The sequence below is a fragment of the Copadichromis virginalis genome, linkage group LG22 (genome assembly GCF_057382275.1).
Source record: "Copadichromis virginalis isolate Kocher_CV1m ecotype Utaka linkage group LG22, C_Virginalis_male_GT1.1, whole genome shotgun sequence".
Taxonomy (NCBI): Eukaryota; Metazoa; Chordata; class Actinopteri; order Cichliformes; family Cichlidae; genus Copadichromis; species Copadichromis virginalis.
Genome location: NC_140638.1, coordinates 19,320,234 through 19,432,153, shown reverse-complemented (window position 1 = coordinate 19,432,153; position 111,920 = coordinate 19,320,234). Strand labels below are relative to the sequence as shown.

Here is a 111,920-nt window from a genome sequence, read left to right as displayed (position 1 = left end):
GCTGATTGTGTTTTAGCCTCAACATGCAGTCCAGATTGGGAGCACTGGAACAGTTGCATGTTTCATTCTTCAAACTCGGCGTCTCTCTGCAACATTCACTTTCAGATCAAATAAAAAATACACTAAAGGGCCAAGTTTCATCTTTAAGTTCACATCAGTTTGTTAGGATAGTGTTTTCATTCATGCCTACGCTCACTGGCCTCTTCATTGGGTACAACTGCTCGTTAGCGCAAACCAGCCAATCACATGGCAGCAACTCAGTGCATTTAGATGTGGTCATGGCAACCTGGTGAAGTTCAAACTGAGCATCAGAATGGGGAAGAAAGGTGATTTAAGTGACTTTGAATATAGCGTGGTGCTCGGTGCTAGACAGGCTGGTCTGCTGGGGTTTTCCCACATAACCGTCTCTGAGGTTTACAGGGAACAGGCCAAAAAAAGGAAGTATCCAGTGAGCGGCAGTTCTCTGCTTGGAAATATCTTGTTGTTGCCAGAGGGCACGGAGAAATGACCAGAGTGCTTTGAGCTGATAGGAGGGTAACAGTAGCTACAACCAAGTTATGCAGAAGTGCACCTCTGAAGACACTATATGTGAAACCTTTAAAATGATGGGCTACAACAGCAGAAGAACGCGCTGGGTGCCACTCATGTCAGCAAAGAGGAAACTGAAAATACAACTCACACGGGCTCCCCAAAAGTTGACAGTAGAAAACTGGTGAGACGTTACCTGATCTGCTGAGTCTCGATTTCTGCTGCGAAAAACAGGGTCAGAATTTGTTAAACAACACGAAACCATAGATCCATCCTGCCTTGTATCAGCTGTTCAGGCAGGTAGTGGTGGTATAATGATTCTAGGGATCATTTTGTAGCTCATTTTGAGCCCTTTAGTACCAACTGAGCATCATTTGAGCACCGCAGCCTGCCTGAATATTGCTGCCGGCCATCTCTATCCCTTCATAACCCCAGTGTACTCATCTCTTGATGGCTGCTTCCAGCAGGATAACGCTTCTTGTATCAAAACTCAAATCATCTCAAACTGGTTTCTTGAACATGACAATAAATTTACTCTACCTTTGGGATGTGTAACAGGCAATTGACCAAATGGATGTGCAGCTGACAAATCTGCAGCTTTGTGATGCTGTCATCCATCGGCACCTTGTAGAATTAAAGCACTCCTAAAGGGAAAAGGGAGTTCAACCTGGTAAGAGTATAAGACCTTAGGTTAGCTGTGTGTGGATTCAACTTGTAATTTGAAGTTAATAATGTATTTCCAGACATTAAAGGTTGTTATTTCCCCCAAAATAGGCAGCTGGGTTAATTTAGAAACAACAAAGGGCAGGGATAGCTCAGTAGGTAGAGTGGTGGCCCCATGATCGGAAGGTTGGGGGTTTGAATCCGCTGAACGGCCACCCTGAGGTACCCATGAGGAAGGGACCGTCCCTACACACTGGGCGTCCAATGGCTGCCCACTGCTTCACTGAGTGAATGGGTTAAATGCAGAGAGGAATTTCCCCACGGGGATCAATAAAGTACACATTATTATTATTAAATGGCAGGTGAACACATGAAAATAATAAAATGTTATACAGCGGAATAAAAGTTATCTGGATGAGTGGATTTGTGTGTTTAAGAAAACCCTGTTTTATATCTGCAATGTGTCACGAGTCCTTGTCAACGATCAAGCAAAGACCTCGAAGCCTCGGAGGACTCACAATTACAAAAAAAGCCCTGCATCATTTTGAATCCAATTTCTGTGGGATGCTGAAAGAAAACATGAATCTGTCAAAAACAAATCATGTATAGAGCAAACTGAAGAGAACAAGGAACGACTCACTAGCCGAAACACTCATTCATCATCAGACTCGGTGGTGCTTCTGTTTGAGCATGTATGGCTTGCCAAAGGAACTGGCACGCTGCCATCTATTGTTATTGTTGGTCTATTGCTGGATGTAACAGGGTGGTCTATATGAGCATTCTGTGTGCTCTAATTAAGCAAAATGCACTGAAACCCAGTGGACAACGCTTCATTAAAAAGAATGGAAACAAACAACAAACAATGATCCTAAATCCTGGCCCGTTTAATCACTTGATCTCAGCTTGAACGAAGACAAGTCTAAAGGTAAGAGCATCGTGTTTAGGCAGGTAAAATCTGATTTTGACGTTCTCTGCTGAACACCAGTCTTCTGTTAACGATCAAATCAAATCTGAAACAAAGATATGCAGCCCTTCAGATACTTATGGTCTGGATTTGCTTTCCAAAATATGGGAGGAAAAAAAGAAAGTAGACAATTAAACCTTTATGAGCAGATCTGCTGCACTTAACTCATGAATAATAACCATGTTTGCCAAAAGGGAAAATTAAGCAGCACCAAGGCTTCCCTCTGTTTTGATAGTGTTATCTGATATGACATTAAAGTTTCACACCAGACGTGCAGATGAACGGAGGTTGGCCCGCTGTTTGTGAAACAGGATGTGTCCAAATCAGAGCGAGTTACACAAGTGACAACTGACATCTATAAAAAGAAATCAGTCCAGTGCTTACCTTCTGAGTGCAACGCCAGAAATGAGAGTGACTCTGCAGTTTTACCGGCTTGCACTGTGAGTTTCCACTTGATTGAACGCATCATGTGATGCTTTTTTAGAAGTGTGGGCTGTCTTAAAGCAATATGGCAAAATAGAAGTAGAAGATGAAAATATGACCTCATCTCTGAGCCCTTCGATTTGCTCTTGAGCCCTCTCGAGTTAGAGTCGGGGATCCAAAGGTCACAGTGACCAAATGACGCAAATAACACAGAGGGATAAAAGAATGCTTTTGTTTGCTTCCCCAAAAGAAAAGCAGCAGTAAGTGCTGTTTAGAATATATTACATACCATATTACATATCACGCAGCATTCATAGGTCAAACAAAGATTTATTATCTGAGTCAAATCTGTATGCTTGCACAGAAAAACAAAATGTGTTGACGCATCTTGAAAAACCCATAAAAATATCTGTTTTCTTCCTCTTACATTTTTGGGTCAGGTGTGCCTGTCCTCGCAGCCTATTTATGGAGTCAGATTGGGTGTGAAGTCGAGGACGAGGGCTGCCATTTAAACGGGCCGAGCTTTGCATCCTGTGTTTTTGCAGAGAGAAAAATAAACAGAATGAGGGACTAAGAGATTTCTGCTGGGTGTGTCGCTCCAGATTGTTTGCCAGGACGAACAGGGCTCCTGTATTAATCCTCCTGCTGCTGCTCCCGCTGAGTGGAGACGAGGACGAGCTGCAGAGCTGCCTGCCACACACACTCTTTTTCTCTTTCAGCCACAAATGCCACTCATTCTGGTACCAAGCACAGCAGGTAATTAACGATCAAAATTAAAGGGACACCGTGGCTCGGAGATGCTGCAGTCTTTACAGAGTGCCTGCAACATTATACCCTCAGACATAAAGTAACACTAGAAGGTCATAATCCCACCCTCCAAACAGGAGGACATTCAATAACCATGAATTATTGAAAGCTCTGTTCCCGTTTGCCTTTCCTTTCCCGAGAGACTGAAGGCCGATCTGCTTTTGTTTCATCAGTTACTGTGAAACAAAAAGACGTCTCCTTCAGATTTGAGTTGTTTGTCAGGTATAATCTGTTCAATCGTTGCTGTAGCAGGCCCACCATTTGTCATGTTGGTGTAGGCTCACTCGGGGAGGCAGAAGTCCTTTCTAATATTTCATTTTTTCCTAAATTATTCTCAGCCGAAAAATAAGCGCGTATTTATTTTCAGCCTTGTAAATTCTCTGTGCAAAGTCATTAATGATGAACTGCAAAGTACATTTAGTCCTCTTTAGGAGACAGTCCCTTCTTTATCAAGAATGATGTGTTTTTTTAAGGATCGTAGTTACTAAAAGACATCAGGGAAAATCAGCGAGAGCATGAAGTAACATTTAAGTATATGATGCAACACAGACTATTGTCTTCTGCTCTTGTCTTCTCTAATCAGTGTTTTCTTCCAGCCTGTTTTTTTTTTTACTCTTTTTAATAACTGCCAGATAGCCTACACATGATTTTACACGTGAGCCATATTGGGTTTTAATGTCAGTTTTTGATTGCCCTGCTTGTAGGAATATAAACAAACAGTAACAAACATAAATTAGAGAAGAAAATACATCAAATACACACAATTTGTTGTCATTTTCTCGGAAAGTGTGCTTGACTGTGCAAGAATGTTATAACCGATGAACGAAAATCAAACTGGGATGGTCATCTTCTTGCTTATCTGGCAATTAATCTAATCAAACACTGATATCAAATGCTTTTGGGATGATAAATCGATCTTTATAGCACATTTATTGAAGGACTCATAAGAAAAGATGCTTCCTGTTTCCTCAGCTTCCACATTTCTGTGATATTCCTGTTAGGTGATTTTGCTCTTGCATCCTTATCCAACACACTACACCTACACACACCCATACACACCACTGTCACCACACACTCCCTCACTACATGTTTAGGTAAATAAATTGACAGGGGGGGTGAGGAGAGGATTACTTTTACAGAGTGAAGGTTTCCACTCAGAAATACTCTGTAAAACAAGAAGAAAGTTTTCATTTCCCTTTCTGTATGTTGGCACTGGACTTAAAACTGTTATTTACCAAACCGAGCTGAGCTTTGGGGCTAAAATAGTGAAATGACGATTTTCCATCCTGTAAAAAAATAAATAATTACTAAAAAGTCCCCTTCCTCCTGTTAACCAGTGACTGCTTGAGTTCTGCTGCTGTCGTGCATTCGTGCATCCTCTGTTTGGCAACACAAGCCAGCCAGCAGACGGCAGAAGAAAAGAGGAAGTGGAAACATCAGCACTATCTCTACGGCAGAGGAGGGAGAGGGAGAGAGAGAGAGAGAGAGGGAGAGGAAACACCAGTGAGTGACACGCTCTCACACACACGGACACACACACACTCTCTCTCTCACTCACAACACACAACTCCGGACCTTTTAGTGGAAGAAGCGTCCTCGCGTCGTCAGGTTGGTGAAAGCCTCGTTTCCTTCTTCCTGCAGAAATGTTGTTGTTGCTGAAATTCCGTCTCACTTCCTTCGTGTTGTGGCGCTAAATGTTCCTGGGGGGTGGCTCGCAGTGTTTTTGTGTGCTCGCTGCGCTCTCGCCACGGCGTGCCCGAGTGTCTGTGCGTTACACCGGAGCGAGGCAGCGAGTGTGCCTGCGCTCACGGCTCTCTCCTCCTGCCTGTCGCTACTTTGTTTTCGGTGGCCTCACAGCGGCTCCGGGCGCTGTTATTTTATTGACATGCTCTTTCTGATTTTCTTTTTTCTTTTTTTTAAGCATCACTGCTCTCTCTCTCTAACATGCACGTTGAACTGCGATGCATAAATGAAAGTGCCAGTAAATCCAGGCTTTGTCCTCGGTTTAGTTTCTTGTTTTCCCCTTTTTTGAAACAAGTGCACAGCAATGCTGCAAGTTGCGTGTTTGCTGCAGATATACAGCCAAGAAGCAGCAGAGGTCTCTGCTTTTCCCGGCTTGTGTGATGGAAGTGCATGCTGCTGATGGCTAAATGCAACAACAAAAAAAAGAAGAAGAAGAAAAAGCTGTACGTTTCCCCCCCCCCCCTAATTAAAGAGCTGCTTTAATTGTGCGCCGTGTGTAACTCCAACCCTGCACGCTGGCCACACCGCGGGCCTGTGATTAGGCAAGAGGAGGGAGAGAAGAAGCCGGACAGCCTCTGATTCATGCAGAAGCTCTCTGCTATCCTCAAAACGGATCAGAACCTGCGATACCAACATGAGCTTCACTCACACCCTTTAAAGCGGTCTTCTTCACTTCTCTCTTTTCACTTCCGGTGGGTTTTCACCTGACCTCCCCCCTCAAATCAATGCGTTTTATTGAGTGCTGTTTCCCAAACTTCTGATTAGTCTTGTCCCTCAAAAAAAAAAAAAAAAAAAAAAATGAAGAAGAAGAAGAAGAATCTGTTGTCACTCCTCCCCTTGCACTGGCTGGATATCCAATCTCTTTGGGTAGAAAGACAGTAGTTAATCAGTTTTTCATCATTGCTGATTTAATAACCTTCTGCTTTGTTTTCCTGCCTTACTCCTGTGGCAAGAAACAAGACGTTAGACCACATTAGACCTCTGTTTGCAAAGATTTGGCCCTAAGTAGCTCCCCTTCTTCTTCATTACCGCAGAAAGTATGTTAATATTGTAGATAAACAACACGGGGGCTGGGTGCATCATTCCCAAGCATTACGTCTCCAAATTGCTCTTACGAGGAAAGACTGTGGAGTAGATCAGCTAATGTGAGATGTATATCAATTTTGATTTCATTAAAATATGATATCAAATGTTCTTCCAGCGTAGCCAGTGGATATCTGGACGTATTGGGCCCAAAGCTTCCTGTTGTGTGCGGCGGTCATAATCTAATAACGGATCCAAATGCATTACTCAAAGTAATTAAAAGCCTAAATGCCAATCAAAGGAGAGCTGATGATTTTGTGACTTTGATTCTTCCGGTGCATGTATTTATTGTTTAGTTCTCCCTACAGATTGTTTACTGTTTGCAGTCAAACCCAAAAAAAGAAAAAGCTTCTGGCACTGAAATCTTGTCTCTTGTCTGCAGATTCTATAAATGCATAAGCAGATATGTGTGGATTGGAGTGATTATTATCTCAACGCCTCATGCTGTGATTGAGAGTACACGACGAATAGGTAGAAATCAGTGAAAAACAGACTCAGAATCCATAGGCTAAAGGGGTGTAATGGGTGTTAAATCTGAAAAAACCCTGTAACAGGATCGCTGTGACTTGATTCCAATGTGCAGCAACAAATCCATCGCACTGTTTTCCCCGCAGTGAAACGAGAAACAGCTCCATAATGCTTCCCTGACAATTGCTTTAAACTTGTGAGATAAGATGAGGTGGATGGAATCCATGCTGAAGATGAGAAAATCTACCAATTTGATGCCACGAATCCCACTTTTGTAACCACCTCACTTCAATCTGTAGCTGTTCTAAAAAGACCTCAACAGCAGACAGCTCAGCGTGTCTCGGCGCTGTCCTCGTCGCATCAGTCATCGTGCAGCCCTGGGTCTGCGCTGTTGTCTGCGTTCGGACCCTCTGCTCCTCTGGGCAACTTCTGGCAGAGTGAGAGCTCGTTTATACGCCCCGTTAGCCGCCAAAGACGTCCCTGTTGTGATGGAACCGCAAGCATGTTGGCATCATCGTGTCATGGTGAGATTGTAGCCTAGAAGCAAAAGCACTGGGACACACGCAGTCGTTACACTGGAGATGCAGAACTTGACCAGAAGGGATTCAGTGGAGTCGTTTTTCCAGTATTAATGTCCATAAGAATATTATTGTATGCATTTTTTGCACTTTTGTCCTATATGTGCACCCCGTGACTTCTTACGACTGTGAGTTAGAGATTTTCAGCAGAGGTCTGGCACAGCTTTACCACTCAAAGAAGGCCATTCATGAGCCATACTGGGGAACAGAGCGCTACCTGTAGCCCCATCACCCTGGCTGTGAGGTTAGTCCAGCAGCGTCATATTTTAGGTTTACGTTCACACAAGGGACTCGTGTGCTTAAGTTTTTATCAGCTGCGGCAAACCTTCATTTCTTGTTAGCTCCCCTCGCCGAGTAAATATTTCTTTAGCTCTGCAGGGTTTTAAAAATCAGCAGCAGAAATGGAGTGTTGCAACACAAGAGCAAAACAAAGTTGGATGATGAAATGCGGCAGCAGTGACTCACCAAACAAACTGATGGAATTAAAATTGAGTACTTGGGCCTTTTTTTTTTTTTTTAATCCCGAAATATAATCCAGGAAATCAGATTAGTACACAGAGGCTGAGATGGAGAGGCATTTGGGGAGAGGATGGGTGCCTGCCCTCGCCTCTTTGACTCGCATCACATGTGAGATCCTTCTCTGTACCCATTTGACGCTCCCTACTGTTTGGCATCTTCTCACCACCTCCTCAAGTGCAACCCTGTTAATTTCCTACTCCTCACGTCTGACAACCCCCCCCCCCCTCGCCTTTTTCTTATTAGCTTGCTCCCTCGCTTATGCTTCCTTTCTCACACATGCAATCCGTCTCTTGCAGTTTCCTCTCAGCTGCGCACTCTCACGTTGCACCCCCCCCCCCCCCCATTTACTTTTTCACTCTCTGTTGTTGCTCCCCAAGGGAAGCCGAGGTATGTAAATTGTTTTCTCCCTGATGTATCCCGAGCTTACTGCTTGTTCATCTTAAGCTGCAAACACGTAAATGCAAGTTGTTCCTAAAACAACGCTTTTAAAACTGAAGCGATCTTTATCCCAAGAGTGCTTTTAGCACCTGTTCAAAAGCAATCTCGGTCTATTACAGTGAGCTGCCATTCAGGTACAGTGAACTCGTGAAAATGCAGGACACAAACTGACTATTAAGACCCCATCGGTCTCTGTCATTCTGTCCAAATACTCTCTGCTTCTGTGTGACGCCAGTAAAACTCTATCCTGGAGTTCTCAAACTGAAACAAAGGAAGTAGCATTTCCAAAAGTCTCAGTTTTGGGAGTTCTGAAATGCAGGATTGCGTAAACACAGTAAAAGTTATGTGTTTTAGAGCAAAAACATATTAGCGTGGTTGTGAAATATGAACTGAGCTTAAAAAAGCTTCACAACTTTCTATGCCTTTTTAATAGACGTTTAACATTATTATTAAAACAAAAAGTCTCTTTAAAAAGAGATCCTTGCTGTTATCCTTGCTTCCACTGGTCATAGATAGGCCTGTCATTGTACAGCTTCAGGGGAGATTAATTTGCAGTTCCAAATTAGTTGAATGTTGCCTTGCATAATTGCTCCCTGTGGTATGAAGTTAATTAAAACAGTACATAGGTACTGAAGGTGCAGTGGGGAAGTGCCAGACAGCCAATCACACATAGATGGGTGAGAAGAGATCTCATCGGTACTGCTGCCATGTTCTGCTCTTTACTTTACTGATTGTTGCTTCGGGCTAAGTTCAGAGCCGAACAACTCGATGAGAGTAAATGAGAAAAAACTGATGGAGAGTCTTATTGTTTTTTACCACAAACCGTGATGTCTTGGCGGTTGCATAAGGCAACATGCTCGTGGGTACGTTTTGACCCTTAACCTTGGTTGGGCTTGTGTAACTATACATATCCTGCTCCTCGGGCACCGAGCCCATCCATTCTCAGAATATGAATCAGTTTAAGCGTAGACCATCCATTGGTGAATTTTTCGGTCCAAGTCTAGACTTCATGCGACACGAAGCGGCCCTAGATGACCCAGAAACTCATACGGATCCCTCTGTATGCTTGCTCTGCCCGCTGCATTCCAGCCGTGGTTCTGCCGCAGAGCTCTGTAAATACTGAGTGAGAGGTTAGCCAGCTCTCTTGCTCTGTGTTTGTGGTATTTAGCATCTCTTAGCTAAGAGGCTCTCAGGCTTAGAGCCTACTGACCCAGTAGGATAAATGAATAGATAGCCTCTCTGTCTACTATATCCCCACTTAGCTGTGCGAGAGGCTCGAGATGATTTTACATTTATAGCTGGCCACTTTTTCAGATGGCCCGACTGTGAGTAGGCATTAGTCCCTGCTGTAGTTGGATCGTGCTCACGTGCTTTGTGTTTTCAGCATCACTCGGTGCATGAATTATGGCACGTGTGCACAGGTGCTGCAAAGATTTGCAAAATTCTCTGCTGCGTCAGTTTTTATTTCTCTCCACTGCTTGCCTGTGTCATTTTCACAGCTGCTCGTGTGTCAGTATGACCCAGGTGCTTCAACCAGGTTTTATTATGTTGTAAACTAATTATAGCTCCCCCCCCACCCCCCCCCCCCCCCCCCCCCCCCCGCCCGTGTGTCTCTGAGCCCTTTGGGTGGTGTTTAATATTACAGGTCACCACCTAATCTGTCTTTTGGTGTCCATATATCGATGGTTTTATCAATACTTCTGTTCCCTCTTTCTGTCAATCCATAAAAATATGATGTGCCAACATTAACTGAAGAACACACAAGTCACTGCTGAGTCCTGATCTCAGTAATTTAAAAGGAATCAAAGTTGGGAATGTAAATCTCTTTAGGTATATCTGGCCGGTAGGTGCCCTTGGTACCAATTTGGACAGCCTGCAAAAAGAGAAGACAATCCACCACTGTACATTTACTCCACTACTCACTAATTTGACCTGCCTAATGGTTAAAAAAACTATTATCCACTAAAAAAAATAAAGACCGTTACCAAGCTAAGAAGTGCATTTCTTGTTCTCAGTGATAAAAACTCGAGGATTTAGGTTCTTAAACGTGCCCCTAAGTGTCTTGTCCACTTGGATCTTAAGTGAGCGTGAATTGATGGAAGTGCCCTAGTTTTCAGCCCTGCTCTCCCCGAACTGTGCTTTTGATTTTTTATTATCCTTTTGATGTTAGATTTGTGGAAGTCGAGAGAGAGACTTTTATGAACTTGTTTGCCTTGCACATAAAAGGCAAACACTTCATCGTACTAAAATAACGAAAAATTATTGATGCATTTATTTGACTTTCATCTGATGTAAACTCTTTAAAGTGGAGCCCCACCAGTTGCAAATGTCAGCGTTGGTTTTGGAGAACTATTACGTAAGTGGGGGGGGAAGCATAAATAAAGGCCTTTTGGATACAGAGGGAGCTGCGTGGAATCTGAGGATTATTTAGATACTCGGTTGGTATCAAACCTCTTAGACCTCTGTCTGCTTGAGACTAGTGGCTCCATGGTACTCCACATGCAGCGTAACAAACCCAAATTTCTGACCAGACTGACTGTGGCCCTTCTGTTTCATTGTTGGTGCTGGTGCGAGTTTTTATTACGGTAAAGTAATGTAAGGAAAACATTAAGTTCTGCTGCATAGAGTTTAACAGTTCTTTAAACGGTCCTTTACTGGGTCTGAGAGTGTTATGTGCTGCAATAAGTAGAGTTTTTTTTTTAGTAAAATGATAGAAACCAAAGTTTTCTATTATTCTACTTTTTACTTCAGCCATTTTTACACTTTAACTCCATAAAATGACCATTTCAGAGGGATTCCCACTAGTGGAAGTACTGTGGTTTAAAGGGACGAGCGCTACCTGGACAGAGTGTGCATGAGGAAGGACGCCCGCTCACCCGTGCTGTTCTCACAAGGGTGCAATTACATGTCACACAGACTTCGTCCTAAGAAGCTGGCACGTTAAAGACCGTTTAATATTCTCACATGTGCCGCTTGTCAAGTGACGTTGTTAAAAGTTTAAGGGCATGTTGGAAAACGGCTTTTCAGGGCTGCACGTTTTAAGCTCGGCAGTTATTGGATGAGATAGAAGGTAGCAAAGTCCCGAGAAGTCCTCACGAGTCCCTCAGTAAATTTAACAAGAGCTTTAGGCTCTCTTGGTTTTCTTTGGGAACTCTCTGTAAATCCAGCAGAGCTTGCTTGAAGGAATTACCCAAAAATGGCCTTTAAAAATCTTGCATTTTTGTAGAAGAGTGAATTACAGTTGAGGTGAGAAACCCGCAAACCTATTTCACCCTTCATCTCCAGTGTTGTTGTGTTTTTGTGGGTTTATCTGTCTTCATTGTTCTTCTGTTTCTAAAAGTAAATTTGAGCAATTATTATAAAGTCTGAATTTTCTTTGATTTATGTATTGGTTAAAAGCAACTCTGTTAAGACTTAATTTAATGCTTTGAAGGAAAGCAAAAAAAAAGAGGACAATACTGTTAAAATGAGTAGCTGCAGTTTTTTAATGGTGTTTATGCCTCACAAGCCTTAACACACAAATATGAACACATTTTCAGGTATTAGCCTTTCTGGGTGCTTGCTATATTTCTTGTTGCTGCTGCGAGCTTTTTCATTTCTGGTTATTTCTGTTAATGTGAGAATAGAGGTGAGGGGAACGGTGCGATAACGCTTGGCTAAATGAACAGTATAATTAATGTATGGGCTGAGATTGTGAATTTTATCCCTTTCTGGCTTGACGCCTCTGATGTCAGTGCAGCAGGAGTGTTTTCTATTAGACAAGTCAAGGCTACATCTACAGAGATGAGATGTAGGAGTGGAGGGCCTCTCGTAATATACCAAGGTCGCCAGCTCGCTCGTTCTCTCCAGGCCCGGGAACTACAAGCGCTGGATTGAAGATATGTTGCTTTATATTGGAGCTGCTTCTGGCTCTCTGAATAAATCAAAACGCGCAAGAGCGTACGAGAAGCAGAGCATTCTGATATTTCACCCTCTCGTGGTTGCATCCCTTGGATACCCAATCTTTATGTCGCTCTTTTAAAGAGTGGTTCTGATTTAGAGCTGGGCTGGGCTTTGCAGATGCACATCTGCCTGTTCAAGCAGTTTGCTGGTACTCGGGACCAGTTTAAAAAATATGTGGAAAAGCTACAAACAAAGGCCACTATTGCTCATGTTTGTGGTAGTCCTTTATCTCTGCTTCAGCAGAGGAGGGGTAATCAGACTTTGTTTTTTTGCTTCCTCCTTTTGGTGAACTCTGGTAAGACTGATGTCTTTCCAGTTCAGGCCAACCCTTTACCCAATTACTACTTGAACTTTTCACTGCAGGACTTCATGCAAGTGCATCTCCATAGCCTTTGTGTTGGTTAAATGTGTGTCATCCCACTCTCTATCCTGCATGTAGGTGGAGAGCTACGCAAATGAAGACGATGTATTGGCCTAAAGACTTTAATTCCTCCTCTTTTTCTAGCATTCTTGTCAGTGTTTCTGACTCGTCTTTATCTTCTATCGTCATGTTTTCTCCATTTATACAGCTCCACATATTCATATTGCCCAGTCTCTGACCCTCACTACCCACACACTGACCAGCAGCAGCAGCAGCATTCGTCAGGGCATCATTGCTCCAAGCCTCATTGGTCATCTCTCTTGCTGCCACTGTACAGCTCAGTAGCAGCCTGAGGTGAGTTTCTGTTGGCTCTAAGCAGCCGGGAAAACAACAAACCATAATTAGTTGTCACACCCTGATGGCAACGTTATCGCTTGTTAGAAGGAAGAAAATCTCAAGCAGGGTATTTGATCTGGAAAACAGCCACAGCGAAAAGAAGGCCTCCCAAAGCCTCGCTCAGGGGGATGTCGAGCTGTCAAAGAGCATCAGGTCAGATGGTGAAGCTCTTTTACCTCTTTTCCAATAGTACCTTGGCTCGGTTCAATTTGACTCTACTTTCTTTGGGCAGTTTTCTATTACAGTTGAGTACCGCCTCAATGTGCGTGGGGTCATTATTGCCAAAAGTCTCGTGTCGTCATTTGTATGTGACACAAACACAACAGTAGAGGACATTGATGGTATTTCTGCTGCAAAACGTCTACGCCTCATCCTTGAACCACAGTGTTGTTTTGTGTGTAGCTATTTCCCTCATTGCAGGTTTCAAAGATGCCGGCTTTAATTCATGTTAAGGAGTCACTATTGTGACTCATCCAGTGATGACAATCTTTGGCCAATCAGTGGCACGCAGTCTGACGATGTCACATTTTCAGCTTAACTCAGCTAGCTTGTAACCCCGGACGAGTAGGCACTAAAAAGGTACCTGGTACCAGGTAGTAACACCTAATGGAAAACCATAAAGGCTGAGCTGAGCAGATACTAGTGGAGGCTGTTAAGACGGAAAGCTAATGGATGCTTGGTCCAAACTTGCCTCATCCCACCTCAGTGAACTATGAAAGACATATTAGTTTTACGTAACTGCCCAGGTTTGTTAAGTTGATCAGAAATACGTGTGAAAAACGCCTCTGTGTGTCTCTTTCTTGCCTCGTGAGCTGAGTAATTAGTACAGCATAAGAGTGCCAGCTGAGTTCACAACAAAATTAATGCATCATTGTCAAAAGCAGAGTATGCCTATGTCAAGACACCCATGTGGGAGATGGTTTTCTTTGGCAGAGACAAATATTTTGTCTTCTGTTTAGTTCTTATCAGAGTTTCTGCTTCTTGTTAGTTCTGCCAGTCACACTGTTGTGTCTATAGACACGAGTTCTTCGTGCCATCTGAGAATAAACACCGTGTTTTTTGTTGCTCTCACACTCGGCTGAATCATTGTGATGAGCTCGGGATTCTTCTGCCGTTTGTGGCTCGCTCAGATTCTCCATCTGTAAACCACCTGTCTTACCCCGTGTCACCCTGGCTGGTCTGTGCTGGCCACACATCAGAGTTTTCCATTTCCTGTGGATGTCACACGTCGACTGTGTGCTCAGCCCTTATCTTTTACCCTGCTATGTCGAAGTGAGGAATAACACATACGGCTCAGCTCGCTTGGTCACAGCATGGCTCTCTATTGAAAGAAGAGGGGTATTGTAGTGGCAGACAAGCTGGGTTTAATGTTGCCTTCGGGGCTTGTTGCTGTGTCTGTTCTTTTGTTGTCTGGAGGGGAAGCTTAACACCCAGTGTTTGTATTTTTGGTGTGTGTGTGTGTGTGTGTGTGCATGTTTGACTTGTCAAGCTGCATTTTCCAGCCCAGACAGCAAAGTAGAAGAAAGGTACAGGAAATACTGAGGGCAGTTTTACAATAATAGGGGAACTGTCAGATGCAGGACACTCTGTAAAAGCAGTGAAGGTTTGCTACATGCAAAGTGCGATTTCCCATTGGGGTTAAGAAGAGCTACTGTGGTTTGCTCTTATAGCTACTATATAGCACAAACCTCATCTGAACAGAAGGTACAAGGTGAGCCACTTCCTGTCGATATCCACGTGTAAACCAATCCTTTTCCTGTTGACAGAAAGTACGTAGACAAAGGTCAAAAAGCACAGACAGAACTACACAGCCCAATGTTATCAGATATTAATTTGCTTCCAGTGTGAATTGCAGGGCAGCCTGACCAGCTGAAACAAACAGTGTCTGTTTCCAGACACTCTGTGAAAAGATGTACAGTATGAGGGCTTGATATGCACCGATTACATCATTCCAATGACATCGCACCCACAGCAATGAAAGCCTGGCCTGTGGAATGCCCACCACTGGTGTTTTTCTTTCTCTCTTTCCTCTTCCTTCTTTTTCTGTCTCTGTTTCGCAAAAATGTGGGTTACAAGCAATTAACCCATAAAAGGCAAACATGAACCTCTGAATCCTTTGCCCCAGTTTATAAATAGCAAGACTTCAGCCTCATTTCTGCTTTTGCTGCCACTGTACCACAAGCAAAGCCCTCACCCCTCAATTTTACTACATAGCTTGACAATTATAGGGCATGGGTGAAGCCCAAATGAATAGCTTTTGTATGACTTGGGCTGGGGATGCATACAGGATGAAAGTGTTTTAGCCGTGGCCAGTCACCGCACTGCTAGGGTGGAGGCTGAGCTGGCATTGTCACTGGTTTGAGACTGACCAGACCAGGCTGAGGGCTGTCACTGGGTAAACATATTGAGGGGAGGGCATGGTTGTAGCATATGGTTAAAAAAAGATGTGGGGTGGGGGGGGGGTAAATAAATAATAGGAAGGGGGTGGAGAGTGGGAAGCTTAGGGCAACGCTTGGGGGTTAACAAATTAAAGGGTGAGCCCAGTGGTGGGGCACGGGGCAACTGTCAGGAGAGGGGGGAGGGCATTGTGGTGAAAGGGCGTAGTACGCCCTAAGTGGCTGGGGAAATAAGTCTAGCAGGCAAGAGAGAGAACAATAACAAGCATCTTGGAGACTTTAAAAGCAACAAAAAAAAACTGCCTCATGTGGAAAATATTCTCAAAAATAAGCCTCACCATGTTTTCCGTGGCACACATGAGTTCATTGTTGTGGGTGTGTGCAGTGGTGTGACGCTGATGAACCGTTGGTGGATGGCGAAAAACATTGTGCCCCCCAACAGTGCGGTCAGTCAGTCATTCAGTGTGGCAGATAGGCAGTGACCACGCAGCAGGGAGGAAGAGAGTGTTTTGGTCAGACCAGGTCCTGAAGCCACCCAGGAGATGCTGGGTGTGTTTGCGTGTGGAATTGAGGTTTGCTTGATGTATAGCCACAGCTGGGGGACAGTGGGAGGGGATGAAGAGACAGCTGGCAGGGCAAAGGGTGAGTGTAACGAGGAGTGTGTGTGACAGCCACAGTGACTCCTTTGTTCCTACTCACTTGTGCCAGTCACAGCAAGTAGATGGCTGGTGTGTGAAGTGACTGAATCCTTTCATAGCACCTAGACCAGATACACAGTTTAGCTTTACACTCAGCCTGTGTGTGTGTGTGTGTGTGTGTGTGTGTGCAGGCAGGGTGTGTGTGACTCTATGCAACAGAGAAGTGGCAATGGCGGCAAGAGATTTCCACAGGAGAGCCCATAACCATCTTCCATAATGCCAGTGTTCCTGTAGAGCGTTTATTATGCTTGTGATGATAGTCATCAGCGCTAACATAATTGTAGCGCCAGCAACACTGAACAGTGGCGTGCTTGCTATATGCTAAGGTAATGAGTGTTGTTGAGGGCCTGTGTTCTCTCCAGAGTTATGTCTTAATAAGAGGAGTAATTTTTGCTCTGGTGGAGAGGAGTTCTGCATGTGTGTGGCTTCTGCTGGAAACGCTGCTAACGTGTGGACTGAGTTTGTCAAGGTGCAAGGTCACATGAGACGTCTTCTTCACCACACCTTTTATTAAAGCCCTCTGGTTGTGTGTTTGTGTGTGTGCGTTTGCGCGCATGAACATTTTCCAACGTTTTCATTTTCACCCGTCAGAATACCAGCAGTCTTTCAGTAACAGGCTAATGGATAGAGGATAGCTTATTGTTCTCTACTATTAAAAGGTGCTTTTTTCCCCCTCTTTGAAACCTCTACACTGAAGCATACCCTCTTCCAACACCATTTAGCTTTCCAGTGATATTTTTTTATGAGTTCAATAAGCCCTTTCAGTGCCTGACATCTTCCTGTGAGTATCTGAACCATTTATTTCAAGTAGGACAAGTAAAAATAGCCATGAATCAATCTCAAATGTTCTCGGGCTTTTTGCACATCTCAATCTAGGCTACAACCCAACAGGGGATAGAGCATTCAAAGCTGGGCAGAATAACTGGCACTTCGGTGGAGGGGCACAGTCATTAAATACATGACTGGTGGCAACAATTTGGACTTTGACATACTTTTAAAAGCCATTAAAGGTGCAGCGGCGGATTATGATTTGTTGAGTTATGATGATAATACGACCCTTTGGTTATTACATGCTTCAGTGGAGATGGTAATCCTCTGATACAATTGATTTTAGTTTAAGTGCAGACCATGTTTCCGTTAGAAGATGTATCTTTTGAAGTTAAGTGTGCAACACTGTAGCAGCTGCAGACCAAATTATCAGTTCCCCTGAAATGTCACAGTACGATACAGAGTGGTTTTTGTTCAGTGCAGGGATGAGAAGCAACGTTCAAGCGGGGGAAGAGCAATTGTTTCATGTAGGATGCACATGGTAGGAAGTTGTGTTGTTTAGGTGTCTTGTGCCTAGGTGCTATATAAATACTGTGAAAGCATAAAAACGCTCAATTGATGGAGAAATACATTTTAAAAATCAGTATGTATGCAATGTGTGCTGCCAAACGCACCCTCAGAACTTCCTTAAGATTCATTCACACATTTACAGTCAACGCCCTCAGCCACCCTCACAGCATGACCCGCTTGGGCCCTCTGTCGAACCTTAAGTCACCTTAAGAAGAAAAGGCTCTTTTAGCGCTAAAATTTCTCAGTTAACAGCAAATAGAAAATCTTCAGCTGTTGGTTGTAAGAGTGAGCTCAGTGGCCTTTATGCCCTTCCATCTGTTGGATTGCTCTTTATTTTTTATTTTTCTGACCTAGGATATACTAATGCAGGATACTAACTACATGTTGATCTTAAACTTCTTTTGCAAGTCATAAAAAATTTCCATAAACCTCAGCTAATACTGCTGAGGCTCTATGTAAAATGAGAGACGTTAAAAAGTGAATGTCTCATTCACATCTGTGTCAGCTTCCACATGTTCATCTGCATATGCTTGTGCTGCTCTCATTTGCTGCTCTTGTCTGGCGTTCAAAGACCTCATCCTCAAAGGGGCATGAGCGGCAGCAGCTGACTTGTATTTAACTCTGCAAACGTGCGGGCGCACAAACACACACGAACTATTTGATCTGAGCTAAAAATCCAGAAATGTAAACTCTAAACGAAAAGGACACTATATTGCCAAAAATATTCAGTCACCCATCCAAATAATTGGATTCAGGTGTTCCAATCACTTCTGTGGCCACAGGTGGATAAAATCAAGCACCTGGGCATGGAGACTGCTCTTACAAACGTTTGTGAAAGAATGGGTCGTTCTCAGGAGCTCAGTGAAGTCCAGCATGGTACTGTGATAGGATGCCACCTGTGCAACAAGTCCAGTCGTGTCTAAATAGTCCAGTTGTTACTAAATATTGGACAGTCAAGCGTTCGTGGTATTATAACAAAGTGGAAGTGATGGGAATCTCAGCAACTAATCCACTAAGTTGTAGACCCAGAGGTCTGCCAACTTTTTGCAGAGTCAATCACTACAAACCTCCAAATTTCACGTAGGCTTCAGATTAGCTTAAGAACGTGTACAGAGCTTCAAGGAATCTGTTTTCATGACCAATCATCCAAACGTTACATCACCAAATGCAATGCAAAGTGTCGGTTGTTGTGGTGATGGAGACGTGTTCTCTGGAGTGATGACTCACACTTCTCCGTCTCGCAATCTGATGGGCGAGTCTGGGTTTGGTGGTTGCCAGGAGAACAGTACTTTTCTTGCTGCGTTGTGCCAAGTGTAAAGTTGGTGGAGGGGGGGTTGTTTTTTAGCAGTTGGGTTCGGTCCCTTTGTTTCAGTGAAAGGAACTCTTAATGCTTCAGCATACCAAGACATTTTGGATAATTTCACGGCCCCAATTTTGTGGGAACAGTTTAGGGAGCGAGTTTGGTATGGAAGAACTTGCCTGGCCTGCACAGAGTCCTGATCTCCAGCTGATAGAACACATTTGAGATTAATGAGAGCAGAGGCTGCAAACCAGGCGTTCTTGTTCACCATCAGTATCTGACCACACAAATTCCCTTCTGGAAGAATGATCCAAAATTCCCATAAACACTTCTAAACGTTGTGGAAAGCCTTCCTAGAAGAGTTGTAGCTTTTACAGTTGTAAAGGGTGGACCAACATCGTATTAAACCCTATATATCAAGAATGGGACATCGCTCAAGTTCATATTCACATCAAGGAATACTTTTTACACTATAGTGCAGACTTAAAAGTACTTATATTAACTTTTTGCTTTATTTTTTTAGCATTTCCTTATTCCCATATTTCTTCAGCAAAGAACTTAGAATTGGCCAATTCCCGTGATATTTTCCATGTATATTGCTGTTGTGAAATCGGTGCAAATACTAATGACTGAAATGTAACCCAAGTGCTGCACGATTCATTTATCCATAATTTCATGTCAACTTGTTTTTGCATGGCAACAGTTCTGCAGTTGTTAGGGAGCAGCAAACAGCTCTTACCCATTAAACCAAGTGCTTCTAATTTGTCCCCACATTGCATCAGTAACTGACAAAACTGTGGTGCACGGCATGACAGGCTTTTCACAATCGGGAAACAAAAATAGAAGTAATATGTGTCTGTGTGTGTTGGCAAGAGAGAGAAAAAACAGTGTTGAATACTAAAGAGTAAAAAGCCAAAACAAAATGAGCTTTAATCAAGGAAAACTCGCATTATTTATTAGGAACTGGAAAAACTTCAGATTTTCAAACAATATTTTCCTCATTTGCGGTGGTTTCATAGGGTGGAGGTTAACACATTCACTTAACGCATGAAAGATCCCCAGTTCGAGAAAGTTAGGAAACACAGAACCACACGAGAGTTGTATTAGGAAAAGCATCCAGCATAGAAACTGGTGTCAAAGTATGCTGATCCACCCCCGCTGAAACTTACCTGTAGCAGGGTAACACTGCATGTCTGAACTTTTCTATTACCTTAAAATTATGATTAAAAGTGTCCAAAAAATCCTACCTGAGCAATGTTCAGTGTGTGTGTATGTGTGTTGTCATGCACACAAACATTGAATTCTGCGTTTGAACAACCCAATAACAGTCAATCAATGCTTCATGGGAAACTTTACAATGCAGTCTGAGTTTGAGGGAGAACATCCAGCATCTTCCTGTGTGCGCATCTGTGTGGGTCCCTCCGACGCCGACACAATACCGTCTGAAAGCAGTCCCGGTTTGTATGTTTGTCTAAATGCCGAACAAAAAGAAAGCCTTGCCTTAGCAGCTCAGCAGCAATCATTTGCAATGGAAATTCCCTGACCCAGGATGCCCAGTCCTTCACATCCCATTTGATTCAATGGAGCACATGCCAACTCTGCCAGCGCAGTGAACAAAGAGAGTTAAGCTCATAATATGTAACAAAACAGGTCTGAAAGAGCTTTCTAGTCATCAGCTTAACAGTAACCTTTCATTTTAAAACCTGAAGACTGTAGTCATATCTGTAATGCCTTTCTCATCACACTGTTAATATCTATATCTTTTTTTGTTAGTTTTTTAAATAATATGCTGTATGAGCAATTTTATAGTTCCTGTCTTTTTGTAAATGGTTAACCTAAATCTGAAATCATCTCAAACATACCTCAGCAGATAATAAGGCAGCCAGTCCTCCTTTTGTTCAGTTGTTTGTTACCTCGCCACACTCCACCTGATGAGTTGTTCAAAGCGTCCACGACTAGTTCTGGTTCTGTAAGTCAGCGTATGCTCTCACTGTTGTGACAGCTTTTTTCTTTTGCTGCTGAAAAAGATGTAGAACACCAGCACATTTCAAAGCATCACAGTCAAGTATGTGAACAACAGTAATAGGAATAGGATGGTTGTATCATCAGATCTAACTTGTGGACCAGCGTGTAAGGTGCAGAGCTGTTCAACTGTGGCTGTTCAGGCACACATTCGCTAAAAATGAAAGGATTTATTTGAAAGCTGGGCTTGAATGGTGTGTTCGCTCCTGTTTGTGTATGATGCAATGCAACAAGTAATTTTTTTGTTTTGTTTTTTATATTTTTCAGTGACCACTCATAAATCTGTTTCTCTTGTCATGGTTTAGGCATATAACCAAAGATATTTTAAAGCGCACATGAAGTGGGTGCAGTTGTTTCTCATTTAGCCATAGACGGTGTAAAAGATGATGAGAGGGGCGGGTCTGACTGTGAAACTGCTTGCTCATTGGCTAACAACTTGTCAATCGCAAGTCGTTATCCAAGGCAGCTATTTTTTTTATTACCCCTCAGCCATAATCATGTATTATCATCACTCTGCTGGGCGGGAGAGCGACGTGGACACTCAACTTTGTGAGCACGAGAACAAGACGATGTAGGATTTTCAAATTCGTACCACAAGTGCTTCTATTAAAAATCTTAGACGAGTTTGAATCACAGTGACCTCAGCCTCAAGGTCAAGGTCAGAGGTCGAGTTTTTTTTTCTGGTTTTTTTTTTTTTAATCTTCTGAATCCAATAAAAGTCAAGACGGAAGTTACAGAGGATCTTCAAATTTATACCACATCTACTAGAAGGCTGAAGTGTAGCATTAGCAGCCGTCAGTGTTTTTTAGTATGATATAAATGCGTGACTGAGGCCATAAACTCAGCAGGAAAGTTCTGACTGAGGTCAAGTCAGAAAGTCTTTTCCCCATAGACTTTTATGGGACCAGAAGACGTGTAGCAACTACAGCTGTCGCCATCCAGTGGCCTTCAGATAAAATCCAGGTTTAAGCTACGTCCGTGTTTTACACGGTCAGCGTATATAGTGTAAAAGAGTGAACTTTACACCGTTATACTTTTTCAGCCTAAGGCCTCAATTTTACTCAGCTGCAGACAAGAAGAGCTGGAGATCAGATGGCCGAGTAGTTATTAGTCCTGTTGTACTTCTTTGAAGTCTGCCACCTTGAGCAAATATGTACTTGGTGCATTGTAATATAAATTCTCCACGGAGAAGTGTGCGCAGTCACAATAACACACACGGGCACGCCGAGATCTGCACGGACCCTCACGTTCAACATCTGATTAAATCTACGTGATGTGGAGGCGAGCAGACATGTAATCCCTCCCTTACCTGAACCACAGGGGTTATAGAAGAGAAAGTTTGCACTAAGATAATTTAGAAATCAGGGTCAGAGGAAAGAATGAACCATCTTTTATTTCTTTAAATCAGATTCGAGTCATTTGTTTTTTTTATCCCTCAGCCGTAAAAGGCTGTTGGGGTATTGTCATCACCCTGCCTTGCAGGCAGGCGACATGGACACCCAAGTTTGTGAATGAGAGTTTCAAATTGATACCATAGGTGTGTCTACTAAAACTCTTGGACAAGTTTGACTCTCAGTGACCTTGACGTTAAGGAGGTAGGAAAACCTTGTGAATGCAATAACTTGAGAACAAGGCAATGTAGGATTTTGAAATTGATACCATGCATGGATCTACTAGGAGGCTGAGAGGTACCACTGGTCAGTATTTTTAATGTCCTGGTGACCATTGAAATCAAAGTTAATGTAGACATTTCCTTAAATAAAACTGCCCACACAAGAGATAATACCAATATGGCTGGCGAATGGTGAGACTTGCTTCTGAAATACAATACATGGTATTAAGTAGTTGTTGTCAGTAACCTCAGAACAACCAGAACATTCTCTACTTTGCACATTTTCAAGCAGCAAAAATAAAATATAGTAGCAGAAAGATGAGCAGTTTAAAGTTATGCTTATATTTCCTGGTTACAGTATCTTCATCTGTCCTCGTTGTTTCTGTTGGCAAGGTGGGCTGCGTGACACATTAAGACTAACACTCACAGTAATTAGCATAACATTGCCATACTGCCCGTGCTCTAGGGCAGTGCCGCTCTCTTTTCTCTCCAAAATGAGTGAAACTAAGCCTTTAGCTACAGTATTGTTCTTGCATAATCCCCTCTGCTCTATTCTGAGGTGTACACTTAGCTCACGCCTGGTCGGCAACAGTGCGTGTGCTCTGTTTTTGCAGCTTCGTAGGATCCTGAGTGTGCAAGTAACTTCCCAAAGCATCTGTCTTTTCTGTTTGCTGTTTAGCACACAGAAGCCGTACCAACACTTCCTTCCTTACGAGCAATGATAATCCTGTTGAGAGATGAATACCCTTCAAGAGCAGTTTTCACTTAGCTGCGAAGAGATAACTACCGTCTGTGTTTTATGAATGAGAAACCTCACAGAGGAGGCTATAAAAGACAAGTGCGATGTCTGTTGTCTCCAGCTTGTGTGCGCTGCTTGTGGTTATGTATGCATGTTTTCCGTAATAACCTTTTGTCCGGTGCATTTCTTTCCTGCCGTCTGGTGTATAATTTTAGCATTTTAGGAACACAAATTTCAGGGCTGATTATTGCTAAACTGCACATTTGAGAGACTGCTTTAGCCTGACCTTGTTGAACGAATTTTGAAGAACGTTTTACCTTTTTAAGATATTTTTTTAACACGACAGGAAGCAATTTAATTATCCAATTGCTGCTTTTGTTAGGATTTTTTTATGACCTCAGTGGCAGTTTCAATGAGCCAGATTAGCTGGCATTTGGAAAAGCTGAGTTATTGATTTGCCCTCCAGAAACGAGGGTTGATTGGTAACATAGCCTGAAACTGGAGCTTGTTATAACTTGTTCCCTGTCCTAAATTCGGTTGGTCGGTTGTTTTTTCAATGAAGGCCAGTTTCATAACCTCAACCGTGTCAGTGTTTTAAAATAGGCAAAATGTTTACGTGGTTGTTTGCTTCTCTAAAATGCGCCCACCTAGAGCGAGGGGTGGGAGGGTTGTGTGATAGAGAGGTGCTCGGATGCGCTCAGTGTTCTGCTAGAGTAGTCAAGGTCACTGTATGATGGAGGCGGGTTTAGATTTTTTTGCTTGTGAATGAAAAATGCTGCACTGGTTTCCTCCCTGTGTTACAACGCCTTCCACCTCCTCCAACACATACCTCGCACGACAATGGGACTATAGACCTAGTTCTATAACTTCCCTTTCTATCCAATCGAAAAGCACCATAGACCCCCGCCTTGGTCATGTGACCTGACAGGGTTTTGTTGTGTGCCTACCATCCCCACTAAACACCCTCCACACACACACACACACACACACACACACACACACACACACACAGATGGGGGTCAAGGGAACTTTTTCAGGATGGCTTGTTCCTTGAAGCGTGGCCCCTGAGGCTCCAGCCCTTTGTTGTCTGCAGTGATCAGTCAGAGGGGAGCTCTGCTCAAACTCTTTCTGCCCCAACTCTCTGCCGCTTTTGAAGCATTGCACTTTAATGCTTTTCTTCATCACACACAGTTGTGGCTTTGGCAACTGTTACACACATTTTTATGGCGCTGAAGAAGAGATTTCATATTTGGTTTTGTCAACAGCGAACGGACATTTACGTTTCCGCAGTGGTTTTTTGATTTATTTCTTTATTTTTGAGCCAAAAGTTTGTTTTACCTCAGTTTTTAAAAATGTAAAAGACAGAAAGACAAAAGAATATATTTTGTATTACATTTACATGTGATGTTCTTTCTCTTGATATGAGAGACTTAGAAAATGGTCATTGGTCACATTTGTTAATACTGCTATGATTGCTGCAACATAATTGTAGTACGCCTAATTCACAAATGTAAACTCACATTTATAAAATACGATCATACAAATACGAGTTTGGCTGGCTTGAGAAACTGAACGACACTTGGTCTAAATACACTAACAGCATCCAAAGTATTATCCTTCTTGTGTAATTCTGAAATATACCTGACCATTTTTGTTAGATGTTGGATAGGCTCAAATGTTTGCAATGGCTAACGTGTAATACTTAACCTCATGTAATGTAACTAACATTGTGCCTTGTAGTAACTATAGTAGGCTACTCGGCAACCATCCAAACATTTCATTCAGTGTCCTGCAAACAAAATATAATATTAGCATCTTCTCTTTTCAGCTGTTGTTGATTTTTTTTTTTTTTTTGTTTGCAGAATTGCTTTTTTTTGTAAGATTCTATATTTGTTTTGTTTTGTTGGTATTGAATTGGGTATTAAGAATCGTGTAATTCTGTTGATCCCAACTACTAAATTTCTGTTATGAAGACATCCCTACTCCCCACTTGATAGTCATCATGGTATCACATTTGGGCCGTTATTGTAAAGTGATTTATCTAAATGAACTGCATCTATATCCTCACAAGTCAACTCTAATAAACACAGCATAAAGACTTCACTGAATTTTCCCCAAATAGGTTTTTAAACAGTCTTCTATCTCCCATAGATTTCAATTTCTTCAGGTCTTTGAGTGCTTTATCTTATATTGTCTCACTAAGCAGTTAGTTAGCTTGTAATAAATAACTTGTTATATGTCTGTGCTGCAATTATTACATACTGTAAAAAGTCAGTCGGCACCATTGTCAGGGTTTGTTCAACATCAAAGGTTTGAGATTATAAGACTCTAGCAACTACATTTTTTTTCCTTTCTTTGCTTACACCCCGTGAGTTTTCTGTGGAGCCGTTTATTTCTAATAAATATATTTAGAACATGACATTTAAATAGTGCTTGTGCATTTGAATACCTTACCTAAAGCCATTTCTACTGTTATGACTATAAATGTAGTCACATCAGTAGTAGTCAATCTGTTCCTTTAAGTATCCAGCCCCCTCTTTCCTGCTTCATTCTAACAGTCCAAAATATGTAAGTTGATTACACCCCAGACCCTGCGGGCCTACAGCCAGACCAGCCACTGGAGACTGGAGACATGCATAGCATAACTGACATTTTTATCTCTTTAACCAGAATCTCTAGCTGAGGTAATTTAAGGTTCAGAAACCGCTGTTATCAACCTCAGGATTTCATTGAGGTCCGTTTAAAAATCCCGATGGTGAAGTCTGAACCGACCACTGGTTGAGTATGCGGAATTTTCTTTGGAGGAATTTGTGATGGTACTGTGTTTTTATAATAATTCTAAGCATGCATCCCATTATTATTACTAAGGGTCTAAGCCTGCCTTCCACTAAAGTAGACGTTAAGGTCTCTTTGCTGATTGCACACGTCAGCAGTGGTAACCATCCGGCACACTGATGGGTTTCAACCCAGCTGGATCCCAGCAAACTTAATGTTTCCTACCGCTGCGACAGATTACAAGTTTGGATCTACTTTTAAAGACAATATTGGATCACAAAGTATTTCCATAACTCAGTCCTACTGTTCTGTTCTGTTTGGAATAAATAAGCTGTGGAGACTGTGTGTTTGACCTGGAAAGGCTGCTAAGAAGCCCAAGAGCAGAAGGTCACTCTCACACTCTCGCACACACTTTTTTTCCTGTAGCCAGCAGTGGAAAGGCTTCCGGGGTAAACACCTAATTGCGCGCCTCTTTTCTGTTTTAAAGCTCTCACCGCCGACCTTGGTGCTGACTGATATTGAGTTATGTAATGGGCGAGGATGGCATGTTATTTTTAAATCTACAGAGAAAAGGGATTGTGTTTGAACAGAGCACATCGCCTATTGTGTATCAGTAAGGAAAAAAAACAACGTGTAATAGTCACCTTATGCAACACCCTTGACAGCGCGCACTGTAAGTGCTGATTTAAATATACACACAGGGGTATTTTTGATGATGCAGATCATGTTTCATAAGCGCTTACATATCCTAAAATATCACACTTTCCATTTAGATTGATCACAGAGCAGTGAGGAACCTCATTCATGATCAGTGGGTCACCATATTTATCTGTTCACTTCTCAGCAGTTTATGATGCATGGATGCTGTAAACACCTGATATAATTAGATAAATAAATACATTCAGTCATTACTCATTACATTGGTAAAGAGATGAAGGTACATACTAGAGATGGCACGATACCACTTTTTTATGTCCGATACCGATACCGATATCATAAATTTGGATATCTGCCGATACCGATATGAATCCGATATAGTGTTTTTTAATCAACAAAACTGTTTTTTAAAATATCTTGCTGCATTTTGCAAGTCTGCAAGTTCATACTCAAGTTTAAAACAACAACTACACTAAAGCTATTCTGTTATACCTGTATACAAAAAAAATATTTCATAGTTCAGCAATACTGATCAATCTAATAAACTTAGACCTACACCATCCTCCCTATTCTGGTATTTTAAAGAGTACTTAGCGTAAATATTAAGCAACCTAACTAATAGGGTTCCAACTCCCAGCAACAACAAACATAAATAAATAAAAAATAAGGAACCACCCCTCACGCGCCACCTCATGATGCTTAATCGACGTAATCAACCTTAATTTGATGCAGTGTGAAAAAAAATGCACAGAAATCAATTATTTTTCAAGAAATATTAAATAGATTCAACATCTTTCTTCAACAAAATTGCAGACTGCACAGATGGTACCTTCCCAAAGTAAAAAGTACTATAGCTTACTAGGGTATATATTAGACTTAATAGTCACTATATACAGTAATTGACTTCTATTCATTTTACATCAAATTAAAACTTTGGGTGTCAGATAATTATTTATTAAAAGCTCGACATTTTAAATGAGAATAAGAAAGAAAAGTATGTCTTTGTGCCCCCTTTTCCCTGTTCATGCCCTATCGGCCCCCCTGGCTAAACTTTGCTAGATCCGCCCCTGCACAGTTACCAGCGTCAGCTACGTAGAAAAAGATCCTGGTGTAGAAAGTAATATTAAATAAATTCTAACAACAGCTTATCAAGCTTAAACGTTCTGCTGTTGTTCAGCCGCTGGTTTCCTCTTTCTGGTGCAAAGTGGGCCAAAAACAAACAAGAGAGACGGACTCGCGACAGAAAAGCCGATCAGCTGATCATTTAAGCAGTTTCACGATTGAAGTAGCAGCAGGAGAGGCAGTCGCTTGTTAAGCTTAACGTGGGAATGCTTTACAAACATTCAGAGATGGACTTACACACTTGCTTTACTTCTCTCGGGGATAACTTTGTCGGAGATGAAATGCCAGGTTGCTAGCGAAGCTCCACATGCTATCCAGACCACCGACAGGTCCGGCATGCCACAGCCGCTCTATCACGTGATGCATACTGCTCCGACTGCTAACGTTCTGAGGTGAGTTACTGCGTGTTGCAAGTTTTGTGAGGTGCTTTCGTGATATTTAATGGATCGGATTACATTTTTTATTTTTCTCCGATATCCGATCCAGTAATTTAGGTCAGTATCGGACCGATACCGATACGTAATATCGGATCGGTCCATCTCTAGTACATACATAGCAACTTTTTGCATCTGTTATCGGGCCACTTCTCATTTGTTTGTCTATGTTTTAGAGTTGTGTTTAAAAGTATAATCATGGGAAGGAAGATTCAGAGCAAAATGTTAAATCCCCAACCAGTTGTTGAGTGGTTGCTGGTAGCTGGTAGATGAATTTGATTGCAAAGAGGTACAGTGCTGCACCAAAAATCTCCTTGCAGTTGCTCTGGTTGCTAGACTGATTGATGCGGTTGTGACACCAGTTTGTCTACAAACGCTAACCAACCACCAAGTGGTAAGTAAACTTAAAAAACTGCAACACAAACCAGAACTGCCACCCTGTTTGCAACCAATTTCACCCAGTGACACCCAGCAACCACTTGCAAACCGTCTGGCAAAAACTGTTTTTTTCCTGACAACCAGAGGTTACCGGGAGATCACTGGCCAGTCTCCAGACCTGTGTAATTGAGCCTTCATATGATACGCTGTGTTAGCCTTGTTCAGTTAGTGCACTGAACAAGGCTAACACAGTACAGTGCATGACTTACTTTCTTAAATTCCAACATTGCCTTTTCATCCTCAGTTTAAAGTTGGCATGGGTTAAGCGCCTGAGCCATTTGCATTATTAAAATGTAACTGTGTTTTTTTTTTTTTCATGCATTACAGATAGAGAAAGGGCAGATGATAGAGTGACTGATGGTCTGTGAAGAGTGCTGACTGCAGCATTGTGCAGACAGATAACGATATGGGCAATTAAAACAATTTATCATTATACACAAAACAATAGTGTACAAGTGAGTTTCAATTACGCCAGAGTTTAAGAAACTTTTAGTTAACATAAATATTTGACCTTTCCCATTTTGAGCTTAAAAAAATGATATAAATAAACTTTTTAATACTAACTAAGCTCAATTTGTAATAATTTCTTCCTTTGTGTCACAGTAACCCTGTTAATTTAAATAATAGTGGGCACTTACTTACAGTTACTCATATTAAAATGAGAATACTGGTTATTAAATGTATTTGCATAAGGCTTTAGTGGTGACCTTTTCTCGATAGCTTGAGATTTGCCCCATAAGACTTTATTAATAAATTGAGCAGAGCATCACTCTGCACTCTCTTATCTGCATGTGGGTTGTCAGTCATCCAGGTCATGGCACTGCCTGTATCACTGAGAGGTGTGAACAGGGCAACCTCCAAGAGGAGAAGCCCACTATGGGTTAAATACCTGGGGCTCTATCAGTTTTTAAAATTAATGAAATGTGAACCTAAAAAATAAGCCGACTTGCCTCCATTTCAGTCGCATAAGACTCTTATCTGTGTCAACACGCCGATAATCAAAAACCCCAATGCACAATGGTGTCACTGCTCACTTTCTTCACATAAAGGGAATAAATAAAGCCTGAGAAAATAAACTGTAAGCATAATGGAACAAACATAAAACAGTCATGAAAACAGAACAGGCATAATTATGAACTGCAAGCTCTGAGCTTCCTTGACATGCACGCTGCAATATTAATAGATAAGTGCAGACTCTAGCAGACAAACATCTTCTTCCTGTCTTTCTTGATCATATTAAGTGCAGTAAGTGCTTGCATGCATATTTTTTTCAGCCTGACTGTGTTTAGATAAAAGAGCTGAATGCTTTCCTGACTACACATTACTGACACAAGACATCCATCCATCCATCCATTTCCTTCCACTTATGCGGTCCAGGGTTGCAGGAAGGCTGGAGACTATTCCAGCTGTTCTATCAAGGCAGAGTACACCCTGGACTTATCACTCATCTATCACAGGACCAAGATGCACACACTTAGACTGAATTAGGAAAAAACAAACAAACAAACAAAAACCACTTTTAATTGGTATTTAGATTATTTGGGTTTACAGTACACCTGTCTGGTGTGCTGCACACACAGGTTTAGTCAATTGCCCCTGAACCTGTGTGCTATTACTACTGTCAGACAAGCAAGGAGTCAGCAGCACATTAGCGTGTGCAACGATGTTCCAGTCATTGTTATTCATAAGATAATAAGTGGATACTTGCACAAAACTTGGCAGTGAAACTCAGCTAAAACACTGTATTTACATTTGACATTTTCTGCATTAAAATACGCCCAGTTGCGTTTGGACCAATTAAGGAGCTGCTGTCGAAAATTTTGTTCCTATTAATTTTGCTTCTGTGGTTTTGCAGACTGTTGCTGTTTCTGCTTCTGCTTCTTTTTCTGGCGGGTCACTTTAGGGGTCACCACCACAGCAGATCGTCTGTCTCCGTCTCATCTCCACCCTCAATATTCTCTGTGGTCTAATCGGTTGATGACACACTGCTTTAAAAGCGTCATTTGTAGAAAAATAATGACGACTATATTTTTGTGTTCTAATAACATTACTTTGATTGACGCTGTCATCGCGTAACTGTAGATTATTGTTTATCTTGATGGTTTACAGACCTAGCATATGCATGCATGGAGCATTGTTAATGATGATAAGGACTGGCAAGATGTAATTCATTTCTTTGTCCAGTAAGAATGGTCTACTGGTGCACGATAACTCCATTACAGGTTATCTCTCTTTGCATTTTATCTAGTTTAGAGTCTAAAGCAGGAAGTCTCTTTCTCAGTGCCCCGTTCAAACCCCAGGACTTTCCTCTTTTCTTTTTCTTTTTTTTTTTTTTGCAGGCTAATAGCTTGTGTTCATTTACGGCTGTAGTTTGATCATGCAAGTGAAACGTGTTACTCTTCTTAAGTGGAATAAGTGTGGATGTGGCTTTGAATAATAGATGAACCCCCGAAGTGTTATGGAATTATCTTGGCCTGACAACCTCCTCTGCAAGCACAATGTGGGAATGTGCCGATTCATTTTATGTTTAAAAAAGAGAAAGTCTGTGAATAAGAAAAGAAGCTTTTGAAACACCAGTCAATTGGATGACGTCAGCACCTCCCTGACTTTATTTAAAACCTGCATTTGCTTTAAATTTTCAGTTAACGCTTTGATCTACAACCATGTAGAAAGAAGTGCATCCACAAGCTCACATTCCTCGCAAACAGTGGTTATCTAGGCCATGGTCATAGAGCTGCTGACTGATATCCAGCTCCTGAATTTTATAAACAGTAACACTTGTTTTGAATATTTGCCCATGTGTTGTTGTTAATCAACATCTTGCTGCTATGTATGTGAAAACTTCTGTTTACTTTTCAGAAATAGGTCAGCATAGCTGGTAAATGAAACAATCAGCTTTAAATTATTAGTATTCTAATATGCCAAATTCTTTGTTTTTCCGCTGAGTAATAGCTGATTTTAAGCTCTCACAGTACTCTGCAAAAGTCTAGTCCATAGTTCTCCAGGCTTCATGAAGGACAGTCAAAGCTTTTCTTTGGATGCTGGCTGCTTTTTGTTCTGTTCTCCATTCTGATGATCCCACACTGCTTAAATAATGTTGAGGTCAGGGCTCTGGGGAGACCAATCCATGACCGATAGTGTTTCAGTGTGTGTTTTTATATCCAGCTATGCTTTTTCTGCAGTCTCTGTGTGTTTGGGATCATTGTCATGCATGTAAACTCTTCATCACCTCCATATATACCAGTGACAATTTGAATCAGACAGTTCAAACTTGGTTTCATTACTCCATAAGACTTGTTGCTGTTGATTTTCAGTTCAGTTCTTGTGTAATTTAGCATACCTCATCATTTTCTGCCTGTTTCCCTTCTTTGACAGTCACCCTTCCCCTGACACTATTTCTGATGAGGCTTCAGTGCACAGATCAACTGAAGGGCCACATGTATCCGGTGTCAGGTCTTCACTGGATTTTCCCCTATTTTTTAATTTTCAGCTACTGTTAAGATAAGATAAGATAAGATAGAACTTTATTAATCCCTCGGGTGGGTTCCTCTGGGAAATTCGACTTCCAAAAAAAGCACAGCAACGACCGAAGTTACAGTTACAGAACTGTTATATATATATATACACACACACACACACACACACACACACACACACACACACACACACACACACACACACACACACATATATAAATACAGAGACAAATATAAATAAAATATACAAAGGGGATAAATAGAATAAATAGGAATAAAAAATAAAAATACAAGTGAATTGCACATTTCAAGTATTGAGTCTATTGCACTGTTGACTATTTACAAAAAGTATTGCACAAGGTATTGTACAGTGAGGTGCAGAGGCACTGCAGCTTAGTTGTTCCCCCCTCCTTTGTCCTCCTGTTTCCCCTCCCTCTCCCCTCCAGAGAGGAGTTAAACAGTTTGATGGCGTGTGGGACAAAGGAGTTTTTAAGTCTGTTAGTTCTTGTCTTGGGGAGAAGCAACCTGTCACTGAACAGACTCTTCTGATTGTTTATGGCCGTGTGCAGAGGATGCCCAGCATTGTCCATAATGTCCATCAGTTTCTTTAATGTCCTTTTCTCTGCCACTGTCACCAGAGTGTCCAGCTTCATGCCGACCACAGAGCTAGCCCTCCTGATCAGTTTCTCCAGCCTGGATGAGTCCTTCTTTGCTGTGCTGCTCCCCCAGCACACCACAGCATAGAAAAGTACTCCAGCAACCACTGACTGGTAAAACATCCTCAGGAGCTTCCTGCAGATGTTAAAAGACCTCAGCCTCCTGAGGAAGTACAGTCGGCTTTGGGCTTTTTTATACAGGTGCTCTGTGTTGCATGACCAGTCCAGTTTATTGTCCACCCACAGCCCGAGGTACTTGTACTTGTTGACCACCTCCACCTCCTCCCCCTCTATCTGAACTGGCAGTGGACCTTCTCTGGACCTCCCGAAGTCCACAACCAGTTCCTTAGTCTTTGAGGTGTTGAGTTGCAGGTGGTTTGTGTGACTCCATGCGACAAAGTTCCTCACCAGACTTCTGTACTCCTCTTCCTGATCATCCCAGATACACCCCATGATGGCTGTGTCATCTGCAAACTTCTGAATATGGCATAATTCAGAGTTGTAGCAGAAGTCAGAGGTGTACAGGGTGAAGAGAAGAGGGGACAGAACAGTTCCCTGTGGTGCTCCTGTGCTGCTGACCACTGTGTCAGACGTGATGTCCTTCAGCCTGACGTACTGTGGTCTGTCGGTGAGGTAGTCGGAGATCCAAGCCACCAGGCAGGGGTCCACCTCCATCCTGTTCAGTTTTTCCTGAAGCATACAGGGCCGGATGGTATTAAAGGCACTGGAAAAGTCAAGAAACAGGATCCTGACCGTGCCTTTTCCCCCATCCAGGTGTGAGTGGGCTCTGTGTAGGAGGTACAGGATGGCATCCTCCACTCCGACACCCACCTTGTATGCAAACTGTAGTGGGTCCTGGGCATGTTGTACCTGTGGTCGGAGGAGGTTGAGGAAGAGCCGCTCTAGAGTCTTCATAAGATGTGACGTCAGTGCCACCGGTCGGAAGTCATTCAGCTCATTGGGCCGGTTCTTTTTGGGGACCGGGACGATGCAGGATGTCTTCCATAGGGCGGGCACTCTCCCCAGTCGCAGACTGAGGTTGAAGACTCGTTGTAGCGGCTCCCCAAGTTCAGCAGCACACGCCTTAAGCATCCTAGGACACACCTTGTCTGGGCCTGCTGCCTTTCTGGGGCGAAGCTTCCTCAGTTGCCTCCTGACCTGATCCACTGTGACACTGGGAGATGTTTGGGAGGAGGGGAGGGGGGGAGATGTCTTGCTGCTGAGAGAGGGATTGGAGGAGGGGGGTGTCATGGTGTCAGGAAGGGGGGGAAGTGAGGGAGGCAGGAGAGTGGGGAGAGGACTCTGTAGTGAAGGTGAGGGTGAGGGTGGGGGGGTTGTGGGCTGGTCAAACCTGTTGAAGAAGTTGTTGAGTTCGTTTGCCTTCTCCACAGTCCCCCCCACTGTGCTTTTCTTGGTGTTGTGGCCTGTGATGGTTTTCACACCATTCCAGACCTCCCTCATATTGTTCCTCTCCAACTTCTGCTCCACCTTCCTCCTGTAGGTGTCCTTTGCTTCCCTCAGGCAGCGTTTCACCTCCCGCTGTGCTGCTTTCATCTCCTCCTTCACTTTGCTCCTGAAAGCCTTCTTCTTCATGTTGAGGACAGCTTTGACTTCCTGTGTTACCCACGGTTTGTTATTAGGATAACACCGTACCGTCTTAGCAGGGGCGACTGTGTCCACACAAAAGTTGAGGTAGTCTGTAAGACAGTGTGTCGCCCCCTCTATGTCCTCACCATGTGGGCTCAGGAGCACATCCCAGTCTGTGGTGTCATAGCAGTCTCTCAGAGCATCCTCCTTTTCTGGGGTCCATCTCCGGATGGAGCGCGTTGTGACAGGCTGCCTTTGGACGAGGGGTGTGTATTGTGGCTGTAGGTAAACCAGGTTGTGGTCTGACTTCCCTAGTGGGGGGAGGGGGGTGGCTCTGTATGCATCTCTCACATTAGCATACAGTAGGTCAATTGTCCTGTTGCTCCTTGTGGGACAATTCACAAACTGGTGAAAAGCAGCCAGAGTAGAATCCAGTGTGGCATGGTTAAAGTCTCCAGATATAATAATGAAAGCCTCGGGGTTTTGTGTCTGAAGTCTTGCTGTGACTGTGTGTATTTTCGTCTGGTATAAACAGTTATTTATAGTTACTTCTTCTTTTGTCCTCTGTTTGTCCAGCTTCCTCAAAATTATTGAGGGCGCTCGGCAAACCATCCAAAAAACATACAAGTTTTTTAAGTGTACAAGCTTTTTAATAATAATAGGGAATCACCTTTTTGGTGTTAAAATACTATTTTATGCCTGTGAAACATTGTTATTTTTGAGACTGTTAGTAAATTCAGGTAAAAAAGTGGGGGGAAAATAAATGTATGTGATAGGCTGCTAGTTACAAAAGTCCCCAAAGATAGACACAAAACTAGCTCATCCCGTGGAGTTATGTGCTCTGATGTGCTTCAGTGTTAAGTGGCTTAATTTAAAAGACAAACAAAAAAAAAACAACCTCACAACATTAAACTGACAATGCTCTGGTAGGAAAGTGAGTAAAAAAGGCTTTTTGAAAGTCTGCAGAACTATTGCTCAAGACCACTTTTTAAAAAACCAGCTAAGGCTGAATGGCCCAAGACTAGAGCCACAAACAGAGGAGACTGCTTCAGTCAGTCTGCTGCTTTTGGATAAACTCGACACATTTCAGATCTAACACAGAGATCATAAAATCAACTAACCAAAAAAAAAAAAATGTATGTGTAAACATTGCAGCAGGTCAATCAAGAGTTTTGAGTATCGACCCCCTCGTCACTTACATGCTTAAATTTTGGGTGGTACCATTTAGCGCCTTTTCTGTTCTGTTAACGAGGAACATTTACGGGCGGCTTAAATTCTTGTTCATCATTACGTAAACGTCTCAAAACACTTGCACAAAATAGTTTACTGAAATGCTGTCTGTCCACATGCTCAGAAAGGTCCGAGCATAAATATTTCCACCTCGTTGTGGTTTTTTTTCTTTCTTTTTTTCTTCCTTTTTTTTGAGGTTGTGTAGGTTTGGACTTTTTGTTCCATTTTGGAAGAGAGATTTGCATATTAACTGCATTTGTGGAAATATGCCAAAATGAGCTCGTTAGAGTTTGACTTCAGATCATAAGACTTTTAACTCTGAAAGAATGGGGTGGTGTAATTTCTTCAGTAGTGTTGTGCAGTTTTTGAGTTTTAGTCAGCAGATGGTGACATGGAAGAAATGTCACGTTCGCCAACCTCGACAGATATGTCGTAGCATCCTGGATGAATCATGAGGGCTTAAAGCGACTACAAAGTCAGGACATTCAAGGAGGATTTTAGATAGTTTGGACAGATTAATAAAGCTCTGGCGTGCTTCTCTCTTTGCTAGCTTTCGTCCCTCTGTCACAGTTTGCTGACAGTCGGAGTATATCCCAGATATTCTTAGCTCTATAGCCAGGACATAGGTCCTCTAAATATTTTCACTTCCTCAGGTCAGGATAGTTTCCAAGTTAGGCTCTGACGGCACGGCCGATCACATGACCGCTCATTTCGCATGCAGGCCTGTCATCTTGGTCATATTTCCATGTCTTGGAACATGAAAGACTTAAATGAGGATATGATATATTTCAATTGGCATGTTTTGTTTTCACCGCTGTGGCTGAGCTGAAATGTTTTCCCGCTTGGGCGCTCGCCTTTCGGAGGCTCCCTGGAAGAACCGAGAGTCCCGACTGTTTGTATTTATGGGGCTGACTCTAACCAAAGTTGACCTCAGCCTGGGTGGAGCAAACATCTGTTTTTTGTATGTGTCGCTTGCACAGATGGCCTGTTGAGCTCTCAGCTGGAGATGAAGATGTCATCGTCTTGCACAAGCTGTAAATGTTTAATTTAGGCGTTTGGCCTGATGATCAGCGATCTTTTGTGACAGTATAAAACATCTGAGTCACTCTGTTGTTGCAGACTGTGGTAATTAGGGGGAGCGAGAGGTGGAAGTGAAAGTGTGAGCTGCACTGGTTGATGATATCTGAATCCATACATGAATTCATCGTTACTCTCAGCCCATGTTTTAATGCCAACATTTTAGATGCAGCAGCAGCTTGGCTCTTGAACAAGGGCGAACCTTGCTCTTTATTTTTGGCGTGCTAAATGTCACTGATAGGTTAGCTGTCTACTCTGACATATACACACAGAATAAGTCTTGGGCTTAATTTGTTGTGCTTGTAGATGGCTATTAAGGCTTCAACAGTTTAGACTAACACAGTGGAGCTGGAGTAGGGGGGCACTGATGGCATATTCATAAGCTATAATTACCCTTAAGTAATCCTGTCACCTCACTGAGTGTGTTTTTAATTCCTAGGCTTGAAACAGATGCATTGTTTGTCTTTCCTTGCATGTGAGCTTTAAGTTTTCTCGGCTGTTGTCGTCTTATCTTTGAATTTACCGTTTTTTTTTCTTTAACAGACAGACCTGTTTCCTCCTCACTCGAAAAACGCCTACTTCCTCTACTTCCTCCTTCTGTCTCAGCACTCTGTCGGTTGTTCTTTTGCCTCAGGCGAAGCACTGCACAGACCGTGGTGAACTTTTTGTTTGTGGCTTGTGATGCTGAAGTCACTTTACTTGGAGGCAGATTGTCACACCGAAGTCGCCCTCTCCATCCTGTTATTGTAGTCGCATGCACAAGAAGCAGGTTGATTGGGAAGAAAGCTAAGAGTACTGGTGGATGTCTTGCGGGTGAGTCCTCAAGTCTTCAGTACTTTTCACTCTTTAAAAGGCTACACAGGATGCAGTAGGCCTCAGGGTGTGGCTCCGTGTGCTCCCCTGCCTCCTTTAATCTCCAGTGTGCCACCTCCTTAAGCACGGCCATTGTGCGGTAGGATGTTTGCCGTCTGGAGTGGTAAAAGTCTTGGTATGTCTGTTCCAAGAACAGGGAACTTTCGTGGGTTTTCCTCCAGCAAACCAAAGAAGAATTGCGCTGTCAAAGAACGGACGAGTTTAAAGACAGCTGAGCCTTGTGGCCTCGTAATTTGGTGGGATGGAAATGTGGTGTCAGTAGTTTATGATTTTGGATTGGCTAAAGAAAGTGTATGCTTACACAGCTGATAAATCTGCTGCATTGGAAAGTAATTACTTGGCAATATGAATGTTCCCTCACGATAAACATTAAGGATTAGTTTTGTGCTTTGGGGCCTAATTTTGCCTTAGATTTTTTTTCTATTTCTCTGTCTCTGTTTTTTTTTGTCTCCTCATCACTAATAATTTCCGTGTTTTTATTACTTGGTTTTACAGAATATCATCCAAGTACCTCTAATTGTTTCTGATTCACCTGTTTACCTTAATTTGCCACCTTGCTCTGCTCCGAGCGCTATACTTAGGCTATGTTTGTTCTGTGTTTGGTGGTGCATCATAGCTCCATGCTCATTTCTTTTCTTGTGTGTGTAGATTTATGTTTAAAAAAACACAGAGATGGTATATTGAGTGGCACATGTAAACTCATAAATGCAAAAGTCAGCTTGGTGTTAGCGGCATAACTGCCTTGAAAGAGATTGGCTGGCTGCTGCTGAGAGTTGCTACGAGCAGCTGGTAGCGACCTTTGACAGGATATCCTGCTAGTGTTGTGTGAGCGAAGGCGGTTTGTGACACAGAGGCCCGCTGAGAGGCACATGGGTCGCACAGAGACTTTAGAAATTTTAGAAAATGGTCTATTACATAATAAAAATATTTTTAAAAAATGACTTGGCTAGATTGTTTTCTTTGTCTTGCTGGTATGCGAAGTCCCTCAGAACGTGACGCTTCCTGTTTGTTTGAATCTTGATGCCACATTTCTCAACCCTTTCCCTAGCTTTACCCTTTATGTCTTTGTCCTTTATTTGAAGCCTTTTTCTCAGCCCTTTGTCTTCCAATCAGTGGTTTTTCCTGTCGACTGGGTGTTAGGTATACGTGTGTTGTGGAAGAATGGGAAAACAACTAAATAAGCATGAAGATTTTAAGATTAAGTGTACTCTTGCTGTTATGCCTTTCATGGCTCTTGGGACTGTGCTCTGTTTTGTGTTGACACTCTATTCATCAGTGATTCCCAGCCAGGCGAGTTTTCTTTTTTTTTCCAACCTCCTAAATGGTTGAAGTGTTTAATTTATGCCAGCAGTAATAGTGCAAAGGTAACTGAGCTGTAATAACTACTATTATGCACACTTCTGTATCGTTAATTCAATCATATCAAGTTAAAGTAACATATTTGGAACATGAAGCGTCAGATGGTGTTCATAGTTGATTTACCTTAACTACAGGGTGTGTTTTGTATGTACGCTCACAATAAGTGTAACGTGAACATCTACTGTGTGTAGATGTCTAAAGGTGTCACCTTTAGAGCGACAATAACTCTAGGTCCTCTGCAGCACGACTGTGGCCTTTTGTCTCAACTCAAATAAAAGATGGTGGTCTATTTGAAGACACGCACACACACACACACACACACACACACACACACACACGCGCGCACACACACACACGCACACATATATACACAGACACTAACCCCTGCAGCTAGGCGGGCCCTTTGTAGAGGCATCAGATGAAGAGCTTGAAGGGGTTCTTTTGAAATCCAGCCAGCACACAGACTAATACAGACACACCCACACAAAGACAAAGTTACTGATCTCTCCATATACAATTCTTGAAGCTCTCATGCGAAAGCAATAAACATGAAACCTCTCCCACACTAATAGTTCACATGATACCGTGAAACCTTGTGGTGCAGACACACTTCAGGCACACAAGAGCTTGGGTGACCAGATGTGTTATGATAGGATTTTTTTACATTTACATTGCGTTTTGCTTGGTCTTTGTGGATATAGGGGGATAAAAAGGTCTTGTTAGTACTTGCACGTTTTGGTTTTCTTGAAGCATAATTAATACTGTTCAGCATGTGCAGGTAAGCCCTGATTCAGACCGCTCCAATCAGTCCCTTTCTGCTCTTTTGTATGATGAAGGTGAGCGCAGTAAAGACCACGATGATATTATATGTCACGTACCAGCTATTTGCTGATAAGTTTAATAAATCGCAATCGGTCAAGCCCCACCCACCTGCTGTTCAAGCCTTCTTTTGACAAGGGTCAGCCAATCAGAATAAATGTGGCTGAAAGGTAGCGGGTATGGCTCTCGAACCAGGAGCTGGTCAGACGATAAGTGATGTGCTGTGCCAAGGCCTAGCGAAAGAAATGGGGACTTCTTTGAACTCTAGTAGAACCACAGAATGATAACAGATCTCCATTATGTAAGTTGTAAGAGGTTGAAATTATAATGATGAGCTTGTTACAAACTTGTTACAATCATGACAAGTAAGATGAGTCAAATAGAGAGTTGTCTTGGAGAGTGGAGAAATTTGGCTACATTTTTTACAACTTTAAATTATTTCTTTTTTAAAAAAAGAAAAAGGTAAATGCATTAATTATTAAACTGTGTATTTAACCAGACTTTAATAACCAAATAAAAACTATGTAAAAGTGTTACCCGATCAGACTGTGTAATGCAGGGATGGGGGCTTATTTTCCTAGGGTTCGGCCCTCCACAACAGTCCCAGTTTCTAATGTGCCCAGTCCTGATCCTGGGTGAGGGTGTTTGCACATAACAGCCTCCTCAGGTCGTGCTGCTTTAAATGCCACTTAAATGTCCGAGTTTGAGAGCGACACTGAGGTAAATGTGTTAAAGGCGTCTGACGTTCATCAAGTGCTGCTAGGCGACACATCACGGTGTTTAAAAAGTGCCGTCTCATGGTCTCTGTCACAACATTGACGCTCTCACAGAAAGTTTCTTGGTGGAGCAGCCCAGTCTCACCATACTCTAGCACAAGTCATCCTGCGGTCTGATACGTCCATATAATGCGATAATAACCCTTGTCTTTCTATTTTTAACCCTCTGTTTCTCCTTTTCTTTTGTTCTACTTTCTCAGATGTCTATAATGTGCTGATTTACTTTCTTTTTTGCTTTATTTCTGTTTTTTATTACATTTTCTCTGGCTTTCTATTTATTATCAGTACCCTTCATTTTAACTTTCTCTGACACGCTGTCGGCCCCGCTTTCATTTACGTTGCTTCTCGTAGCCTTCCTACCTCTGTTCCTACTCATGTTCCCTTGCCTTCACCTTCACCCTCCCCTCGTCCCTCCACAGATTGTGGGACCCTCCTATTACACATCATGAATTATTGAGGTGAAACCTAGTATTGCCTAACAAAACACAAGATTTCTCTCCCCTCTGTTTCCTCTGCTGTCATCATCTCTCTTCTCTTTACTGATGGCTTTGTTCCTTAATTTCTACCTCTGGCAGGTGACAGAATCACACAATAATAAACTGTTTAATGGACTATATGATTAAATTAAACTTATAAATGGAAAGATGCATAAATTGTACTTTGATAATTTCACAGTCTCAGTCTTTTTTTTTGTATTTGTCATTTATTTGGGTTTAAATAATGTTCAAAAGCAAAACAGTCATAATCCTTTTCTCTGATTTTTTTACTTAAATCAAATAATATTCTCTCTCTAAAGAAAACTGGTACCCTCTCCAAAATTCCAGTATCAACAAGGCTCTAGCTTCTTCTGTTTATATGTAATCATGGGGAAGATAGATACTGTAACCCAGCACTAAATGCCTCCTGGTAACAGCAGGTGGGCGAGTGTATAAGGACAGATTAATTGCACACATGTACTTTCAAAGCTTACAATAACTTTGGGCTTGACTCTGGAACAGTTAGACTGCGGGTTCATTGTATAAGAGTCATGGTGCTGAATACAACGTGTAAATATGAAGATTGCACCAAGAGAATTAAAAAGAGAGCATCCAATAAGGCTTTTCTGGTCCTCGACTTACAGTACCATGTCAAATTCTGACCCTACATTCTGAATGTTGTGACAGAAACCCAGACTCAGACCGGTCAGTATATTTTTTTTCATCTTCTGTTGTCCAATTTTGATGAGCTTGTGCAAATTTCCCAGTTTTTCTTTGTTCTTAAACACTGCTCTCAGCTGACAGCAGGGGCACCCGGTGTGGTTTCTGTCCTGCAGCCCGTCTGCTTCAAGATTTGACGTTGTGCGTTCAGAGATGCTCTTCTGCATACCTTCAGTGGTTATTTGAGCAACTGTAGCTCAAAGATGTCTGGCCACTCTCCTTTGGCAGCAACTATCCAGAAAACTGCGGCTCAGTAGATAACAAAGCCAATCTGAGCCATGAGCTTCCGAAATATAAGCAGTATATTAAGCAGTATATTAAATGCCCGACCAGAGAGGAGAGGACATTAGACCACTGCTACAGCACGATCAGCGGGGCCTATCGCGCGGTGCCCCGCGCTTCACTCGGACTTTCTGACCACGTCATGATCCACCTAATCCCCGCGTACAGACAGAGGCTGAAGCTCTCCAAACCTGTCGTGAGGACAAAAAAACTGTGGAGCAACGAGGCTGTGGAGGAGCTTCGCACGTGTTTGGAGTCTACAGACTGGGACACAATGAAGGCTGCTTCTAACAGCTTGGACGAGTTTACGGACACTGTCACCTCCTATATCCACTTCTGTGAGGACAGCATTGTGCCATCACGCACCAGGGTGAGTTATAACAATGACAAACCCTGGTTTACTCCCAAACTCAAAAAGCTGTGGTTGGAAAAGAGAAAGGCGTTCAGAAGCGGAGACAGGGACTGCTACAGAGAGGCCAAGTACAGGTTCACTAAAGAAGTGGACGTTGCTAAACATCAGCACTCTGAGAAGATGCAGCAGCAGATCTCAGAGAATGACTCGGCCTCTGTGTGGAAAGGTTTTAGGAATATCACAAACTACAAGCCTAAAACCCCCCACTCCACTGATGACTTGCTCTTAGCCAACACCCTTAACGACTTTTACTGCCGTTTTGACGAGCCATCAGGCAGCCTTCACACCTCCAACGGCCCCAACAATAGAGGCACTTTAGACACTAATTCCCCCACCTCTCCCCCCTCCATAGAGCCATCACCACCTTCAAACTGTTCACCTACAACACCCCCCTCCTCACCCCACACAAAAGAGGATTTCACACCACCTCCTCCCACCACAACTCTTCATATTCATGAAGCAGGTGTGAGGAAGCAGTTTAAGAGTGAATGCTCGGAAAGCTCCCGGCCCAGACGGCGTGTCTCCTGCCACCCTCAGACACTGTGCAAACGAGCTGGCCCCAGTGTTTTCTGGCATTTTCAACTCCTCACTGCAGGCATGTCATGTGCCTGCCTGCTTCAAGTCCTCTACCATAATCCCTGTCCCCAAGAAACCTAGGATCACTGGACTAAATGACTACAGACCCGTGGCTCCGACATCTGTGGTCATGAAGTCTTTTGAGCGCCTGGTTCTCTCCCATCTCAAGACCCTCACGGCCCCCCTCCTGGGCCCCCTGCAGTTTGCATACAGAGCCAACAGGTCTGTAGACGACGCCATCAACATGGCTCTACACTTCATCCTGCAGCATCTGGACTCCCCAGGAACCTACGCCAGGATCCTGTTTGTGGACTTCAGCTCTGCCTTCAACACCATCCTTCCAGACCATCTCCGAGGCAAGCTTTCCCAGATGAATGTGCCTGATCCCATCTGCCGGTGGATCACCGACTTCCTGACGGACAGGAAGCAGCACGTGAGGCTGGGAAAGAATGTCTCGGACTCTCGGACCATCAGCACCGGGTCCCCTCAGGGCTGTGTTCTTTCTCCTCTGCTCTTCTCCCTGTACACCAACTGCTGCACCTCCACCCACCAGTCTGTCAAGCTAATCAAGTTTGCAGATGACACCACCGTTATTGGGCTCATCTCGGACGGGGATGAGTCTGCCTACAGGTGGGAGGTTGAACGTCTGGTGTCCTGGTGCAGCCACAACAACCTGGTGCTGAATGCCCAGAAGACAGTGGAGATTATTGTGGACTTCAGGAAGCACACAGCCCCACTCCCCCCCATCATCCTGACTGACACCCCCATCACCTCTGTGGACTCATTCCGCTTCCTGGGTACCACCATCACTCAGGACCTGAAGTGGGAGCCCACCATCACCTCCGTCATTAAGAAAGCCCAGCAGAGGATGTACTTCCTGAGGCAGCTGAAGAAATTCAACCTGCCAACACGGACGATGATGCAATTCTACACCGCAATCATCGAGTCCATCCTCACCTCCTCCATCACCGTGTGGTACGCTGGAGCCACTATCAGGGACAAACAGAGACTGCAGCGTGTTGTGCGCTCTGCTGAGAAGGTGATTGGCTGTAGACTCCCATCTCTGCAGGACCTGTACACCTCCAGGACACTGGGGCGTGCAGCTCGGATCTCAGCTGACCCTTCTCACCCTGGACACAGTCTGTTTGACCTGCTCCCCTCAGGCAGGAGGCTCCGGTCCATTCAGAATCAGAATCATCAGAATCAGAATACTTTATTGATCCCTGGGGGAAATTATTTTTTGTTACAGTGCTCCATTTTAAACCAACATTAAGACAAGACAGACAATACGCTAACTAAGAATAGTACAATATATACATATATATACATACATACATACATACATAAGTCACTTATAAATAAATAGTTGGAAAAGAAACATGTGTAGCTGTAGCAGCAAACAGTGTGTTAAGTGGATGCGTTGTACAGGGAGATGGCCACAGGCAGGAATGATTTCCTGTGTCGTTCAGTGGTGCTTTTCGGTAATCTCAGTCTCTCACTGAACGAGCTCCTGTGACTGACCAACATGTCATGGAGTGGGTGGGAGGTGTTATCCAACATTGTCTTTATCTTGGACAGCATCCGCCTCTCCGACACCACCTTGAGGGAGTCCAGCTCCATCCCCACAACATTGCTGGCCTTACGGATCAGTTTATTAAGTCTGTTGGCATCTGCGACTCTCAGCCTGCTCCCCCAGCATGCAACAGCATAGAGGATCGCACTGGCCACAACAGACTCATAGAAAATCCTCAGCATTTTCTGGCAGATGTTGAAGGACCTCAGTCGCCTCAAAAAATAGAGACGACTCTGGCCCTTCCTGTAAAGTGCACCAGAACCTCTCGCCATAAGAACAGTTTCTTCCCCTCTGCTGTTGGACACATGAACAATAAACGTACGACTGTTCCCACCACTAACTCATGACCCTATGCTGTGTTCACTGTATCATTCCATGTTTGGCACTGATCACCACCTGCACTCATGTATATATCTTTCTACGTAGCACTTTTAATTCTTATTCTTACTTTTATTTTTTCATGTCTATTTAAGCGCAATTTATGACAGCATGTTTGCACTGAAGCACCGCAGCAATTTCCTAATGTTGTAAACCTGCTCAACATTTGGCAATAAAACCCTTTCTGATTCTGATTCTGATATGTTCAGTTTTTGTACCATTCTCTGTAAACCCACGAGTTGGTTATGAGGGAACATTCCAGTAGATGAGCAGTTTCTGAAAAACTCAGACCACCCTGTCTGGCATCAACAACCATGCCACATTCAAAGGCACTTAGATCACCCTGCTTCCCCATTCTTATTCGCCTTGACCACGTCTACATGCCTGAATCCATTGAGTTGCTGCCATTTGATTGGACGATCAGATATTTGCATTAACAAGCGGTTGAATATATGTACCTAATAAAGTGGCCGGTGAGTGTATATGTATTATTTGGGTCAAATTCTGCAAAATAATATGTTTCTGGAGAGAGAAGCAGAGCACGGAGTGGAAAAAGAGGTCGATGAAAGCAATAAAACATCAGATGCGGTAGAAAAGCAGAGAAGAGAAAAGAAGCGGGGTCAGATCCAGAAGATAAAAAAAGATGGAATGAGCTCTTTATCCCGCTGGCCTGCTTAACCCTCTAGCAGAGTGTAAAATAAACACACTCAGTCACTCAAACTCAGCTAAACCAGGTTGCAGCAAATCACCTGCTCTGACATGATGAGCTGTGACAGCAGCTAGCGCGATAACAAGGTTCCATTTACAGTGTAAAGAGGCTGCAGCGAGATGCCAAAGTGACAGATAAGGGAATTGATACACAGACCACATGGCTCATGTAAATCATGATCTTTTGTAGATATGAAGGCAAACGTATACGGACGCCAGACATAATCCTGGTGTGAAAAGCTTGTTTCTAAGAAGCTGTTTGCAGGAGCGCGGCGTGTCGATCGCTAGAAAAACATGTTGATCGAATGAGTCCTGGACCACTTGTAGCTCTGGTGTGCTATGTGTGTTGAAACGTTGTGTTTCTCAATTAAATTGAAGCTTTAGATAATGTGTGCGTGTGTGTGGCCTGGTACGTGCACATGTGTGTATTTCCAATCAATATGCCTCAAGGCAGTCCATCTTTGAGTCATCTGAAGTTCTTGGAAGATGATGACAAGGTGCTGGGAACACACACATACAGATACAAACGCACAAACACGCACACACTTCTCATCCTTATTGGAAAACCAAATCCTGTGTCAGGAGAATGAGCTTGTGCTCTGACTTAAGGTACAAACAAGTCTCTCGAATTCTTCACTTAATGGATCTTCCTGTAATTTTTGGTTATTTCTTTGTGTTATCACAGCAGGGTACTCGGTGAACTGAGCCTAAGTCTTGGTGCAAACATATCACAGTAGCTATCTTTGGCATTTATGCACTCCAGTTTCATGTTACTCATCAGATCCTGTTATGTCTGTGATAACATCAACAGAAATATGTCCCAGTGGACTTTATTGTTTGCCTTTAGTTACAACTGGAAGTCCCAGAAATTGCACTGGTAGGTTTAGTTAAAGCAATACGAAACAATTACATTCAAATAAACTGCTTTACTTATTTACTTTTTGTGAGTGTTTTTAAAAGACAAAAAGGGGATTGTTGATTAGAGAAATTATTTAAAAACCCAACATTGCACTCTGGTATCCAGCCATCCATTTTTTTTATGGTTATCCAATTCATTATTCACATTTCATTTATTAGATGTTATAAATGCCAGTACCATCGAATATCATCAAATAGTTAATATAGGCTTAGAACCTAAAAAACCCCAACTGGGTTCTGTTGGGGGTCCCTGATATTTAGATAATGCTAACATGTTGGTGCAGAAAACAGTGTCAACTTAAAGTCTTAGATTCACTGTGATGGTGTGTTAACCTTAAAGGATAAAGTTTAGCATGTACCCTTCATCTCATGAGGGTCTTTAATGCACTGTGTTGTATGTGTGCTGGAATAATCAGGAAAACTTTGGAAATGGGAGCATCTGAAGAGCATGTGAATGTACAAGCTTTAGCTAATGTTATGGCTCTTCATCCAACAGCTGTTGAGATATTTCGCTTAAACGTTGCTGTGATATTTTAACCTGAGGAAACTGACAAATTAAACAGTGGACTAACATTAAAATCACTGGAATATCAGGGCTAAAAATGTTGACGGCAGTCTCAAGAACAGCAGGTTTCTAGCTTTCATTTTCTGTCTCTCTGTGACTTCGGGTCAGTTTTGAGAGGGATGATTATCTGTACATAGATGACTAATGCGAGTTTCTTTGTGTAATGCAACTGAATGAATCATACATGTGTTAGTACAGTAAGGCTCCTGTATTTGGGACATGTATTTTTAACATGGAAAAAACAGGATGAGCCTGAAATTAATTTTTTCTTCTTCTTTTCTTAAAAGGCACATTTTTGTGAACAAATAGAAAAGCAGGATTCAAGAATTCAGTTTATCCAGATGTTTACATAGATCTCTTTCAGTGTTGTCTTTCCATTTTGTTTTTCCTCATCTTTTGTGGCATTATCTTTTCTGCGTAAGGTTACAGAGCTGGAAAGCGGAGCAAAACACTAATTTACTGAACATCACTGAAGGCAAAGTGTATCAGAAAGTATTTAACATGCATTAAGAAACCGTTCTAATCTTCAGCAGGCACGCTCGTTCAACGCAGAGGGCTGGAGTGACTCATTTTTGTGAAGTTGTGACAAACGTGACTTGAGTATGGGCATGCAGTTTGGAAAGAAAATGCATCCACATCTCAAGCTATTGATGCAGCAGCTGCCATGGCAACGGGCCCTTGAATAAAGGCTATGTGGATTATTATGGGGTGAATCACACACAACGCCAGGCCGGTGTCCTTAAATTAACACACTCTCTTTAAATGCACACGTGCATAGATTACATGTGGTCAGTGTTTGTAAACACGTCTCCAGTCATCCATCCACAAGTGCTTTTGCCATGTGTATTAACACTATAATAACACCATATTCCGCTCAGCAGTTTTCTCCCAGGAATTAGTCTGAGCCAGCCATTATACAATATGCATTTTCAAATTAAATATGTAATCAGACTTCTTCACCAGGAACTAGGATTATCTGAGTTTTTTTAGACAAGCTGAGAAGGTAAATTATTGATGCCTTCCTCAGTTGATTATGCGGATTTCTATGCTACATTTTCCACTCGATACTCGTCCACTGGCGGGTTTCATTAGACCCCCTGCAAGGACACAGAAGTGGTTTTGCTCAGCTCTCCCCGCACGGTTCCGGGTGACTCTGATTTGCCTTTCTTTAAGCTGTGGAAGCACAAACTGGCTTATCCACAGCCTTTCAGGTCGATCTGGCTGTCGTCTCCTATGTGAGATATCATGCCGTTTTTGGTGCCCTGAAGGGCTGTGAGGAGGGGTCAGGGAGGAGGATTACAGGTTCAGTGTTAGCGTAGGGGTAATTGCATGAAAGTGGAGCGAGTGTTGACGTCTTTTGCCTTTGCTTTGTTTATGAACAAGAGTTCACATGGTTGCTTGTACAGATTCAAGGTATAATTGTTAAATTCAGTTACGTTGTGACCCATCCCCAAGCCAAGTACTAACATCCATCTTCTTTAATCTGTGCTTCATCGTTTTTCTGCTTTCCTTTTGCAGATCAACTTTTTTTTGTTTTAGCTTTTTTTAATCTGCAGCTAATCAAGTCTTTTTATCCATCCAAGCTAAGATATCTGGGTCATGTCACTTAAGTAGTTTACTCAGACTTGACAGAGCTCACTCAGAATAACAGAAGACATTGCTCAGATCTTTTTAAGGTTGTTTTATGCGCCCCATGATGAGTAAACTGACCTTTTATATGCTAAATTGAAGGGATACCCCTTGAAGCAAGTGCTACTGCACAGGGCTGTGGAAGAAGCTCTGCGCTACTAACGTGTTTAACCGCTTGCTTTTGACTCTTATGTTCATGCTAATGTGGTTTAATGTGGCAGTTGCATCCTCTCTCCAAAGCAACAGGAACTATTATGTGAAAATGTCCAAAGGGACTTTCAAACTGAACTGTTCCACTGCTTGAGTCACAGGAAGATGCTGCTGAGTGGTTTATGGTTTTTCTGCTGGACAAAAATGTCTGAATTGAGAATAGAACCAAGAGTAGCAGTTGAATTTTGACTCGAACACCAGTGAACAATTTGAATATATCCAGATGTGTGGACTTTTTGTCTTCCCTTTTGGCAGTGGGAGTAAATGCACTTAGTTGCTCTAACGTCCTTCTGAATTCTTGTACAGAAAGTAACTGCAGTAACCACATTTAAAACTCCCGTTTTGCAAAATACAGAGAGATTTACGTGGCTGTGATAGGCTTAATCAGCATTGTATGAGCTTGTTTGGCAAGGGCTCGAATTTATTGGATGGTTATTTATATGTAAATGTACCACACTCCAACTTTAAATTAGTCTACCCCTGGAAAAATTGATTTCAGAGGACAAATAAAAAGTCTGCCTGCCTTAGTTTGCATAAGCGATAGAAGTTTAACTGCATTCACGTATGACTTTCAGTGCCAGTATTTGCAGGAATAAGCATGCAGAGCATAGTTCTTAACTGAAGAGCCTGTCCTAGCTGTGGGCTAATGAACAGCATGCAGTGTATTTGTGGTTTTTAAACTGGTACTGATGCTAAACCCCCCACTGTTGTTGGCCAGCCTTACCTGAGATGATTTCTTGGTACGAAATAAAAAGAGCCAGAGTGTTTACTTTCTTGTGGGTGCACAAATTATAGTAAATTGATGTAAGTAGGTCAGTTGACTAACTTCCTCTAAAAATTTAAATGCTATACGAAAGTGATCTTATTGGTTTTAGCAGTTCACTAGCTTCTCCTGAAGATGAGTTTCATTTGCTTGCGCTCACCCCCACCCCCAGAGCGCTGTGTCTTATTTTTCAGCGCTGTCCTTGTTGGCCTTAAAATAGTCTTTGAATTTCAACAACTCTAACACAAGCAAACATCAGTGACTAATGTGCCTCATTTTCTGCTTCTTTTTGTTCCCCTTCACTCTACCCTACAGGTTTGGATGAACCATCTTCAGCAGTACTGACAGAGGTGTGAGGCAGTGAGGCTCTCACCCCCACCCTGGGAGCCATGCCGCCGCCGGCAGATATTGTCAAGGTGGCCATTGAGTGGCCGGGGGCATTCCCCAAGCTCATGGAGATAGACCAGGTATGTGCCTCAGTGCAACAAAAGACACCGTCATCTCACCTGCAGACATTACTGTCCTTTAAATCCAGCACAACCAGTAAAAAATGTTTGGGGTCTGTGACGCTCACCGTGCAGATTTAAAAACCATAATCACAGTGCGTGTTTTGTATGAACACATTATTGCGCAGTAATCCGTTGCTGTGTATATAATGAAATCGCTTGGATGTTTGTAGGTGTCTCTCTCTGGAGCGGCTGGGCGGATGTGCTCAGGGCTTGGTGCAGCTTTTGCGTTGTTCCCATCAATTATACTAATTAGCCTCAAGGATGTGGCCTTGATTAAAGATGTTTAACAGTTAGTCACAGCTTTGACATAGCTTTAAAGAAATTTCACTGAATGCAAAGAGGCTGGCTCTGTCATTAAGAAAAGTGACAAAAAATATGGATGTTTGTGGGTAAATACCTGGGCTGTTTAGCTCACTGTCAGAGCAAAAAGTATTCATATGACTGGAGGTGAGATTTGGTATAAAGCACAACACCATGTACAAAACAGGTGAGCAACCTTCTCACTCTTACATTGTCTGCTATGGAAAACAAACTCAGTTAAAGCTTTATGCATCTGTCACATTACAATATCAATGAATCTTAGTGATGCTGTTTTTTAAAATGTAAAACATAATGGTCACAGCTGTGGTCAGAGGCATTATGTGATATCTCTTGAACACCTTCAGGGAAATTTCAGTAGGTTTGGACAAAAGCTCAAAGGAATAATGGATTAACTTTGCCTGTCAAAGGTCAGGGTCTCTGTGACCTCCTGTTCTTTTGACTGTGATGTCTGAGGAACTCCTCGAGCGAGTTTCGCTTCATCTGACACAAATGTTCACTTAAAGTAATGGTCGTGGTCAAGGATCATTGTGATGTCACGCAGTTTGGGCCATTATCCAAGACGTTCAGCATCACAATGTTCTGTTTGTGGCGATTATTGCACTGTAACTCGGTAGCGTGAGGAGATCTTGCGACCCTCTTCGCCTTCTTTCGGTTTCTTCTTTTCACCATCACTCTCTTCCGCTATCTCACCCTACCCCTAGTGTCCTCTTCTTCCAGCCTCTGTATGAACTTTTTTGCTACATCCATGAATCTCCTCTGTGGTCTTCCTCTTTCTTCAATCTGCAGTGTTTTCACTATTAAATTTCTTCCAAGTCTTCACTTGATATATTGCATGCATCTGGACAAACACAGATCTAAACTGCAACTTGATTGGTTGGTGGAGCTCCACGACTGTAAGGAGGGTTTTATCGTTTGTTTTTTAAAAACTGTAACATTAAATAGCTGCAATGCTAAAGCGCTATGAAACCTCATCAGTGCATAGCTATATATTCCACTGATTTACATAATGCAGTTGCTACGTTTATGCTCAACAGTTAACAACACTGGTGTGTGCTTTTTAAAACTGAAACTGCACTTCTGTGTAGATTTGCGTCGCAGCTGCTTTCGCCTGCACGCAGCTCGCATCCATTACGAGCCCACAGATAATGGCCATGCCGTATGTCGGCAGATTGTCGGGGTCTATCCAGCGCTAGATTACATGCTAATAAAATAATTAGCCCAAATAGCGACTACCCCGTGTGTGTGTGGGGGGGACATTTTTGCTGTTACTTTGTTTGATTGCACATACAGTTTTATAAATTGGCCTGTTTGTTGTTTGTGTGACTCACAGATGGGCTAATGATTGTAAAAGCTATGAGTCACCGTGGTAACCGGAGTCACAACTGCCCTTCTCAATGGATGAACTAGTGAATGAAGTATTGAACTGTGAAGTACATGTGCTTCTGGTGCTTTAAACACTTAAGTAGAGATTTAGGGGGTGTGGTTTTTGTATTAAATGCCCCCCCCCCTTATCAGCAGCGCTGTTCCAGTCTGAGTAGATTGCCTTTAGCTTTGCTTAGGTCTGTCTTTACTTCTTTAAGCCACCTCTCCTCCTCCTCCTCCTCCTTTTATCTCTCCCTGTCATCTTCCTCTTGTTCCACCTCTGTGTTGCCTTCCTCCTCTTTGTCCTTCTTTGCTTTCGCTCTTGTTCGCTCCCCCCTCGCACTCCTCCTCCCCGTGTTTTGTTGTGACTGCGAAACTTGCGCGCGCTGTGCCTCTTCCTCTCTTGTCCTCCACCATCAACCCCCACCTCTTCCTCCTCCCTCTGCATCTCCTCTGTACAATAGGCCCTGCAGCAGCATATGGCTGTCTGACTCATGCGACGGGGAGTGGGCTTCTGCAGCTCGAGCTGTTTTGATACCCAGAGAAAGTGTGTGTGTATATGTGTGTACATGCCTGAAAACTTGTATGTGTAAATTTTGTTTACGCAGGTAAAATTCTGCTTATGTGAAAATGTGCGTGGGTGTGTTTGTGTGGCAACATGGATCGTTGTTACTGTTCATGCGTGTGCATGCTCATTTGCTGTGTGTGTGCATGCATGTGCCTGTATCCATGTGCATGCCGACAAATATGTGTATTTTTATTATTTCTGTCTGTTTGTATATGCGCCTCTGCAGTGCACGCGTGAGTGTGTTTAGGCTACATCTGCTTCGGTGTGTGTCTCTGTGATTTCTGTATCTCTCCAAACATCTTCAGGCACAGAAGTCCAACCTTTATGTAGGAATGCGGGGGAATCGCTACAAGTTTAGACAGTTGTTTTTAAGTGTTTTTAATTGCTTTTTGTTTATCAGAAAGGCAATAGAGAAACTGGGGGAGGATTGGGTGGTGGGGTTTCTGGTGGAGTAGAGGGATGAGAGGAATGTTTGCAGGTGGAAAGGGGCAAGAAACAAACTCTAAGACTAACAGCCCACTTAGTTTTAGGTAATGTGCTAAAATTGGTTTTATATTAGTGTCACTGCTGTGGTTAAAAGATAGAAAACTAAAAATAAAGGCATTTATTTATATTTTGGTGTGTGCTTGTGTGCACGCATCTAAGCACAGTGGTTAACAGAAGAAAAGTCCAGAGGGATGTATTAAACTGTTTCCTTGAGTGAAATAAGACTAAATACCTTCAGTGAATGTGCAAAAATGGCTAGCAGGTTCTAGCGGGTCATGCTTTATTGCATATAAATGATCTCGGAGGGGGGAAAAAAAAAAGAATAACCACCAAATGTGCTAAAGTGGAATAACTCCTTAGATAAACTATTGTGTGGTGTAACAGGAGCTAAAATCTAGTGGGTGGTATAGGATGTTATAGAGAACAGCTTTGCTTTTCACCTTTGTACAAAGTGAATTCCGGTTATGTAGGTGCTACCCTTGAACTGTACTCCCGACTGGGCTTACAGTAAGTTAAACAAAGTGGCTCGTGTGGGTTGAAAGTAATAGTAAAGGAGAGGAAGATGTAGTGGGAGGTTGGACAGGGAAATGGTAGACGGGGAAACAGAGTCAGTTTAAAGCTTGGAGAACTGCTTGTATTTATAGGTACATAATAGGCAACATATAAAGTAGGGTCACTGGAAGCATCTCTGTGTTTCTCTCTTATTTCACATTAGCATGACTGGGTATAAAAAGAGTTTACCAGAGAGGATGATTCACTGAGAAGTTAACATGGGAAGGGTTTTACTACTCTGTCAAGAGCTGCCAAATAATTCAGCAATTTAACAATGAAGTTTTTAATCCTAAAGTTGCATCATCTGCAAAAACCGAATGATTCTGAGAGGCTGAAGAAATCTCTGTAAGCAAGGAAGTAATCAAAATCAGATTTGTTTTTTCTTTTTTAATCATGAATGCTCCATCCTCTGAGCTTCAGTTGCTGTCGTGGGAAAAATAACAAGCCAGCATCCACGATGGCTCCTTAGCGCGCAGCGGCTTGGACGACATGCAAACGTTGCACGTATGCAGGTTTTGGAGCAACATTTTCTAGGAAGGGTTTGCTTATTCCTGAAATGCCAAACCACATTCTGCTCGTGTTACTGCAGCATGATCTGTAATGAAAGAGGGACTCTCTGCAATCCATGTCTGTCAGCGTCACCACTGAAAATATTCACTTTCAGAGCTACAGCATCGGTCCCTTTTATCTCCCAAGTGCCTTCTGAGTGTTTTTTAAAAGAAGTGATGCAACACAGTGGAAAACATGCCTCTGGTTGAAACATGTAACTGGCACTAAATTCTAAGAGCATTTATTTTTCCCAAAAATGATTAAAAATGTCTTTGATGCAACATTTAAAATGTTGTTTTTGTGAAGGGGGGGTTAAGGTAAATATGGGGTTTAAATAGCTGAAAACTTTTAGAAACGTGGTTGTAGCGTCGAGTACTTTTATGAGTGTTTGTGCTTGCGTGAGTTTGTATAGAGATTATGCATGTAGCCTAGCAGCATACTGTATCTCCCACAGAGCCTGAGGATGATGGCAGTGGCAAGCAAGCAGATATTAAGTTAACACTGATTAGCATTTCTCGTGCACACGCTGCTTTTATTTATCTCGCTTCCCTCCTCATACACATCTTGCATGCTCCTAATTTTTCATCTTTCTGTGTCCATCTCTGTTTGTTGTCCTCGTTATTAGCTGCATTGCTTTTTATAAGTACACTGAGAGCAGGAAAAAAAAAGACTCAAACTCCTTTTATGCGTACACTTTTTCTTTTCACATACTTTTTCCTGCTTTTGTTTATTCCCCTTCTCCCTTTTGTTCACAAACAGCCCACCCTCTTTTTCTGTCACCACTCTGCCTTTCTTTCCTTGTCATATATGCCCACCATCCTGCCATCGTTATCTTTTGTCTGTCTGTCTTCATCACCGCAGCTTCTCTCACTGTCTGGGCTAATCCCCAGAAAAGCAATAATGCAATATGCTCGTATATTTTGATATATAGATACTCAAACGAATCCATCTTCATGCGTTTGGGGGGGGAAGAATTTAAAGAAAAGAGTGGTTAGAATTGGCCCAGCAGAAAATGAAGTATCCTGATTCAGAACCTGATATTGTTTTTCTGTACTTTTATTATCTTTGGTTGATCAAAGTCATTTAAAAAAGGTGCTGCCCCAACTACGTAATGAGTAAACATTGTGTAATTGGCTCAGTTTGTTTGTCTGTTCTCAAACTTCACAACAATATACCAGGCCCTGGAGGACCAGAGTACATAGGTTAGCTGAGCATTTGGCTCTGCTACTTTATAGCTAGCACCCAAGGTCAAAGTTAACACTGAAAACTTTTTTAACAAACCATACTGAGTAATATATCATATGAAAGGGCATGGAGAGAGCTGTACAACACACATTTAATTTTTTCAATGACACCATAAAATCTCAAGTTTTATAGCCAGTTTTAATCCAATAATATGGTTAAAGATAATAAAATACTCCATTTTAGTTTGTAATGCTTCAAGATCATAGGTCAAAGGTTAGACATCAGCGTGTTGTTGTGAAAGCAGGCTGACGTCAGCATCATAAAACATCAAAGTTTTAGTGTAACCTTTGCCCCTCGGGGGGGAAGGTTGGCCTCAACATGAGTTGACTTGTAATGCTAAATCTTTCACTGCTGGTATACTAAGGCTGTTATTAGATGTCCCCAGATCTAGATTAAGAAACTTGTTTCACTTTAGACAGTATCTTGTTTTAGGCTTCCTGGGGAACTGAGGGGTTTCTGTATATTTCATTGAATCGTCATTCAATTTTTTAGCTGTGAAATTGTAAATGTGGTTCTTGAAAAGATGTACTCTGCACCGCTGTAGAAACACTGAATCACTAATAATGAATGAAGCGGTGCAGCAGCCATGGTCGATGATCCCACATCAGCAGTTGGATAAATACAGGCTCCTGAAGAACAGCCTCTCATTGTGCCAGTCCCGCAAAATAAAATAATTGCAGCCCTCTCTGAATTGCCTGTTGTTTTAGGAACTCAGTACTAGACTGTGAACTAAATGTAGTTTTGCCTTTTTTTTTAATTCCCAGAAAAAGCCTCTCTCAGCCATCATTAAAGAAGTATGCGAGGGGTAAGTCTTCATTTGCTTTTTTTTTTTTTTTTTTTTAATGTATGCACTAGTTCATGTCTTTTGGATTAGAATTTAACTGTCCCCTACCCCCATACTTGAATTCTATTTGCTGTTTTTAATGCACTTTTAAACCAAGTACACAGTGTATTTTGTCTCTATCCAATGCCTTTTAGGTGGTCCCTGGGGAGCCCTGAAAACTTTGCTCTGCAGATTGCTGACGCGACAAATTTCTACATCACAGAAAAGGTTTGCTCATCTGCAAAGCTGCTGTATCCAAGAGGGGGATATAAAGGCCTGAAGTGCACACTAACTTCTGCTTGTGTCCTTGTAATCCTCCACAGAATCGCAGCGACATTAAGAACGGCTCGATCCTTCGTTTGACCACCTCTCCTGTAAGTGTTTTGCCATTTGAAAAAGCAAATTCTGTGAATACGTATGAAATCGTTCACAATCTGGGACACGTCCTGTTTCCTTTTCCCTTTTGCCCTCCAGTACCAGACGGCAGTGCAGCTTCATGAACGGATCCAGTCATCAAGCATGGACGCCAAGCTGGAGGCTCTTAAGGACCTGGCTAACGCGTCCCGGGATATCACCTTTGCCCAGGAGTTCATCAACCTCGACGGTATCTCGCTGCTCACTCAGATGGTGGAAAGTGGGACTGAGTAAGTGAGAAGAAGACTGTTTCTTTTGCTGTTTGGATTTGCCTTGTTTGCACCGTTTTCCCCTGCAGCATCTTTTTTGTTTGTGCATGTGTGTTATAGGGAGCAGGGAAGAGTACACACTTCCAATGTTTTCCTCTGGATTTTGGATTTATGTGGCAATATTAGACTTTGACTCAAGAATGTGATCCATCAAAACTAGCAAACACAGACTCCAGTTCGATGGGATACCTAATTCAAATCTTACCATATTTAATTTCACATATCGCTGACATTATTTTTCACAGGCCTGATGTAACGAACCACAAATTTGTAACAAGACCCCGGCGTTATTTAAAAGGGCTGCAGGTTTGGATGGTATTCAGGTGGATCTCCGATTTCAGTGAGAATAAAAGGGGATCTTTGGAGTTGCACTGTGCAGTCTGACCGGTTAAGTTCAAAGCATTTACAGCAGCTGACTGGCCGCTCATTCACTGACATTCCTCAGTTCACTCTGTTAAGCTGGATTTATTTTACTGGTGTCTCGTGTCATCGCCATCTTTGTGAAGATGCCTTTGATGTGGAACGCTTTTATTTCAGCGTGCTGCAGAGTTGTGCGGATGTTATTAGGTCATATAGCAAATGTCATTATATGCACTGCATGAAATAATCAGTCGTACATTTGCGCTGAATGAAAACCCTAACCTTGTGCATAAGTTTTGCCTCGGGTTCAACAATGCTACCCTGTGCTGCAAAGAGAAGAACAGGTTCACACAGTGCCCAGCAGCTCCTGTTCATCTTTGGTGACCATGATAGTGATATTGCACACAGCTGAGAGGAAATACTCTGCCTTTTGCATGTTCAGCACATCCAAAAACTCACAGTGTGTGTTGAGGTGGGGGGTGGAGGGCAGGCGTAGTGCCCTGGAGACCGTCTCAACTGAAGGTTAAAGCGAGGACTTTTTTCGCTGAGGTGAAACTTCTCAGCCGTGATGCCAGGGGAGGGGAGTGGGCGGGCGAGGGAGATGGGGTTTGTGCCAGTGGCGTGCTGTGGGGAGTGCAAAGAGCTCGCCAGAACCAAGAGTTGAATTACAGTATGAGTGCAAAACGTGCACGCAATCACACAGAAGTAGATGGACGGTGCAAACTGGCAGGGAGGGCAGGAGCGGCCAGCCGTGCGAGACGTGCTCGTTTTCTGCTTCGTGCAATTCCCATTATCCAGCCCTTCTTTTTCCAGGGGGAGAAACGATAGATCGAGGAGTTGTTTTGCACCTAATGCGTGGTTATAAACACACGACATTCAGCGTGTCCCGACAGAAGAGCAGTGAAAACCCAAAGTAAGAACTGCAGTTTTTTTGTGCGGGTGTCGTCTTGTCACGCTCATGATTGCTTTTAAATGAAGGTTCAAATTCTGGTTAGACATGTAATGGCTTTTTCTTAGCAGAAACCACTCAGTGATCTAGTGTTTGTGGGTACAGCTTGACAGGAAATCAGTGAGGCCTCTTCTCCTTTTTGAATATGATGTTCAAATTAGCAAATATTTGATCTTAATGCAAGGAGCTGTCACAGCAGCACCGAGGTTCCTCCTGTTGCTCCTGGCCCTTTGATTAAATATGTTTTTCATCTAAATTCCCATCAAATCCTATTCAGGGCTTGAGAGTTTGAGCGGCGCGTGTAAGCAAAAGAGAGCAGGGCGAGTGGTTCTGCTGCATTTCCATCTCAACAGAAGGAGCTTATGAAACAGGCATGCAGATAGGTATCAGAGGCTAATGCACACACTCTCTCTCTCACACACACACACACACACACACACACACACACACACACACACACACACACACACACACACACACACACTCATTAGTGTGCCTGCCAACCAACTTGGTGAACTGTAATTATTCAAGAGGCTCTGTGCTCGAGACTCATGAGGGCAGAGCAGTTCTGTGATCTGATGCTTCTGCCAAAGATGCTGCACAATATTCATGTGTAGATCAGCTGCCCAGCTAAACTCCAAGTTTAAGGCAGACATTGCCCTCTACTGACAAAAACATGGAGCAACTCATACTGTGGTTTGACACACGTTCAGAATGTACAGTGCAACTTCAAACTGATTAACACCGCCAGACTTACTATCAACTTCGGTCTTCTTTGACCAGGTTTAACATATGCTGCCACCTTGATATTGTCATTCATGTTTTTTCTGTTTTTGTCTTGTTAGCTCCCAGCATAATCTTGGCTGTTAAATTCACAAAACCTGTTCTAAACATTATTCCATTGAATTGTACCTTATTAGCAGTGTCATCCCTTTGAAAACTGGATTTACAGAGTAAAAGGAACACTGATACTGAAATCAAACTCCACTGTTAAAACAGTTTTTTGTTTATTTTATCAGGTGAAATTAAGAAGTTCTGCAACTCCACCCATTAAGAGCAGAAAAAAATGTCCCTTGTTTAAATCCCATGAAGGTTGTCTCTTTCTGGACCTGGCCCTCGTTTCCAGGGCTGCTGCTGTTTGTAGATCGCTTCCAGGAAGTCCCGTTCTGACCAATCCTGTTCTATCAGATTTCTCCAAATTAACAGTCTGACCCTGAGAGATGAATTCATGGTGAATTCACTCCATACCCATGTTTGCCCTCCTGTCTCAGTGCATGCTTATCAAATGTCTTTGAGCTATTCAGCTAGTCTAGTCTGAGACCTGGATCTTCCTAGCAGTGATGATCCACGACATAAAGGTTGAATCAGTTGGACACAGAAGCTGAAGTTTGAGATCCATGCTGAAATCCCAGAGCCCAGATGCATGTGGTCGGAAGCAGACTGCCAGATCTCTGAAGCAATACAGAGGTGCACATGGAGACAACCTCATTCATATTAGCTGATTTTTGCACACATGGGTAGTATCGCTGAACTTCATGAGTGCACCTGTCATCTCGAATCTATTCAGGGAAAGTTAACTCTCTGCAGATGTTGCTTCCTTTTGCTTGTTTAGCGTAAGGCATTTCTCCCACTGCATCTGTCACATATTTACAAGTTGGTCTCTGCTTTTTGAAATGTGCAAAACTCCGTTTCGTTATGCTCACTGTGGCACATTAGGTCTGCAGCAAGCCGCTTTGTCAGCCGTTTCTGCTTGGCATGCTTTGAGCACCTTAGCGATCCAAAGTGTTTATTTTGAGTCGGTGTATTAAAGTTGTTTATATTGAGACTTGTTTTACATTTGCACAGTAAGGAATCCTTCTTCTGTGTATGAGAGTGGACCTCCTTAGAGTCTGGTCTCTTTGAGGGATGCTTATTGTTAAAAGATTGTGATTTGTGTTGCTCCCTGCTGAGACTTTAAGGTTTTGTTGTGTGTTTCCCACCTGTGACACCTAAGTTTCTCTTTACAGGCGCTATCAGAAACTGCAAAAGATTATGAAGCCATGGTAAGCCCCTCCCATCCCCCCGGGTAACGTCATTGACTCTGTGCTCTTCCTAACCTGCTGCCTGAGTCTGCATGATGAAGACTCTGGCCCCAAAGCCTTATGGGGAATTACTATAATTATGTGTTTAACACAGCCATTTACAGGCTTCTGTTTTGAAATCAGTTTTGCACTTAAATTTTTATTTTTTTTTGCATGTGGTTTTGGGCAAAATAATCTTCTTACGTCTTTGCCTCAGACTGTTGGAAGGCCATGATTTATTTCTAAAAATGTAATGCCGTGAGAAATCTATAAAAACCCGATCAGATATGGCTATGGCCATTTGGGGTTCAGCGGAGCTAATTTATTAGTTTTAGTCGGTGCTTACATTGAATTAAATCTTGGTCTTCTTTCCTAAATAGTGCTCAGGGTGAGGGGGATTGTCTCTGCACTCACTATTAGACTTCAGCTACTTTTACATTATTAGCCAATAGCACATCACACATGAAGACATCACACATTAGGATCATCATCCATCTGTCAAATAAGATTTTCTTCTCTTTCTTTATCTTAAATAATCTATCCTCTAATTTCAGTGTTCCTCGATTTCATTAAGCATTTACTAGTTACAGTAACTACATCAAAATGCCCAGTACCATCTGCAAAGGCCTCTTCATTCTTCAGCTGTGGGTTACTAATGACTGTTACTAATCATGTACCATGCAGCAGTACTGACCCGTGTGCTGAAAGCATTTCTTATCATTTTATCTTCGGTTTCTGGTTTGCTGATTTGACGGTCGATGCCACTCTGTTGTGTTTAAAACGGCGATCTTCACTTTTGTAAAAAGTGTATCTTTTTTTTCCTTCTCGATAGAAGTTTCAGGAAAGATGCCAACATTTTTTAGTCAAACATTTATTGTATTTGACTATAGCCTCATAGGTGTTTGCTATATTTTCATGTTGCATCTACTAAAGCACCTAACAGTAAATCAGTGTAAGATAAACAATGAGCAACACGTTTAGGCCAGGTCACAGTATTTGCCTGAGCAATGCCAGTTGTAAGCAGTAGAGGTCAGTACTGTAAAAGCTACTGGTGAAACTAATAAAAGGCCAGAAATCCCAAAACTCATGTAAAAGTTAAGTAGAAAGGTAATGAAACTCCAGAAACTCCTACTGCTGTGATTTATGAGGAAGTAAAAGCTTCTATATTTCATCATTTGCGATTTTTTTTTTTCTCATTAAGTTCATGCAGCAGAAATATGAAGTGGAGGCTGTTTAATGTGGTCCTTGCTTTGGCCCCCTGTGACTCTTGCAGAGCTGATTGATTTCTCTTGATATTTGTGTAACTGCATGACTTCACTCTATAACATAGCTTTCTGGTCCTGATTGAACGCCGCCCTGTGCTGCCCGGCTCCTGCTGATTTTCTGATGGCCCCTGCTGTTTCTCGAAGGCCAGTTTGTCTGCACTGCATCTCAAGCCTCTGTCCCCATTTATTCTTCTCTCCCCCTCCGCCTGTCTTCTGTCTTTCTTCAGCCAGCCTGGTTGCGGCATTGAATTTATTTTCATATGCACCATTTTCTCTGTTTCTGCCTACCGCTCGCCCCTTGTTGCCGTCCAAGCCATCAGGGCTTTGCAGATTATACACTGCTCCAAGCCATCTGCTAGAGAGAAGCGTCCTATGGTTTGCGTGTGTCTCTGTGTGTCCTGCCCTTTAGTTTTGGAGACTTGCTGTCCTTCACTTTGACGGCCTTTGTGGAGCTGATGGACCACAGCATCGTCTCCTGGGACACTTTCTCTGTGGCATTCATCAAGAAGGTCAGACCAAGAAAACGTTTCATTAAAGGCAGCCCTGATTTATTAACGGCATTCAGAGTGCTGTTGTTATTCGCTGAATAAAGCTTTGATCGAACATTTACATCATGACATTTACAGCCTCTGCAATGAAGCTTGTCCTATGATAATGTCCCGAAGCTCAATGTCTATAAAAGTGTTTGGCAATGGTTCGATTTTCAGGACATAAACATTAAAGGCAAAAATACTCATTATGAGATGTGTGTTTAATTTTTTCCCTCATCTCAAAGTGTTTCTATTTTTTTTTTTTTTTTTTTACCTTTGTGACCTCTATGAAATGTGTTTTTGTAAAACATGTTTGCAGAGTTTGTACCTAAGTTTGAATTTAAACTTTTAAAAGTTATGAAATCTTTTCCATCCTATTTTTCCAGGATCCTATTGCCTTAATTTTCAATCAAAAATTGCTGTGCAAAATTTAACCGTGTCTGCGACAGATCCTCTAAACGCTTTGCCCTGTTTTTTTCAGATTGCCAGCTTCGTGAACAAGACGGCCATGGACACGGCAGTGCTGCAGCGCTCCCTGGCGATCCTGGAGTCCATGGTGCTCAACAGTCAGGATCTTTACCACAAGGTGGCACAAGAGATCACCATTGGACAGCTTATCCCGCATCTTCAGGGGTACGTGAACGAAATTCTTCTTTTTTAACATTAATCGAGCTCGCTGGTTTCTGAAAAGCTTCATAGTGATAAATGCCTTTAACCTCCTATTTGGACTGTGTTTTAATCACAGGACTGATCAAGACATTCAGACCTACACTATAGCTGTCATCAATGCTTTATTCCTCAAAGCTCCTGAGGAGAAGAGACAGGTGAGGCTGCGGTGCACGCACACACACAAATACACTGCATATACTGTATCGTGCATCATTTCATGTTGCAGTCATCAGCATTTTTCAACTCTAACAGTGTCTAACTGTGTCTTTTGTATGCATCCGGTGTGCATCTGTATACGAAACTATAAAACATCTGCAGTGTAGTGCAATAAATAAAACCTGAGTGTAAAGAAGTGCTACCATGCTCCCATTTCTCCAGTCTTTCCCGCACACACACACGCTCTCTCACACATGTCACGCGTTGCCCTGTAGCTCATCACATGATCCCTTGCCCCAGCATCATAGGGTCCAGGGATGCGCTCTGACATTAATAATGAATGATGCTAACACAGAGCCTTTCTCCTGCGCAGCGCACAAAGTTGAAGGCACGCTAGACCGAAACGAGCTTCGCCGCAGTGCTGAAAACAGACTGCGTGTGGCTGTTTATTATCAATTTAACACTTTTTGTCACCGATCTTGCTCAGAGAAGATGTTGTGTTTTATAAGACTCTGTTTAGGGGACAAGCAAGCTGTTTCTCTTTTAGCTCAGGTTACGTGTTTGTGTTATTTCTGCGAACAGGCCGCTTTTAAAACGTGGGGCTGTGGGACCACAAACTAACACTAATCCTGATCGTTTATTTCAGCGTGATGCAGAAGATGTGAGGTGCTGGCTGCACTCTTTTTGTTTTGTTTTTCCTCTAAGGTCAAGAGTGTTTTGTGTGTCTGTGTGCGTGCGTTAAGGACTCGACCATCAGTAGACCTATTATTACAAACCCCCAGACTGTCACCGTTCTGCTGACTCTGTTGCCCCCCACCCCCCTTTCTCCCCTCTCGCCACAGGCTGCTCGGCTGACAGAAAATGTTTTTTTTAACCTCCTCTCACACTTTTTTTTTCTCCTCCACATTCACTCACTCACTCACCCTCTCTGTCTCTCTGTCTCTGACTTTGTTTCTTCACTGCACACGATATGGTAGTATGATGAGCACATTGTGGACATCCTAAATTGTCCCCTGACAGTAAGTGCACCCTTGATTAGCACCCTTTGTAGTTTGCACTGTAGAAGACAACAGTTAGTGCATTTAGTATCCCTTCTTAAGTTCCTTTTTTTCGGATGGCTTTCTTACTTTTTTAATTAATTAATTATGTATTTTTCATTTTTACCCGTCTTAATTCCTCATCGTAGCATGGACAATCCTAAGACGCTTTGTCTTGATATGGCGTTGTGTCTCACTCTCTCTCCCGCTCTTCCCTGTTCCTCCCCACTGTTCTTTCTCCCCCTTTAGGAGATGGCCCATATTCTTGCCCAGAAACAGCTGCGCTCCATCATTCTCAGTGTAAGTCTACCCATACCCTTCTCCTCTTTACCCCTCCAGTGTCTTCCTCTGTCTCCTCCTCTCTGTCTTTGTCTCTCCCTGTTGCTGTTCGAGTTTCAACCTCTTCTCTTCTGTAACAAAAATGACACCTGCCACATCTTTCTCTGTTTCACCCCCTTGGTCGTTATCTCTTGTGGATACTTTTTCCACACCTGTTCCCTTTTGTCTCTTCATCATCTCTCTCCTGTGTGAAATCTCATTCTCCGTCCCCTTTTCCTTCATCTGCCTTCTAATCCTCGCCATTCACATCCAAATCCTCTTATTCCTCTTTGTCATATCTTGTCGTCCTCCGGCATAATCCACTTCTCGCCTTTCTGACCCTAAACCCTTTCCCCTCTCCTTTACTTTTCCCATTTGTCCTCTACGCCATGCAGAATGTGATCCGGAGCAACACGCCCATTAATGATGAGATGGCACATCAGCTGTACGTGCTGCAGGTTCTCAACTTCAACCTGCTCGAGGACCGCATGATGACCAAGATGGATCCTCAGGACCAGGTGTGGAGTGGGACAGTCAATCAAAACGGGTGGTGGTGGGTGTGAAAAGGGAGGGAGGTAGATTATCATCTGCAGCGGCTTCATTTCTCAGCTCAACAAAGATCCCAAACAGACTGCTAATACGTTAAAAGCATCCCTGAATAGAAAAACACTGTAACGACTGGATGGATCATAGACTGACTTTCAGGTTCGTTGGAATTGTACAAACTCTGTTTTTGCCGTATATACTCTGTTACCATGTGTGTTTGTACCTCTCCCCCCATTTTTACAATCATTAATCTTCTGTTCAGTGGCTCGTGGGTTGTTTGGGCTGGAAGCATCCAAAATAATAATAATTTTGGCTCAATATTTAAATCGGGGAATTGGCTACTGTCCAGATTGCCTAGGGAGCTGCGAGACCCCAGACGATGGAGAATGAGGGTGAAAGATTTTAAGACTGTAAAGTGGTAAATGGAAGAAAAGACTGATGGGTTTGTGAGCAGCGCTTTAACATTCCTCTCTGTGTGTGCAGGCTCAGAGAGACATCATCTTTGAGCTTCGGAGAATCGCCTTCGACGTAGAGTTGGAGCCCAACAACAGCGGCAGCATTGAGAAACGCAAGTCGATGTACACCCGCGACTACAAAAAGCTTGGCTTTATTGTAAGTCTTTTTAGAGGGCTTCGTTAATCCGCTTCCTCTCTGATGTTATCCTCCTGGTAAAAAAAGCTTCTTTTAAACATATCGCAGCTAGTGCAATAACAGGCTGTATATCAAAGATAAACAAAGCTGACATGATGTCACCCACTGGTTTGCAAACTTCCTAAAGTTAATGATTTTGGCTCCTGTGGTCTTTGAAAGCCACATATCACAAGTGAAGTGGAGATCTCACTGAGAAACTGAGGATGTTCCACACTTACACAGGATAGTCGTGACCCAAAGGTTACTGATTCATCGTTCTTTGACAATGAAAAGAAGAAAAGGACTATCATGTTGTATTAACCTGTGACTATAAACTCATCATGCTTATGCTTTGGCTTTGCTGTTCATACCCAGTAGCTACGTTTTTTGTACAGCCTTGGATGCAATGTACCAAAATAAGTATAGTATTGTGGAATGTGTGTGTTCATGTGTTGCTTTTGTGTTGTATGCAGCAGTCTAACTATGGCATAAGAACTTAAGCAAAGCCACTGTGGCTTGGTGTAAGCCCAGAGCCGTTTCGGGGCTCTTCCCATTCACACTCCGACTGCAGTGTGCTCAGTAGAGATAAGGCCAAATTGGCCTGTCTTGTCTCCACTGTGTGGAGAAAACCCACCCTAAAAATCCTTAGTCTGCTTTCAGTGCACCTCAGTTTGCACAGACACACACATACATACTCCGCGTGCACACATATAAAACTCATCGTTCTCTAGATCAGCCTTATCACTCCTGAGAAAAGTTGTTTACCTTCTAATATACGCAACTTCTATGCAGTAGATATTGTTGGACATGCTGGGAGATTGTTCACATTTGATTAGATATGCATGTGCCACGTAGTCTATTTCTGGTTTAAGCCTATAAGTCTGCTTGCTGTCAGGCAGAATTACAAAACTGATGAGCCAGGTCTCACTGTCCTCCATTTCTCTTTCATCCTCCGCTTCCTTTACTCGTCTTCCTGTTGCTGTCCTCTTCAGTATTCTGCGTCACATTTAAAAGTCAAGAAGATTCTCGGAGTGACGCGTCTTCGCGTGTATCTGTGCATTTAATTGTTAGTCGTCTGCAATGTCTGGAAATAATTACGTCTGACAGACTTTCAGCACAAACGGTTTCTTCCTGCATGTCTGATGCAATATTTAGATGTTAAAAGTAGTGCCTGTGTTTTTGTTATTTAAAAGTTTTGAGTCTGATTGTTGAATATTGTTGAATATTTTAGTATAAGTTAATATTTCATATTGTTCCTTCCCCATGGCCCTTCACTTCCAGTTAGAGTTACTTACTATATTTCGAAATTTACTTGAGTTTAGTGTCGTAACTACGATATCCATCTCCAAAATGTCAACTTTTAGCCCAATAATCTTTTGCATTTCACCTACTGTGGAAGATATTTTAAGTGTTTATACACTAGTAGAAGATATTCAGACTCTCAACAGACAGATATATATATAAACACCTAGCAAGGCTTGGAAAACAACCTTTTTAGTAGTTTCCATTGTAGTAGATCTTACAGGGTATCAGCCATGAGTGTGAAGATCATGTATCTGTTTAATAATCAGCGACAAGTGGTGTATTTTTTTTTACTTAACAGATTTCAAGTGGGCAGAGCTCTAGTTTTAAAAATAAAGTCTGCAACAATTATAATTTTGCATTATTTTAACCTAAATCTAATTACAGTGGGTTATTTAAGACTGCCAGCCTGCTGCGAATAAATCAGATCAATCCACACCCACACACTCCTCAGTACTTTTCTACTGTTTGTTTAGTGTTTTTTTTATTAACATTGTCTTTAATGGAATCAAAAGCTTTGAGGGGCTTTAAAAGGATGACCTCCTGCTCCACTAATGCGGCCCTAAAACTCCAAGTTTCCTCCCTGACAGAAGGAGTGTTTATGTTGTGCATGTGATCCCTCAGCTGGGGGGGAAAAGGGGAAATGGGATGTTTAATCGATTATATCAAAGAGATTAAAGGTTAAAAAGAAGATTTGGTGAAATGTGTTTAAAAACATGTCTCACACTGCACCTCTGTTTTTCTCAGAACCATGTGAATCCAGCTGTGGATTTCACCCAGATTCCTCCAGGCATGCTGGCTCTGGATAACATGCTGTACTTTGCCAGGCACCACCAGGACGCTTACATCAGGGTAAGCACGCACGTACAACCCTAACGCACACACAAATGCCGCACAGAGATTCCTGTAGTGTCCTACAAAAGCCTCACTTCCCTCCAGCTCATTCAGTCACTCAACACATCTTTCAGTAAAACTGCATTTCACGAGGTTTCTCAGCCCTGACGATAAAACTTATTTAATTTCTTTCACCGCCAGTCTCTAAACAATGCTGCACTGACATTAAGTGCTTTTTGTCATCCTTTCATGATAGCCAGCATGATTTTATACAGCTTTCATCATTATGTGTGTGACGGTTTCTAGACACGATTGTGGGAAAAGAGAAGCGTTAGTGGTGCCCGCTCAGCCCTTATCAGACGAACAGTGGGAGAAAACACAGCCTTCAATTCCACAAATGAAACTGTCGCCAGCTAAAATGATTGGGACCTTGATGGCCTCGGTTATGGCGTGCTGCCACCATCCACGTAATTAGAGTGGGGTTTTTGCTGATGACTTTTATGTGTAGATTTAATTTATGTTAATCCACGAGCTCTAAGGGGTCAGATAAGGTCAAGAAAAAGACTTATAGTTTCTACCTCAGTGTTTATTAGTAAAATACCTTCAGTGTGACATTGAACCCTTTTAAAAGGGTTTAAGGCCCCTGCACCTAATTAGTGTCAAAAATGCAATGCGTGCTAATGCTCACCTGTCACTGCAGCAGGTAGCTCTGAATGTTTGATTTTACACCGGATAGACTTCCTGACACAACTCCAAAGGGCATTTGTTTCCCAGGCTGGAATTAAACCAGCGACTTTTCGCTTTTCCAAGTGAATCTGCTTTAACCAAACCCAGTAAATGCTATTAATTCCTGTCAGTTAACCTGTCAGAGTGGAACACAGCGCAACATTACAAATTATTCTTCACATAGAGCTGGGGTATCAAACATAGGATCTGTGGGCCAGAATCGGCCCAGCAAAGACTCCCATCCGGCCCCTTGGATGGCTTTGGAATATACGAAGGAGGACATAAATTATGGCTTTTCCTACTGATAAAAACACCACTCACTGCTATTCATTCTGCACCAAAGTAATGAAGTAATAGATTAAAAAAAACCCCGAAATTACAGTGAAAAATCATGAACTTTTCTATCAAATATATAGAAGCAAAAATTAAAAGAAACAAAACAAAAAAAAATAATTTTCTGTAAATTAGGAAACATTCAGTTTTTTAATTAGTCTGAGCAATTTGCTTTTTTTTTTCAGCCTTCGGGCAACACACTCACCAGAAATGTATTTTTTTGTTTTATAGCCCTGAGGAAATACAGTCCTTATTTCTTGCCTGGCTTATTTTATAACCTCTTGTTTCCAGATTGTCTTGGAGAACAGCAGTCGAGAAGACAAACACGAGTGTCCGTTCGGCCGCAGCAGCATCGAGCTGACCAAGATGCTGTGCGAGATACTGAAAGTGGGCGAGCTCCGTAAGTCTATATCAGCAAACGCACACACACACACACACACACACACACACACACACACACACACACACACACACACACACACACTTTGCACACACTTTGCACACACTTTGAATAAAGACATAAAAAAACCCAAGATGCTTTACATGCAGAGATGCATATAGTTGTGTGCAAGAATACAAACATCCAGAGACACAAGTACACACAGCCCCTAACTGTTAAGATGAAAGCAACCATTATGCCCTGTAATTGTGCTGCCAGGAGTTCATTATTTAGTGATGCACCTCGCCCCCACGGAGCCCCTTTTCAGCCTAATATGCCGCCTCTGGACGGCACACTGCGCAGAGAAAGAGACGCTGTGCCTACGTCCACTTCAAATTGATGTGCCCTTTTCATCTGTCTTTACTTGTTTAAATAGCTGAGCTGGTCTCGGTTCCAATCCAGACTGACCCCTGCTGCTGCCTGTGGGGAGGAAGGAGGCATTTTTAGCTCAGTTTTAAACAGATCTGCCCTTTTCTTCTGCTTATATTCTTTTTTTCCAGAGGAGTTGGCTGCAGTGCAGGTTTTTGTTTTTTTATACTCTTGTCGGAAAATTGTCCCGATAAAAGTACCAAGCTAGGTTTCAATACCAGATAAGAAAGTGTGGAAACACTGCTTTTTTTAAACGTATTGTAATTGCCCTGTCTATTTTAAACATGCTCTTATCTCTGCCAGACTGAGCTCTAACGCTACATTTCTATCCCCGACTTTCCTACCTTGGTCACATTCTGCCTGCTCTACTTTTATCCCGCGAATGACCTGTAGACACGTCCTGACCGGGAGAGATGGGCTGGGTGAGTGCAGGGCACCGGTGGTGTGTGAAAACATGCTGAGCTTTTAGTTTTTCATGTTTCAGTGATCACTTTCATTCTACTCTGTGTTTGCCTGATGATTCTTTGCAGCAGATCTCTGGGTTATATTTATATTCCGTGTATGTCAGTGCTCTTTTTTTTTCTTTTTTTAAATCCAGTGCTTCACTCCACGTGCCCTTTAGGCCTTTTCTCTTAGCAGACTGAAATTCTTCACTTCAGTCTCTCTTAGAAATATCAGTTTGACCTCATTCGTACCAAAATACAGATGAAACAGCCAGACTTGTCCCTAAATAGGGAAACATGTGTATCTCTAAGGCTTTTTCTAAGCTTCGAATTGAAGGGCTTATGCAACAGAGCTGGATCCCTGGGATGAATGCCAGACTGTCATTATAAATAAAACTTTCTGTTTTTGAGAGACTTTCTCCTTCAAATACAGTCCAAATTTCCCCCCCTCCCAAAACAAGATTTGGGATTCACTTTGAAATGTAAGAGCCGTGATGCCAGCTTTTGAACTGTGCACTCATAACGAGCCGGATGGTCCCTCTCTTCTTTAGCCCGAAGGATGCGACTAAGCTGACGATACTGTTATGTTATGACACAAAAAAATTCCCCTCCAGGACCGGATGCCCTAGTTGAATTATAGCAGTGACCTTGACTCGTACTTTTCAGCCTTTCAGTCCCCAGTGGCTGTATAATGTCCCCTTTACTGAGGGTGTTAGTCTGGGACACTGAACATACCATTAATATTTATGATGCAGCAGACTGTGTTTATGTATTTGTGAAATGGGAGGGCAGATAAGAATTGCAAAGGTGAACCCATAACCTGCAGAGAATGACCGATCTATCTGCGATATTATGCTCTGCTGACATGATAACGGCACATACGCCTGGTTAAAACATGACACGATGGCTTTATACATAAGTAGGCCATCGTTGGGTACAAGGTTTTAAAAAAAATGGATGTAGAGGGAATGAAAGGAAACAAGGCAAACACTGGGGACAGGAGAGAAAAGACAACATTTTGATATATTTTTATTTACTGAGCTCTAAATCTTAATCTTCTCATCCATCTCCGTCAGAGCTCCAGTAAATATTTGCTCAGTCTCACACTCTTTGAACATTGTATGAGTCCAATCCTTATGAGAGGATGCCACTGTGCCCCAGAGTACTCATAAGCTGCATTGCTTTTCTCCTGTAGTGAGCTAAGTGCATTTTCATACACACCCCATTAGCCCTGTGTATATTAACACACACTAATGAACGTACGAGTAGGACAAATGTAACATGGGCCTGGCAGGTGCTTAGAGAGTGACGGCTAGTCATTAATAGAGTGTGCGTGCGTGCGTGTAGCACTTTCCCCAGAGAGATGATGGTGGAGAAATGAGTCTTGGCTCTACACTGACATCATTTGGTTGACCTTTCGTTGGAGAAACAGTGAAATACCTGACACTAATGAGGATGTTAGAACTTTTCTCTTTTTATCAGCTTTGATGGTATTTAAGCCAAGATACTGTTGTGCGTTGTTCCACCAGTAACTTAAAATGTAACAGCGACGTTTCTCTTTATTGTAAGAGTTTGTACTGTGGAAAAAAACTGTCTGTTTCTTGTTCACTACAAAAAAGTATGAAAACTAAGTCATGGACGAATAAATCTGACTCTTGACAGTTTGGAGGGCGGAGCCCAAAGGCCCTAATGTGATTGGTCACTTTCAAAGCGGTGACACCTCCACCTCTGTAAATGACAGACCACAGTGGTGCTAGAGATGGCAACGTTGTTTGGCCAGTTGGTAAACAGTTTTGGATAGGGCATCTAACATAGGTGGAGTTGCCATAGTAACATCACCTATTTAATTTAGGACTTACATTTTAAATTAAGTCTGTGGCTGTGAACATTTTTTTATGTTGTTGTTGATGTTTTGCTACTGTGTATTTTGTACTATGCTATTAACACGACACATTAACGCTAGCAAGTCTGGTTAGTTCTTAGAAGATTAACTGGTAGCTTGAATGTGTTTGCTAAATGTCTGGATAATTAGATGAATGGGTTTCAGATTTTTAGCGCTGACTTGCATCCTGCTGTCAAGATAAACTGTAAAAGCTTTGTAAAAACCTTGTTGAGCTTATAAGTTTTTATGCAGCCCCATCGCTACAGCCCAGTAGTTCAATCAAAGACTGAAAAACATGAAGAAATTTAGTAATGGCTGGTGTTGTTTTTTGCCAGCCATCTACATGGTGATGCTTTTATTATGAGTGTGCTGCTAAGCTATTTCACCACTCATCTCAAAGCACCACTCTGACTCCTGTAAGCACAGTTGCACACGAGCTGCTGGAACGTCTGCATCCATCACTGTAAAACAGTAACTTAAATGTTCTTGTGAATAATGTTCCACCACACAGTCTTAGTGCTGCAGAAGATAAATAAGAAATTGATACACTGAGAAAGCTGTACTCCCTAAAACTTTGATGCTACCGAGCTACACGCTGATGCAAAGCTGCAAAACAGGAAAAAAGTGTTCGCTTTTTTTTTTCTTTTTTCTTTTTTTTTAAAAATCTGCTCTGTATCCCTTTGTGGATAAAGGCAGAAGAAAGAGACCGTGGATTAATGGTGACAGCAGCGACGTCTCTGTGGCTCATTTTCTCTCTCCATCTGTGTGAAATGCAAGTATGGCTCTGGCACGCAGACGCTCTCTTCTTGTTTTCTCACGAGGATGAAACGCGGAGGGATTCTGGATTTGCCGGGGCCTGCTGAAGTTGCCTTTCTTCCCTGCTCGCATCTTCAAGCGCTTTCATTCTAACCACATTTTTCTCACTTTTCTCAATTTTCGTTCTTGCTTTCATGCATCCTCCTTTTTTTTATTTGTCCCTCTTGGTGTGTCTGAAGAACATCTGTCCCGCTCAGACTTGTAGTCCTTTCTCCTGCTTTTATGGTCTCGGTTGCTGTCTTTTCCCATGAATTTGACAAAAATGGCACAAGCACACCAGAAAGTAGCATTATACCATTGTCTAAAAGAAATACTATATAATCCACTCATGAATCTGCAGTGATAGTTTTCTTAGTCCTCGCTCAGGTGAACAAACTTTCTTCTATTCTGTTTTTCTATTCCACTCTATCCGTGTTTTGAGACCTTATAGTATTTTGCCTTTGTTGCTGTTGTTCAGATGTCACTGTACATATTTGATCTGCACAAAGGAGGCAAGCTTATATCAGCGCTGATAGAGCCTACATAATTCATAACAGCAGATGTCACTCTCTGTCCTGCCTCCCAGTCTCTCTTTCTCAATTACTTCCATTAATACATACCTGTCCTGGCTCTATTTCTCCATTTCTGATGCCTCGCTTCGGATCCTAAAAGATTAATTGTCCCAACAGTGTTTCTGCTGGAACACGGGGCCTAATGGAATCTGTGTCTTTGAGACGCCGAGCCATGACTTCTCTCTCCCCGCTTAAGCCGGCCCATGGAATATTTATGAAGTTATTTAGAACAGGCCAGGCATGGTGAGTAATGGCCCTGCTTGGTGATTCACGGTGTGTCGTCTCTGTGCTGAGATGGAGAGCTGGGTGGTGAGGCATGGCGGGTCCAGGTAGGACGCACGCATGCTAGCAGACACGGATGCCAAAATCAAAAGGAGACCAAACCCCATTTCTAAGAACACAGAGAGAGGCAGACTGACGGTCACGTAATGTTCTTCAGGTTTGTTTCTGTGTCTTTCTTTAAAAAGCCATCAGCCAAGGTCAGAACAAAAGGCCGTGTACAGCACTTTGGTCAAATTCACTGTACATTTCAGCACATGAGCAGCATCGCAATAAGGAACATTTACAAAATTCTCTTAATTCAGTTTTGTTGTTTATATCGCCTCATCTGTGTATCTCTTACTTTAAGCAAAAATTTATTATACTGTTCATATATTTGCACCGCCTTCTAATATTCTAATAAACTCTAAGTGACGCTAGTTAGAGCGTAACGGGGCTGTTGTGATACATATGGCTAGTTGAGTCCAGTCACTCAAAGGTTTGTGTGTGGACTTGTGTGTATGTAGTATGTCCAAGCCCAGCAGGTGACTCAGAGTCATCCAAACTCATTAACCTCCCCTGCTGTTACCCAAAAAACAACACACACACTTCCACACATACACGTACAACCCTTGAGAGGTAACACAGTGTGAGATTAAAAGGCTGCTATGTGTTCGGACTGGGCCGCAGTGTGCCAGTGAGATGTAGTTTTTGCACACACTCACAGCCGCGAAATGGATATTCATGTTGGGACATGCAGCCATACACTCATGCAGAAGAGTAAATAGCAGCCACAAATATCACATCTCACATTCTCAGGCTTTTTAATCAGTCCGTTTCAAATGGAAAGAAACAGCTTCACAGCTTTAAAATGTATTTCATTACGACTTTATGGTTTCTGATTGTTTTCTATGGCACGTTAGTGTCTGTAGTCGCTATCTTTGCTATCTGTACCTTAACTAATTTCTATCCGTGAGCACATCTGAGGGACGAACGTGCATTACACACCATGTGGTGCATAAAGCAGTAAAACAAGCACGAGATTTCCTAATGCTGGGATATTTTTAGTGCCTAGCAGCAGAGTTTGCTCTGCAGGATTGATTTGAGACTTTTGGATTATGTTTTCCAGCCTAAAACTTGTAACCTAGCATGAGTCCAAGCACATCAGAAGTAATCGATTTTGAGTCATTTCACTTTTGATAGCATTATTCACACTTCTGATTTGACGAGGCATTTTCCAAATTCAGCAACTTCTCCAACTACAAGTATTAAAGTGTACAAACATTAAGTTTTAGCTGTGCATTGACGTGGAAGCCGATCGTCAAATCACAGCTGCCACTGCAAGCCACCTCATTTGTAATTCTCCCTCAGTGAATCAGGAGGAGATGATGGCAGAAGGATGTAAAGGCCAAGCGCAGAATCCCAAGTATCCCTCGAGTCATGACATGAGCATCTATTTGGCAGTCAGCAGCCACTTCTCACAGTTGTCAGTTGCAGGCTTGTGTTAACTGGGGGGAGGATAGCATTCTTCAGGGTTTTCCACTTCATAGCCTCGGGCATACACCAGTAAACGGATTGTAAATTTGAGAGCACAAACAACAACAAACTTGACAGATGGGTGCTTGAGAATCTCAATTTTTGAGCATCATTGGCATTTTCCAGAAACTCCCGTCCCCTGTCAGTTCTCAGCATGTTGTGATATACTAAAGTGGCTCAGTGGATGAAACATAAGCCAGCCTATGCAAGTGCTGCCGATCTAAATTTTGCTTGTATGTGTTTTTTGCTCTTGGAGGTCCTTGGATGTAATTTACCAGCAAACCATGCTCTCAACAATCTGTTTCCCCAAAAGACCTCTTACTGGCAGGCTGTCGAGGGTGAAATCAGACAATACAAAACCGCTGAGGTCTAGCGTCTTTATATAGTTGTAAAAGCACCAAAAGGTAGCTGCTGCGGAAGCTGAGAGTTACAAACGGGACAAAGTTTTCTGTGCTGTTAAAATGAAGGACGATGTGAATATGGTGTAAATGCACGTTTCTTTCCTATCAGATACAAAATGAGATCAAATGCAAAATTCTATCAGTGTAATCAAATATTCAAAAGAGGCCATTTCTGCGCTTGGAGGTTAAATTGTGGTTGCTAGCTAGTTGTAGTTTGCATGGAAGATGCGGCTTGTCTGCAAATATTTGGCATTTATTCCCCGAGCTGTAGTGAAACATGAAAAAGTACAACACGACCTAAACTGAGACAATATGGCTTCAAAGTAAAAGCAAAAGTTCTCTCTTTCCAGTTTGTGACACAGGTTTCACAGGTTTCTACCGCTTGGTGAGCAGTTTGCAAGTGTTTGCAGACCAGTTGATGTCTTTCATACAACCTACTCTAACTGAAGTAATCATGGGGCGATTTTCAGCACAGAGCCTTACCATCACTTTCACAGTAGTGACTGCCAGCAACCAGTTGTCAACCAGATGGGGAATAAAGCTTTTTTCCTTAGTGACCAGTGGGTAAATGGGGCTTTAGCAATCAATGAAACCAATTGGGGAATACATCTTTTTGACCACTGATTGCCAGATGGCCACTGCTGGGTCTCTAGGCCTGCATGCCTGGGGCGTTACGCAGCATTTGTTCCTTTCCAAAAAGTGAGGGCATTCCCAGATTAAAAGGAAAATGCACGTTATCGTTTGCACCTGACGCAGCTACAATCTTATAAGTCTATTATTTTTACTCGATGCACAGTACCTGTGTATGAATATGTTTCGTTCGCTCGTGCAGGCTGTGTTTGTGTGCATACCGCACTAATGCACGAACACATATGTGCATGTAAGCTGGATCATTTTCTGTTGTTTTGTAATGATTAACAAACAATTCTGGTTTTTTGCATTTGGACCGCCGCAGACAGATTGTGTGTTTGTTTACGTAAGCATGACTCACGCCATCTGAGATATTCCTTCAGAAGAATCTGGCACGAGGCATAATAGAGTGCATGGTTTAGCCCCCATATTTTGCATATTAAGATATAAGTTGTGTTTAGTACCTTTAATAATTGCAACCCAGGCACAGCAGACTCACAAAACTCACAGCTGGATGCAAGCCTCATTGTAGCTGAGAAAGGAAGTCTGTGCGAGCAGATGCTGTGAAATTTGTTGGATTTCTGTCTCAGTCCACAGCGCTGATGGATTCACTCTGTCTCATTTTCCTTTCTCTCCATCTGTTACCCTCCTATCCTTTGCTCTTCCCCTGTCCTCTAATGCTTCTTGACCATTGTGAGCAACACCACATGCTAAAGTGGTTTTGTTATGCAAATGAAAGCCCCCGAATTTCGAGGCTCCGACTTTTCCCTGTTTTTCATCCTTATCTAATCTGCATCCCTCCCTATAATGGCACAGTTGTTGTTGTTAGGAGATTCCAAATAAAACAAATGTAATATTTTGAACAAATGGTTTCCCGTTTATGTCTTGCATCTCTTGCACTGCCTCTTTTTCTTTTCTTTTTTTAATCTTGCATTCCTGAGCAGAGCCTTGGACCAGCGACCCCCTTTCTGCTGGCATCCTTATTTAATGATCATTAGTTTCATGATTGAGATACTTTAATCAGAGCAGAGCCTTGCTGGTCTGGCCCAGATATTGTAAAGTTTTTATTGTTATTTCACATAGATTCCCGCCCCAAAATCTCATTGACCGTGCATTTGAAAGGGACACACTGACCCTATAACATTTGGCAGGGTCTTAATAGGCTCGTAGGATCATTAAAATCCCTGCTGAATTCATGTAGCAGTCTAGCACATAGATGGATCTACAAAAGCTCTCTCCCCTTAGATCCAGTATATTAGTAGAAACGCTACGCTTTGATGCATATAGGTTAGCTTTGATGTGTTTATTTTAAGCCTGATATCCATTACTTATGTGGTTTTAGTGACACTGTGCTGTAGAAATACACAGTCATGCAGCCAGCTGTGGTTTGCATCTCTGTGTACCTGCTGCTTTGGCATCCTGTACACTCACGCAAACAGTGACTGGATCCGAAAGATGATGCTGACGCTGCTTGCTGGACACACACACATACGCATGCACACATTCACACATTCACACACGCTCTCCCCTCATCACAGTTGGACATGAGGCCATGCTGGTATTGTAATTAGAGTGGGGATGACACTTTTTGCTGTGTATTCATGTGGCATAGCTGCAAGGTGACTCTGAGAGTTGTTGTGCTTGCTTTGTGCACGCTCACAGACACGCATGCACACAAACAAATACACAGCAGACCTTGACAGATGTCAGGATGGCATTCAGCCTCTGTCTTCCTCTCACACATGCATAGAGATGTGCGCTCATTCTCTTTGGGCAAATGCTTAGTCACCTCCCTCATGTCCACGACTCATCTGTTTGGTCGCCAGTTGAGTAATTAGCTTTCAGCCGATGTCACCGAGTCCTCGGAGCGATCACGTCGAATGGACTCTAATAACATGACGGGTGATGGCGGCGTACACACGCAAACGCGCACACAAGTCCACTTTAGGAACGTGACAGTGACCCTTGAAAGCAGCCCACGTCCCAGAAGATGGATGAAAGGAGAGGAGAACTGCCCGAGCCCCCTGAGTGGCCTCGTCTTCATGATTAAATTTGTTGATGTCGTGGAACATCACTGTACCGATGTGTCTAATTTAGTCTGCAGCCAATGGCTTTGAACTCCTCTCTGCTGACAGAACTTTAACATCCTATCAGTCAGGCCATGAGCTACTGAAGCAGTGTTAAAAAAAAAAAAAGTTCACATACGCCTTCGAGTTGTGATTCTGAATTATACATTTTCCAGTATTTTATAATATTGCTTTCCCTTTGGTGAAAAGAACTATAAAAATATCAACGTTCTTTTAAAAATTCATTCAAAAAGCCTACACTTGCTCCTACAGCACCAGAAGTCTACTTATTATTTTATTACAATTGGTATAGATGATTTAAAAAGAGCCGATGAAGATGGTGCGTCTACACAGATGGCAAAACAATGTAGCAAAAACGTGTCAGGAACAAGTGGCAGCCTGTGAAGCTGCAGAGTCGATGCAGACGTGTCAAAAAGTGCAGTTCCTCAAAGGGCCAGAGATGTGAAAATGCCAAGGCTTACAGCAGAAATAAATATGCTTTCAGCCTGGTACAGAAAAAAAAACAAAACTTGTCTCAGTAGCCAGACAGCTGCATGGGCATGAATTTCTTTTAATAACTCGCTCGTTTACATTTTTAATGGTTATGCATCTTTTTAGTGGCCGGTGGCTGCAGACGCAGGTATCTGCAGATATTAGCTGTCTGCTAAGTTTCACCTCCGCTAATTGGAGTCGCTGAACTGAACCTCATGACTAAAAAAACGTGTTTAGGGTGCTGGTGAATTTTTCATGCAGTTTTCTAAATAAATGGCTTGCTGTGCATTTACTGGAAATAACGGACTGTCCGAGAAGTGTGTGCTCCAGTTTTTTTTACAGTAGGTGAAATTCTATACTTATTTATATTTAGCACTAATTAGCAGGTATGTGTCGGTCCAGTGCACCTACACAACTGTGAGTGCTTTGCGCTTAGCAGGCAGACTGATTTGCTAAAGCGGAGGCTTCCACAAACCAGTCTGTGCGGTCTCTATTTGTATCGTGCTGTTTTGGTTTGCTTCTTTTTTCTATTCTAACTTGAAAGCTAAATTTATACCTTCAGTTCTTTCTTGTATATTTTGTCTGTCAGCTGTCGCTGTCTCTTCATTAATCTGAATGAGATCAAAGCTGTTATAGGGGCCTCATCTTAAGTTGCAGAACTTCTTGTTTTTCCTCTCTGGTTTTTCACAGCAATGGCTTTTTGTTTTGGGTCATTATCTGCATGCCAGATGTTTCTGTCTTTCAGATTTAATAATAATTTGAAGACCTACGTTTAGCCAGTGATGGGTGTTACTCTCTCTCAGTTCATCAGTCCTTCAGCTAAGCTGGACGTCAGGGTGTCTGTCCGTACCGACGCAGTTCATAGAAATCATTGTTTCTCCTACAGTTTTGGTCAGAATTGAGCTATCATGTCACTGAGCTTCCGGTTCTCTTCGGGATTTCAATGATCTGGAAAAAATAGCTTAACAGGCAGTGATTGAAACAGAGCATAGAATTGTTTGCATAGCCTCAAGCAGGAAGAAACAGGCATCAGTCACTACAAAGGCAACTATCTGTACCACCAAAGATGCTCTTTCATCATTTTCTGTTGAAAAAAGTATTGAACCAATGTTCTGCTGACCAATGTGAGCATATGGTCAAGCATGATTTAAATGAGCCATTATAGTGTCCTGTTACTTACTCTGAGCGATACAGGCACTGAACATCTGTATATGCAGATGGATGAAACACACACAGGACAAAGAATACTCATTAGAGCTGGGTTATAATATCACTCCAAGTGTCTGCTGTGGCCCCATATGCTTGGCCAGAAAGAGTCATAAATTGTGACTTTAACTGAGTATGAGTTCACGGCCGCCCTGCTGTTTCAGACTGTGTTTAGCCAGCTACAAGCAGAGTTCAGTATCTGGGTGTGTGTTCAATGATGTGAGTCTTCATAAAGTCATCAAAATATAAACTCATGGTGTAATGTACTTTCAAAACACGCACACACACACACATATATATATATATATATATATATATATATATATATATATATATATATATATATATATATATATATATATATATATATATATATATATATATACAGATGAACTCTTAAGTAGGAAGTTGTTGTTGTAATGGTCTGGACTTTATTTGTTTTACTTTTTTATTTTTAATTGTGGGGTTGAATTTAACCCTGAATGTGTGCATTTTGACCATCATCCTATTGCTTTATTGAAACAGCAACGAGTGGATGAGTCACCCCTTTAATGGTCTATTTTACTCAAAATGGGACAAAATTATGGAAAATGAACGTCTTGCTTTAATAAAAAAGAGCTGAAACCAGCAATTGAGACATTAAACTCAGTAAGAAAATTTTTACTTTACTAACTTTACTTTATTGATTTATATAGCACTCTTCACAGGATAAAAAACAAAAAGTGCTTCACAATAACATAAAACAGTACAATTAAACATACAGCACAAATCTAATTAAAAGCTAGTCTAAATAAGTGAGTCTTAAGATGATGTTTAAAAGAATGAATACAATCCAGGCAACGTAGAGATGGAGGGAGAGAATTCCACCGCTCTAAAAGATCTATCACCTCTGGTTTTAAAACGTGCTCGGGATACTACCAACAGCCTTTGATTGGATGATCTCAGGCTGCGAGGTTCTAAAAGATCAGAAATATAGGCAGGAGCGTCATGATTCAAAGCTTTAAAAGTCAGTACTAAGATTTTAAAATGAATCCTAAAATGTACTGGAAGCCAGTGTAATGAGCGTAAAAATGGTGTAATGTGCTCTCTTGACTGACTGGAGGAGGTGAAGATTCTTTTTGCTCAAACAAAGACAAAGACTGTTACAATAATCTAAGCGAGAAGAAATAAAACATGAATAATCATTTCTAACTCAGATTTAGACAAAAAAGGTTGCAGTTTGGAGATGTTTCTTAGCTCAAAAGACGTCTTAGTGGAGCCGTAATTCAAGTGAGAAATGGGATCGTTTACTTATAAACTTCTATCAATTAGATTGCAACCAGAAGAGTCGCCTCCTTCTGGCCATTTGAATGAATGCAGATTTTGACATTGGCTTCACTTTTCAAACCTGGAGGCTTGATCCAGTCTGTTTGCTGTCAAAAGTCAGACTGAAATAAGCCGTTCGCGTTGATTCCCGGCTCTGATTTCACTTGCAGCTGTTGAGAGTAGTTTTATTTTTTTTTTATCATCTTAGTTGATTTTGCTACTCAGTGCAAGGCAGTATTGTAAGTGATTAAAACGTGGATCTTATATGACATAAAATCACAATTTCGATCTTTACTGTATATTTATTTTTTATATGGATACAACTGATCGTATCACAGCTAAAAACAAGTCTCTCAGTAAATTACCTTGGAGTATTCTCAACATCCATTCTAAATTTTAATTAAAAGTTTATTGCGTGACTCTGCAGGTTTCCCCTTTTAGAAGGACATTTTTAAAAGGTAGCTCCATTCACCAGTACTCCTTAATGTCAGGTCAGTAATGCCAGCCTGTGCACTGAAAGAAGTTTTCTAATGGATTCCTCCTTTCATGCACACAGCGTGATGTCTCTCAGCTTCAAATCGAGGTCGTGTGCATGATTTGAGACGAGCAGTAACAAGAAGCTAAATACTACTGTACATCGATTTCAGCTGCATAGCCCCTTAAGTCAGAATAATGGGCAATACAGTTTTATTGCGCCTCTATTTTCATTTCGTTATTGTGTTCATAGTGTCACTCAGAAAAATGCTAAACCGCCGCTCTGGTTAGGGAAAAAAACACAAAGGTTTGTTAAGGCTAGCAAGGCTTAAAGCTCTAGTTACCTAATCATGGCAACAAGACTTTGCACTCACACAGTTCCAGCTCCATTCAGGTGGATAATTTTAAGTGCCTTTGTGCAGTGTTGAGAATGATTCAGTGGCATTTCAGCTAGCTGAAAAAAGGGAAGTACTAAATTGTTCAGCATTTCCCTCCATATGAACTACAGCACTCTGCAGTCAAAAAATCAAATATCAAAAAGCTGAAAACAGCATCTATATGTAAACGTGATGTATTTAAATTCGAATGAACAGACTAAGGATCGCAGCCATTTCTCTGCTACAGTCGCATGAGAACCATTTAAGGCTCGTTCCTAATGTCGATTAAACGGCATCTTAAAGTGCACGTTTTGGTGTTTTGCTTTTTCCCACTTACCCTAAGCTAAGTGTGTTTGTATTCAACCATCCGCATTCTGTAAGCATTTGGATAACGGCGCTCTTTATAACCATTTGGAGCCATCCGCACAGTGCCATGTTTTACTTTCCCCCCTTAGCATCGGTGCTTCTGGAGGTAATAAAACCACCCTCGACTCAGCACGCTTTACAAAACCCAGAGATGGACAAATCTCTGCAGCATCACACCAGAGAGCTCGCTGTCTGTATCTCCAGAATAAACCTTGACATGTAATTCCCCTCACCTTGGCACCTTGGGGCTCTGTTGGTCCTATCAATAAATAACCCATTTAGCTCAGAGGTCACTTCAAACTTCAGCCTTCCCGACACCTTGTCCTTGCCAGATTAAAAAAAAAAAAGGGGGGGGGGGGCTGTACTTGATTATTGAGGGAGTTTTTGTAATCTGTCCTTTCTTTTTTTTTTATCTCTTTCCTCTTTTTTTTTTCCTGTCCCCGAGAGAAAGACTGTAGACTAAGCAGGTAGTCAGCATCTGTTTTGGCTCACCTCTATTAGCTTCCTGATTGACTACTGGCACGGGTAACACATTTCCCCGGATTCCCCTCTCGCCCTCCCCTTAATCTCGCATCTATCGCTTCAAATCAAGGCTCAGGTCGCTGTGCCCGTGGGCTGAGGGCATCACTCATTATACTGTGAAGTTTCAATTGCAGCCTGACCCCTTCCATCCAATTTCATGGCTGCTCCTGGTGGGCGAGTGCTCCCGCTGCTCCATTCTGAAACTCTTTAAATGAACCAACCTTTGGCTCAGGGCCGCCACTCATCTCAGCAAGACGAGAGGGAGACGAATTTAGTTCAAATGAATGTCAAGCCTTGTTATTGTAGCTCTTGGTTAATGCGGTTTGGGCACTCAAGAGCCTCGGCTTTCTCTCTTCCCTCTCGTTCTTATTTCGTACATGCTCTCGCACAAATGGTGAGGATTGAAATGCTTCAGTGGGCCGCTAATAAAAAAAACAAACCACCTCTGGCTTTGGAAAATGGAAAGTCTCGACGTAGTCCACTTGGAGCCGTTTGCAGGTCACAGTTTGCCTCTGAGGGGCATTTTTGTGTTTGAAGTTGATGAGTGGCGAAATTTTCAATAACACGCAGTTTTGCTTCATTGGGAAACTGCATCTGTTTCTCTGTAGTGTTTTTCTTTTTTTTTTCTTAATGAAATAACCTTATAAACACGTCAACTTCCTGCCACGTCTGCAACGCTGAAGCAGACAATCCCTATCAGGCTTCTTAGATTTTCTCTAATGAACCGTGTGTCATATTCCATAATATTCTGTCGCTAGTGGAAATTACATTATTTTCAAGGTGCCTCTTTAATATACACAAACCTGATGATTCTGCTTTCACACTTAAGCGTCTCTGTGATCATCAGACACATTTGTCAGTGTAAAGCAGAACCTTTAGTGTATGATTTTATTTGTAATGTTTCTAGCTAAGTGATGTTTATTTGCCGTGGTTGTTTGTGTGGGATGCCCGTCCCAGTGTGCTTCTGTCAGGTGTCTCGACTCGAGCTTCAGGCCACAGTCCTTAATTGAAAGGAGCATTTGGGTTAAAATAAATGCACCTTTGCTTTGCTCAGCAACTGGCTAATCCTTTGGCATTTTGTTGTGCCTGAGGCTATCTGTTAACTAACAAGATCACACTTTTTAAAATATTTATAAATCTAATGATGAGTTCTGTGGTACCAGAAGTCACAGTTGCAAACAAAATATCCAGACTAATGTAAGATGATTCGCTCTTGTGGTATTTGCACAAAACAAGCTGTTTGCCAGGCATCATGTCAGGATATCAAAGATGTTGCCTGAGCCGTCTTCTAGTTAGCGTAGCTTAGCATAAAGAGTGGAAACGGGGCCAACGGCTAACAGGGTCAAGCACACATACAGACTGTATATAAAATGTCATGTATGTCATGTTTCTGAGCTTTGTTTTTATTAGTTAAATGCAGCATTATTTGGGTTTAGTCAGATTAGAGCTATCTCCTCTGTACTTAAGAATCTGTATTTTTTGTGTCCACAGCCAGTGAAAACTGCCATGACTTCCACCCCATGTTCTTCACCCACGATCGCGCTTTTGAAGAATTCTTCTGTATCTGCATCCAGCTGCTCAACAAGACCTGGAAGGAGATGAGAGCCACAAGTGAAGATTTCAACAAGGTATGCTGCGTGCGTGTGTGTGTCTGTTCTTTTTCTTTCTTTCTTTTGAGGGAGCAGGAAGGTTGAGATGAAGACAAAACATCACAGTATTCATGAATATTATTGGGCCTAGGTTTTGGTTTTGTACTGAGCTTTCCACATAGATGTGTCACAGCTGGAAAAAGCAAGTAAGTGTGCTTGTATATTTCATCATTACTGCAAAGTTCATGCACAGCTCTATTTATTCATTAAGCATGGAGACCTCTTTAGTTTATTACCCCTCAGGCACAAAAAGGCTGATGGGGGATTGTCGACTAAGTTTGTGAATACAATTAGTCAAAAAAGAGGCGACATAGGAGCTTCAAATTGATACCCTAGATGCCTCTACTAAAAATCTCAGATGAGTTTGAATGTCATTGACCTTGTTTTCTGAAATCCTTGTGAATGCAATTCTCTAGGAGGATTTTGAAACTGATACCACAGGTGTGCCTACTTGGAGGCCGAGGGGTAGCACTGCCTTTCGCCAGTATTTTCCTACTGGGATTAAGAAGTGGATTTTTTCATTTAAATAAGAGGAAATCTGGTGTAAGGAGCATCTTACAAAACTTAGCGCACCACTTAAAAATGACAAACCTAAATGCTGCAGTTTTACAGTTATCCATGCTCTTGTGATACTCATTATTCCAACATTTACCCAGTTGCACTCAGTTCAATATTCTGCAGCAAGGCTGCTCACTAAGACCTCGTATAGCTCTCATATCACGCCAGGTCTGATGTCGTTACACGGGCTTCTGATTAAATTTAGGATTCAATTTCAGTTCCTCCTCATCTATAAGGCCTTGAGTGGTCTGGCTTCAGAGTATATCAGTGAACTATTAATGCCATATATCCTTTTAGACCCCCTGAGGTCCTGTGAAGTGGGGGCTGATGATGGTAGCCAGTGCTAAACTGAGAACACAAGGAGGCTGTGCACCCCACTGCCGGTAAATGTTGCTAAGATGCGTTTATTTCTCGTAATATGTAAAATAAAACTTAGACACAAAGGGCTGAAAGATGTGACGGATGTGAAAGGTGTGATTTCTCAAACAAGATGCCGCAGATTTAGAAAGGAAGCTTGCACACATGTTGGAATATTTTTCCTGCATTGTTCTGCTCTGGTTCTGGTATAAAACATTAGCTTTCTCTGTTGGCAGAGAGAGCCCATATAAAGGCCCTACATCTTCATTTGGGGATCAGTGGAGTTTGGATGAAGATGACATACTTCCTGTTAGCTGGCTAATGTTGAATCGGCTCACACGGGAAATTTATGTAGGTGCATGGCCAGACGGTGTTGGTAATGAGGTGTTTATGATAGATATTGTATGTTGTGAAGTCAATTGGGCATCAGTTGTAGCAGACAGCAGATGCTCTGTGTCTTTTCTCTAATTTATCAAAGAAGTTACGATTACGTTACAACGTCAAATGCCAAACCGGTACGAGCTTTACCACTGAAGAAACCAGCCCTTATTTCAGCTCCAAGGGTAGATGCTGTGTGGTTCACTCTACCATAAGCAGACACACACTGTGCTGCATAATGGTGACACTCTAACTGTCAACTCAGACCTCAAGCGGCCCCGAAATATATCTTCAAAGTTTGTTTTTGGTTGAATTTGAATCGAGTTGGTGTGCATGAATAATTGCATCATCTTCAGGTGTTTCGTCACAGAGTCAAATGATGGAAGACGGCAGTGGGAGTTTCATAAGCCGGTCTCAGTGTCAGCGCAAATGTAACTCGGTGTTCAGATGGAAAATTGATGGAAAACTCTCACGTTCAACTTTCACAGAGGAAATGAGAAGTGATATGGAAAATGTGTCGGTGTTGTTTCCAGACTTGTTTTGATCCAATGCGAGAGGCTTTAGGAAGACACCGTGTTGAGACCGAAACAATAAAAACCTTGTTGACTCCTTTTTAGCATTCGAGCAAATGTCAAAGCCACCTACTGTCGATTGATGTGCTCACCAGCAGCTGTGTTTTTATCTCCAGTTAATTTGACAGCGTGATTGTCCTCCTGTTGTTTTCCATTCACAACCGAATGGAAAATGAGTGATTTTCAGTGTTACACAAGAGATTTGTTATGTCACCTGATTGTCTAATAGACTGAAACTTGGGCTTTATTTAATAATAGACACAGAGTGATGGAATAATCTCCTAATTGACACTTATTGTAACACCACAACTGGCTAGTGATCCTGTTACCCAGTCCCCTTCCCTTCACATCGTTCACTTGAAGCTAGAATCAGTTTCAACTGATAGAGACAGAAGATGCTTACCTCCCCAGCCTCGTCTTTCATTGCGCATGACTTTGAAATTCAGCAGTAGCTGTTGATAGTAAAACCATTTGGTCTCAAGGACTGTGTGTCAGCTAAATGGGGCGTGTGGAGGTCAGTGCTTGCATCCTCTGCTTATTTCCCCTATGACCTTAAAAGGAAGCCTTGAGACATCTACCCCACCTGATGATATTTAAAAGTTGTCATTTCTACCTAATTTGGTAAAAAACGATCTAGTTTTTTGTTTTTATCTGTAGCTGAAGCAAAAGGATAGAGAAGAGGAAAATTCACACTGGGAAAGCTCAGATCCTTTTAAATGCAAAGTCTCAACTTGCTCAGTTTAAAATCAGAACGTGATACTTTGAACAAGAACGAAACAATTTAGTGGAAGCAGTTTATCCAATATATCGCTAAAAGGCAATAAAGAAAATTACAAATCACAAAAAATTAACATTTAAAGTCATAAAAAGCCTTTTGAATGTTTTAAACGTATCTCTCTGACAAACGTCTCAGTACATGAGCCCGCTGATCATTAACACCGAGAGATCTACTGCAGTAATTCAGCCAATTGCAAAGAGGCATGGTATTAGCATTTGGAAAATGTCTTGTTTTTATTATTGCCTGTGTTTTTAAGGAGTAAGAGTAGGAGAATTTCTTTAAATGAAGAGTAAAGGAGCAAGAAAATGTATAGTTTGGAGAAGGCCAGAGACAAATTTTCTAGATATGTCCTGCTTTAATTCAGCTGCTTTCTTGCAGAGAGTGCAGGAGGCAGGAAACATAATGGCCACTGGCTACCTGCGCTATTTTCTCATGGACGTAATGAGGCATTGCGTGAACTTTGTGTACGAGGCAGCTCACGGCGTAAAGACCATTTAATGCCGTGTGAATGAGTCAGACATTTGCTTTCTCACATGCAGCTCTGCCGAGTGATGTGGAGTATATGGATGCAGATTATCAGTCTTTGTTGCCGTTTGTCTTTATCGCCTATGAAGGAATGATTTTCACAAATAAATAAGTAAATAGCAGACATTCAAGCCCAGGTACGCTCTCTTGAACAAGCAGATATGGCTGTGCTATAAAAGGACCAGCCCGTACCTATAGTGTGTAGATGTGTGCCACAGCTCCAAATGTGCACACAGTATATAGGAGGGTATATCCTCTTTGGAGAGGACGCATGGATGTGTGGGTGGATAATTCCATGTGTCAAGTGTAATTCTGAGGGCGTCCACTTTAGATAAGGTTCCCATATGGCTAGATGTTCCTGTAGGTTCTACATTTGCCAGGCAGTCAGCTTTCTGAAGTGCTGAATACTTGTTGGGGGAAAAAAATCCTTGGTCAGGTTTTGTCTACGTTTGGATGTGAAGTGTGTGAGTAAATCTCGATGGTTCTTTCAGTGGCTGCATCTTCACGCTCGATGGAGCATCTGCCCAGTACACACACACACACACACACACACACAAACTGTGGATTTAAGCTCATTTAAGACAAAGGCACAAGGCTTAAAAGAAGCTTAAAACACTATGGCGGTTAAGCCCGTGCACACAGCACCACTGCAGAGCAGCTGTACATTCTGCCTTATTGGTTTTTTGAATGTTCAAAAAAAAAAAAAGACAAAACATGAGAGCATAAAGGCGTGTGTGCTGTGAGTACATGATGTATGTATGTTTAATAGAGGCAAGTCTGATGCTCCCAGGGCACAGCGCCGACCGTCAGCAACCGTTTCCCCTGTTTCCATAGCAACCGCTGTTCAATTACCTCTGCTGTGCTGCACTACTCTGGCTCTGTGTCGGTAAGATGGAGCCACTGTGCTGCATGCGTGCATGTGTGCATGCGTGCACGCTTGCGTTTGTGTGTGCGACAGCATCTATCAGAGACTGTCTTGTACAGCTGCCTGTCGTGCCTTCATCCAAACGTCTGTGCTGTGCGCCGCTCCTCTTCCTCCTCTTCTCCACAGGAGTGGGGAAAAAAACACCTTCATCTCTCTCTCTCTGCTCAGGCTCTTGGGAAAAAAAATCCCTCAGTGATGTAGCGGCTTGCAGCCACTCACAAAACCCCTCCTCCTCCTTCTCCCCATCTCTTATCCTTTCCTCCCTCCCTCTTCGTCCAAACTGCTCTCAGACAAACACACGCACACACTCTTATCATGTGATCCACTTGCTGCACCACGATTGGTGTCTCTGATCGTGGCGTGTGTCCAATCAGGGCATAAGCCCCGAGATCAACCTAAGTGAAGCAGAGCAGCCTGGCTGATGCTCTTAGAGTCACAGAGGGAGGGAGGAAGGCAAATACAGAGGCATGCAAAAATATAGTAGAATTGAGATGGGTAAAGTTTTATGAAGGGGAAGAAGGCAGGGTTTTTTATTTTTAAATTAAAGAGAACATGCTGAAACAGCGAGTGAAGCAGGAAAGCTGATTTAGTAGGATAAACAGATTCGAAAAGGCAAACCGGAGGTGGTACACAAGCTGTGTTGACAGACAAGTCTCCCCTTATTGTGGCTAACGCTAAAGCTAACTGTCCACAGTCAGCTTGACTGCTCTTCCGAGGAGCCATCTGCTCCCTCCGTCCGTCCTTCCGTCCATCCCTCTCTCGCTGAGCTCTAAAAACTCCCGTTTCCTGGCAAAAGCACGAGGATTCGTCAGCCACTGTGGAGAGTATCACACCACGCTTGGAACCATGGAGGTGACATGTAAGTACTAAGAATGGAAATGAGAATGAGAAAGAGAGGCTGGTTTGCAATTAGCCTGCACGGATGGGGCGAGGGGAGGTGGTAGTAAGGGAGGAAGAGGGACTGTTTGTGTTGTTGCCTGGATGCGGAGGAGGAGGCGGAGGATGGAGAGATTGAGGAAAGGAGTAGAAAAGGCAGGCATAGATGGAGAAGATGGGACGGGGCAGAGCGGCAGAGAAAAGGGGAGGGACAGATGGGGTCATGTAGACTCGGCGAGGCGTAAACAGGTTAGACCGGGACCCAGATCGCATCCTTTTCATTAACAGACACACACTCGGTCACACAAATATAATCTGTCTTATAAGCTCACACCCACAGCTACTTACACTGCATGCGCACATTTCCCTGTTCACCTACCCCCCCATTAGACTCCAGGCATCATCTGTATTCCTGTTCGAGTGAGTGTGTGTGTGTGTGTGTGTTGGGGGTTGGGTTTTGTTGTTGTGAATGGGATTACTCCACATTACCAACACCCACTGTTTGTCACCAGAGGAATTCAATGCCACTACTACTGCTCTCCTCTACTCCACACTGTCTCTCTCAGCCTTGGATGAGCTTCAACCAGTGTTTTAGCCAGAGGGGTTTGACACAGGATTAGAGCGAGGTCAGCCCCAGACTGTAGAGCAGGCGTCTGTGCAGTACTGCCAGTACCTGATTTTATTTGTTTGGGACACAATGCAGAGAGGATTGCGGTCACATGTTGTGCTGCTCACCCTATTATTGTGATGATGGATAGCATCTTAGCTGTCGGGTGAACTATACGCTGCTGAGGTTAAAGCTGAAATGATTAATCAGTGAAATTAATATGCTGACTAACTGAAGTTAAATCGAGAACTAGATACTTTAGGTAGTTTGTTAAAGTCATCACGCTTTTTGAAGTCTCTTAAATGTTAGGATTTGTTGCCCTTTTTTGGTGCTAATGTACACCAATGCTATATGTAGGATGTAGTTCTCCCTCTTCCTTTCTGCAGCAAATCATCAAACTTTGACATGTTATCCCAACTACCCTCCCCTAACTCCCAATTGGTTCCTGCAGATTGCTGCCCCTCCCATGGGCTGGTTGTGCTGGAGGTTTCTTCCTGTTAAAAGGGAGTTTTTCCTTCCCACTCTCACCAAGTGCTTGCTCATAGGGAATCATCTGCTTGTTCGGGGTTTCTCTGCATTATTGTCGAGTCTTTACCTTACAGTGCCTTGAGTTAACTGTTGTTGTGATTTGGCGCTAGAGAAATAAAATCAGTAGTATTAACATCTTTCAGCTGCTTCTTTATTCACAGGTTTTTGCCATAATGGATAGATCAGCATGTTTGATTTTACACACGTTTCCGACATGACCCTTTCAGGGAACTGTACCTTTTCCCAGTCGGTTTTTGTTTGTTCATTTAATTAAGAAAAATCCCTGTCTTCTACAACGGTTTCCTGTAACTAGTGAACACGCTGAGATATCAATCTGAATTTTGAGGCATGTGTTTGAAATTTGTCTCGAACAATCAAGGGTCACGACTTAGTCTGCGGCCCAGTTTGGTAATGACTGATTAAAGTAAAAGGGTTTTACCACAACCAATACACATTTCTAAGCACTTCAAAAAAAAGAGTCTCCCACACAGCATGAAACAGTCAATTAAAAGTCCATCTATATTTTTGAAAATACGCTCAGTCAGTGTGGGATTCTCCTTAAATCATGCTTGTTTATATGTTTACGTTTCAATTTTCTGTCATATTTTTTTTGAGCAATTAAAATAAACATGCAATACTGAGCCACTCTAGATTTACCAGAGTATTTCTTGCCAGGGCCGGGATTTATGCCAGCTGCGTCTTGGATCGAGCTTCATTCTGAAGTCATCAATTCTCAGAACGAAAGCATTGCATGTCTTACTTTAAATCAATACTGGAAATGTTTATTTGCAGTTTCAGCCCTGTTAATGATTGTATTCTCTAAGTGACAAGCCGAGCTCTATCACGAAATCCATGTGTCTGGTTATCGGTGATCAGTAAGCTGAACGAGAGACCTCGAGCGTGGTGAAGGTAGCACTTCAGCTAAAGCCTCTTTTCCTTTTTTTTTTTATTGGTGTTTGACATTTCTGTTCCTGCCTGTGGTGATATAGAGGAGAGTAGATAATCTGCTTTGTTCAGCCATGTTGAAGAGTGACTATCCCAAGTGGGATTATTCACATAGCAATCCCCAAAAGCCCTTGGTACTGTAACTGCAGTTCAGAGAGTCTCTCATCAGCCCAACCCTGATAAATCGCTTGCTTTTTTAGAACATAGAAATGTGGTTTTTAGCTACTATTTCAGCTTTATTTAATGGTGCAGATCAGCTAAGGCCGCTTAATGCAAATCAATGCAAATGATTTCTGACTGTGCTCTTTAGCAAGCGGACACTTCTTTCACTTTGCCAGAAGGTTCCCATAGATGCATGCATACTTGATTAATCGAGTGGGTGCCGGTGCGTCCAGTCAGAAGTGATGTGACAGTAATAATTGTGAGTGCAGGTGACGAAGGCTTTGGGCGAGTGCCATGTTTGGATTCCAGAAAGCGGCTCGGGACAGTTGGTGAAAAGTGCTCGCACACACCACCATCAATATGCCAACAACTGTGACCGCTGCTGTCCGGCTTTGTATGGAAATGATACGTCTGATGGCGAAAGGGCACCTCCCCCACTCCTCTCCCACAGCGAGACCCCTCCTCATTTTGTTATAGCACACTGGCTTTACGTACCTCAGCAACTCTGCAGATGTTTACGTTCCTCTTTCCTTCCCTCGATTTCTTTTTGTCTTTCTCTCTCCTCCTCCTCCTTAGTCGTGTCTCTTGACCCCTCCCCTTTCTCCCCCTACACCACCACCACCACCTCTATTGTTGAATTCAGACAGGCTATTTATATCTTTCTGCCTGGCTGCTTCACCTCCCACTCCCTTAACAAGGTTTTCTTTATTGTTTTTGCTTTTTTGGGTGCACGTGAAAGCGAGCGCACACATGTGTGTTTGTAAATGCGCCGCAGCAAAGTGGCGTATTTGTGTCTGAGTCTTTCTACAGAGCACATGAGGTTGCGTTAGCTTGGTGTGTGTGTGTGTGCTTTTGTTGTCCACATGGTTTGAGTTTGTAGCAGGAGGACGGTCCGGATGCTTAGCTGTGTTTCTGCGCTGGGATTTCGTTCTTTTTTTTATGAGTACATTAGTTTTTCATGACTGTGTGTGTTCCTAAGGGGGTATCTCTGATGTCAGGCAACGTTGGCCCACTCACACTGAGAACACCAAAGCTAAGCTCACTAATCAGACCAGAGAGATCATCAGTCATTAGCATCAAACCATCTGAGCTGCACAGGCAGAGATGCAGAGCTAACATTTTTTTGTTGTTGCTGTTTTTGTTGCTTTGTGTCAGGATAGAGATAGTCTTGTCTCATCTTCACAACAACAACACACTGAAAATCAGCAGGGGAAGAGATGAGTAAACTCCAGTTTTCTTGTCTTTTGATGCGGTTATTTATCTATCTCTTCATTTATTTATGTGTGTTTGTGTGTCTCTGTGTGTGTGTGCCCAGCAGTCAGCAGTATATAAAGTCTTCTTGCAAGAAAAGGTTTTGGTTGTGTGTGGGTGAGACTTATTGTGCATATGTACTGAAGGCCCTGTAATTAATATTGAATAATTATCCCGTTTTGATCTAACACAGTTTGAATCAGTGATTAATTTAAAGCACCTCCTCTGTCTGCGGATTGATACTCGTGTGCGGGAAAAGGAGACAAACCCAGAATCTCTCTCTGTCTGGTGTTTTTTTTCAGTACCTCACTTTCCTCTGCCGACAACAAAAAGACAAGATGTATGATTGCAATTACCACTTTGGACTAAATATGCAAGAGCAAATCATGTGCACAAGGATTCATATTGTTCTTTTGTTTTTTTTGGCTCTCTGCTCTCCTCCTTCTATTTGATATTTTCTGCAGCAGGTGAGAATTTCTATTCAAGCCGCATCAGGAGACAGTGGTTGCATACGTAATGGCATAAAGCCTGTTTTGCACAAATCAATTTTTCCACCGCCGTTCTAAATTAAGTGAAGCGCAATAAACTTTACGTCCTGACAATGTCTGGATCCCACTGTGTGTAGAAAATCACTGCTGTTGCATGGCTTCTGCAGCGTCTTCCATATGCTTTTCTGTACAGTGCCAAACTTGCACTTTTAGTGTAAAAGCTCTATAACTGGCCTAAGTAGGAGCTGGTTGCATTATTAATGGGGAAGCTGTGTGATTTAGTTTTCCAGACAACTTCAGTCTACCCAGCATTCATGCATGAACGAGTGCTCTTAGGCCCTTTCCCCCCCCCCCCCCCCCCCCCCCCCCTTATGCATTACTTCATATAATTAAATAATGCCTGATTTTATGTCCTTGATGAGATTGTTAATCACCACCAATTTACTCACGCCTGTGGGACAATTAATGCAGAATGTTCATATTTCCAGCAACAACTTTGTCATAATAATACACTCGTTAATGCAACGCTGTACACAAGCCAAGGTCAGCGCTCGGCTTTCATCAGCATTTCTTGATAGACTTGCAGTAAGTGGCGATTTCCCAAGCGACTCTCTTCTGCGGTCATCCATATGGGCTGTGCTGCGCCTCACACAGAGCTGGTTGTTGAAAAAGAGCTCCTCTGACAGTTTGTCTCAGCATGCATTGCTAGCCCTCTAAATATGGCAACAACAGCAGCCAACAGCAACAGCCGGTGTCGACCCAGCATCACTCATGTGGAAGGAAGACTAGAACCGATGCAAGGAAGGTCTTCAGATGTGGTTTGCGGGTACGTGGAAATATTAGGAATTTCCATTAATTACTCAACTAATTGTTGTGTGCGCTAGTGGTGCTTGCTCCTACTGAGTAATGCTTGGGAGAGGAGGAATACAGCAGCGTATGTGCACTTTAAATGTGCACATTGGGAGTGTGTAGAAGTGTTTTGCCTACGGTACAGTATGTGTGCTTCTCTGTGGTGCAGTAATGCTGTCAAATAGGTCCCCGAGGCATTGACTGAAAGAGAATGGAGTTGCTTTTCCCTGCGCTTTTAAAGTTGCATTTACCCCGTACCACTCTATTTTATTTCATTGAAATACCCAGATATCATGACTCCTTGCATGTCAGCTGTAGGGGGGTTTGGCACATGATTGAAATTTTAATGGATGAGACTAGCGCCTTATCCTCTCAGCAGAGTTAACATAGAGCCGCGACAAAGTTTGTCAGTAGAGTCTAAGAAAAACCAAAGGCTGAAGTGGTGCTGTGACTGCCTCGTTGTTCTGTTGCCGAGCAGTTTGTTTAAGGTAACTCCAGTGATTTTCTTAATATTTTCCTTATATACAGTACTGTCAAAAGACTTCTGCCACCCCTTATTTCTTTAGATATTGCCAGGAAAATGGCAAATGGCTGCAGCAATTTATTGAAATGTCAGGGGCCATGCTGAAAAATTAACCCACTGCCATTCAAAGGCTTTCCAGGTGGTATTGCATGGTGGAAAATCCAATGGTACTTTTCTGCGTTCATAATTTCATCACTTTTGATGAAAGATCTTCAACACCACTGGCTAAAATGCAGCCCCAAACCATGACGGTGCCTCCACCGTGTTTTACAGATGGCTGTAGACTCTCTCATCACCTCCTCCATACTTAAAGAAATGAGGGGTGACTTGAGACTTTTGCACAAAGGGAACATTACTATCCCAGTTATGATAATTATTACTGATATTTAAAGATATATCCTCTCAAGTTCCTTTCAGTTGTCCCCTCTGTAACCAGCACATGTATGCCACTGACAGCAGCTAGCACGCAGTCGTTGTTTCAGCTCAAGCTTTCAGTGCTCCAGACCAGTGCGAAGCAGTTAAAGCACAACACTATGCCAGTGTGTTTGTGCTGTCTGACTCCTGTCAGACGGAGATCTGTGTTTTGTCGTGCCTCCCCAAACGTCTTCTCACACAGGCTGCAGGGCTGAGTTAGAGCAAGAAACCGCACATTTGGCATTGTTGGCAAAGATTACTGTCACTATGATTTCGGAAACAGAAACCAGAGTGAAACAATGTCTGTATTCACAAAGGAAGCTCGTCTTAATATGGATTTAATAAACTAGGCAGCTTGCATCATTGATACTGATGTTTTTTCCCAGGATGTTTTACAGCTTTGATGTAAGTCGTATCCTACCTATAAATCTTCAACCACATACAGATTTATATTTTTTCTTTATTTTTAAACTCTGCCTTTTTATCAGCTTTTAAATTTAATACAAACCGTACCCACCTCCCCTCTCCAGGCAGCGTGATAAGAAACGGGCATCTTTTAATGTCCATCTCTGTGGCATTGTTTTACTTTCAATGACATCATGGTCAGCTCTCAAGAAGATAATTGTTTACTGAATGTGGGACATCGTTGCAGGGAGGAGAAATGTAATGAATGATCCCCTTTATTAATTTTTTTTCTGCTAGTCATTTAAAAACCCCAAATCTGACGGGAATGAACTTGTATGCGCAGATAATTATTGCACAAACACGTGCTGGCGTACATTCCTTTTGTATGCGAGCAAGCGTGCATGGTTAGTCTTCTTCATTTACGGCCTCATTGGCAACGTGTGAGATCGACTTTTTGATTGCTTTCACTGAGTTATCAGCGAAGTCGTTATTCTGTGATTACTGCGTTGTTACTTTGCCCACCAAAGTCTTACCAGGACAATCTCCAGTTTTTACCACACAGGCGTGAGTGGCGGGTGAGCAGTTGACTGGCAGCTGGTAAATGATGTCATTAGCATCTCTCAGGCAAATGGAACGGCGGTGACAGTCGATTGGTCGTTGAGAGGGGGAAGGTAATTTGTTCCGGCCGATGATGGAGAAGCCGACTAGAAGAAAGGAGAAGGACGAGGAGATGGGAGCGTGGTAGACGCGTCAGTGGCCGGCTCTTCATTACATGGACTTGATGGCTCATGGGATAGCATTTAATTACTTTTGCCAACTCTTGCTCTGCTGTCCAACTTCTCTCTTGCAAAGAGCTACAAGTAAGAATCACTGACTGTTGTCTAGAATAGATTAGTGCATGAGGGGGAAAATGGAGAGAGGCAGAAATAAAGATAGAGGCGACGACCGGGATGAACGATTGGCCACTTAAATCATCTAAAGTGTACTTTAAGATGACGCCATTCCAAAAGCGGAGCCTAAATTTGGTGCTGAGGATTTCTCAGCTCAGGCGGTAAAAAGTTTGTTTCAGCGTTGACGTCATCTCACCTCTGCCAAGGTGCTCTCTGAGCAATCGGTGGATAACAGAGAAGGATGAAGATAAAATATTCATAATGCCCTGTTGTGAAAGGACCATGTGTTCGTATTAAATGTGATGAATATTCGCAGTGTTAATTAGCATCAGAGCAGCCACATGGGCCAACAGAATTGTTTTCCCGGTGAAGACATGACTGCAAACAAGGCATATTAATGAACAATCCCCAGAGACAGCTGGGCTGAAACACCAGAGCTGGATGGCGGTCTGTCCCTGGAGATTGAGATTAGGTGAGAAAGCAGGCTACAGGTGACAAGAAGATTAGAAAACGTCATTTCAGGGGTGGTCTTCAGTGTACTCCAGATTCCAACTGCAACTGTTTTTGTCACGGTTTTATTATTTTCTTTATTTTTAAAAAGATTCTTAGTGACATAATGTTCCTTAATGGCAACCTGACACCTCATTTGTAATCCTAATGGGGAAATAAATTCATTTTAGGCTTAATTATCACTTTTATAGGCGTGTGTGTGCAAAAAATGATGGGGAAGTCGGTGAGGGTGTGATTAAAAGTAGGGGAAAGAAGTGATGAATCTCTGGTAGCGTGATTGCAAGTTGTGGCTTCATCCATTTGCAATTTTCAGCTCAAAGAGGAGGATGAGGAGGAGGCTGGGGTGAGGGGCTGAAGCTCAAAAGGCAGTCTCGGGGTGCTGTAAACCTGTCACAACCTGGACGCCTGTTTCACCTCGTGAAAATATGGCATTCATGTTATGAGGATGCACAGGTGAGGACAGGACATGGAAAAACAGATGGAGAAGTCATCCAACAGTGGGAATATGGATGTGCATGGATTTATGTCAATTTAGTCCCGACTGGTGCAGAGGGAAAACGTCAACACTCGCCCTCTAGTGGACACACTTTTTTGGGGGGGGGGGCGTTTACGTTTTTTAGCCTGTTCATGTTGCACTACTGCACATCAGTTAGTAAAGAGATTCATATCTCATCACTAGAAGAAGCCACATTGTCCATGCAGTTCTTTTTAAATATAGTAAATCATAACATTTTTACTCAGTGAGCATGTTGGTTTCAAAGAGCCCTCGTGCACAGCTGTCGGGATTGTTATGAAAATGAAATAATGAGGTCAATACGTTGCATAAATGGGCTTTATCTTCATCCAGTATGGAGCTTCTTTGTGACCAACCAAAGATCCTGATTTTGGCTTTTATGCGCTCCGTTAGGGGGGATTTGAAGGATGCACTTTTGTACAGTCGTTGATGTTTTGCATTAGTTATAGTGCCACTTAGATTTGGATTATATTAGAGAAAAACCACAAATCCACTAATGCGAGTCTGTGTCTGGGCTTTGTAAATGAATCACACTGCATATGGTCAAAGTCTCAGCTCTGTAAGTGATTCTTCAGAGGAATCTAATGGCCTGTCATATCTGGTCGCTTAAATGTACTAATTTCAGAGGCCAGCTGTAACATTGCCAGTGTGCTTGCGGCTCTGTGTAACTCCCTCTCTGACCTCCTGACACTCCTTGTCTCCGTGCTTGTCACCTTTTTGCATGTGTTTAGTTCCCAGGATTAATTTGTTGCCCATTAGTTTGGAAGTCAGTCATTACCGCCTCCAAACATATTTTATTCCAAAAGTTAATCCCCAGATTAAAGTTTGTAATCGGTTACAAAAATACTTTTTTGTGGTGAAAGCTTAATACCAGCATTTTACCACGAGACTCCATCAGATCTAGAATTAGACATGGGTTAAGTTCTTTTTCTGGCAATATTGCTGAGCTGCTCCAACTTCCCCACAAGGCCTCCTCTTAATGCTTTTTAACACAGAGTACTGCTGATTCTGATCTAAGAGGATTAACTTCAATTGCCTGCGTCATCTGGAGTGTTTTTGTTTTTTGGTGCCGAGCTGGGGTTTATTCTGTGCCTGCTACACTTTCACCAAGTCCAACCTATTTTTAATGCCCTCACCCCTAGATCTGAGTAGTGTGAGGCCACAGGTTAGCAAGTTGATGAGTAATCGCTTTGCAGTAAAAACAAACAAGAATAATATTACGTAAGACGATGTTTGGGATCTTAGCTGGGTTTTGGCATAGCTGTTAAGAATGGGAAGCTGAAAGATTTCACCGATCACGAATGTAGAAGTATCCATTTGTTCTGTGCACGTGTTAGCACAAAACATGATCTCAAACTCTCATCATCTCCTAATTTAATAAAGTTTGTAAGAAAGCGTCTCCAGAGGCTGGAAACAAGTGTGCTCTTAAGCACTCGATCAAGCCAAATCAAAGAGAACAGAAGGCGGACGTTATTTCTTTGCATCACCTCAGTGTGATTCAATCTAGCGAATCAGCATCTGCAGGCTCAAACGGCGCTTCTGACAAAGTTGATCTGTCATCGTATCTGCCGTCACATCATCTCCAGTTAGTGGAGGAGCAGTGCTTAGCCAGAGAGAAACGGTAAAAAGTGTTTTTGAATGAAAGCTGCTCTCTTTTTGAAAGTTCTGTTTGAAACTTTTCAGGACGTTTTCAGTCAGATTCCTTTTTCGTGTGTTGGGAAAATGCGTTCGCAGATCAAGAAAATTCAGGATCTTTGGATCACACCAGTGTTAACGTTCTAATTATGCAAACTGCACATCACTTGTTAAATGGAAGCAGCTGTCATCGAGTGTTTGAGCACAGGACTCATTTTCTAAAATGCTTCAGTGTGACTAGAGAAGGATGAAGAGCTTTTATATGCATAGCCAGCGTGTTACTGTCATAAACCTGGTTTATTACTCGTCCTAGCTTTTGTGTGATTTTAACCATTCTTTATGGTTTCTGGCACTTTTGTTATGTCATGATAGAAACTTGTGAATTTCCTTGCGTGTGTTTTTTTGAGTTTTCTTGCGTGTGCTGCACACCAACACGTCAATTACTGCGTTTCATTTTTATTGCACGAGCAGTTAAAAGAGGTCATTTATTGATCTGGCTCTGTTGTCTCTTTTGTCATTGCTCACTTCAGACAGTGTGCAGATGCTCTAAAATAAATAATCCAGAAATGCTTTTGATGACTTTGAAGAGCACTCCTATCACGCTTCTGCACCCATTTCCAAAAAACTGGTTTTAGCTGAATTTTAATACTGTGAACAAGTTCTGTCATGTATTTCCCCGATATACGATACTTTTATTCGACTACCCACTGCTAAACTGATCTCCTTTGCTCTTTTTCTACTTGATGCCCAATGAACCAGACTGGATTAGAAGCTCAAGTTCTGGAAAAAATAAAAGGCATAAATCCTTTTGGAGTGAAACGCTCCCCTGAGCCTAAAATTCGCTCTCTGTCTTCACCCATTATGTCTCCTGCACCCTCTATAATCTCATCTTGCGCTCTTTTGCTTCTCTGCTCTGCTGTGCAGGTAATGCAGGTGGTGAGGGAGCAGATCATGCGAGCACTCACTGCCAAGCCTAATTCCCTGGACCAGTTCAAGAGCCGCCTGCAGAACCTGAGCTACACAGAGATCCTGAAGATACGTCAGTCAGAAAGGATGAATCAGGAAGACTTCCAGTCCCGCCCCATCCTGTGAGTCATGCAGTCATTTTTTTTGTTTGAGTTTTGTTTTGTTTTTTTGCATAAACTCTAAACTTACAAAAGCATGCATTTGACAGAGGGTTATATTGTTTGAAGTGTTACACCAAAGCTCTCAAAAGCAGCAGCCAAATGCTTTATTTAATATGAATAGTAGCTACTAATGTTTTATTCATTCATGTTGTAGAGCTTTGCAGGAAAAGCCACTCTGAAAACAATGAAAACTACAGCTAGGTGATATTCCTGCTGGTATATGGAAGTGCATGAGAGCATAATATGTGTCTACAAATAGCTGTAGTACTTTTCTCCTGATCTCCAACTTGGCCCACAGCAGGTTGCGTCTGCGCTTTGCTCTTGTAATTGAAAATATACATAAAATTCAAATTGATTGCAAAAGGTATTCCAAATGAATACTCCATTAATGACCCTCCTGCTCACTGCGCTCGGAGAGCTAGCCCGTAATAGATCACTCATTCAATGATGCAGGTCCGGTAATGAAGAGCATTGTTTTGTCCTGCCTGTATTTAATGGAGTAGGTAGCACTATTGAAAAATCGTTGCATCAAGAGAGCTTGTCCCTTTGAAGAGTAAACAATGCCTTAGGCAAGGGCTTATTGAATCAATATTGGAGGGGTAGAGACCAAACTTTAGTAAGCAATTAAACCCGGTGAAAAAAGCAACACAAAAGAAAGAAAGTTGCACAAAAGTTGTTATATAATCATATTTAACAGATTGGTTTGAATCACTTTCCTGGTTAATCTAGCACACACCAATTCATTGCTGCGTCCTTCATTAATGAGGAAAAGATGAGATGCACCCAGTCTATGTGAAGTGATTTAAAGCCAAGTGAAAATGAAACGGCACACTTTAAAACTGTATCACAGCTGTGGAGAAGAGCTGAGCATCGCAGAGCCTCTTCTAAAGACTGCCGTCGGAGTTTTCCTCTAATCTTTGCAGCACGATTAAGAATTGTAAACACAATGAGCTGAGCACGTCAGACCAGATATTTAAACGAGCCCTGCTTTACTCGCTGCGACCGCTCGCACTTCTCTACTACAAATTATTGGGGGGAATGAGTTAAATGAAAAGAAGGTGAAGCGACACTTTCACTTCACTTCAAAGCTGCCCGTCTTTGTAGACGTTCTGAGCTTATTATTTTATGTAATTTGAGATGTACAAAATCTACACCTTAATTCAATTGTAATAAGTGGCCAAGTGTACATTACCAGGAGGCCCGTGCCTCATTGCTTTCATCATTTAAACACTTGTTAACAACCACAGTGCCTTTTTTGCGGAGGTCTGTTCGTACAAGACGTTCAATTTTCGGTGAATGGATTCAAATTAAAACTGAGGAGCTGCTTCCCGAAAAGACGAAGCAACAAAGTAATCTGAAACTCTCAGGCAAAAGCAGCCTCGCCCGTGTCGACCTCAGTCATGAGCGCGGCGCATGAAGTGGTAAAGACGAGCTATCGTCATCCATCCTTTCCCAGCCATGCCTTTCTCACTAGCTGTTTCTTTAAAGATGTCAGAGCGAATGTCCTAACACAGATCGGTGTAATGACTGGAATCACCAATGAGGCAAATACATGCCTAGGGAGGGCCAAGCAGGGAGACGGATGAAGGGAGGAATAAGCGAGTGAGCCCGAAGGAAGACGACGATGCGATCAGGAACGCCGAAACATAAAATTCTCACAGTCAGTAATATTTCGACGGTAGAAAACAAATGTATAGTAAATGTGATGAGAAAGGACTCGGCTGTAATAATGATGGAGAGCGGCACTGCTCGGGCAGATGATATACATAATTCATGTTGACCGGTGCTGTGTGCTCTGCATTCGTATGCAACGGAAACAACACACATACATGAAGCTGCATGAATAAACGAGAGGAAATCGAGCAGATGCTTCAGAAACACAGGTTTCCGCTGATCCAACCTCACGAGATGCTGTGACATATTTGCTGTGAAAGTGTATGTCTGTGTGTTTTGGCCCTCTCTGTTTCATTTCCAACAATCTTATTGACTGGGAGGGTCTTGTGACTTCGCTGTCACCGGCTCGCCACACCGGGTGCGGTTAACGGGATTTAAACAATTCTCTTAAAGCAAGGGTGTGTGCTTGTTTTTCGGCAGGGAGCTGAGAGAAAAGATCCAGCCGGAGATCATGGAACTGATCAAGCAGCAGAGGCTCAACAGGCTGTGTGAGGGCACTTGCTTCAGGAAAATCAGCAGTCGCAGGAGGCAAGGTGAGGCGCAGCATTTACACATGTACGCGCACAGGAGCAAACACGAATTTACAACCTTACAAACTTGACTTTTGGTCATACGCATCAGAATCCACTGCCACGCCTCTTGCATCCACAAAAGATCTGCTTCTGTTTCCTCCTTTGTCTTCTTCTGTTCTCTGTTTCCATCGCCTTATTCTCTTTTCCATGTGAAAACACCACGGGAGATATTTTATCTGAGGGGGATCTTTGAAGCTGTGGACTGCTGTGCGTCTGCCGTCATGATCGCTCAGAAGTTTTCTGGCTCTCTGAGCCTTTGAGGCAGACACATAGTGAAACTCTGCCTCTCTCCTCGCTGCATACAGAAAAGCAGGAACACGCGTGTCTGCCTTGAGGTGCACGCGCGGCGTCTTCCGTCTCCTTTTGCTTCTGCACATACAGGGAAAGGGCGCGCTAACAAATGCAAAGGCGCATAAAGCCAAAAGCCCTGTAAACACACTTCTGTTTGCTCTTCTTCAGACACATTTGAGGGGAAAGCTTTGAATGGAAAGAATGAAAGATGACTGTGATAATCCCCAGTTCTACACTACAGAGGATGTGGTGAAAATATCAACCCGGTGTATTGCCTTTAGAGAATAACACGAGTGTGTTGTTCAGGAGATATTAGGACGCTCCCATTTAAAGCAGCACAATGGAGACGAGAGCAAAAGGAATAAAAATTGAAAATCCGGCAGACTGCTTGCATTCAAATCATTCCACCTAATATCGCATTTCACACTCGCTGCCACGAGAGAGAAGGAGCAGAGAGGAATAAGAGAAGCGGGAAAGAGAGGAGTAGCAGGTATAATATACTGCTCTTCACTCACAGAGGATTTAATCTGCCTGAGGCCTCATCCCTTCACTCTTCTGTCCCCCCACCTTTCCATAACCCCTCTCTGCCACTTTTGCCTCTACAAATACATTAAATTAAAAAAAGGAGCCCAGTGACAAGCTTAGGATGTGGTTTGGTTCGCTGTTATTGCATTGCTGTCAGAAGCTACCCTGCAGGACCTGTACTTTTCAATAAGGCAAATCAAACTGACTGACTGAGTTTAGACCTCGTCCTTTTTTTCTTTTTTCTTTTTTTTTCCCTCCATGCACCAATTTATTCTGGCATTTTAAAACCTGATCACTGATGCATTCATCTTGGCAGCTGTCATCCAGATGTTGTCATAGCCGGATGACGGAAACGGAGAAGTCGAAAAGAAGCACAGAAGTGAGGGAGAAAAACAATTGAGTTAAAAAGATTATTCAGGTGGAAACCGTCAGCCGGATTAAGTGTCTGATCTTCTTCGCTGCTTGTGGCCGACTGATTTACGCTTGTCTAGGTTTTCCGGAGCAGCATGCTGTGATTGAGCTCATATTACCATATCATGGTCATCATTACTTCACAGAGATCCTAGAAAGCTTCTCAGTGGAACTGGGAACACGCAGCCTATGTGGATCCTACACAAAAAGAAAGCACGCTGGACCCTTTTAGAACACGAGTGTATGTAAAGCTATTTTGGAGCCCTGCTGGATCTGACACCAGCCTGTGGGGTTCCACCGGCTTTAATCTGCTGCAACAGCGCGCTAACTATAGCCAAGTCATCTGCCTGCTACAAGCTAGCTGTAGCTGATATCGCCTCTGAGGACTCTGAGGAGATTGCCGTTTATCCACAACACTCCTGCACCCCCATTCATCAGCGTCTCTCTGTGGCTTGCTTTGTATCCTTCCTCTGCATGTGTGAATTTATGCATTCTTTATTTACTTCTTCCTTAATTAATACATGTTGCTCCTATCTGTTTTCCCACTCTATCTAAATCTCTAAGGCTTTGTTCTCGTGCCGGTACTGACAGCAAATTCATGCATTGAAAAGTGAGAAGCTCCTCTTCTTGCAAAGCTTAAGAAAGCAATGCCACTACGAGGCGATCATGCTTACCTAGTCAAAATTTTCCTTTATCTTTGGTGCTTTTCTTAGACAGATTTCCCAGTTATTACTTTATTAAGTCTCTGTATGCTGGAAGTGTTTATTTTATACATGCAGTAAGTTAGATGGGCTCTTACTGTCCCCTCACGCAGTCCTCAGCACTCCACGGCTTCTTGTGTGATTATTTCAAAGACTCTCGTTCCGACATAAAATATAAATTAAGCTGACTTCAGTGCATTTGAATCCTCTCTCTACTCCCCATGCTGCCCATTACAGGAAAACACTTTTTAAAAGGTCAGCTTGATGGCACTTTAAAGTTGGAAAGAGTGCTATGTGTGCCGTCTTAAGTGCAGGATACTGCAGGCACTTTGTGTAAATGCAAAAGTAAACTTTAAAATTTGACCTAATTCTGTTAAACGTTATCGCTCACCAATGTTCTGGTTGCTGACTTTGTGAATGTTACAAGTGATACGAGAGATAAGTCTAACATCAAAGACAGCAAGAAGACGAGCATGCACTGCTGCACAGACACACCCTATCAGTTAAGATGAGCAGTTTGAGAGCCTCCCATCCCCTCACAGCCACTGCGCAGATCTCTTCTCAGCTCCCTGTGGACCAGTTCCACTCGAACCAATGGCCTGGCAGCACCGACTGTCTATTTTCAACAATTAGGATTTGGACTGTGCACGCACCGAGCCGAACTCCCCAGTCTGTGCACTCTTTCTGCCAGCTCAGCTCGATGCCCCACCTTGCCAGGAAACGGCCGACAAACACCAGGCTGGAGGCAGAGGCTGCTGATGGAGACAATAACCAGCAGTGTGTACAGACACAACTGGTGCTGAAGCTGCTGGGGGATTGCTCAGGAGAGCGTCCACGAGAAAAACACACCAACACGATTTTGACTTGAAGGGTCCTCTTAACGGTTACAATGATGTGACAACCTATGCACAGTAAATTTTTTTGCTCACCTAATTTTAGGCCACTTTTTTTTTTAAAAAAATCAGATAATATTTTGCTGTCGTATATAGCTGATATAATTGATGTTTTATCTTTGACAGCCTTTGTAATGTTGGATGTGAGCTTTGATTGCCTTTTAGAGAGAACCTTAGCTTTTGATATTAAAAGACTGTCATTTTTTACCTCATTTCCACAGTCTTCACAGAAAAGTAGCTTGGATCCCATGTCTCTGCCAAGGACCCGATATACACTTCGTTTAATCAGGTCACAATTAAGGGTTCATGCTCTTTTGAGCCTTTTGAGTGAGAGTTAAAGAAACCTGGATGTCCTTTTGTGATCTTGAATCGACCGTGTTTTCTGCTGTTGAGTCATTGTTCGGTGAAGAAGGCCGCCAGTTTTGTTGTTTCCCCTCCAGATCCCTCCCTCCCTCCCTTAGTGGAGATCATTGTTGCCCATCTGTGGATTTTCCTCAAGGCTGTTTTATTTTTTGACACATATTTTTTGCCATGCTAATTTTCTCTGCTGTTGATGAGTCATGCAAATCCATACCCATGTGATGCCTTTGCCAGCTACTGCTTATTTCATAACACCTCTAAATCTGCTTCTTACTCCCTTCTGTCTTCCTGTCTTTCTCATCATTTGTTCTAGATAAGTTTTGGTACTGCCGTCTGTCTCCGAATCATAAAGTCCTGCACTACGGAGATCTGGAAGAGAGCCCTCAGGGCGAGGTGCCCCATGACTCTTTACAGGACAAACGTGAGTAAAACCTTTAATAGTTTGTTTGTTTTTTTACAGTATTTTAGCACAATTTCTATTTAACTGCTTTCCCAATGACTTGCAGAGGAAAATATTTATCAGTATTTTATGTTGATTTCCTGCAAAAATGTGTGTCTTGCTGAATTCAGAGACGAGCAGCAGTCACCGACACTAACAGTTGGCTTTTTACAGACAGTGTTAACATCAGTTTTTCTTGTGGGCCTTGCACAGTGACAGATTTGGGGAAAATTTAAAGTTTTAATCACTTGAAGGAAAAAGGAAAAAAAAAAAAAACAAGAACCCATATGGAATAGCACAGTTGTCAAGAGGATGATGATGATGTTGTTGTTGTTGTCGTTGTTGTAAACTCACTTCTGTCCTCTCTGCAGTGCCTGTGGCTGATATCAAAGCTGTTATCACTGGCAAAGACTGTCCTCACATGAAGGAAAAGGGAGCCCTGAAGCAAAACAAGGTATGTGTTTGTGTGTGAACGTGCGCACACACATGCACGTGCACATGTGCATGTGTGTGGGCGGGTGGGTGTGTATCCAGGCGAGAGAATGAGTTCCTGTGTATGCGAGAGTTGCATAACGAGGACGTCGGTTACATAATTTCGCTTTAGGAAATAACACAATAACTTGCGTCTCAGCGCTCTGCACAGAGGCGTCTCCGTCAGAGGCCTCGCGTAGAAATAAGTCACCGAATAGTCCGTTAGTTACAGACGACAATTACGCCAGAGGCGCTAAAAACGTGCTGGCATCTTTTCTTCGCTGTGAAGGTGTGATAGTAACGTTTGGGCGCGCCCTCTGCGGTGCCTCAACCAGGGTGAAAGAGCCATCATGTCTGCATCTGTGTACACATCAGCTCTTCCTCGTTCGTACTTTTCCTCTGCAAACCCTCGGCCCCCACCCACGGGACTCCGATATATTGGATCTTGGATAAATAGCCTTGAAGACAAAGGAGCACGCCTCCTCTCTGCTTTGTCTCTTTTATTACCTTGTCGATAAGCGCAGGTCTAGGAGAATGACCTGAGGGGGGTCTGTGGGCTGTCTAGCAGGCCTGTCCCAGCCTTGTGAATGAGAACATAAGCACATTTCATTACTCACTGTTAGAAGACCAGCCAAAGTCACCTCTACAGACTTGAGAGCAGAGCAGGCAGTGCACCGTTTGTGGGACACTGGAAGAATAGAGAAGTGTGAAGTGTTTCCATATTATCTCCCAAATTCCTCCAGATATGTTACGTTACAGCATCACACAAATGATTGGAGGATATATGACAAGTGTGGATGATTGCATGCTTTGCTGTATTTCCACAATGTTCCAGCGATTTATAATGGGACCAGTTTATGTGGGGGGGAAAAATCATCATCATCTAAAAAGCAAGTGCACATTTATTATTTAAAAAAATATATATTGTGGGAAAGAGGAAATTAAATTAACCCATTACCAAAAAGACTGCTGCAGCACCAGTAAAAGGTGCATGCACTTAATAAGTTCATAAAAAGAAAAGCAGAGCGGTAACAAATGAACACGATCTGTCTTTTAATTGCACCAAAAAAGAGTGGAATTAGCTTTGAGGTCATAAACCTGGAAAAACTAACAATGTTGTTCATTTAACACTCATTTCCTGCTTACCGCTGAAACGCTCAACAACTGTTTCATGAAATGCACGGACATCCTCAGGAATAACTTGATCTACAGTATCCAACAACCAGTCACTCCATCAGCTGTTCTTTGAGTTAAGTAATTATAACAGGTTCTTTACTGAATCAAGAGGGTAAATATAGTAACGACTGCCCTTTTAGATGCTCACTGTGTGAGTGTGCAGCTTAAACCGGCTGCACAGAGTAGATAGAATTACTCTCAGCACTACTTTGTTTTTCTTTCCCTCTCTGAGTCAAATCTGACCACAGATTCTTTTAAGCTCTCCTCGGCTCCAGGCTCAGCCTCTGACTGAGTAATCCCCTACTGGCTTCGTAAAACCAGACGCTAATTTCACACAGATAAATTAGTTGCATACATCTACAAATCTGGCTCTGTCACTACACTGTCCTCCTTCTCCGTCCAGTTAATTTCATAAAAGAGACTGAAATGAATTTGTCTTTTTTGTCCCCGATCCCCAGCCCCTACTGTTATTTTACAGTAGCTAATATAAAAAGATCCCTACATATATCTCACCGGTACCGGATGAGTTAATGTGCAGCTGATATAACAGATGGTGATGGGATGTGGAGGAGAGCAGCATCGCGCTAGTATGGCAGCATTGTACTGTAAATCTCACCTGGTATTTCTTCTTCTTTTCTTTTTTGCTTCTACCTCTCTCTCCGTCCCACCTCCTCCACTCTCACTCGGTCTTTGCACCATTTTCTCCGCCTCATATTCTCCCTCTGCTTTTCACTCTGTCCTCTCTGCAGGAGGTGTTAGAGCTGGCCTTCTCTGTCCTCTACGAGTCGGACGAATACTTAAATTTTATCGCTCCTGACAAGCATGAGGTAAGCTGACCCTGCAGTTGTTGACAGTGTCACACAGAATGAACGTGTGGGATTACGCATAGAGATCCAATGCATGGTTTATGCAGGTATAGAGCTGACACTTAAATAGTGGAAAGATGCCTTTATGGACAGATATAATTTCATCGAAAAACAAGTATAAAGCTTGTGCAGGTAAAGTGAAAAAAACATGTTTTCTGACGTGTAAAGCATAACTAGAACTGTTTAAACGTTGCATATGAAATGATGAGCGTTCATAGTGCACCAGCCTGTTTGCCGTTGGCTTGGAATGAACTTTATTTGGACTTCTGACTTAACAATGACTCGACCCAGTTTGCCTGACTTCATTTTAGTTTGCCCCAAAAGGCTTTAAGACAGCTCTACTTATAAATATCTGATAGTCCTTGGGGAATGTGGCAAATAGAATTGCAATGTTGGTGGTTTTTTATAGATTGGGGCCAAATATAACTCACTGTAAACAAAGGTGTAATGCCTGAAAGCTTTCGCTGAGGAATGTAGAAACTTTTTGCCTTTTTTTTAAGGTGTTTTCTCTGTTTCGCAGAGTAGATTTTAGAGGTTTTGTTCTTTGTGCCGTACCTTTTTTTTTAACCATTCTTATGAATATTCTAATTAACGTGCCTCTGCCCGTCTCTCCACAGTATTGTGTGTGGACAGATGGTCTGAATGCCCTCCTGGGTAAGGAGATGACCAGCGAATACACCAAATCTGACATGGACACCCTGCTCTCTATGGAGATGAAGCTTCGCCTCTTGGATCTAGAGAACATCCAGATTCCAGAGGCCCCGCCCCCGATTCCCAAAGAGCCTAGCAACTATGACTTCGTTTACGACTGTAACTAGGTGTACGACCCCACAAGCCCAAACCCGAAACAAACCCCAAACCCACTGTATTCACTGGACCGGTCCCCTTTTCTTATAAACTGGAACAAGAATAAATTAAAAAAAAAAAAAAACATATAATATAAAAAAATGAACTGTGATTGAAAGAAAAAAAAGGATTTCTTGAACTATTTTCCTCTTGCTTCTTGCTAGATGTTTATAAGGGAGAAAATGGTGCGTATTAACGATAACTGTTTGCACTTGAGGGACTTGGGGGTCGATGCAGAGTCATCACGTTGCCATGGAGAAGAGAAACCAGGAAGTGTTTGTTTGGCCTGTCGTTGGTCGTCCCACGTCTCCTCCTCCTCCTCCTCCTCCTTCACTCTCCTCCAGTGTCTGGTGTTTGAAGACATTCACCCTTTTCTTCTTCTTGGCTGCGGCGCTTACTGTCATTTTGCTTCAAGAATATTGTGGACAAAAAAAGCTTAGAAATTCCATTGGATTGTCCTTCCTTTATGTTCATGTTATTATTGTTCCTCAGGGCTTTTGTCACTAGGGGGTGAAGGCTATAGGGATCAAGATGGTGGTTGTGGGATTCAAGAGCAGGGAAGGACGATTGGGCGTCAACGGGGAGGGGGGCGTCAACTTCCCAGTAGTATTTCCTGTCACATTCCCACTTACAGTAGGACAATTGTGGCAGCTAAGTGTTTCCCAAGAGGCTGAATTACCTTTTAAGATGAATACTTTTTAAAAACAGAAAGAGAAAAACTAGTGTCGTCTGTCTACTCTGCCCTGCTTCACATGTAATAGAGACTGTTAGAAAAAGTCAATCCTTGAAATCCAGGCACTGTACCACAGTAAAAAGCCTCTTTTTGAAATATAAATGTAATTATCCCACCACTGCTTATTGCTTATTGTACACACCTACACAGTGGCTTTGCCATAGAACAACTGTAAAAGCGCCACCATTGTGCAACACGCGCTCAAACACACACTTGTCTCCCGCTCGTTTGGGTCTCTCGTTGTAAAGACTGCTGTACACAACATTCCTAAGCAATATTTTAGCTTTTTTTTCTTTTGTTTCGTTTATCATTTGTAAAATGACTACGATTTAGTGATTTTGCTTTAGAAAAACGAAAAAGAACAAAAATTGTGAACGTGCCGGGTAGTTAGTATTGCAAAATGTAAGTTAGTATTTGATCAAGGGAAGTTGACATTTTTTGTGTATGTTCAGGACCATATGGCCACAAAATTGAGAGTTTATGTATTTTTTTAATTTAAAAGCAGATCGTGGTTGTTATTTCTAAGTATGATTTATATATTCCCCCCTCCCCCTTCCTATTTAATGCCTTCAGATTGTTTTGTTTTTTTCTTTAGGATTTTTTTCAAAGCCCCTCAAAACTGCTGTTTACATTAAAGGTTTAAGAACTGTAACCACTCTACACTGTGCCTCTCTTCATTCACAAAGCACAACCGCAAGGGTCCAAGACATGACTCGTGATGAAAAGCAGTAATAGTAATTTCACTCTGTACTGAGACATTTATTCTGATTTGTCACTCAGGCCGAATCCTTTTAACAATGAAAGACACATCGCTATAATTAATAGGTAACGGTCCTGGAGGCAATCTGTTTTTAATGGAACAGATAAAACAAGATTAACTATAACACAAATGAAAGCACTTCGATATTATCTGACCAAATCGCATGTTGGCGCAGGATTCAATTCACAGGCATATGAAGGAGTTTTGTGTCAGTCTGCATCTGGACACAGACTTTAAGATCATCAGTGTCAAACAGCTACACTAACGCAAAACCATTTTAAGAGAAGTTACCAGACTTTGATGAAGTATCACAATATGGTCCTAAATTATTCTTGGCTTTAAACTTTAAAGTTTGCTTGATAAACCCAGATCCAGCACCAGGGTTCTTCTGGGCTCTTGATATGTGATACAAGATTTCGCCAAACCAACTTGTCTGGACCAGACATATTGCAACTAAGTTAAGTGGGTGTTTTCCAGTCTGTTCACCTCAGTCCTTTTCTTGGTTCTTGAGTTAACCAGGTTTTTTCTCCAGTGCATCTCAGTCTGCAGATGTCTTGGTTAAATCCTCAGTTTCCAAAAACAGTCAGACTCACATCTTGATATCTTTACGAACCTTTCGTTGACCATGACAAGCTTTCGGCAGTATAGATCGAGTCCTTCACTTCAAACGCCACCGAACTTTTCACGATTTTTGTCAGACTGTCTAGCAATTCTTTAAAGTGGTCTTGAGCAAACGTTTAAAATGTGAGGAAACTGAACAAGTCAAGGACAAAATAAGAACTGTCAGGTCTTAAAAAAAATATCTGGGGCATATGAATAGAATCTGAAAGTCGTGGCCCTAAGAAATAGGGAAAAGCCCTGACACAGGACCCAAGAGATGCATCTGTCCCTTCAGTTGATCCATCAGCGGTTCACTGAGGCCCCAACCTGAAATGGTCTCAATGGAAAGGTGGCTGTCAAGGAATCATTCTTAAGGAAGGAAAACGGGAGGAAAAGGCTGAGATATGCCAAATTATAGAACAACTGGACTGTAAATCAGTGGCACTTGTATTTTTTGGTTCAAATCATGGTCAATAAGTACACAGCTGTATGTCAGCCAATAGTGTTGCTGATTCTGTCAAAACTGATGGAATGGACACAGAAAAGTACCATCAGATTTAGATCCGCCATTCAGTACCAGCTCTAAAATACCTGCTTTGTTTTTTAACATAAGAATCACTCTGGCAATGCAGTAAAAGCAAATTTGGATAAAAACAGAATGGAAATATATCAGTCATGGATTG

The 111,920-nt window shown here is 42.5% G+C and overlaps 1 protein-coding gene across 5 annotated transcripts; it reads left to right on the top strand.

Annotated features, from left to right (window-relative positions):
- The first annotated feature begins 4,862 nt into the window (after positions 1 to 4,862).
- elmo1 (engulfment and cell motility 1 (ced-12 homolog, C. elegans)) lies at positions 4,863 to 110,537 on the top strand. Of its 5 annotated transcripts, none has more exons than XM_085445137.1 (23): positions 4,863 to 4,993; positions 49,823 to 49,974; positions 55,864 to 55,904; positions 56,078 to 56,150; positions 56,246 to 56,296; positions 56,397 to 56,566; positions 59,921 to 59,956; positions 61,649 to 61,748; positions 62,251 to 62,402; positions 62,515 to 62,593; positions 63,572 to 63,613; positions 63,881 to 63,931; positions 64,345 to 64,467; positions 64,979 to 65,107; positions 67,175 to 67,279; positions 68,612 to 68,720; positions 83,945 to 84,081; positions 99,717 to 99,880; positions 102,014 to 102,126; positions 105,660 to 105,767; positions 106,157 to 106,239; positions 108,182 to 108,259; positions 108,916 to 110,537. In XM_085445137.1, the coding sequence occupies exons 2-23, from the start codon at positions 49,897 to 49,899 to the stop codon at positions 109,114 to 109,116; spliced, it is 2,223 nt and encodes a 740-aa protein (XP_085301263.1). In that variant the 5' UTR covers positions 4,863 to 4,993; positions 49,823 to 49,896; the 3' UTR covers positions 109,117 to 110,537. The 5 variants fall into 5 exon arrangements, with proteins under 5 accessions (XP_085301263.1, XP_085301265.1, XP_085301267.1 ...); XM_085445138.1 differs by lacking the exon at positions 4,863 to 4,993 and adding an exon at positions 37,096 to 37,283; XM_085445139.1 differs by lacking the exon at positions 59,921 to 59,956.
- Positions 110,538 to 111,920: the final 1,383 nt, after the last annotated feature.

Coding starts and splice junctions, on each gene's coding strand:
- elmo1 (XM_085445137.1), top strand. CDS start 49,897: ATGCCGCCGCCGGCAGATATTGTCAAGGTGGCCATTGAGTGGCCGGGG. Junction 49,975..55,863: donor AGCTCATGGAGATAGACCAG/GTATGTGCCTCA, acceptor TTTAATTCCCAG/AAAAAGCCTCTCTCAGCCAT. Junction 63,614..63,880: donor TCCTAAATTGTCCCCTGACA/GTAAGTGCACCC, acceptor CTCCCCCTTTAG/GAGATGGCCCATATTCTTGC.